A 144,179-nucleotide genomic window follows, 5' to 3' on the forward strand; every position below is an offset into this window, starting at 1 on the left:
TGGTGGTTGCAACCGATGAGGAAGATATAAATTATATGAATCGAAAATTATTTGAGGAATATGCCAAATGGGGGCTTACTGTAAACATTAGCAAAACAGAATATTTAAAAATTGGAGGAAATACCACAGATCTGAGGCTTGAAAACGCAGTCATAAAAGGCTGCAACCAGTATAAATACCTAGGAAGCATCATATCAGCGGATGGCAGTTAAGATAGATGTACAAAACCGAATAACCCAAGGAAAAAAATGCATCCGAATACTGAATTCATTACTGTGGTCTAATAAAATAAAGATGCATACCAAACTTCGCGTATACAGAGCAATTGTAGAAGCAATTACCACATATGGTGCCGAATGTTGGACGATGACAAAAAATGAACGAGATAAAGTAGACGTTGTGGAAATGGATTATCTTAGAAGGTCATGTCGAGTATCGAGAATGGAAAGAATCAGGAATGAGGAAATACGAAACCGTACAGGAATTAGAGATACTGTTTCAGATAGAATACAAGGAAGGCAATTACAATGGTATGGTCACGTGATGAGAATGGAGGAGGAGCTGTGGCCAAAGAAAGCCTTAATGTATGTTCCGCCAGAAAGAAGGAAAAGGGGAAGACCACCAAATTCCTGGAGAAGATAAATTGCAAAAACAATGCAATCTAGAGGCTTAGAAGAGGGGGATTCGAGAGATAGGAAAAGATGGAGGCTGAAATGCGGGAAGCGGCAATCGCCGTAGGACCCCCGTTATATGATGATGATGATGATTGTGATTTTCTGTTAATTTTTTATTGTGGTTAAATATTTAATACAACTGTTATTTAATAATCATTTAGTAAGAAATACAAAATTTTTATTTACATTTGAAAAAAATGCAAATATTAAAAAATGTGCTCCTTTTAGATACAGATAATTAATATTGAAAAACAATTTCAAGAAACATAAAGTTTTTACATATAAAATATTAACAAACTTATAAACAAGGGTTAAAATGGCCGAAAAAATAAAATTATACAAATGTCCAGTATAAAATGGACAATTATTGTTTGTTTACTTCCTCATTTTTTTCTGCACTTCACACAATACATAATATTCTCGTTAAACGTTCCTATCACATATTTTTGCCTTCCCAGACTGCAACTTCCCAGCGGAAAACCGAGTTTTTCTGTATTTCTTGTAGAATGTACATATTCCATATTTATTATTCAAAATAGGTTAATTTCTTGTGCGTGGGGCAAAAATTTCATCTAATCTCTAATCTTAGTGCCATATATGCACAGCAACTTCAACAAAACTTTTAATTCCATGGTCTCAATATATCTAGCCGTTGTTGTACTGGCTGTATCATAGGATTTTAGCGCTATAAACTTTTTAAACGTAGGACTATTTTTTTAGAATGTATTTAGTGAAAAAAATAACTACCAAATCGTCTTTATCACTAGTTTTCACCTTTTGATTCTGGCAATGGCCAATGAGGTAAAATATTATCAGCAAGAGTTGTCTTACGATTAAATTCTTAATGTTTTCTCCACCTTGTTCTATCTTTCTTCTTAACGATAATCTCGAAACTTGCGTCATCATCTTCTGGTTCTAGTACGAAAGTAGCAACAATTTTGCCAAGAAGGCGTTGCAAACTAGCTTATTGTAAAAGGAAAAATTAAAATCTGTGGATTCTAAAATTTGCACACACAGCACTGCATTTTTTCGAATTCCATTATGAAATATTTGAGGCATACGTGTATACGTTATACGGTATACATATATATATATATATATATATATATATATATATATATATATATATATAATATATATGAAAATTACTGAGTTCTCGGGAAGAACCGCGTTGAAAATTTAAAACTCGACGTTTCGGCACCCATTTTGGAGCCATTATCAAGAGTGATACGGTTCGGTTCGAGTTCTGGGTCTCAATCTGCCTACTCCCCTCACTCGGGACATACGAGTATCGTGTTCTATATTGCAAGAACTGTCTCTCGGCACTGAGGTCACAATCTGCCTACTCCTCAGTGTCGAGTGACAACCGGTCTTACCCTGTGTGGCTGCTTTTATACTCGCTGTATGTGCGGGAATGGTATGGGCTGACGTGGTCTGAACTGACGTGGCCTGAGTGGTGTGGGCGGGAGGTCGCTGAAGCAGGGGTCGCCATGTTGCCGGCAATCGTTTCGCGTCATCGCGCGTGTTCAAGCTGTTAGGCCGTTTTTCGATTTCGATAGCTTCACGAATGATTCTCGCTTTTAATGAGCGGATAGGAGCGATGGTTTTTGCTTTTTCGAAATCTATTTTGTGGCCTGTCAGAATATGATGTTGGGCTAGGGCTGAAGTGGTATTGGAATGTTTGACTGATAGAGAATGTTCGTAAATACGGTTATGGATTCGTCGGTTTGTCTGTCCTACGTATGTACGTGGGCAACTGGAACAAGGTATCTCGTAGACACCATGGTCTTCATTGGGGATTTGGTCTTTTACGGATCTGACGAGATTAGACAATTTGGAGTGAGTGGTGAAGATGGTTTTGATATTAAGAGGGATAAGAGTTCTACTGATCTTGTCAGTGACACCTTTAATGAAAGGTAGAAAGATTTTGGGTTGATCCGGCGGCAAGGTTTCTTTTTTGGATGGAATGGGGTTTAGAAGTTTTTGAATGCTTCTATTGATTTGGGTTTTGTGGTAGCCATTTTGTAGGAGTGTTTGTCTTATTGAATTGATTCCGGATGACCTGTGATTGTTGTCGCTAAGTCTTATGGAACGGGAAATAAGAGTGTTGATGACTGAATTAAGTTGGGCGGGGTGATGATGTGACTGGGCATTGAGATAGCGGTTTGTATGAGTGGGTTTCCGGTACACGGAATAGGAAAAACTGTGAGGTGGATTTTTTTGAATAAGGACATCAAGGAATGGCAAAGACGCTTCAGACTCAACTTCCATCTTGAATTGAATGCTGGGATGTATTCCATTTAGGTGGGAGAGGAAGAGATCTAATGTGTCTTTACCATGGGGCCAAATGACAAAGGTGTCATCAACGTACCGTAACCAGCAGGTGGGTTTGAGATTTGACTAGGACAAGGCTACTGTTTCAAAATGTTTCATGTAGATATCTGCTATTACGGGAGAGAGGGGCGATCCCATTGGGGCACCTTTGATTTGACGATAGAAATGATTTTGGAACGTGAAATATGTATTAGACATACAGTGTTTTATAAGAGATAATGTGTCTTGGGGAATTTGATGTTTAGAGTCCAAGAAGGAAATGGTTTCATCGATGGGAATGTTGGTGAATAAAGAAACAATGTCAAAACTGACTAGTATGTCTGAGGGTGAAATAGAAAAGTTTTTCAGAAGATCAATAAAATGAAAAGAGTTTTTGACAAAGGACGGGGCGTTTTCGGCTAATGGTTGTAAGGATGAAGCGAGATGTTTTGCCAATTTCTGAGTGGGACAGTTGTATGCACTGACGATGGGTCTTAGGGGAACATTGGGCTTATGGATTTTTGGAAGGCCGTATATCTTTGGAATTCGGGATGATTTTTCTCTGGGTATAAGAGATTTTTTGAGGTCTGGAGGTAGAGTAGAGTTCTTTATAATGGATTTGGTCGTTTTTTCTAGATATGTGGTTGGATCATTTGGGACATGTTTGTATTCTGTGGAATTCAGAAGTTCGGACATTTTGTCGAAATAGTTAGAAGAGTTGAGAATGACGGTGGCATTACCTTTGTCGGCAGCAAGGATGACGATGTCAGGGTTGTTGCAAAGTTCATTGAGGGCACGTCTTTCTGAAAGACTGATATTTGAAGGTGGAGGTTTGGAAGTACGGAGAATTCTGGCGACATCTTGTCTGGCAACTTTGGCTTGGTCGGAAGAAAGATGGGAAATGGCTTCTTCGGTTTGACAAATAATTTTCTCAGTTGGAATGGAAAGAGGAGTGACAGAGAAATTGAAGCCTTTTGACAGAGCTTTGGTAGCTGAATCAGATATGTGAATATCTGAGAAATTGTGAAAAACAGTAGAAGGTTGTTGATTTGAAATGGGCGGTGGATTTTGCTGAGAGATAAGTTGGTCCAGTTTGCGTTTTTGGGTTTGGGTTTTCTGGGTTTGGGAAGAAAAAGCAGAAAGCGTTAATATTCTGAAATATGGAAACAATAAAATCAACAGAAACATTCAAATACTTTCAATTTGAATTGGCCAATTGGCAATACTTTTAGGATTGGCCAAGCAAGATCACCCACTAGACAGCTATACTAAACAGAAGGCCACTGGACAGCTAAAGAAAATAAAAGAAGAATTTATAAAACAATGAACTCTAGGAAATAAATCAAAACAACAAATCAAAAATTAAGGCCGTGGAAATGAATTATTGGAGATGATGTTGCCGGCTCACTAGATTTGATAGGGTGAGGAACGAAGATATTAGAAAAAAAATAAAAATTTATCCAGACGTAATAGACACACTTGAAGCCAAAATACTAAACTGGTATAAACACCAGCAGAGAATGACTACAACTGAATGGCCAACAATTATAGAAAAATGGACTCCGCCCATTAGAAGAAAACAAGGTAGACCAGGATGGTCCTGGAGAGAAGATGTCGAAGGTGCAATGACTGCCAGAGGTTTAAAAATTGAAGATTACTTCTACAGAAAACGCTGCAAATTAGGATGTGAGAAACGGCGCCAGCTGGAGAAGACTTGCATATTATAATATTATATAAATATTATCTATAAAAATCTTTTTTTTAAGTCTTTAATATAAAAATTTTTTTTATATTAAAGAAGATATTTTATATAAGAATTTTTTAAATATTTTACATTGAAAACACGTTCCGTTGGAATATGATACGTCAAAGAAAAGTTCTATTTAAACGCCGAATAAAAGTTTTATCTAAGATATTTAATAAAAGCTTATTATAGACCACAAGGAAAAACTTTCAGATCATTATCGTTTCTAATTATTATATGGTACTCTTTCTATAAAATCGTGTTAAACTTTAAACGAGTTTTTAATTAGTATAATCAGTCTATGGCTAACAGTGGGATAGTCAGTCACATTTTGACCAGACTTCCCTGAACTTGCTTGCCAATAGATAACATAAATTTTACATAAATTTTATAAATATTCGTAACTGTAAAGATAAGTTCTTTAAAGAATCTAATAGGATGAAACGGTAAACGGAAATAATGAAGTTCCAAATTCAAGTTTTATTAATATTAGTGACTATTATTTTTTCGTTAGTTTTGTGTGAAAAGAGTATTGAAAATACAATAAGTGATGTACTGGAAAAAAGTCGTACTATATCTCAAAGATGTAAACAGGATTTGAAAGTTCTAATGGAGAGACTAAATAGTACTGAAGAATCTACATGGGCCTCAAGGAGTAAGTATTTTTTTAAATTAAAATTCTACCGTCTACTCAGAACCCATAATTATTTTTTGTTTAAATTAAACATTGTATACGTTATAAGCTATCAGATTAGTTAAAATTTATACTTCCTGGCCTTTCTCTAAAGTTTATAAAAAATTTGTATCTAGTTTTCTTGATTCTTCTTCTTTTTCTTCCTCTTTATAAGCAATTCTGCTTGTTCATCGGCGGATTAATACCTCTATGAAAGGTTGTCACTCCATCTTTTGCGCGGTCGTCCGACACTTCTTTTGCCGATTGGTGACTTATCTCTTGCAATTTTGAAGATACGGGTCTCCTCCATTCGGCTTATTTGGTTATTCCATTCTTTTTTTCTATTTTGTGTCCATTGATTTATACACTATACGTTACATTTTCTTCTAATGTCTTCACTTCTCTTTCGATGTATTTCCTGTAATTCTTCTCAGTACTCTCATCTCTGCCATTTCCAGTAGTCTTTGCGTTGTGGCTGTATCGGGTCTTGCTTCTGAGGCATATGTCATTATTGCTCTTGCATTGGCTTTATAGATTATTGACTTCTTTTTAGTGTTAATGTATCTGTTTCGCCATATAGTGTTATTAAGGCATCCTGCCAGTCTATTTGTTTTTGTACTTGATCTCTCACTCTTTGTCCAGGTCTTCATAACTGGACAGTGTAATTCCCATGTATTTTATTTCCATTACTTGTTTGATATTGATGCCATCAACTTCTATTTTACATCTGGTTGGTTCTTTGCCGACTACTATTGTTTGAGTTTTTTCAGATGAGATTGTCATATTAAATTTGTTTGCTCTTATGTTAAATCTGTGGACCAGTCTTTGTAGACATCTTCATCTTGGGCTATCAATATTGCGTCATCTGCGTAACAGAGTACTTTGATTTCTTCGTTTCCCATTCTGTATCATCTTCCTTTGTTAACGCTTTTGATGATTTTATCCATGATCAAATTAAAGAGCATGGGGATCAATGAATCTCATTGTTTTATTCGGCTGCCTATTTCTGTAGGTTCTGTAAGTTCTCCATCTATTCTGACTTGCATTTAGTTGTTTTGGTAGATGAGTCGATAATTTTTATAATAATTAGGGAAACTTCTCTATTAAACAGAAGATGGATTACGTCTCTGAGTCTTACTCTGTCAAACGCTTTCTTTAGGTTAATCAGACACAGAAATGCTGGTCTAGATATAACAATAACCAATATTGCATATGTACACGATCTTCCACTACGAAAACCCTGTTGTTTATATGCTAAACGTATCCTCTGATTTATTAGCACTTGTAAAATTTTAGTTGTAGGTTTTATAGTAGTATTTTAGTTTATACCCTGTAGTTTTCTGGCTGTTTTTTATCTCCTTTTTTGAAAAGTAGAATTAGTTCGCTTGGTCTCCATTCTTCCGGTATTTTATTGTGTTTTATAATTTTATTAATTAATGTTGTTAATTGTTCCCTCATTGCTGCTCCACAATATTTCAGTCATTCGTTGGGTATCCCGTCTTTACCTGCTGCTTCTTTGTTCTTAAAGTTTTCAAGTATTTTCCGAACTTCCTGTACATATTATATTTTCTTCATTTGTGGTGATTTTTGTTGTTTCCAGTTCTAGCGTCGTTTGTTCTCATTTTTCATAGAGCTTTTTTAAGTAGTCAATCCACGTATCCTTTTCTATGTGTTTTGGTTCTATTAGTTCCTTTACCTTCATTCTTTGACCTCTTATGAAGCGCCATATTTCCTTTTGCAGGCCATAAAAATCGTGTATTATGGTATCCCTCTTGTGTTGTGGTTGACATGTATTTCAGGTAAGCTTTTTTCTTTTCTATACATTTTACCTTCACTTCTCTACAAAGCCATGGAGCTCTACGCCTTGGGAACGATTTATTTTTATTTATATTTCTTTCACCAAGAACTTCTTTGGTCTAGGCTAAGATATTAGACTTAATTTTTGCCCAGCATTCTTTAACTCCATCACCTTCTGTAATATACGTGTTTCTGCTTTTTTCGGCTATTCTTTTTTGGAATAGGTATCTTATGGTGTCATTCTGTAAGCTTTTGACTTTTATCTTTGTGGTGCATTCTGGTGTTTTGTTATCACATTCTTGAATAGTCCAGAGAAATAAGATTTTCTTAGAACATCTCAAGAACCAGATATTTGAAAAGTTTTTCCGTTAATATATATTATGTACCTATAGTAAGCAAACCTATATGTAGTCCAGTAACTCGAGCCAAAAATAGGACCTTACCTCCTAATTCTGTTGGATTGTATGGATTCAGCTGAAAATTTGGATGCAAGCTTGTCTTAATCTCCTTTGCAAAAGTTATATATAGTCAAAGTACACTTTATATTTTAAAGGAGTTAAAACTACCCGTAAGTGAAAGCATAAAAAACAAACCAAATCAGTGATAATTTGTACTTTAATATAAGTAATCAACCCTTAGAAACCACCGGTTATGAGGTGAATAACATTAAAAAATAATTTTTTAGCATGTAAATTGCTTAACCTATGAATTAAAATTATTAACAATTTATTTATTGCTTGTGAACTAATGTTTCATTGGTTTTAAGTTTTTAACTCCTAAAAAGCATTCCTTTATACAAAAAAGACCAACGATACACCCATCTAAAAAATCGGTTGCCTGTAAAGTCGGTTTTACGGGCGAAGATTTTACGTGACAACGTCTTTTTCTCAGTAGAATATTTATTGATATGAATATTATTAAATTGCACAATAGTTGTTTGCAGTTGAAACGCGCTGTTTCTTCTCAATCGACTGAATTACGATTGATTGCAGAGTGATTTAAACTAATAATTTACTTAACACTATCAACATTTGTCAATAGTATGACATAACCTATAAACTCAGTTTCTCAACTTTTGTGTCAATCTAACAATTAATCAATCAATCATAGTTTACGATAATGAAATATTAGTGTACAATTATTTACCTTTATTGTTGTAGTTGTTGTAAATGACGAATCTAAGCACTCCACATTTTCACTACAGACACAGCTGACGATACTTTAACCACACGTGTGAACTTGTATTATGACGCTTTCTCGGTTTTCCAACGCCAAGAACGCTAGAGAAAGACAGAGACACAAGCACACACCGATTCAACGCGCCTAATTCTCTAGTGCTGCGCGCGCAGCGGACCGATCATGTTTGAGTGGGAGAGAGACGCAAGGCATTCGCCGGTCCGGCGGGCCTCTCTCTCGTTCGGTGACTCATCGTAACAGACGTGAGTGGGCGTTACACTTTTTCATGAGTGACTCCGAGCCACAACCTAATTTAAGACGTTGTCACGTCAAAAATACTTACAAAAAAGCCTATTTGTAATTTAAAATGTTTTAATTTCCATTTAGATAACTATAGTTAGTTATCTAGTACTATATTCCTCGCTTATGAAACGATATTTCTTTTGTTTAAACTCTTCAGCACCTATAAATCACCCCTAAAGACGACTACAACATGAAAAATAGTTTTTGTACATATTAAAATTCTAAACTTATGTATTTAAATCAATTAAAATTTGTTACTTGCTTATGAAACATTATTTCTTTGGTTGCAACTTTTTTACCCCTTAGAAATTACCTCCTATAATAATAACAGTAGAAAGCACTCAATATTATTTTTGTAAATGCCGAGATATTCGTCTACAAAACTATTATGCGTACTTAAGATATGTAAGAGCTTTAAAACACGTATATTTTTCCCGCTTCAAAATTATCTACCAAAAATATCATTGGTTTTTCTTCAATTAATTTTTAAGCTTTAATTTATGCATATATAGCCACTTGAAAGGTAATGTCAAGGGTTACAAGTTCATTAGAAAGCCAAACTCTCCTTACATTTTTTAAAATTGAGATTTAAAGCGCTTACGTGAGGTGAGAAAACACTTTCGGGTGTTCACACTAAGACATATAATTTAATGGGTGGTATCTCCATTATTTTGTACGGTACAGAAATTTATAAAAAAAAGAAAATATTGATTGAAAAAATAATTACATTTTTGTACTGTATTATTTTTTACATATACAGTCTGTCCCAAACCCTTCTTTCAGTGCGTCACTAATTTTGACGTCATATAGGATTTTAAGAATGTCGAGAATTATTGCATGACATTTTAGTTAAATCTGACAGTTGCAGGATTGTAATCGGCTAAATGTGAAAAGGTTATTTTTTTAAAATGTGAAGTAAAAACTTTAAGAATTCATCCATCAAAGCAAACATTCCTGTGATAAAATAGCATCGATTGAAATCAGTCATATTCGGATAAGTAATTTTCGGAAAGTTTCTGTGGCAGCCATTAGTTTAATTTTGTGAAGATTTATCATAAAATCGTGAAAATAGTTTAAATAGTGAGTGATTCTACTAGATTGGGTATGCAAATGAAAGAGTGTTATGAAGTTTAGGTAAAAAAACAATGGAGAGTTTAAATAGTAAAGCAGTTGATTTTTGAGTTAATCTATCAGTTTCGGTATGCAGATGAAATACTGTTAATGGAGTTTAGTTAAAAAACAAGATACCGAATGTAAGTTTATGTAAATAGTTTAAATAGTGAAGCAGTCGATTTTTGAGTTAATCTACCAGTTTCGGTATGCAGATGAAATAGTGTTAATGGAGTTTAGTTAAAAAACAAGATACCGAATGTAAGTTTACCTTCTTTTTTTATGAATAACAAAAATGAATATTATATTTCAAACAATCCACAATCCGATTCAGAACCTGATTCATTAAAATCAATGATTACAGGGGATATGTGGCTGTCATCAATTATATCTTATATTTTAATAAAATGTGATTCTAAAAAGAACCGTTTTAATACATATGAATATCTTCTAATTGAAAATAATTTAATAATTTTAATACTACTCTTTGTTCTTTCTCGATATATCTCGGCATATTTAAAATATTTTTATGACAATAAATATAAAATTAAATTTTCACTGTAAAATGTCTAAAAATACTAACCTGGAATGACAATTATCATTTTATCAGTTGACATTGTCATAGTACTGTCACTATTGAGACCATCTGCGTCAAATTATATTTATGCGCATCATTGATTGGATATCTATTTAGCGCATTCTAAACTCCAACCAATTATATATCCGTAAGTAGAATTCGCTTTAATATGCAAATACCCGTGAACGATACATAATTTTCTAAGTTCTATGTATAATAATCACAGACTTACGTTTTTTTCTGTCACTTTTAGCTTAATGCGTTAGAGAGAATTCGATCAACTATGACGCACTGAAAGAAGGGTTTGGGATGAACTGTATATTGTAGTTTTTATATAATTTAATTTAACTTCTTTTAAAAAGAATGCATTTTAAAGTCAAACTCCTGGATCTAATGAATACCACTAAAATAAAATGTAATGTAGAAGGTAAACCATTAATTTTGATTCTGGTGTATATTGGGTTAATTATACTGCCCTTTTTTTATATTCGAAGATTCCATTTTTTACGTGTTTTACGTGTTGTCATAACTTTTTGTAATGCTCATTTTAAAAGTCTTTTTATGAACTATAAACCACTTTTTATCGTTACCCCCAAAAAGTCAACCCTTTCCTTGCAATTTATTGTTGGAAATATTGATCCAAATATTCAAAAAAAATTGTCTCCTTTTACTGACAATTTTTTGAGTTATTCATGATAAACCGTTAAAAAATGTGACTTTGTCTAATGAAAGTTCACTGTTTTCTCAACCATAAAAAGCAGTATTAAATTTCTGAAAAAATTCTATACATCAAAAGTTGCTTAGAGGTTCATCCTCTACCAGTTCCTGTGATTATTTTAAGGAAAAGTATTTCCACTCCTTATAAGGGGTGACAACCGCCCCTAGGACGGAGGCACACATCGGCGTTATATAAGTTTTGCTTCATCAAATCACTAAATTACACAATCACAATCACAAGTGAATTGGTTTAGTCTAATGGTTTCTGCAGAAAGTTCGGTGTGAGTTATGATTCTTTTTCTTCTTCTTCTTCAGCCTTCATTTATCCATTGTTGGACATAGGCCTTCTCAAATTGCTTCCACGCTTTTCTATCTTTTGCAATTCTCATCCATTGCTTTCCAGCTACAGCTGTTATATCGTCTATCCATCTCTTTTTGGGTCTTCCCACGCTGCTTTTTGTTTCTCGAGGTCTCCAGAATGTCACTTTATGAGACCATCTGTTGGTGTCTTGTCTTGCTACATGTGCTACCCATTGCCATCTCAATGTCGCCATTTTTTTCATTATGTCGGTTACTTTAATCCTTCGACGTATTTCAGTGTTAGGAATTTTGTCTGTGTGGCTTATATTTAACGTGATCCTCTCCATGGCCCGTTAAGTAACTCTTAATTGTTCTGCTATTTTTTTTTTATTGCCATAGTTTCCAATCCACAAGTTGCAACTGGTAGTATACAAGTGTCATAGGTTTTTCGTTTTAAGTGTATTGGAATTTTTCTGTCTTTTAAAATGAAGCTCAACTTACCAAAAGCAGCCCATGACAATGATGATCATGATGATGATAGTGTGTTTGGCATGGAAACTAGTCCTTTTGCCACAGATTTTTAAATGATTTATGTTATGTTTACCAATTAAAAACTTGATTGTACTAAATTTATATTATATATCCGGATGCATATAAGTGATTACATATGAGTTCGTATATAGATTTCTAATTCAATGACAGTAGGTGGGTTATGTTTACTGGAAGTTGCACATTACTTTTAACCAGGTTTTCATACAATGTAGATGTGCTTTATTTTTAATACATCCAAACAGAATGTGATTAACATCACACTGGGAAATATTATCGCATAAACACTTTCCTGATTCTATAATGTTTAATCTAGCCAGGTGAGCAGGAACAGCACCATGACTCGTTTTTAATCTTGTGATAGTTGCTGCTGATCGTTTAGATATATTATAATGGAATATGTGTGGTAATTTTGTTAGGGATGGTAACGTAGGATAGATCTTGTAATAATGATTATTGGAAGTATTTGCCAATATTTTCCATCTATCTTGCCAGTTAAAGCCCATGACAATTGTGTCCTTCTTTTAATTTCTAGGGTTTGATTTTCCTTTTGGTTTTTAATTGCATGTCCTGGATATATATATATATATATATATATATATATATATATATATATATATATATATATATATATATATATATATATATATATATATATTGTTTTACCTTTTCTATATTGGTGTTATCTATCGTGATGTTTTCTAGGCCGTTGCTTAATATCTTTGTTTTGTCGAGATTCATTTTTAATCCTATTTGATTCGATTTGTGATTTAAATCTTAGCATTGATTTTAATTCATGGGTTAGGTTAAGTCAAAAGGTTAAGATATACTCCATCTATTTTTAATCCCTTTTCGGCCCAATTTAGTTTTTTGAAGACATTTTCAAAGTAAATAACTTATACTCTCATACCTTTGCCAAGGTCTATTTTCATAGTTTCCAGATCATCATTTATTTTTACGTGAAAAGTAGCATCATCGTATATATTCTTATTATGGATTATGTGGGTTATGATTAATAACAATTATTTATTTTTATTTTAGATATATTTTATTACCAATTATTTTCTTATTTATCGGTTAATATATAGAGAAACCTAATAGAGTCTCTAGCATATTTCTAGCAAAGTTACAGGTAATCAAAGTTTTTAAAGTGACGGTCATTTTAACAAAAAAAAAGTAAACGTACAGATTTCGCACTTTGCAATTTGGTTTAATTATTAGAGAAATCATTTTACAAAGTAAAAAATCTCGATAATATTTGGTATAGGTAAATATAACTGTAATTTTTTTTAAACACTTGTTTTTACATAAATATATAAATATGTAAGTTGCTTATTATTTAATAACCTTTTGTTAATATTAATTACAGAAAAGTAAAATTTTGCAAAATAAATATTTATTCTAAATTGTTTAAACAAATTACTCGGTTGAATAAACAATTAACAAATTAACTAAAGCATTTTTTTGATCTATGTCACGAGATACCCCAAATTAAAAAAAAACATCAATTTTCGTTCATTAATATGGAACATATTGCGACTTTTAGAAATTTGAATTTATGAAATTCAGTTTTTAAAATACTAAAATAGTTTCGATTTTAAACCCCTAATATGTGGCGCTGGATGGCTCAGTTCTAAAGGAATCGTTTTTAATTTTTTTTTTATGTAAATTTGTACTTTTAATCTTTCAAATGGTTCTTTTTAAATTGCTTATTGTTTATAAACAAAGTTCCGTTGAAAAAGGGCTGACTCTGGTCTTAAAGGTCGTAGAACATTGTGTCTTTTTTGGAATGCGTGTAAAAATGCCCACATAATTAATACAAACAAATTTATATACATTTTATCGCTTCTGAATATTTTAATTGTTAATACACTTAAAATAACAGTACTTTTGCAAACCTATTTTACAATATTTAGCATACACTTTTTATTCGGTATATAATTTAGTTTGATAAGAGTAAGCCTTTTTTTAATCTGGTGTTTTCAATATTCATGTAGGCCCAATCGTTAATGCATAATAACATTGTAGATAAAAACTGTTCGGGATAAACAATTTCAATTTTGCAATGTCTTTTGAGTGAAACTATATGAAATTTTTAAAGCTTAATATTTGTGAAATTGTTCTTATTCTTAAGCAAAATCAAAATTTTTTGTGCATTTTTAGAGAAGTTATTACATTTTTTAAAAAAATCAACTTTTGACGTTATTTCTGAAATAGTTAAGCAAAAAATTAACAAAAATAACTTTGCAAAATCTCATTTTAAAGAATTTTTTTGCATTTTTGATTTTTTCATCTTTTTTCTTTCATTGACTGGGGATGACAATGCAAACATTTAAGTTGCTGAATAATGGTTATATACGTAGTATCCACATACAAAATGACTAAAAATTAACGATAAAAAATTCATTATTCTCAAATAACTTTTATTTCATAAAATCTTGGTTTAATTCTTTTATAATTAGATATAATTAGAAGTACATTTATAAAATATTTAAACTTGTTTGTAAATATTTATATTAAACTACAAAGTGTTGCAATTAAAACTATGACTAGTAAAAAAATTCTAAGAACGGCTTAGTATGTTTATATAAATAATTATATATATATATATATATATATATATATATATATATATATATATTTAAAATATATTCAATGATTGAATAGCAGAGGTTTTATCGGTCAATAATTGGCAAATAAAAGTCGTCAACTACTTTATTGATTTATTCGAATACGTTTCGCTTTTATTTTTAAAAGCATCATCAGTTTTTAGAATATAAGTAAACAACCAAAAGGGTTCATACTTACAAAAACAATTTGTATGGTTTTTAGATGTTTTAAAAACTCTACGATAACTTAACATCAAAGATTAACAACTAAACGAGAGAAACGAAACAAAAAAATACAAGAAAAAACTGTAAGAACACTAGTTCATTTGATTTTAACCGATGGCTTCGTTTGAATGTTGGTTTAAGCTCTTTCGAGGGTCAAACCACACTAATCTTTTCGATTGTTTTCTATCAGCTCTAGGATGTCATAATTTTCACATGTGGCTTATTGTCGTACAAGTGTTTCTCTGGAATTTAGCAAGCAGGTACGATTCTTGAGGGAATTGGCGGGCAAAACGGGGACAGACCTTTTTTAAAAAAGGATTCATTTATCCCTTTTTCTTTAAAAAACAACCGAACAAAAAAAATGGAAAGAAGAATGGGAATGAAGTTACTGTCTTGTAAGGGGTTTTTTTTATTTGTTTTGTATAATGAGGGAGTGATATATCTGGCTCAAGTTGTCGATGTCGGTTCTCTTATTTAGGGACAATGGATGTTTTAGAATTGGACACATTTCAAGGATGGATCGCTTATGATAATTTTTTTGTTTGCACAGTATTTTGGTATTCGTGAAGTCGATACTGTGTTTGGTTGGAATGGCATGCTGTGCAAGGGTACAAGAGGGTTTAAAAATCCTAATGTCGCTTTTGTGGAATGTTAGTCGACCTTAAAGAGAGCTGCTGGTCTGGCCAATGTAGCAGGAGTTGCACTCTGCACAGGGTACATGATAGACGACATTAGTTTGTTCAAGAGAAGTCAATAGAGTTTTTGTCTTATAAAATAACTTACCTAAGGTTCTGGTATTTTTTAAGGCTATTTTGACAGGTAAGTTTTTGAAAAGTTTGTTAAGCTTGTTAGTGATTTGTGGGATGTTTGTTAGATATGGACGCTAATGTTAGCCCGTTGGGTGTTTCCGTAATGGACTGTCCATAGCTTTTGGAATATAGAAATTTATTGATGAAGGATGCCGGATAGGAGTTATCTATGAGAATGGACTTCAATATATATTGTGATCTGCTTTTTCTTACTTTAATATTATCTTTTTATTTATTTAATTACTTCAATTAATTATTTAATTAATTATCTAAGTATCGCAAATCATAAATCATACATAAAAAACAATCTCAGGGTGCCATTTTATTATACAAAAAAATAAATCAGCTTAGGTTATACTTATCTTTTCTCGTGGCTTCCAGTATCTCTTAGTTGTTCCTTATCGGGATAAAATAGGAAAAGGAAATAAATAGAAATAACATAAATAAAGAAATACAAATATCTTTTATTATCAAAAGAAATATTATGAAAATTTTGAAATATTGGAATCTTTGTTCATATGATTTTGTACTTAAAAAAATTAAATTTTGAATATTAAAAAAAGAAACTTTTTAAATTTATTAAGCAATATTAATAATTCTCCTTTGACGTTAAAAAAACTTTATGATATTTGCAATGTGAATCAGAAAACTTTAATTAAATTAAAAAAAAACTATTATAAAATTTATGGTATCTTAAAATAGCGATAATTTTTGATCTTTCGATGGTATAGAGTCTTTTGTTTAAAACATACAAAAAAATTCTGTCACAAAAAATTATTGACTGACCTTTTAATTTACATAGGACGATATCTGCTTTCGGCCAAAACAGCTCCCCCTTGTTGATTATGTTATGCTACCAATCAAAACCTTCTCAGTTCTAAGTGTCCACCTGTCAGCATACCAGCCAAACTCTTTCTCCAAAAACACAAGCAGGCCTCTTTTACCAGTACTCGTTCAACAAACTCCAAAATTCTCTCCTCTCTTTCATATACTAACAATCTTTCACTTGGACTTTATAGAATTCAGGAGGTATTCGACTTCTCAGCTTGGATCTATGTCTCGTTCTACCTTTCAGCCAATCATTTTAATTATTTAATTACTGGCACTTGCTTCTAAATTGACTACACAAAACTTCCACTGCTTCTCTCCGATGACCATCACATAATTTTTTTTTACTCCAAACTTTCAAAACATTCACTCTCTTTTCCCATTAAAAACTCGCTAACCAATCAGAAAATTTCTATATCCCGCCTCTTAATTGATATTAAAATTTCTTTGAAAATGATAACGGTTTTTTGTGACTTACTTTCTAAATATAATAACTAGGTACCTGGCGGCTTTTGGCCTTTCCAGCGAAACAAAAACAAAGGCTTTTAAAATATTATATCTACAAATACCGGGAAATAATTGTCTATTCACTTTAAAGTATTTACTAATGTTTTTCAGTCCTTCAGGGTAAAACTCATTATGGATAAACCCAATGCTTAAAACTACTTATAACAAATATTTACAAATCGATGTACAGGGCGTTGGAAATTTATGTGCCCGCTTGAACAAGGAGATTCTATCTCACCCAAGCTATTTACCTTAGCTCTAGAAGATAGGTTTAGAATTTAGAATGAGCAAATAAAAGAGTGACGATAGATGCCGAAAACTTAAACCATCTGAGATTTGCCAATGATATGACAATAATAGAAAATATAGAGAATAATAATTGCAGGAAATGCTCTTGGACCTAAATACGAAAAAAATAAGTAATTAAAAATAAACGCAGCAAAAACTAAATACCTAACAAACGAATCTATAGATATAAATGAGGATATAACTCTGGGCAATAATAATATAGAAAAGATTAAGCTGTATATATACTTAAAACAAAAATCAATCTATCAAAGCTTAACCTTAACGCTGATTTAAGCAAAATATATTACTTAGCTTGGACAGCATTTGGAAGATTACAAACAGTATTTAAATCAAACCTACTTTCAGCCAGCATGTATTACCGGTTCTGACATATTAAACTGAAACATGACCTACTAAAAATATCATAGTCCACAAACTTTTAGTGACACAGACTCCTATAGAACAGAGAATGCTCAACATTAAGCTCAGCGATCGCAAATCTAATGAAGAAATAAGAAGACGATCAAACAGATTGTCTTGTTACAATTGAACTGGGCAGGACACATAAAAAGATTGGAAGACAAGCGAATTGTTTAATGGCGTTCTAGAGCAAATAAGGTAAGTAGAGGCAGATCTCAAAGCAGAGAGACTGATGACATAATGAGAATGGCTGGTCACAAATGGCTGTTAAATACAACAAACAGAAATGAATGGACACATTGTCATCTAAGTGAAGCTAACATCCGACGATGGATATATATAATATATCCATCGTCGGATGTTATGATCTCGCTGATGCTTGAAGTTAACTTGTTAAAATGTATTTGTATTTTAATGTAATAATTTATTTTTTTCTTTCAGTGATAGAGGCGACATCAAGAATCGCAATGAGTAAATCTTCATACGACTATGGGGACTCAGGTCATTATGAAGAATGTATCCAATTACAATCAAAGGAAGATCATATCAAAGGAAAATACTGTATTGCAGATATTACATATAATTATATAAATTTTACATCAGAAGTAAATCAGGTAGGTAAAATATCCTGTAAAACTTTTCTACTTACACCTTTTAATCTATGGACGCAAAACGTACGCTCTCGGACGGATCCATTGGGGCACCACTTATTTGTCTGTAGAATTGATTTTGGAAGGTGAAATAAGTGTTGGACATACAATGTTTAATGAGATTAAGTGGTATTGCTGGATACTGTATTTAGTTTTCATAATGTTTAGAGTTGCGTCTATAGGAATGTTTGTAAAGAGTAAAACAATATCAAAACTTACTAGAATGTCTAACGGTGAGATAGGGTACTTTTTCCCTTATCCGGCAACACATTTTACTTACCTAACCGGACAACTCGGGTCCTTTGGACCCACCACTGTTCTCGAATATACTATCCATATATTTCTAATATTCTTTTTTGATTTTTTATTAAAGTTAAATTTAAATTGGCTAGATTAAAAAAAGGTGCTACTATAGTATGCGGTCTACCTCGAGGGTGCGATCTACCTGAAGGATTTGCACAAAATAATGATATGCAAGAAAACTTTTGTAGAAAAAATATTTATTTATAAGTAGTAAACATTTGGAGCCAAATAAAGTCTTAGTTAATTTAAACTTAGTTAAAAACTTTTGTAAATCTACCAGACCATTTTATTTGAAAAGAGTTGTTGATGTTTACGCATACCCTGGAAAAAGATTACGGTGTTGTTGCCTTTGATTATTGTGTGAAAACCCTTTTGAGAAAAGATTATGGTAATTAGCAGCTCATGTATAAAATACCGATAAAAACAATCACTCACAAAATTAATCAAACGCATAAGTCAGAAGAATATTCTTAGTTTACTTTTACAAATTAATACTTTGTCATATCAATTTACTATTTTAGTTGGGACTAAGCCACAAGATTAGCTTATTCACAATTAGAGTAGCAAATTAATTTGACAAATTAAATTATTATTAAGTATTAGGTTAAAAAACAATAAACATAAAAAACCATAGATTGGCCATTTAGTTTTCTTTATTGCAATACAAACTTTTTTAATTATACAATGATCGTTAAACACAATTTCTATTGCATATTTCACAAATTTGTTTTTGTTTTCTGTCCATTTTTGTTAGGGACATGTGACATCTTTTCCTTGTTAAAACTGTAGGTTTTTCTAGTTTTTGCTTTTTATATTGTGCTTTAACTTCCTGTAAGCATTTTGAATACACTGTTTTGTTTTTCATTGTAGTCCCCTTGATTTTTATCTCAAAATTTGAGGCAATACTAGTTGTTCTGCTATCGTTATAAGAAACAATCTTCGCTTTTTATTTATGTTTTCGGTTTATTTTGGATGTAAATTTGTCCAAGTAATAAATGAGGCTACCACAGCCACGTCTAAATTATTCATAAAAAATGCAAAAGGCCAACGGTTAGTTCGTGTTTTGCACATATATTTAGAATCATTTGGTCTAGTGTATCGACACCATTTTTTGTACTATTATAGTAGAGTATCATATCTGGTTTTTTGTCAACATCTTCATAGTAAGCACAGTAAGCAGTGCGATTCATGGTAGACAGATATAGGATACTTATTTGTTTTTTCGGAATGTAAGAAACAAGAGATGCTTTTGGAGTGAATCCGAAAATTAGAGATTTCTCTAAACGGTTCTTGTTTTGTAGAAATTACCGATGAACGTATCTTTTTTTTTTCACTGTACTCACAAGAGTTAATGAATTTGCCAAATTTATGTGCAAGAACAAAATCAGGGAAATAGTTATCGCAAGTCACATTCCTTTTGGAATTATAATAAGGCTCAACGAGTTGCTTTATTACTTGAGATGCAAGACCTTTGGCTACTGTATTTCTGTTTTTTCTATTATATGGTATTCCACATAAAGAGTAATATGTTTCCAAGTCACAGGCCCACTATATTTTTATGCCATACTTATCTGGCTTTGAAAGCATATACTGCTCGAAAGGACACCTACCTCGATACGGAACAATTTGCTCATCTACCGTTATGTTTTTTCTTTCTCTTTCAGACCTCCTGTTCTTATCGTCAAATCGAACAAATCTTAGGAACTTGTTGAATCGTTTTAACCGCATGGTAGCTTTAAACGTAGTAGGTCCATAAAACTTACTAAAATATATCTACATTATGAATGTTGGCACTCAGGTTTCCTGCAGTTAATAGTAGTCCAATAAAGGCATATAGCTCTGTAAAGTCTCAATATTTCCAGTTGTCTATCCCCAGGACTGTGTCGGCTTCTTTATTTGTACACATCATTATTTCGTTCACAATTTTTTCGTCCACAAACAAACAAAAGGAATCAACAGGATCATCTACACTTTGACCAGGTGTTAACATTACTTTGTGCACTTTGCTTTTTATTATGTCGCAGGATCGCATACGTCCTGTCGGTTGTGGTTAACTCTTCCAGTTAATTGCATCCTTAGTTTTAAAAATTACACACTCTGAAATCTGAGAACTTGTAGCTACACATTATTCTTCATTATCACTCAATATTATTTGCTGATCATCCTCTTTACTTGCTTTCGATAGATGATCTTCAATTTCAGGGTCACTTTTAATGCCACCTACTTCAGGAGATTCTTCATCATCGGAATCCCATAAATTATTAGCAATATCCTGCAGTTCTGCAGCTTATAATGGTTTTAGGGACATTTTATTCGCACTACCTACTTTTACTGTAATTCAATATAATTTTAGAAGCTTAGTTGTCGACACTAACATCGATATCAAGCGACTGATAGCAGATGTATTATTTATTTCAAAATATGTATAGGTACCTACCTAACAGTATTATTGCATTCCAACAATGATTATCAGTAGACTTCGGCAAATATGCAAATAAAAATGTAGAAAATATGCGCATAAATATGCACGTGTTTACCCGAAAATATGCAAATATTTTACAAAATATGCATACAAATAAATAAAAAAATCGTAAAATAGTAACAATTTTATTTAAAAAAAAAGTGTACATAACTAAATATTTCCTACTATTCATTAAGATTTACATTTATTTTAAGTAACTCCATCATTTTTAAGTATGAATAAACTTATTTAGAATTATGGTAACAATAAATGACCAAGTGGTGTTCAAAATTTTCTAACAAAAACTTGTGGCTTCTGTCTGAGTACATATATTTATATATGGAAAAACTTCGTTCAACATCAACTGATGTAACGGGAGCATTTTTCAAACTAACCAAAACATTTGGTTCTAAATTAATTGTTTCCGAAATATTTCCAGCTAGAACACTGACTACTTCAGAAAGAATATGGTAACCTTTATTTTTTTCCATAGTAGCTTCAAATTTTTTTAAAATATCTTTTCCAATATTACCTCTAACGTTCCGACAACATGACGCAAATTCTTTTATTAATGCTGTACTTTCGAACAAAGCATTTCTTTATAAAGTTGAATTCTTATAGGAGATTTAAGAAATACTTTTTTGACACTGGATATCATGGTATTTACAAGAGGAAACTTTTTTCGTATTTCCTCTGCAACTCTGTTTAATCCATGCGCTACACAAGTAACATGTATTAAATCTGGGAAAAATATTTTTAAATTTTGTCCTGCTTTCACCATATAAGGAGCAGCATCCGATAAAATAAGCAGTAATTTATTAGAAGGAATAGTTGTCGGAAGAAAAAAAGTTGCTAATGTTTCTTGTATAAAACGCGAAATTGTTAAAGCATTTGTTTTCTCAAGTTGCTGGCATGAAATAAGATGAGATTTTGGTAAGGTATCTTCTTTAAGAACACCAATCAATAAATGAGCAATATACTTTCCTGAGGAATCAGTGGTTTCGTCTACAGATATGTAAAAATAATTATCTGCAATTTCTTCCTTAATATTAATTAACACCGACGAGTATAGCCCGTTCACATTATTTCTTCTTAGAGACCGATCACTTGGAACATTAAGTTTGCAATATTTTTTTAGAAACGAACTAAAATTTACATTTGCTCATTTTGAAAGCGGTATGTTTGCAGACACTAATGCGCGACACAAGTCTTCATTAAAAGTTTCTTGCTCATCTAATTTTTTTGAAGTAGATTGGAAACATTTAGCCATTGAAGTTTGATGTTTTCCTCCTATTTTTCCTTTCTTTGCAATGTGTGAAGCAGTTCTCACATGTTGGTCTATCTGAAATTTCTTCTCACATGCTATCTATAAATAAAAATAAAAACCTTTATTTTAACCCAACCTTTAAAATATAAAAATATACAAGGTGTTTTTGGTTAATCAAATAACTGGTTTAGAAAAAAAAAACACTCGCTAAGTGTTTTAAATGCAGTATTAATCCACAAATTAGTTTTTGTTACTAACCATTAGTACATCATTTAACTTATTTTAAAATTCAACAAAAGTTTTTTTTTTTGTTAATTCAATTACAATAAAAATAATTGTGTTTTAGAATAGCTGACTTCATAAAAAAAAGTAAAGGTGAAAAATTTTTCTAAATACACACCATTGTATTGTACCATGGACAATTTTTTGTCACTAAAGGAAGCTATTTTTCATTTAAAAACAACCTACGAGTACTAAATTTCAAGTAAATACGTTTATTGGTTTTAAAGTTATTAACTAAAAGAATTTAATTTTTTTTAATTTTAACACCCTGTATCTCGAAAAGTAAATAAGTTTGACCCCTCATTAACTATATCGTTTTGTTCTATTTTTCGAGAAGTAGCTACAGTCAAACGTTGTAAGTGTCATTTGGAAACACCCTGTATGTATGAAATATTAGATATTTAATAGAAAATATTAGATACTTACAATTTTGCCAGACTGAACAGTAGATTTTTCCCATATCCATAGACAGCTCTTTATAAGCTTTAATCCAAGTTGAAGCACTGGTTGTTTTAGGCATTATAAAATCACAATCTTCCTTTTTGTTACGCACAACGAGTGTTTACGCTTTGAATATCAAAACAAAAATGATTTACAAATCTGAGCATCAAATTAGAAATGTGTAGGTATCTAATTCAATACACTGGGAGATTTTGGAAAATCCCTAAATTAGGAACAAAACTATTAGCCGTTTACCTGCTGTTAAGATACAATAAATTGTAGATAGATTTGGAGATTAGATCATAAAATGAGCGAACCCTTAGCGATTATCCAATAACTGAATGCCTCAGTGAACGAGACTTTCTAAGAATGTTGAGGGCTACTTAAATTGATCTTCTTTGAAATTGTAAATGTTTTGTACCTGTAGAGATTACGTACTTAGATCATTTCTTGATTAAAATGACTACAAAATTTTATACAAGAATTGAAATAAATTGGTATGTTTAAAAATTTTCAAATACAGTATAAAAATCTGAACTTTTATGCACTTTATGCAAACTTTTATACAAATATGCCAAAATATGAAATATTTGCATAAAATATGCACAATATGCAAAATATGCAATATGCATATTTGCCGAAGTCTAATTATCAGTCTTCAAAATTCATTTAGAATAGATATAACACCTACTGTAAGCATCTCTTTGATGTTCACATTAAAGAGATGTTTACGTTTACATGTTTAGACTTTATAATTGGATTTCCAGAATGATAAGTCATTTAGATAATCCACAAAAATATTACCTGACTGCCAGATTAACTTAGATTTAGACTTTAGGTATAAATACAAATAGGGTCCGACGGACCCTTGTTGCCCCTTTACGTGGCAAAATACTTTCGACGCAATAATTTTAAAAATGATAATGAATATTTTGAATAGCTCATGACTATCTTGAAGGAAACATACTTCTAAACAAATTCAGTGATGCATCAAATTCAATAACATTTTTTTATCAGTTTATGATAAAAAAATTGGCGTCTCGGGCCCGTTGGACCCACCTTGCCTGGATAAAGTTTAAGAAGTTCGATTAACTGAAAAGAATTTTTGGCCAAATATTTGGCCAATGGTTGTGTAGGGCAGTTGCATGTACTGACAATCGGACATAGAGAAATATCGGGTTTGTGAATTTTGGGTAGGCCATATAATCGAGGTGTTCTGGAAGACTTTTTAAGAAAAATTAGAGATTGTTTTACATCAACAGGAAGAGAGATTCTGTATCTGTATCTGTAGACTAGGGAGGGCGAGTTAAGTTTCACAGCACTTAGACCAGAATTGACCCATTCTACATCCTCCCTGGGAGCTGTCACCCTTAGCTTATTGTCCATCCTGCCATTTCTAGGAAGGTGGACAAATTACCAGGAGACATCTCTTTTATGTAGCCAGGTGTGGGTTAGGACTCGCCGAACGCGTACTAACGTACTACGCCGATCGTATTAACGATAACTCCGCGCATTCACATAGGACATGCTCTACAGGTTCGTCTTCTCGTTCAAACTTTCTACATCGAGGTGTGTCTACTAGCCAAAGTGTATGGAGGTGTTTGCTTAGTTAACAATGCCCAGTTAAAAAACCAACTGGTAAACGTAGGTTTTTCCTGGTTATCCCCAAGTACTTCTTTAATGTTGACTCTTTAAGGTTACTTAGTGTTACCCTGGCAAGTTTACATCCTTGCCCTTCTTCCCATCTTTTTACGATTTGCGTATGGGTGTGACATTTGACGATTTCCGAGATTGTTGTAGTTAACCAACCAAAAAGATCCCCAGGTCCTAAGAGTCTTAGGCCTGCCGCCTTCCTAGATAATTGTCAGCAATGCGGTTACCTTTATTCCTATTGTGTCCTTTAACCCACCTTAGGATAATGATATTACCATCGAAGCTTGAGTTTTTGACTCGTGACACTCCATTACTAACTCTGATGTGACACGTGATCTATTCAAGGTTAGTAGCGCTTGTCTGCTATCTGTGCAGATCATTATAGTTTTCCCTGCTATACCTTTTTGGGTTATCTCTTTTGCGGCTTTGGAGATACCAGTCAGTTCTGTCTGAACTACGCTGGCATTTTTGCCCATACCCCACTTTATTCTTAGGTTCATCTATAGTATATCCCGCATCCAGAGCCTACTTTCATTTTGAAGCTATCGGTGTATATGTAATAGACATTTGCCACGTTTGTCTTCCTATACTGTATTTTTTCGATTTTGTAGGGTTTGTTAAAGACAAACTTTGGTTCAATTGAGTCGCAGCCTGCCTGTAGCAGGGGTAGCGCGTCCAGCTCTCCCCGCCAGAAACGAGTTCTCAATTGTCCCATTTCTACATCAAGGTTTGCACCAGCTGAGCGCAGTCGCATCATTGTCACTAGCGCCACCTCTTTGCCATATATATCTAGAGGCGTGATGCCAATGATCAACTCCATTGCAGCAGTTGGTGTTGTTTTCATGGCACCTCTTATATTTATGCAAGCCATCCGCTGAATATGGTTTAGGTTGTTAATCGCTGTTGCCTGTAGCACTTTTGGTACCCAAGCAATAGCTCCGTAAGATAGCATTGACCTAATGATAGCAGTGTAGACCCAGGCGATCACCCTGGGCGTAAGGTCCCAGGTGCGTCCGACTGTTCGTCGACACTGCTCATAGGCAATATTATACTCTTTTAGCTCTACCATCTAAGCGTGAGTTGCATGTTAATGTCTTGTCAAGGGTAATACCAAGGTACTTCACCTCGTCAGAAAAATTTAGAGTGTAGTTTAGAATCCTTGGGGGTATTAAGCCCGTGATTCTTCTTTTTCTGGTAAAGAGGACCATCTCTGTTTTCTTAGGATTTATAGATAGATGTTCGTTGCACCATGTTTTATTAGTCGGAGAGCAACTTGTGATCTCTCACATAGTGTGTTCTCAAACTTATCGCTTTGCAGGACAGCAATATGGTCGGCATAGGCGTCGGCTAGAAACCGTTGCTGCTGAGTTGGTCAACCAGGGTATCTAGAACAATGTTGCAGAGTAGTGGTGATAGCACCCCTCCCTGTGGACACCCCCTTGAAACCATGCCTCTAACAGAAACGTCTTCTACATTTATGCTTATTGCTCTTTAAGAGAGCATACTGAATATCCATTCGCTTACGGCCAGGGAAACATTCCTGACGTTGAGCTGTTGGGTAATAGTTGGGAATGTGGTTTTATCAAACGCTCCTTCAATGTCTATGAATATACCTAGGGTGGATTCTTTATTATCCAGCGATCTTTTAATTCTTCCCACTACATGATGCAGTGCATAATCGGTAGATCTTCCCGAAGTATATGCATGCTGATTTGAGTGAAGTGGGTTATGGACCAGAACTTCATCCCTTATGTACCTCTCGCTTAGCCTTTCCATTGTTTTAAACAGAAAGAATGTTGGGCTAATTGGTCGGAAGGCCTTTGGTAGGGTATAGTCCATCCTACCTGGTTTTGGTATGAAGACCACACGTACCTCTCTCTACTTCCTACGAATATATCTCAGAACCAAAGAGGCTCTGAATATTTCCACGAGGTGTGGCAAAAGGATATCCAGTCCCCACCGTAGTAGGACTGGATATATGCCGTCAGGCCCTGGTTATTTGAAGGTGGTGAAGCACAATATGGCCCATTTTACCTTTTCTTCATTAATCATTGTTCTGAGAGATACCAGTGATTTATTGATTGTTTGATTACTTCTTCTATCAAGTTTGGTGCTGTTGAGGCACTAGAACCGGGAAAGTGTGTTTTCATTAGGACCTCAGCACTTTCGCGAAGGTTGGAAGTTTTGTTTCAATCTTTCTTCGTTAGTATGCCGACATGCTGATGTGGGTCCTTTGAGAGCGCTTTTTGTAGCCTGGAAGCCTGCAGGAAATCTTCAATTTCCTCACAGAAGGTTCTTAAAGCAGCTCTTTGTCTTTGTCTGCAGACTTTTTTAAACTCTCTGGGATTTGCTTGATAAGAATCTCAGAGTTTGGTGCGTTTGGCTCTATTTAAAGCTGTTCTTGCTATCTTCCTAAGGTGTTTCAATTTAGTGCACCACCAAGAGTTGGTTTTGCGACTTTCCTGGACCATCCTTATTGGCCCGGATTTTTTATGAGCATAGCTTATTTTGTTTTGGATAGATACCGTATACCTTTCCAATTCTGTATTAGTTCCTGGAGTTAATGCCTTTTCATTCCGCAGAGCATCTTCTAAGAGTCGGTTGTAGAGTTCTACATCCGTCCTCCTAGGGTCGCGCGATTTGATAAGGTTTGATTTCCAGACTAATATTATAGGTTAGCCAGCGGTGGTCAGACATAGAGGTATCCTCCGATACCGGAAGAGAGATTTTATCGATAATAACTTTTGTGGATTTGATAGCTTGTTGGATTATTAGGAATTGGTATATAGTCTGGAGTATTAATGAGATTTGAGAGTTTGTTAATGTAAGAAGAATTGTTTAGGATGACAGTGGCATTTCCTTTATCGACGGGAAAAATGACTAGATTTGGATTTGAGTGAAGTTGTTTCAGAACTTTTTCTCGGATTGTTTAATATTCGGAGTAGAAGGCTTTGGGTTTCTAAGAAATCTAGCAATGTCTTGCCTAGTTATTTCAGCATCTTCGAAAGGTAAACTGGAGATGGCTTCTTCAGTTTAACAGATGATTGTCTCAATTGGAATGTGACTTATAGTAACAGAGTAATTAAAATCTTTTGCTAAAGCTTGAGTCGCAATGATCGAAATAGGGGTATTAAAATATTTATAAACCACTGTAATGGGTTTTAACGTTGCAGTTTTTGGAATTTGTTCGGCCATTAGATGCAGTCATTTACGCTTCTGAGTTTCAGTCTTAGATTCAAAAGTATTTAGGGTTTTTGTATGTTGATACCGTCGAAACTGTCCCATAATATAGGATGTACATTGAAAGAATGAAAAGATGACCAGTTATTGAAAATATTGATATTTGTTACGCATAGTTTTCGTTTAGTGGAATAACTAGCTTCACGAAGAATCGCAAAAATGGTATTTCCAAGAATTGAGTAGATAGAAGAAAAAAAAGAAGAAGAAGAAGAAGTATAGTGTTTGAGTTTTAGAAGTTGGGAAATGACTTTATGGTCTCGGCAGGCTTTATGAAATGGTAAATCACAAAAAAGGAGATTCTTGCGTAGCAGCAGATGGCTATATTATTTAGTAAACTGGTAAAATTCCTTCCTGTAGAGACGAATAAAATATTCCGAAAGATTTCCGTGGGTAATACAATTAAACGTAAGGCTAAGATCAATACTATTACAATCAATCAATACTTGTAATCAATATTACAAGAAATAATATGAAACTCAACAGTCTCTCGGATGTCTTCTTCAGGGTTTCCTTGGTCTTAGTCTCCCCATCCCCCAGACACTACTACACTGATAACTAACCAATGTATTACTGCTACTGGAAATAGCGGACGGTTTATTTATACCGATGATGGTGATATGGTTTGGATGGAGGTTAGCATGGGGGCTGGCGCTAACATTTCTGATGGAAGAATTTGAATTAGCGGGTGGAAAGACGATATTTCTTTATGAAAGGTCTCCATGTCGACGGTAACCGGATGGCTTTTTTCTATGGCTTCTCGGATAATTCTTGGTTTATACAACCGGGTGGGGACTATGGTGAGTTTTCAAAATCAATTTTGTGACCTGTGTATGAAGATGGTGTTGACCTAGAGCTGAAATTGAATCGAAATTGAGAATAGAAATGGATTTGTTTGGCCAATATAAGGTCGGGGAGAGTTTGCACAAGAAATTTCATAAACTCTGTGTAGTTTATTTGGAATGTTTGTTTCAATGCGTTTGAATTTCGTTTGACTTCTACTATGTCTCTTTATTCTCAAACAAATGGCAATTCATACAGATATTCCATATACGTTATTCATCTATTTTTGCATTGGAATTTTATTTAACTAATTATTTAATTTAAACACTAAACTTTTTTTAATATAGCTAGACCATAGGATTTTTTTTATTATTTCCAGGTTCCCTTAAAAGACTTAACGTTACGAATCACAGGAGGAATGCACATGCTTAGATTTCCAACAAGAGCAATTTGTCTTCCAAGTAACTGCTCTGATGCAGATGCTAGTTATCTGATGAATAAACTACAATATCCTAATGTCACTATAAAGTCTCTGATGTGTCAAACTAAAGAGGAAGTTTATGAGCCATTGGATAGCAATGCGTATGTGGGAATGTGAGTATACAATACTGAATTCTTTAGGGAAGGATGGGAGGGTCTGAATATTTTTTTAAAACATTTTTGAAATGATTTAGTTTATGTAAAATTGGTTCGGTTAATTGATACAAAATCTGTGTTACTTCGCTATAATTGTTATATAATGAGAAAATTTAAATACTTAAACTATTAAAATTCACATTGCATATATAGACAATGCATTTGTCTAATGTCTCTCCAAGTGAGGGAGACATTGGACTCTAGTGGGGTGGTATTGGATAGTTATATAAAAATTATAAAGTAGAGAAACAACTAGTATTTTTATTGAAGGTACTATTGTATTAAATCTACATTAAAATATGTCATGTTATGGAAACGTGCTCTTGTATCTTTTATTGAAGAGAAAAGATATTTTTCAATATTTCACAAAAGGCATGAAAGTGCTCTGTCTTCGTTTGTCTCAAAAAATTAATTGGATTGAATTTGTTTTTTTTTTTTTAATTTTTCCATAATAGCCTATAGTCTTATAAAGTTTCAGCGTTTCTGGAAAAATAGTTCCTTGCATTTTTTGCTTTTTTTACATGAATTCTAGCAACTACAAAGTTGAAAACTTTCAAATTATTCAAGTTGTTGTCATCTTCTGAATCATCGAGAACTCTACTCCCGATGATTCAGCTTCTGGAAATTCTACGTCGGTCTCATTTTCGGTCTCAATTGCCTCAATTGACCACTATCGAGAATGTTTTTGTAAAAATCACATTCAGGCATAGATGACCAATCATTACCAAAATGACAGCATAATATTGTCTCGATATCCTTCTTCTTTTTAAAATTCAGTGGAACACCGATTTGCAATTGTGCTGGAGTAATTTGGGATATTTTTTGGGACAATGCATTTGAAGCAGAAGAATAATAATTTATTTCTCCTGTTGCAAGGATATTGTTTTTGGATGTACGGTCTAATATAAGGCGTTTTATTTAAGAAATCTTGAAATGTAATGAACTGGGTGTTTTAATGAATGCATCAGCTTTTTTTTCCAATCCTGAACAATCCATTTTTTTTATAAAAACAATGTTACCTACTCCTCAAAAACTGCATAATATGTATCAAAAGTTATTATGGTGTCTATTTGTCTCAAGTTTTTCTCACTGACACCAAATACTCGATCAGGAGGTATATAGAAATGACCTATTAATGGAGATATGACCTGAAGTTCAGTTACGTTCTTGGGAGCTTCCTGGAGCCATTTTGCACACATAGTTAATATTGTACAGTTTTTGTTTTGTTTAGGACATCCATCGGATAATAGACACTAGTACATTATGAATGTCAGTTATAGTAGGCTCATTCCTTTTCAGACAATTATATACTGCTGACGCAATTTCATTTGATCCTTTGTATCGTTCATGTTCCATCCAAGAGTAGGCATATACATTATTTTTGTTTAAATTTTTTTTGAAAAACCTTAAAACAACGGTGAAATTATTTAGATAAAGTTGACAACTATAGTAAGCCCTTTGGTCAGGTACTTCGGGCAGCACCAAATTCTTTTCACAATCGTATGAAAAAATCATTAATCCGTCAGTCTTCTCTTTCAAATGGTGAAAAAAAGCTTTGGCACGTTTTGAATGAAGTTCTTGTTTAATCTAGATCATTTTCGACTTTTATTCGTTCCTTTAGTTCAATAAATGTTAAGCATACATCTGTTTTAGGACTTCCAAAGCCCACGTTAAAGAATTGGCTAAATACGTTGTGAAAATAGCTGAACTTGACTTGGGTAGCATCATCAGCTTGTTGTTTATACATTTTGTATAACTTTGTAATATTTAGTTCTGCAGGAAGGTACTGTCTTATAGCTGATTTACCTCTGCAATAATGAGATTTATCAGCTTTTAATGTCTTAACAAATGTTTTTATCTTTTAAATTTATCCTTATAAAGGTCTGTTTTTTGTCTCCACCTCTTTTCTCTTTTAAATTACCATCGACTTGGAAACGTTTTAAAATACCATTGACGCGGTGCTTGTATTTGCAACGAATTTTCATTGTGGACTGATACAATAGGTTATAATGAACAGAATCCTGTTGTTAGTTTTCTTTCGACCAAAATGCGACATGTCTGGTTTTGTATCTACACGCCTCAATTATAAAAAACATGAAATAAAATTATAACAGGCAAATAGCCTGATCAAACTAGTACTATTGTGTAAAAGCTGTACTTAGGTACTCCGTTTTTGAATAGAAGCAATGTTTCAAAAAGTGTGATTTGATTTTTAACTTAAACGATAACAAGTGAAGACTTTATACTCCATCTGGAAAAAAGGAATACTGTAAATGGCTATGAAATAGTGCTAAGTAGTACATTCTAAGGATATTTTTAGGAATCATATAAACTAAGTTAAATATTAAAAATATACTTGTAGCAAGTCTATAACTTAAGTAATATATATGAGCACTCCAATGCTCATATATATTACATTGCAGGTATGATCTAAATAAATTAAGAGTGTTTCCACTAATACCGTATTTATGCATTTTTTCCAACAGTAATTCATGCGAAACACACTCAAAAGCTTTGGATAAGGCACACAATGTCAAAGACACAAAATGACCTTCCTCCAAACCATCAACTATATGTCTTACAATTTTCTGTATAGCTAGTGTAGTGCTACACTTTTTTCTAAAGCCATATTAATATCAGTGAAGTATTTTGTGTTTTACTAGATATTCTACCAAACGAACATTTAGAACACTCTCAAAAATTTTGCCGAAAATGGAAATGATTGAGATGGGACGATAATTTCCAATTTCATCTAAAGCTCCCTTTTTGCACACTAGTAGCACTTTTGTTACTTTTAAAACATCTGCGAAAATCCCTTCAGTAAAACAATTATTATAAAATATAATTAATTTGTCAATAATTATATCGATTTTTCCACAATTATTTTTTGTTTAAGAAATAAAAATCCGTGCAGTGTGAATTTTCCAATCGATGCAGAACATTCCTGATTTCAGTATCAATAACAGGTAATAAAAATAAAGAGTCGCAAAGAGAGTGTACATCTTTCAAAAAATCTATGGCTACATTTTCATTTTTGTAGAATTAAAAGAACTTCTAATATGTTTAGCCACTGAAGTAAAGTAATTATGGAAATCGTTTGATGTAATCGCGCTTGGACAGACTTTTTTATTTTGAAATTTATTTCTGTGATAATGTATAACTTTCCAACTATCACGAGATATATTTTCTGAATTGGAAAAGAAATTCTCATAAGCCAGTTTTTTCTTTAATAATATTTTTGATTTAGAGTGTTTCTTAAATTTTTTATACTCACTATATTCCTTTGTAATATCAGCAATTATCTTGACTGTGGAAAGATTTTCTCGCATTTCTATTAGTTTATCATCAAACCAGAAATTTGACCTTTACTATGAGTTCGTGATTATTTGAATGGAAAATTAATTTCAGTTAACTTTACATATATTTCGGTAATAAATTGAGCTAATTCTGTTGCTGTTTTGAGAGAAACAACTAAAGCCCAGTCAACGTTGTTTAACGACTGTTTTAACATCAGGATGCCATTACTTGTTATATGTCTTATGTATGTATTAGCACTATGATTTTTTTTAGATTTTATTGACGTGACAACGTCTTAAATTAGGTTGTGGCTCGGAGTCATTCATGAAAAAGTGTAACGCCCGCTCACGTCTGTTACGATGAGTCACCGAACGAGAGAGAGGCCCGCCGGACCGGCGAATGCCTTGCGTCTCTCTACCACTCAAACATGATAGGTCCGCTGCGCGCGCAGCACTAGAGAATTAGGCGCGTTGAATCGGTGCGTGCTTGTGTCTCTGTCTTTCTCGAGCGTTCTTGGCGTTCAAGACACATTACAGCAGAAACACTTCCTTTCATTTCATATTTCTCCTATCATCGTCCTATCCTCAACAAAATCACTCAAATAGAAATTAGTTAAGTTTAAGTTTACATGTACAATATTTTAGTAAACAAAATATATTTCTATAGTTAAAATTTGTGCAATTCTTATTTTCATTCAATTCCTTGTTCCTATTGTGCAATTTAATAATATTCATATCAATAAATATTCTACCGAGAAAAAGACGTTGTCACGTAAAATCTTCGCCCGTAAAACCGACTTTACAGGCAACCGATTTTTTTTTAAGTAGAGAAATTGAGCAAAATGATCAGAAATACATGGGTCCACCATTCTACAACCAACTATCTCACTGCTTATGTTTGTTAAGATGTTATCTAAACAAGTTGCTGATCTAGTTGTGATTCTAGTAAATTCATTAATATTTATGGTTAAGCCAAACTGTTTAACTGTTCGTTGAAACTGTTTAGTTCATTGGAACCTTTTTTGAAATCAATGTTGAAATCTCCAATTATTATTATTTCTAAAAAATTTGCAGAGCAAAACTCCAATAACTTTTCAAATAGCTCTAGAAAAACTTTAAAATTCCCATTTCCAGTTTTATACACTGTTACTAAAATATTTTTAATATCTATAATTTTAAATGCACAAAATTCACCCTCATATTCACATGATATATCATTTAAGCAAATTGGTCGTGTAGAGATTTTATTATCGCTAAAAATTACAACACCTCCATGTTTCCTTACCTTCCGACAATAAAAAGTTGACAAAAAATACCCATCAAGCTTTATTGTTGTTAATTCACTTTCTCTGAACCAGTGTTCAGAGAAACATAAACATATCTTGTGTTTTTCAAAAAAATATTAAGCTGATCTATTTTATTTAATAAACTTTGTCTGTTTACATGAAAAATATTAACTAGACTAATCTGGTCAGAGTTTGCTAAAGATTTTTGTTTAATATAAAATGGTATAAATTAATTCGAAACAACACTTTAACTTCTGTCTTTTTCGGTTGATGTATCTAGTTTGTCTAGAAGATTTATCGACGGAATGTTTTCTGCGAAAAAAATATTCACTCACCTCTATGCCCTTAGGCCACGTCTGTGGTTTAAAAAGAATATCCCTCAATTCTGCATCTGCCGTGATTCTGAAGGAATTGGATCCATTTACCTTGTTCGCGTACATAGTGCACAAGAACTCATGTCCGGGCAACTTTGTTTGTAGATATGCTTCCAATTTTTCTGTACTATAAGATTGTTTATACTTTGCAGCTTAAATCCACACTTAGTCCTTTGATGCTAGCTGCTCACTATCGCTGTTATTACCCACAACTTTTACATCTGACCGAGGAAGTTGGTTGACATTTTGAGTAAGACTGTGGATATCATTCATTTTCAAACTTTGTTGTACCAGCGTTAATGCGCTTGAGAATTGCTGATTTATAATTGTTATATTTTCACGTGTATCTTGTATACCTTTGATTTTAGGGACTAGTTTTTTTCAAACTTTTGTCTGAATTTCTTTCAGATATCTTGGTTTTATGTTATTTTAAAAGGCTATCTTGAAAAAGAAGGGACATATCCCTTCTTTTTCAAGATAACACGTTCTGCCGGGCAGCAGTTGATTACGTCAGATGATGGAATCAGTCTCATACAAATTATTACTGCAAAGTAATGACGTCTGCCATGACGCGAGAACAACTGCAACTGTTGTCTGCAATTGTTATCTGCCGTCTGCAATCGTTGCCGGCAGGTCCACATCAAGTCCTAACTTCGTTTAATATATAACAAGATGAAACAATCAAATGCACAATGCCATTTCTTTTTCAAAAATCAAGACTCTCAATTGATAGATATGAACCATGGTTGCCCATTTTAACTAGAATATTTTTTTCTGGTTTGAATACCTACTGTTTCACAATGTATTTTACCACTTTTTAAAATTGTCGGAGGTCATTTAACCAGAGGGATGCACAAGACATAAAGAGCCTTTTTCGGGTCATATTAATCTGGACAGATAATACCAAGCTCTCCTCTTTCCCCTGAAATCTTCCTTGGTGTTGCATCATTTTAGCTATTATTTTTGGCAGTTTTGGTACTGTTGTAACTCCGGACTAAAATATATAAAAAGAAATGCATAAGCGTAGGTTTTTTAAGATGAAAACTGTGTTTTTTTTGGTATATTATTTTTAAAGTACCTAAAACATTACGTTTAAAAATAAATTAAATTAATCAAGTAGTAATTTTACCTGAATTTTAAATTTTCTTTTTTTTTAGATTAATATTAGTGGTAATTGCTCTCGTCGTTATTTTTGCAACAATGTATGATCTTTATTGCCAGAAACATAAAAAAGGTAAGAGTCATATTTTAATAAAATTTATTTCAGAATTAAGTTTGTAAAAAAAATTAATAGGGATGAATCACAAAATGTACTTCTGTATGGCACAGAGAATGCAGCAAACATTGTAACGGGCATGTTCTACGCAATATAGACCTCTGTGAGTTTGCCGGTGGTCGTCTTAGTCACTTTTCAAACGTTGAAGTGTGTGTACACCAAAGTGCACTAAGTGAATATTTTACAAATGGATACTTCACCAGTAAAGGCAACGAAGTAATTGCATTATTACGAAAGGGCTATAGTCTGGTCTGGAGGACTGTCGCAGGTCGCCTACTTATGACGTAGTCTGCAGTCTCAAGGGCTTACTGTCGATACCAGGAGACTGGTAGCTCCAGTCGAGCAACAGGTTTGGGTCGGCGACGTGTAACGACAGAGAGGGACGATCGATTCATTGTCCTGAGTGTCTTGCGGAAACGGCACGCGACGGAAGTTAAGCTTTAACTAATCTTGAAGAATGTACGAGGTATCACCGTCACTCGGTGGACAGTTAAGAGAAGACTTGGCGCTGCTACTTTGACTCTCAGACGAGCTAACACGGGGCCCAAATTGAACGCATGTCAAAAACAAGCTCGACTTCATTTTGCCCGAGAACACTTCCGTTGGGACCTTGGTCAATGAAGCAGGGCACATTTTATTCTCCGATGAGAATCGGATATGCTTGTATAACAATGACAGAAGACTCCATTACTATCCATCCATCATCCAAAACTGAATTAGATGAAGAGTGGGAAGCGATTCCTAAGGAATCATTCAGAAACTTAATAAAGACCTTAAGAGATCAGAGGAAGAAATTCTCAGTATTAATTTTAATTTTTTATGTTAATTTACATTTACATTCATTGCAAAATCGAAATGACTTTTATTTATAACATGTTTTCCTACATAAACTATTGTTATCTTTGATAATGTTCTTTACTTACTAACTTTAAAATATTGGTGTCATTGCAATATAAATCACGCCGGTTTACGATATTTTACTGTTAATTTTAGATAATATGTGGATATACACTGTCCAAACAGAGTAGTCAAAAAATATAACTAATTTTACTTTGAGTCTATTTTTTTGCTCGCAAGTATATTTTGCATTGTATTCTAGAATTAACAAAAATAAATTAATTCTAACAATTTTTTTTAGAAAAGGGTAAACCGGTTCTGGTAGCTTTTTCAATATACACTAATGGCAAAAAACTTCTCCAAACACACAACAACCGAACATCATCTCTTGATTGTTTAGATGGAATTAGAGTACTGAGTATGACATGGGTCATGACTTTTCACATGTATGTAAAATACGTAGCAGCGCCAGTTTTTAATTCAAAAGAATCAATACAGGTAAATTAAAATAACTAATACTTTGTTAGAAATACATAAAGTGGTTGTAAAGTCTAATGTAAATATTTAACATAATGTGTGTATGGTCCCCTACTTTTAATTAAAACTGATATTTTACAATTTACATTTTTTACTTTCTTTATCTGTACCTACATTCTAATCGTTTAATATTATTAATAGTTTTTTATATATTTTTTTTCTTTAACTTTTATTTTTTGTTTCTTGCCTAATTTCATGATTTTTGTTTTTCTTTTCTTTTTCTTTTTCTTTTTCTGTCCGTTTTATATATTTTTTTGTATATTCTGTCCTTTTTTTACTTGCAGTATCATACATAGCGTTTTTTTAAATGATTTGTACATAACAAAGGAAAGCAGTTTCACTTCAAGCTCCAGCAAGAAGCGTTACTACCTACCTTGACAATGGTATTTTAAAATAATATTCTAATATACAGGGTGAATTACTTCCGAGTAATGATTTCACCGTCATTTTTTTAATGGAACACCCCCATTTTGTTTCAATTTTCGGAGTACTCTAGCTGAGCTGATTCCAAAAATGTATTATATGTTGATTCAAATTGGTACAGGGTAGACAAAAATACAATAGTTTGGTGTGTTCATAAAGTAACGTATTAGTTAAATTAACAATATCAAAAATACTTATTGTCTAGCGGACAGAATATGAAAGAAATTATTTCTTATCAATTTAAAATAAACATAGTAGGCTATGTTTTTGTTAAATGTCATTATTTGTTTAGTAATTTATTGATGTTCAGTGACAGTACTACAAATAGTACTACAATATTTTTGGTATTTGTTAATGTTTTAATTATTGCTTAGATTTAATTTGAAGTAGAAATGGAGTTAAGTGTAAAGCAAAGAATTGAAATACTTATGATGATTGGGTATGGAGACAGATCGCGAACTCAGATGGAAGTGTGCAATTTGTTTAATGATAAATATCCAGAAAGACCTATAACGCGTTCAACAGTCAGTAAGATTAAAAAGAAATTTCAAGAAACTGGTACCGTTGAAAATGCACGAAAATCAGGTCATCCCTCTGCAAATGCTGATACAGCATTAGATGTTTTACTTAGTTTTGAAGAAGATACGCACACTTCTGTTAGTTAGTCGCGATATCGGTGTTAGCAAAACAACGGTACACAAACTATTAAAGCTTGAAAAATGGCATCCTTATAAAATCAAACTTGTGCAGGAATTAAACGAAGATGATCCCGATAAAAGAATGCAATTTTGCGAAGCAATGATGGATAACTGCCACCGAGACCCCCTCTTGGTACAAAAAATTATTTTTCTGATGAGGTCACTTCTACGTTAAATGGCGAGGTTAACCGTCAGAATTGTATATACTGGGCAAAAGAAAACCCCCACTGGATGCGTGAGCTCATACACAATACTCGCAAAAGGTAAATGTATGGGCTGCAATTGTAAGAAATCGAATCATCGGATCCTACTTTTTCGAAGGTAATTTAAATGGGGCAACGTACCTTTTTACACTTACATGGCATAAATTGAGACTCCAGTCGAACAAATTAATTAGTTATAACAATCGCGACATTGCGTTGAAATTTACAATGGTTAATTGCAAATTAGAGGGTCTGAGTTATTGTATTAAAAATCCTATGTTCCGTAAAATTATTTTCAAATCTGTATCTGTATCTATATATATTAATATATATATATATTATATAATATATAATATATAATATATAATATATAATATATAATATATAATATATAATATATAATATATAATATATAATATATAATATATAATATATAATATATAATATATAATATATAATATATAATATACAATATACAATATATAATATATAATATATAATATATAATAGATAATATATAATATATAATATATAATATATAATATATAATATATAATATATAATATATAATATATAATATATAATAATATTATATATATATATATATATATATATATATATATATATATACAAATATATTATTTGTTTTAGATTACTGGAGGTATTCTCGGCATTCTTTTTACTACTGGACATCTAGCATGTGATGCCCTTTTTATAGTTGGAGGCACCTTAGTTACCTATGTATATTTTTCAAGAACAAAAGATGGGGATATCACATTTTATACTATCATAAAACACTACCTTCACAGATATATTAGGTAAATAAACTGCAAATTAATTTATTTGATAACCATGATATCGACCATTCAAACTTGAGACTGTGAGATTTTTGTTTTAAATTGTTTAATATATTTTAAGGAGTATTGCATTTTTGGAATTTAATGTCACAGTTAAACTTCAGATATCTTTTTATATTTGACGTGTAGTTATTTCGCTGATTTATTTTTCGTAGTGCCCTAGCAATTATTGTTATCGTGTGCAAATAGTTATTTAACCAACAAGTGTATTAATAAGGGCGATTAACAGTTGAGATATATTAATGTTAATGTTCGAGATTGTTAATCGCCATTTTAATTCATTAATTCAGTTACAAAACTTTTCCGTGGACCGTACTTTTCAGAAATAAAGATATCTTAGTTTAAATATTTATTTACTTAACGATAAACAACAATTTTTTCAGCTTTCATTGACTTTATTTAAAGTTTCCTTAGTGGTAGTTTTATTATAGTAAACATTAATATTCGAAATGGTACAATTACTGAAATTAAAGGAAGATATTGATAAATAATTATCTGCTGTATAGCATTTTGACAAATTTATATTTAAGTCTTCTTGGACCTCTAAATTCTGTGATAGACGAAGTTAAATTCTGGTGGAGTTAAATTAAACTCTTCGTCAATATCCATCCTTTGATTTTTCAAATACACAGAATTTTAAATAATAAAGTAAATAATGACATACAATGACAGATAGTACTAACATCGGCTACTTCATTTTAAATTAATTTTTTAGTGGGTTTATAAATAGGAATATGTTTGGTTGTCTACACCACAGGTCACTGCCAATCTCAGAGCGTTTAATTAATTTATGCAAGCAATGTATGTTGTGTTGCCTATAATAAAATCGTTCATTAATAGAAAATCATTCATTAATAGGGGTCATTAATCAATGATTTTGAGGGTGTTAAAATTAATCATAAATGGACGGTCAACGGAAAAAATACTTTTTTGAGTAATTTAAAAAAAAATATTTCAGCAATTATTATAGACATTGTCCTATAATAAAAAATTCATTATCTTCGTCTTTCCCTTAAGTAGCCTCTTCTGGTCTCTTTTCTTACTGGTAATGTGTCTTTTGACGAGATTAAAATTCTTTTGTTTTTGTTTTGTATACTAGATTGACTCCTGCAGTAATTGGGGTGATCATAGTAGTAGCAACTTTAATAAAATATACAGGTTCTGGTCCAAAATGGCCTGTTATGGATACGCTGTATCAAGAAGGATGTCAAAAATATTGGTGGTCCACTCTACTCTACATTCATAACGAAGTATACTTGAATAATATGGTTAGTATATATTTCATTTCCTAACGAGTTTAGAATTAGTTTCATATTAAAGTTATAACAGCTATGAAAACGCCACAGCAGTGTTTTTCCTAATTAAAAAGTAATATGTGGACGAAATAATAACAATAACCTAAAACTAAAACTCGTCAAATGTTACATCTTCTCGATATTATTATATGAAGTTGAAATCTGGACACTTACTAGGTCGCTATTAACTTAACTTCAAGCTTTCGAAATGTGGGTGTATCGAATACTGCTAAGCATTTACTGGGTTGATAGATTGACAAATAAAGAGGTATTATAACGTTTAAAAACACAACCCGAAGTAATGAAAACCGTACTATTACGAAAATTGGAGCAATTTGCCCATGACATGCGACACCAAGAACGTTAATAGAATCCTCCATCTTATTACTTAGGGCAAAATATGTAATGAGAGGGGTCTCGGTCGAAGAAAAACATCATGGCCTCGTAACATACGTGAGTGGTTTAATCATTTTTTTTTCGTTCCTCTTAAGACGTGCGGTCAATGAAATTATGATAGCCAATGTAAGAACTACCGTTTAGTAATCGACATGGTATGAAAAGAAGAAAAATATTAACACAGAACACGGATTAAAACATCCAGATTAAACCTTTTAAAAATGCGTAGCCTTCTGAACGATAAATCATACAAAATAATTTTGTAAAGGGCTACATTATACTTCAGGCTTCGTATGGGGTTGAAGCGTAGACAATAAAAGTTAACAGCTTAAATGGACTTGAGATATTGGAAATATGGGTATATCAAAAAATGTTGCGAATACCTTAGAGCCTTAGAATTAAAGAATTAAATTAAAGAATTAAAATTAAAATCGATTATATCTTTTAAGAAATCTCTTAAATCTAAATTGCTAAGTGAGTAACACATGTGCAACTATTTGATGACCTGTTATGAAGTATGTATAAACTGTGTGATAGTTTTTGGACAATATTTAAATGTTAAATGTTTCTATTGGTTATGGTTTTTAATTGATTGTTACATAACATGCAAAAAAATATATTATATTTTTTCTCTCTCTTGCTTAAAACCCTTTGTTGCCCGACGGTACTTTAAAGTACCACAGATTTTGAACGCGTGTATATTGTACATATTTCATTTGTTTCGCTTCTGCCTGACGGTACACAGGAGTCCAATGTATTTTCTCCCTCTCAGATGCAGCGCATGTGCAGAAGTAATATTAACATTCATATTTCATCAGTTACGTTCTGAAGTGCATGGTGTGAGGTTAGTTTCAAACTAGTCCTAACTGTTATCGTGTATTCGACATTTCGCAAGAAAAGGTAAGCTCTAATTGTATATATATATATATATATATAATGTAAATTGGTATATGTAGTATGCACAGAAAACAAATATTCTGTATTTGGAAAGAGGTTTAGCTAAGAAAACCTTATTTGTTTCAGAGTCCACAAAAGTACCGTCAGGAATATGGAGCATAAAAAAATAAAATGGTTTTACAACAAACCTCTTTCTGAAACAGAATTGCAAGACATCGCCAATGAAATTATGGCAGGTGATGACTTACCCTTAGATAATAATTTTGATACTGATATAGAGGAAAGTGATAACGATAGTGACACTGACTTCGATTTACTATTTCCAAGTACATTTAAAAATAATTTCAAAAGAAATGGTGATGAGAAAAAAGTGAATATTTTAGAAGATATTAGACTGCCTCCGAACATTTCAAGTGAAGTGAATGATAAAGATAATACCACAGAGTCTAGTTCTTTATATCCACATACACTTGAAAATAAATTGGATGGTAATAATGATGAGAAGCAGGATATTGTTTTACAAGATATTGGATTCTTTCCAACCGTTTCAACTGAGTCAGTCACTATCACTACTGTATCGTTGGAAGCGTGCACTTCAAGAAAATCTTGTGAACAAAACACTGCGACTATAAACAGAAAGCTGCGTTTGTCAAAAGTTGAAGTAGAAGAGTCTGCTAATAATGAAGTTCAAGAACAACCTGCTCGTAGATAGAAGAAGTGTAGTGTTAAAACCAAAATATCCGATTATCCGGAGCCGGAAGGTGTGGTCGAGGAATTGTTTGATAGTTCGGAAACACCAACCAGCGTATTCATAAAAGTACTTGGCTCCATCATAAGCGATATCACTTACCAAAGTAATTTGTACGCTGTCCAGAGAAATATACAACTAGATCTCACGGAAAAGGAGCTCCTGAGTTTCATTGGCATCAATTTCTTCATGGCCTATCACCAACTGCCGAACTGGAAACATTACTGGAATGGAAGTCCCGATTTAGGCATTCCTCTAGTTACTAATGCAATGTCACGTAATCGCTTTGAGAAAATTTTGGCAAATATTCATTGCAACAATAACTTGGAAATTCCAAAAAATAACACAGACAAGCTAATTTTCAAACTCTTTACAAAACAACAAGAAGGGTCGCTGTTGATGAAAGTATGATACGTTTCAAGGGTAGGTCGACCCTAAAACAATATAATCCCCAGAAGCCTATAAAACGAGGATATAAAATCTGGTGCTTAGCTGACCAAAAAGGATATATTTCAAATTTTGATGTGTATCAAGGCAAGAATGAACAACTGCAAAATGAATTTAGACGCCATGGATTAGGAGAACGTGTTGTGTTGTCATTAACAAAACCACATTGGGGCAAAAATAAAATCATCTATTTCGATAATTACTTCACATCAATACCGTTACTGAAAAAACTACTACTTGAGAATACTTTAGCATGTGGAACAATTCGTAGTAATAGAAAGGATTTTCCTAAGACTTTAGCTGAAGATAAAACTCTTAAAAGGGGAGACTTTGACTATAGATATTCCAACACAAACATTGGTATTTTCAAATGGAATGACAATACAATCGTGAATTTTGCAACTAACTTCCACGGAACCGAGCTGACATCAGTCAAAAGAACTAATAAAGATGGTACAAAATCTGACATAAGTTGTCCAGTAGTTGTGGAGGATTATAATCGTCACATGGGTGGGGTAGATCATGCTGATCAACTTCGTACTACGTATGGTATGAATCGTAGATCAAAAAAATGGTGGCACCGTTTATTTTGGGGATTTTTAGATATTGCATTTATAAATTCATATATCATACACTGTGACCTTATTGAAAAGATGACCACGTTTGAGTTTCGAAGGTCAGTCTCTCAAGGATTATTGAATATGAACAAATGTGAATCAAAGAAGAGAAACTCAATCTTGAAACCATTACAGAAGCGTCGAAAGTACAACTTTAGCGTTTTAGACGATATACGTTTAGGAAATAGGGGAAGCCACTGGGTCAAATACGAAGGTAATAGAGGCCGGTGTGAGTACTGTAGTGCCCAAGGTATCCAGTCACGTCCTCACAATAAATGCAGCACATGTGGGGTGTTTCTGTGTTGCAATGAAAAAAAAAAACTGTTTTGCGATTTATCATGAGATAAATTTGTAACATCATATTATCAATATTTAATTATTTGTTAATGATAATATTAATAATAAATAATTTTATAAATATACAAATAAAATATAATGCCCTATATTTACTTGTAAATATAGGGCATTATATTTTAGGGCATAGGGCAAAAAAAACTGTATTTCCTGACGGTACTCAAAAGTCCAATTTTTTGTTTTTTTCCTGTAAATATCAATCATTTAGAACAACAAAATATATTATTCATTTTGGATGTTTTTATGCCAAAAATGTAAAAATATTTGAATTTTTCCTTGAATCTCTATATTTGGGCAACAAAGGGTTAAGATGAAAAGCAGAGGTACTGATTTCTTGAAATCAGCACCAACTGATCTTCGGCATTTTTTCTTTCTTATTGTATTTTATGCATATATAAATTATATATTTTGTGTATTGTATGAATTTGAAGGAAAAATAAAGACCTTTATTATTATTAATATTATTATATTAGCCTGCTCGTACTCCTAACTTGGAAGTTTTGTGCCGAATGGTCATAGAATGTAATCTGAACTAAATCAGTCAAAACTGTAAAACTGCATATATTTGTCATATAATAAAACACGATTTAAATTACTTTCTTTAACTATTTAATATTTGAGAGGTAAGATCAAAGGTAGACGCGGACTAGGACGTAGACACGGACCAGGACATAAATAGTGATCCTTGCTTAAGAACATACGAATTGGATAAATTTAGGCTTAAACAATTTGTTGACGAAAACAAAAGACAGAAAACATTTGCCAAAACTCTTAACGATCTGCGATAGAAACAAACACTCAAAGAAGAGTAAAAGTTTTAAATAGGGTGTTAGAGAAAAATATTTTTGACCTACAATCTTTTTTATATAGCTTAGCAGGACTAGTTTCAACCTCTATAATTTTCTGATCATCTTCAGAGAAGTTTAATTAGAATGCTAATATCGTAAATAAAAGTGTTTCATTAGATTTTTTGTTTGCAAAAAGTGACTATATTACTTATGTATGGTTTGAGAAAGTATATAGGTAGTACTGACATGCCGGCACAAAGATTGTTGTTAAAAAGACGTGTATAAAACTCACATTTATGCTATACTATTGTTTATGAGTCTTCCACTTTTTACACATCGAAATATGGGATGGGTCTTGGGGAGACAGTCTTAAAGCTACTTATTATTGTTGTTAATGAGAGTAAGTAGATTGATTAAACTTCTGTTTTTATTTTCTCCTTAAAGATCTCACAAGTCCATACATTATCCAGCATATGCTCAAATAAGGGTTCCATTAACTTATCTTTTGTTTAGAAAACCACCCTGGAATATTATCTATCTCCATCTAAATATTTCCAATAAATGAGTCATATTATATCATAGTCATTTAGAAAAATTTTTTTCAATAGATAAATAAATAAATAAATAACACATATTTTTAAAAAATACCTATAAAATATATATAAATAACTTAATAAGTATAATATAACTCAACGTATTAGTCTCACAAACAATATCCTTAATTAAATTTCTCCTAATAACAAAAACAATAGGTAGCTTCCAGACTGTCTCCTCAAGACACATCCCACATATTTTCATGTGTAAAAAGTTGAAGACCTATAGAAAACACTATAGCATAAATAAGCGTTCTGTACACACCTTTTTAACAGCAATCTTTGCACCGGCATGTACTATTTGTATACTTCCTTAAACCACACATAAGTAAGATTGGCTCGTTTTGCAATAAACCTGACAGAACTCTTTTGCCCGGAGACCTGAAGATGATCAGAAAGTTGTAGTAGTCGAAACCGGTCGTAGTAAGTTAAATAAAATAGATTGTAAGTTAGTTTAAAATTTATTTCTACAACACGGTTTGAAAGAAACTCATATGTGCAAACTTAGGCAGGAAAAAAGAGAGGACAGGTAACGTTCATTTAATAAACCTTCGAAAAGTGAAGCCAGTTTCGATGTGACCACATGTTTTGGTGCCCTTACGTTGCCCAAGGTCTAGTGATTCTTCAGTAAATCTACTGATTTCAGCTTCAATTTAATAATTTACTGAAACACTTTATCGATCTATTAAAAAATATGTAATGATAAAATCATGTTCAAAACGTTTAGATTTCAGTCAATTCCATACGATTACGCGTCCCTTTTCTTTCCTTGTCTAAGTGTGCAACCAATTCATTATTTGATTAAAAGTTTTATTGACTTATTTTTAAGGGATAAATGCTGATAGAATTTATTTATTTGTTAATTTAATATGTTTTAGTGTGTAGCACATACTTGGTATATAGCAGTTGATACACAGCTTTACATAATATCACCCCTGATATTTTATTTGCTTAAGAAGCATACAAAGCTAGGAGTAATATGCTTGACTTTTGCAATTCTGGGATCGATAGCCTTGTCATTTGTAAAAGGATATAACGACAATATTATACCTACAGTCAACAGTTCGTACTATGCCAAGTAAGTTCAAACACATTTGTTATTCCATAATATCCGTACCAATATTTGTGGTTTACCGACTAAGATTCTCGAGAACGATTTCCGAAGTGGAAATTGAAACGTTAATAGACGTACTTTAACCTTTAATTGTGGCTTATTCCCATTTAAATAGTAATTAAACAAATCAGTGGCGTTACAAAAAATACTTTTGGTTTAAATCAAATTGTTAAAGATAGGTACACACAATTTTCTGAAACAATGATATTAGATTATATTTTATTACTTGTATTAGATATTATATTATATTACATACATATTGTCTGTATGTGAAACCATAGATACGTATTACAGATTACAGTATTAACAAATATTAATTACAAAGTTTATTTTAACTTCAACTTTATTATTTATATTATTACTCACTTAAACGTCATAAAGTTAAATAGAAGAATATACGAAATGATTGTAATAAAGTAAAAAATAATACATACATACAGGACAGTTTGGAAACTTATATTAAATATAATGTTAAATTATATTATTTACTTTCATAATCAGATGCACTGTCGTCTTCACTAGAATCATTTAAATCAATCATTAATTCTTCAGTAATTACATTTATGCGACGTTCACTTTCCAAATACTTATCTTCAACAGTTATTCTAGCAAATTCCTGTTCCACCAACACTTCTACGTCTCATCATCATATAACGGGAGTCCTACGGCGATTGCCGCTTAGCGCATTTCAGCCTCCATCTTTTCCTATCTCTCCAATCTCCCTCTTCTAAGCCTCTAGATTGCATTGTTTTTGTAATTTCTCTTCTCCAGGAATTTGGTGGTCTTCCCCTTTTCCTTCTTTCTGGCAGAACATACATTAAGGCTTTCTTTGGCCACCGCTCCTCCTCCATTCTCATCACGTGACCATACTATTGTAATTGCCTTCCTTGTATTTTATCTGAAAGAGTATCTCTAATTCCTGTACGGTTTCGTATTTCCTCATTCCTGATTCTTTTCATTCTCGATACTCGACATGACCTTCTAAGATAATCCATTTCCACAACGTCCACTTCATCTCGTTCATTCTTTTCATCGTCTAACATTCGGCACCATATGTGGTAATTGGTTCTACAATTGCTCTGTATACGCGAAGTTTGGTATGCATCTTTATTTTATTAGACGACAGTAATGAATTCAGTATTCGGATGCATTTTTTCTATTGGGTTATTCGGTTTTGTACATTTATCTTAACTCTGCCATCTGCTGATATGATGCTTCCTAGATATTTATACTGATTGCAGCCTTTTATGACTGCGTTTTCAAGCCTCAGATCTGTGGTGTTTCCTCCAATTTTTAAATATTCTGTTTTGCTTATGTTTACAGTAAGCCCCCATTTGGCATATTCCTCAAATAATTTTCGATTCATATAATTTATATCTTCCTCATCGGTTGCAACCACCACCTGATCATCTGCAAACAACAATGTATACAGAGTTTCTTGTCCCACTTCGATGCAAATAAATCTACATTTATTTCTCCAATTCCTCAATGCTTCTTGGACGTATATTTTAAAGAGTGTCGGTGACAAACAGCATCCTTGCTTTAGGCCTTTAATGACTTTAAATTTATTTGAGGTTCTGGTTCCAATTTTTACACAAATAACTGCATTTTCGTACAATTTATATATCGCTCGGATATACGTCGAATCCAATCCGGACCTTTCGAGGACCTCAAACATTTTCTTTAACGGGACACTATCATATGCTTTCTCAAGGTCTATAAATATCAAATGGGTCTCTCTACTTCTTTCGACACGCTTTTCAATTATTTGTCGTAGGATAAATATATTATCAAGGCAGGATCTCCCGGTACGAAAGCCGCATTGTTCTTCAATATCTTGTATCTGTCTTTCAACCCTCTTCTTTCTTTCTTTCTTTCAAAATAAACGTTTTGTTTTGCAACTCCATATTTTATTTGCGCCCAAACCAATTCTATAGGGTTAAGTCTGGATGATATGGCGGAAGTTTTAAAAAAACATGTCCACATTTTTGCAGCACTTTATCAAATTTATGTTGAATATGATCTTGTTTGTGTCGTTTGATGATTTCAAACAATTGCGGTTTTAACATTGACGTTACAAATGGTAAATATTTTTCTGTCAACTAAGATATCATATTCATTTTTTTAGAATTACTGGTGGGTGCTTTATTAATTTGTACATTATGATATGACGCATTATAAGTAAAAACAGCAGATCCAACAGGCAAATTGGGGACTAACTGTTCTTTCATCCATTTTTTAATGGTCACGTGTTATTAACCATAGGCGCCTCCATACGAGATAGGAGTGTACAGTTCCTCATGACACCCTGTATACAGGGTGTCCCACAATTAATTGGACATTAGCTAACGGTGATAGCTAACATCAAAATAAAGCGTTTAAGATTAAATTGCTTAGGCAAAATGTTGCTGATTTTTGTTCTACAGGGTGATTCGTTAATACTTTTTTATATTATTTTTAGGGATATATTGAAAACTATTCAACCGATTTAAGTAAAATTTGGTATCTTGCTATTATTTAGTATGCTTAATATGAAAATGATATTAATTTTACCATTGACACTAGGCGGCGCCACCAACGATGACATTGGTTCATTAATATGTCTAAACTTTTTGTCCGCCCTGTATAAAAAATCTTGGGAAAAAACATGAAATAACATTCAATTCTACACAAAAAAAGTATTCTTGTTTCAAATAAAAAAAGTACACCGTTTTCGAAATAAACATTATTCAAAAGGTCTTAAATACCAGTGAATATTAAATGTATTAGTAGATAATAATTTTTGCAAACAAAATGCATATGATTGAAACAATTATTTTTATTAAACCTTTTACACAGTAACAAATTAAAAAAAATCAGAACTTAAAATAAATTAAACAATGAAATGAATATAAAACATTTGAAAAAGTGAATAATTCAAAACGAAACAAAAAAAATACAATAAGTGTTCAAAATGTTCACCATTAGATAAACTACTTAATTAAATCTTTTGTGTAAGTTTTGTCTTATTTTAAATAATGAGTTTCTTTGGGCCCTAATTACGTTAACTCCCTCTACAATAGTTTGCCATAACTCTTGACGGTTATTTATTTTTTTTTATAAACAAATGACTTTAGGTAGCCCCACAAGTGAAGTCTAGGGGATTTAGTTCGGAACTGCGTGCTGGACATGGGTATACACTACCTCTACCAATCCACCTTTGAGAATAAATTTGATCTAGATAATTTCTAACTTATAGGCTATAATGTGGTGGTGCACCATCATGCATGTGCCAAGAGTTACGTCTCAAACTTAGAGGTATGTTTTCTGAAAAAGTTGGTAAATCTTCTCTCAAAAAATTTAGATACGTTACTCCGTCAAGCCTAGTTGGTAATTAGAATGATCCTACAATACAATCCCCAAATATGCCACACCAGATATTTATGGAAAACTCATGTTGAAAATGATGTTCTCGAAACGCATGAGGATTTTCTGTCGCATAGGTATGGCTATTGCGCCAGTTAAACACACCTCTCCTAGTAAATGTGACTTCATCGGTAAATGAAATTTTATTATAAAACATTCTATCATAAACTGATTAAATCGGAGCCTTGCTGGAAAATCCTGTGGCAAAAGATTCTGTACTGGAGTAAAACGATACGGATACAGATTTTCTGTCCATATTATTGACATCGTAGATTTGCTTCTATCAGTGGCTGCAGATACAAGCCTTGTACTGGTTTCTGGATCTTCTGCAACACGCACAACAATTTCATTTTCCATGTTCGCATCAATTACTCTCGGTGTTCCAGCATTCCTGTTTTTGGGATGAAATGATCCTGTTTCGCCTAATCTGTCTAACAATGATCTAAAAGTTTTATGGTTTGGTTGCCTTCTATTGGGATAAAGTATGAAATAGCGTTGAGCTATTTTATGAGAACAAAATTTTTCCTGGGCATACAAACAGATCATATCGCGCATTTCTACATTACACAATTTACTATGACGTGGCATTTTACTTTTATCTTAAGTGGTTTAAAAAAAACTTAATAGCACTTTGACAAATATTGATTCCCACTGTACTTTGACAACAATAATAAATAAATTCGTAGTTACGTCTTGACTTTGTCATTAAGTTCACAGCATACCTAGGTACCCACTTGTTTTGCGAAAAATTAAATACAGAGATGCGTATCATTAACAAAATACGTTTATTTCGAAAATGGTGTCCTTTTTGGATTTGTAACAAGAATACCTTTTTTTGTAGAATTTAATGTTATTTCATATTTTTTTCTTAGAATGTTTAGACAGGTCGGACAAAAAAATTATGGTCACATTAATGAACCAATGTTATAGTAGTTGGCGCCACCTAGTGTCAATGATAAAACTAAATAATAGCAAGATATATACCAAATTTTACTTAAATCGGTTAAATAGTTTTCAATATATCCCTAAAAATAATATAAAAAAATATTAATGAATCACTCTGTAGCACGAAAGCTAGCAACATTTTGCTTAGGAAATTTGTGCACAAACGCTTTATTTTGATGTCAGCTATCACCCATTAGCTAAGGTCCAATTAATTATGGGACACCCTGTTGTCATCTATATGCAGGCTGTGACTGGCTATGACTTTTAGCTGCGGCTCACAAATGGCGCTGCGAATCATCTGCAACTGACTGCGTGTGAAAATAAGTTGATAGCGAAACAATTAAAAACTGAATTTTCAATCAAACTATATTTTTATTTTTGAAATATTCTGTTGTGAAAAAAGTTTAAATTGTCAAATGGTATTACCAAGGTAATACTCTTTGACATCAGTATCCCCAAAAATTAAACGTATATTATCGAATGGTGTAAGATATGATTATTTGACCGTTTATCGTAGACGACAACCTAATAATAACTAGAGCAAAGTATTTGCAATTATAGCAGCAATGTGTTCCAGAAATTTGTAGAATCGAGAGAATATTTAGATACTTGGTTAGATTAGATACCCTTCCCAAATGGTTTAAAATGGTTTAAAAAAAATTGTGACCAACGGGATCACCAGATTTGATTCTTATTTCTTATGAGGACGCATGAAATGCTACATTTATGATCATGATAAGGCTACCAATTTAAAAGAACTTCAACTAAAAACTCAACGTGCTTTCGAAAGTATTAGCACTAACATGCTTGTCAATATCCAGTCAAGTTTTTGGAGAAAATTGGTTGTATTGCTTATGTAGTTATCATTTACTAAGGTAATTTAATTCTACTTATTCTAACTTGGCTGCACAAATTTGATGAAGACCAATGAGACAGACATACGGTTTTGTTCCAGGGTTTTTATTTATTTATTTTTTTTTTTATTTTTGTTTAAGCTATAGCATTTTTACTTATCTTTATATTATCTTTATTGTCAACTATTTTTAGCGTGGACGTAGCCTTTGTTATGTTCTACTTTTATTTGGGTACAATAGCAAGAGCAGCACCTTGGTTCATGGGAACACTTTTGGGTTATGTACTCACCAGGCCACGATTTCAAAAACCATTATCTAAGGTAATGTTAATTATATTATAATAGTTTAAAATCTTGCATGCACTGCTACTTACAATGATATATTGGTATTAATTTGTTTACTGTACCATGTCCCCTTAAACTTTGGCAATCCGATTGACTACAGCTACGAGTCGCTCTGATCACCTAGGACGATATTTTACCGAGCGAACGTCGCAGGTTCTTGAGCCAAGAATTTGGTTTTTTTCCATTGACCTTTTTCATTGAATTCTTTCTTTATTGATCAACCGAAGAATTTCATATCAGTCGACTCTCACTGCATGCCTAATGTAGTTAGCTTTCTTATCGTTGGCATGTATATTTCTTGTTCTCTTACATTTTGTTAAGAACTTTGGTGTTAATTTTTTCTTTGATCCAGGGAATACGTAGTGTTTTCCTATCTTCTTCTTCTTAAAGTGCCTATCCGTTCCGGACGTTGGCGATCATCACGGCTATCTTCACTTTGCTCACTGCAGCGCGGAACAGTTCAGTGGTAGTCGTGTTATACCACTTTCGCAAATTTTGAAGCCAGGAAATGCGTCTTCTTCCCGGTCCTCTCTTACCATTTACTTTCCCTTGGAGAATCAGCTGGAGAAGGCCGTAACGTTCTTGATTTCTCATTACATGACCTAGATATTCCAACTTTTTAGTTTTGACGGTCATGAGAATTTCACATTCTTTCCCCATTCTACGCAGGACCTCCACATTAGTAACTCTGTCAACCCAGGATATATATATTCTCTGTTTTCCTATAAAGGTGCATTTAACAAACGTACAGAAGAATTGCAAATACAACAGCGCAGCATTGGAATTCAAAGTTTCATATCTAATCCTGCCCCATGAAGAAGTTTTCCGATGAACGTCTTTCTAGCCTGTTCAGTTCTTGATTGGACCTTGTTCATAGAATCGTAATAAATAGTCATTAGTGTACCCAGGTATTTAATGGAAGTCACTTGTTCAACGATGTTGTCATGAATTCGGAGGATACTTAATGTTTGTAATTTGGAAAAAAACGTAAGCCATCACTGTCTCGGTCTCCCAATAGGTCTCTTCCCTTGCAAACAGTTTTTAAGCCTGTTTTCTTCTATTCTTAATATATAGCCTTCCCATCTGGTCTTCTCTCCCCCCTGATTGGCTGTGTACTCTGATTTTAATATTTTTTTGTATTTATTGGCAGATGTATTTGTTTACATGTGATTTAAAATCCATATATGTATTCTCGCCTGTTGCTTTGGTTCTGCTCATAATACTTATGATATATACATAAGCTGCCAGTTGGATTTTTTGTTATGTTTGTTTTTCTACTTTTTGATGTTTTTCTATTTATGTATTCTAATGCTAAATTAAACAGTGTCGGTGCTAGCTAATCATCATTTTTATTCCTTGTGTTATTTGAAATGGATATGTCATCTCGCGTTATGTCTGTACCTGAGCTACTGTATCCGTTATCGTCATTCTTATTTCTTTATCTGCGATCTCTTTTTTATGTGTAGCTACCATTTTGGCTATCTTCACTTTTGATACTACTGATCTAAACAGCTAATTTTAGTTATAATTGTCCATTGTCTTAAATTGTTTAGCCAGGATATTATACGTCGTCGGCCTATGCTTCTTCTGCCGGATCTTTCCACATATAATGATCTGCAGCAGCGCATATCTCCCACCTCTTATAACATGACTACATTGTCATTCAGACAAGCCTAACTGATTTGGACGGTATTTTAACTTTATTTAATATTTTATATAAATGTGCCTTGTTTATTGAATCATATGCTTGTCTAAAGTCGACGAAAATATTATATATACATCTATGTGATGTTCTCAGTCTTTGCTTAAAACTTTATGAATAGTTGGTTGATGATGGAGCTTTCTTTTTAAAATTCTGCATAATATTCTCCTATGATCTTTTCTGCGAGGGGTTGTAGTCGATGGTTTTGTATACTGGTGAATATTTTATAGCAAAAACACAGCAAGGCTATTCTTTTATAGTTTGGAGATAGGTGTTTGTCACCCTTCTTATGGATTGGGCAGATGATACTCTGTTTCCACTTTCTTGGCATTTTCTCTTGTCGTAATATTCTATATAGGACCTTATATATTCTACTCATTATTTTCCTTTCTCTCGACTTGAACATTCTGCGGGTATTCCACCACATTCAGGATCCTTGATGACTCTCTGCAGTTTGATTACACTTTCAAACTCTTCTGTCGTTGATCATTAAGACAAATTTCGGTCAGCAGTTTTTTAAAATATGCTTTGAAAGTTTCTTTAATTTCTTTAGTGTTGCTACTTATTGCGCCATAGTTATTCTTGCACAGATTAATTTTTGGTTACCATCCTTGTTTAATTATATGCCACATTAAAGGTTAAAATACGTTTATTGACGTTTCAATTTCCACTTTGGAAATCGTTCTCAAAATACAAACATTAGTAAATTAAACAAATTTTGTTTTTTGTTACTTAGTGAAAAATTCTTCTAATAATTTAATTTTATCTGACTCATCTATATTGACAATTCAGACATACCTTATACATTTTAAAGTAGACGACTTTAAAATGATATTGCCAATATTGTTGAGTTGCGTTCCTGGGACGACTTTACTTATAAGATAGTTCATTCGATTACATGAAATTAACTTTAACTTGAGAATATCCGTCAGAAAAGATCATAACACGTAATTCGTCTTTAAAAAGACAAATACATGCCATGATGACCGTAAAATTCTCCTGTTAGTGATTCCATAGTAAATTATGAGGGAAAAACCAGGAAAAAAACCTCATAATACTATCCCGACATGGTAAGTATTTGATCGTGCATTTAGTTTACCTTCAATAAACACCAAATTCCTATTTTATATGTTTGTTATTTAAAAAACATAAATGATGTATTCTCCATATGTTACTGACTTACCAATATTGGTATTTTCCTTTTAATAACTTCCTCTTTCAATATGGGTAACCAGATCCTACTACATTCTGCCGAGAAATTCGCGACACAATTGGTCTCATTTAGCATAATTAGAGCCGCTTCTTTGATTTTTCTCTTTTTACCATCCGTTTCTTTTAGGACTATATTTGAATCATTCCATTGAACCCTATGTTCATTATCCCATGAGTGTTTACAACTTTGATCAAATTCTCTATTTTTAATATAGGATTGATGTTCACTTATTCTAACATTTAATGGTCTTGATGTTTCACCTAAATAAAACTGATCGCATTCACAATGGAATGTGAATGATTCATATTCATGAAATTCACATAGGGTTCAATGGAATGATTCAAATATAGTCCTAAAAGAAACGGATGGTAAAAAGAAAAAAATCAAAGAAGCAGCTCTAATTATGCTAAATGAGACCAATTGTGTCGCGAATTCCTCGGCAGAATGTAGTAGAATCTGGTTACCCATATTGAAAGAGGAAGTTATTAAAAGGAAAATACCAGTATTGGTAAGTCAGTAACATATGGAGAATACATCATTTATGTTTTTTAAATAACAAACATATAAAATCGGAATTTGGTGTTTATTGAAGGTAAACTAAATGCACGATCAAATACTTACCATGTCGGGATAGTATTATGAGGTTTTTTTACTGGTTTTTCCCTCATAATTTACTATGGAATCACTAACAGGAGAATTTTACGGTCATCATGGCATGTATTTGTCTTTTTAAAGACGAATTACGTGTTATGGTCTTTTCTGACGGATATTCTCAAGTTTCATGTAATCATGTAATGTTTCATGTTTCATGTAATCTCAGATTTCATGTAATCGAATGAACTATCTTATAAGTAAAGTCGTCCCAGGAACGCAACTCAACAATATTGGCAATATCATTATAAAGTCGTCTACTTTAAAATGTATAAGGTATGTCTGAATTGTCAATATAGATGAGTCAGATAAAATTAAATTATTAGAAGAATTTTTCACTAAGTAACAAAAAACAAAATTTGTTTAATTTACTAATGTTTGTATTTTGAGAACGATTTCCGAAGTGGAAATTGAAACGTCAATAAACGTATTTTAATCTTTAATGTGGCTTATTCCCATTTAAATATAAATTAATTTAAAATGCCACAAGAAAATAGCTTCAGAACAATAAAAAAAAATTTGTTCATACAATTTATTAGCTATTCATCTTTTGTTTTTAAATAATTTTTTCTTCTCGAGTTCGTCTAGAAAAACATTTGCTTCATTTCGTTCTTTAATTGTCACCTTGGACTTATCATCAAACCATTGGTTATCTTTTTTTTTCTTTAGGTTCATCGATTTTGCTGTAGTTAATGTAGTTCCACTTATTAGGTCTCACTGATCTTCTGTTATTTCCTCTTTATATTCTGCCTGTTTCCAGTTATTTTTTCCTTAAATTTATTTAAATCTTGTATCTTTTCAGATTTTCTAAATCGAAAATTTTCCTTTTCCTGTCCGCTGATCCTACACCTCAAGTGTACCTAATCTAATAGGTAGTCTTAGCAGCATGCTCCTCGTCTACATTTTACGTCCAATATGCTTGTTGATGATCGCTTTTCCATCAAAATATTGTCTATTTGGGTAGATCTTCTACAGTGTATATCCAGGTACCTTTGTGTATGTTTAAATAAGGAAATAGAGTATAACTGATGACCATGTTTTTATTAGCTGCAAAGTTAAGATATGGGCCGTTATCATTTGTATATCAATGCTGACTTAGTTATTCTTTTTTAATTCCTAACTTGAAGGTGACTAACTAGACAGATGTGTTTGTGTTACCTATGACTATTTTAATGTTTTTTAGTGTTCGTGGTCATATGTCTATTCTGGTTATTGGTAAAAAGCTATTTTGGTGTCTTTAACTTGCTAATTTTTCGAGCAGTGAACATTTTCTTATTTGATAAGTTGAAGAAGTGCGTCTTTATTCGTATCCTATAAATTTGTTCAATAACTGCTTAAAAATCTCTTATGAGGTGTTTTAGTTTACTATCGACTATAGATGCCATTCCAAATTCCTTATTTTATCCATTTTAACCACTTGACAAGATAGTGGTTTTTGTGTCCCGGATACCTTCTCTTATCCACCTTGTTTTTTGAATTGCTGTCAAACCAATTTTTTATCTTTTTAATTCACTGAGCAGGGATCTCTACGATATAAGTTTATTAAAAGTTCTAAGGCTTTAAGTACAAGAAGAAAAATCTATGTTCCGTTGCCAATATCGTTACGTTAACGTCTGTCTATTCTGAGGCCTATTTGCAGATTTCCTACAGTAATGTTTTTTTTTTTTTTTTCGGGCATAAGTTACTAGCTCGTCGCTCACCCCTTCTCCTTTATCCATGCTTGGGACAGGCACTGGTACTTACTAAATTCAACCATCACTTACCAGAAGTGGAGCTATGTAAATTATTAATCATACAAAAATTTTTATTTTATTTATATTAATATCTCTTTTCGATTATTACCTTAAAAGAGGAGTTATTATTTTTATTCTTTTAGGTAATTTTAATACCTCTGTGGATAATAAGTTTAATTGTACTCTTACTATGCGCCCTAGGAAACCATCCTGCCTTCAGATTGGAACAATATTCTAGATTTGAAAATGCCATATTTAGTTCCCTTGTTCGCCCATCTTTTGCAATGGCAGTCGGTTGGGTGATATGGGCTTGTGCAACAAACCAAGGAGGTAAGCTAATAATGTTCTTGAATAAAGGCTACAAACAATTGATGTAATTTCTAGAAAACAATCAAATATTTGACCAACATTTTTTAAAAAATGATTTGTATACAAATTTTAAACTATAATTCATGCCACCAAAATCAGAGTGGCCCAAGTGATAGAAATCAAAACTAGAGATATGGGCCAAATAGTTTAGTGAAATTTTCGAGTTAATGTAGAAAATTAAGTAAATAATAAACACATTGCTTAGTTCGCAGCATAATACTTTAAAAATTACTAAGATTGTATTTGTAATTTTTTTAACAGTTGGGCAACTTTGGCACTGGCTGTTTTAGACAAGCATGTCAATAAAAGTAAGAATAATAGGCCATCGGGTATGAAAACAACCCGTCGCATAGAAATAAATATAATATAGCAGAAATAAATGTAATATACCAGAGATAATGACTTTTATTAAACTGAAAAATTACAAATTAAAACTTATTGCTAGTTTTTTTACTTAAGAGTGTAGGCGCAAAATTTCGGGCCAATGCTTTTTAAATGCATTAATTTTTTTCGAATCCTGAGAAAATTAATAAATATTTTTTGAAAAATTTAAACGCAAAATGAAATGGTAAATTATTACCGAGGGCTGAAAGTCTATTAGAATAAACAAAAAGTTTCTTTTGAATGAGATATTTTAAATTAAAAATCACACTTAATTTTCTCTTCTAATTCTTACTAAAATAAACATTGTAGAAGTTTTCAGGGACTTTCGGCCCTCGGGAATAATGTAATCCTTCATTCTGCGTTTAAATTTTTCAAAAATACTTATCAATTTTTTCAGGATTCGAAAAAAATAAATGCATTTAAAAAGCATTGGCCCGAAATTTTGCGCCTACACTCTTAAGTTGTAATCAAACTTTCACTTTTATTGTTTTTAAATGTTTTTATTGGACTTCGGTGCCTGAACGAGTAAACATCGTTTTTGCCGTTCTCGTAATTTACAGTGTTTATAATAGTTTTTAAACTTGTTTTGCGACTTATACTTGTTCCAGACAATAACAAAGTGCAGTGTAACTATATACGTGTACTTTCGCGGGTGCATATAATCGCTAAACTTGTATAAACAATATTTCATTAAGTGCATTATAACCTTACAAGAAAATAACAACATTTTTGGACATTACACTAGTTGCTCCATATCTAGGCAACTTCCATCACTATGGTGTATGATAAGTTGCCGCCTTCTGACACTCAACAATGAATACAAACAAATTGCAAGAAGCTGTCTTTGACTACGAGGATGCTTCAAATCCAACAATGTTAACAAACCAAATTGTAACCAACACAAACCCAACCACCAACAGTAACATATCTTATACGGCTGCAGTAAAATCAGCACCTAGACCAACGTTCCCAAAAAAGGATCAGGCCGTAGTTCTTCATTCCGAGAATAGTCTTAAGCTATACGATTATGTACATGCAATCGGAACTATCATTGGGGCCAAGAACATTTGCTTCGCATCCAGGATATCGAATAATAGGGTATGTATTTACTTATCTAATTCTGAACTTGTCGAAAAATTGATAAAGTCTCATCCATTCATTCAAATTAATACATTTTCACTAAATATTCGGAGACTTATATCTCCAACCAAAAGAATTGTTATTTCAAATATATCACCTTTTATTCCTCATGATCTAGCTGAAAATGCTATAAAAAGTCTTGGCTTACAACTAGCATCCCCCATATCGTTTCTCAAAGCAGGTATCCCTGGAGATGAATACAGTCATGTTTTAAGCTTCAGGCGCCAAGTTTATATATTTCCCCCTTCGGATAACTACGAACTACAAACATCAATAACTATTCCATATGATGGTCATGAACATAGAATTTTTCTTTCTACAGATAGAATGGAATGTTTTATCTGCAAGCAAACAGGACATGTTGCAAATAACTGCATTAATCCCCCATCGGTCATTATTCCTATACAGTCAGAAACCCGAGCTCCCATTTCTAACAATGAACCTAACACGAATACAAATGAAAGCGTCCAATCGTCTCAAGACATTCCAGTAATAGGCCAAAAAAGACCTCCTTCGGAATCACTTAATGACGAATCTAGTCTTCCTACAACTCCGTTAGCTGAAACCTCTGAAATGCAACCGCCTTATATCCCTAATGAATTAACTAAAAGAAAATCCAAAAAGAAAAAGCGAAAAACGGATGATACCAGTATCTCTGATATTACTAAACTTGACATTACCGAATATTACAACAAAAATCCACAAAACAATATACTCTCCTTAAACGATCTTTTTGCGTTTTTAGAAAATACTAAAGGCAGCAGTGACCCCTACCATGAGGCCCTAAAGTTTACAAACGACATCAATACACTCCTTACCAATTTGATTTCTATCTACCCGCATCTTTCTCAAAGAACAATAAAAAACAGATTTACACGATTAATGAAAAAAATCAGACATCAATGCAATGTTAAATCTGCAGAAAATAACCATACAATAACATTACCATGTCTTTCACAAACAGATCCCAGTGACGATGAATCTTATTCTGATACTTCCCTTGCCTCCCAAAACTCTTTAAAATAATCTTTCTCTTTAATACAATGGAATTGTGATGGGTTTTACGCCCGTCTAGAACGCATCCAACAACTTATCCAAGAGACCGCTCCAGATATTCTTTGTCTACAAGAAACAAATTTAAAGGAAACCCAAAATCCGCACCTAAAAAATTACATAGGCTATCATCAGATTAGATCCACACCCCTACGCGCAAGTGGCGGTACTTCTATTTTTATATCGTCAGATATATATTCCGAAAAATTTAACATCACTTCTAATTTAGAAGTAGTAGCTGTTTCATTCTGGTGTCCTCATAAAATCACTATTTGCAATATATATTTACCACATAATATAGGGATAAATCATACAGAAATTTCTAAACTAATAGCAGAACTCCCACCCCCATTCATCCTCGTAGGAGATTTTAATGCTCACAGCACAATGTGGGGATCAAACAGCACATTTGGCAGAGGAAAAATTATAGAAAACATAATTAGCAATGAAGATATATTTCTACTCAATACTGGTTGTAGCACCCACTTCAATATATCTTCAGGAACTTTCTCAAATATCGATCTCAGCCTTTGTGATCCAAAACTAGGTCCATCTCTAACATGGTGTCCTCTAGATAGTCTTTTCGATAGTGATCATTTCCCTATATTAATCTCAGACAATAAACCCAAATCGTACAACCCAATAAGTAAATGGCGTATTGCACAAGCGGACTGGATGAATTTCAGTCTAAACGTCCGAGATCAAGTCAATTCAATTAAATATGAATATAACATAGACCACTTAGTTGATCAGTTCACTAATTGCATAATTAACTCCGCTCAAAAATATATAGGAAAATATTCTGTTAAACCTACACGAAAATCAGTTCCTTGGTGGAATGACTCCTGTGCTGTAGCAGTTCGTGTATGCAAGAAAGCTCTGAATAAATATAGACGAACAAGAACTAATGAAAATCTTATCAAGTTTAAATTAGCTAAAGCTAAATCAAAACGTATCATAAAGGAAAGCAAAAAGACTTCATGGAACCTTTATATCAATTCTATTTCTTCCGACACACCTCCAAGCCAAGTTTGGAACAAAATTAAACATATGAAAGGTCAAAGCACCGCCTACAAAATCCCCGCCTTAATTCATGACAACAAAATAGTGACTCAAAGTCAAAGTATTGCCAAGATCTTTGCGCATCACTTTCAATCGAAAACGCTAAACCAAAATAAGTCTCCTTTACACTCTTTTAACACCGCAAGTGGTAAAACTAACGATATTTCCAACCCAATAAACCTACCCTTTTCTAAACAAGAATTGACTCTAGCTCTATCCACTACAAAAAACTCAGCTGCTGGCCCTGATGACATCCCCTCAATTTTCCTCAAATATCTCCATGAAGAAACCATAAACAAATTGCTTGAGTTGTACAACCTAATCTGGTCCCGACAAGAATTTCCTTCCAAATGGAGGGAATCCATTATATTTCCTATCAAAAAAAGCAGCTCTCTTCCCAATTCTCCAAACTCGTTTAGGCCAATCTCCCTAACATGTACCCTTTGCAAATTATTGGAAAAAATGATCAATAAGCGATTAATCTGGTATCTAGAAAAAAACAATATCCTTAACCCTGCTCAATCAGGTTTTAGACCTAATAGAAGCACCACTGATAATTTAGTGATCCTACAAGCAGATATAGCAAATGCTATGGCCTCCAAGCAAGACGTAATTGCAGTAATTTTTGATATAGAAAGTGCTTTCGATACAACATGTAAGTCGGTTATCCTTAAAAAACTGGTAGAAAATGATCTGACGGGCAACATATTTTGCTTTATAAACAACTTTTTAAATAACAGAAATTTCAGAATCACAGTTAACGGAGTATTATCCGACAAATATGTCACTGAAAATGGTGTACCTCAAGGTTCTACTTTGAGTTCTACCCTCTTTCTGCTAGCCATCAATGATATTTGCTCTCATATAAAATCTCCTGTTAAATTTGCCCTATACGCAGACGACCTTATTGTATACTGCCAAGGAAAATCCACAGCTGCAACCTCATCTTTATTACAAAATTCTGTCGAGTCCCTTACTACATGGTCCGAGAAAACTGGCTTCAGGTTCTCTTCCAATAAATCCAAAATAATTAAATTCACCAGGAGATACAACAGCACAGAAATACCCAAAATAACACTAAACGGAGTAAGTTTAGAGTCTATTGATCATTACAAGTTTTTAGGACTAACTGTCGATAACAAACTCACCTGGCGACGTCATATCGATGAAATAAAAGGCATCTGTTTAAGCAGAATGAATTTGTTAAAGACATTGTCCCACCATCAATGGGGTGCCGATGAAAGTGTACTACTCAAAATATATCGAGCTATAATCCGATCCAAATTAGACTATGGTTGTATAGTTTACTTGTCTGCATCCAATAATTTATTACAATCTTTAAACTCTGTTCACAACACTGCTCTCCGAATTTGCTTAGGAGCTTTTCGATCCAGTCCCGCTGAAAGTCTCTATTGTGAATCTCATGAACTCCCCCTTTACCTCCGGAGGCAGCAACTACTCCTATCTTATGCTAGCAGAATTTCGTCGAATCCGACTAACCCTGTATTTAATCTTCTGACTTCGCCAAGACCTGGACTCGTAATCTCGCCCAGATGTATACTTTCAATCCCACAGATCCTACAACCCTTGTGCCAAGACACAAAATTATCTCAAACAATTGCATCTATAAAATCAGAATCCCCGCCATGGTCTAGAACACCTCCTTTTATAAACACTTCTCTCTGTAAATTTAATAAGCAACAAACAAATAATATCTTTTTTCGACAAGCTTTCAAAGATATTGTGAATACATCCCACTATGATAAGGTGCTTTATACCGATGCATCCCGAAACGCAGATGGAGTTGGCTGTTCTGTCACTACAGTTGATACAGTGCTGCGACAATACCGAATATCAAACGAATGTAGCGTATTTTCAGGAGAACTCTTTAGTATTTCAAAAGCTCTCGAGTTCCCTTTTGACAATTATCAAAGTGTAGCTCTGTGTACCGATTCCTTATCCGCAATTCATTCGTTAAAAAATATTTACAATCAACATCATTTAGTACAAAAAATATTAGAATCGATCTATCTCCTCACTTCCCGAGGGACTTCAATAACAATAATATGGGTGCCTTCTCATATCGGCATCCAAGGAAATGAGATGGCTGACAGCGCTGCAAAAGAAGCATCTACATCCAACCTACCTGTCTACAACATACAGCTCCAAGAAGACTTAAAATCAAAATTCAAAAGGAATATCCAAGACAAGTGGCAGAAACTTTGGATCACCAAAAACACAAAGCTCAGAGAAATACAACCTAATGTTTACAGCTATTTATCCCTAGCATCTCTGAACAGAAAAGAAAAGATAGCAATACGAAGATTGAGAATAGGACACACACGTTTGACACACGGTCATCTTATGTCCTCTACAGACCAACAGTTATGCTCTCACTGCAACGATATTCCTATCACCGTCAAACACATCCTCACAGAATGTCAGCACTACCAGGCCACCCGCATTGCCAACAATATAACCCATAGTCTAGAAGAACTTCTGAACTGTTCAAGCCGACTCAAGAGCCTAATAGACTTTTTAAAGACTTCTCAATTGTTTAACAAAATATAATTTACATAATATTTTTTATTCTTCACAATTGTAAACTTTGTATCATAACTTTGTAAGTACTATTGTAAACCTTTGCTCCCGTGTCAATGACCTAAGATGTTGAGACACGTTAATTCTAATAAAAAAAAAAGAAAAAAAAAATGTTTTTATTATACACTACTTCTCTGAAAAATCGCTTTTTGCTCTGTATAATTTATTTCTTGGAGTGTTAGAGTATTCTTAGTAAACACAGAAGGTCTTTCTTTTTTTCAGGGTTGATTTTTCTTCCATTCGGATATGGTGTTTCGAGCTCTAGGTTAGCAGCATCTTGAGAATTTCTTTTACTAAAGTTAACTTCAATAAAAAACATTCTGGATTATTCGAATATTTAAAATACATGGAGAATGGATGCATCCTACTATACAGCTTCCACTGCATTTTTAGTCACACCTATCAACTCTTACCTTTTTGTTCGTAATGTTACTTGCTAAGGCTTTCGTCGATATGGAATCGTCTCGTTTCATCTGTACTATTTTGAATGGATTCTTTTTTCTCGCTGCTATTATCACGGTGTTCCAATGCGCCGGAATGTATATGTTTGAGAAATACCTCTTCTGCTTTTCTATCAAGCCAAAAACTTTGTCACAAGATGAGTAGGAATGGCCGCTCACTGTAAATTTGTGATCAATTTGTTCCACAGTATAAGTTGGATTTGATACAATTTACATACACAACACCGCAATTTTTATATTGCGGTTCTGACCGCCCCATTGGTCTAAGTACATTATTAGTTTTCTTGTACGTACATTATCTCTAATAAATTTTAATAAACATGAACCTATTTCCTGTGGCCCTCTGGATGCAGTTGATTCGTCCCAAAGATACATAAAAATGTCATCGGTAGCAGCATTGTGAATCCCTAAACAGTAACTCCATAACTGCCATTTATAATAGCATATTCCAGTTGAAATTACCGGAGTTGGAAGAATATTCATCAGATCAAATATAATTACTGCGGTGTCATTGTTTTCTTTTGCATACTGTATATTTTTCGTATTATTCATGGCACTTTCCGCTTTTCTTAAATGAATCTCCTTGGCAGTGGTGAGTTCGGCCTTTATGGAATGTTCACTATTTTCACAAGCATTAAAATTGTCTTATTTCTTACATGAATCTATTATAGGAGCATGAAATGATAAGTTGAACTTCTCAGTCAATATTTTTTTTTAAAGATGTATCTAGAAATAGGTTCGAAGAAACGGAATACATTATTGTCAAACCAAATCAGGTGGAAAATACTGCCTTGTCTCACTTTTGTGTCTGGTGTAGTGTAAATCGTATTTTGGAAAAGTATTAATGAAAAGTATTAATACTCTACTTCATTTTCTTTCAGCTCAGGGGTTTTGTTTTTTGGGACATGTTTGCCTCGCTTGTCAATAGGGAGTGTATCACCAACTGATTTATTTTTCAAAACCCTTGTGAGACATCCATCTGATACTTGAAGGACATGTTTGAAAAATGACTTGCAAACACGAATTAGTTTTCAGTTCATATCTGGTAAATGATACAGTCTGGAAAATTCTCTCGGCTTTGTTGTGGCATCGTTTGCATTTTGTTTACATGATCTTGCTTTAATTACGACATTTACGAGTAAACACAGGTATGAGCTTTGCAAATTGAAATTTGATAATTCATAAAATTTGGAAAATAGTACTCTGTGTCTTTCAGGGTCGATCTTCTCGTGACATTTTTCTTTACAGTGACATCGATATTGTGTATTTATCGTTTTAGCGAGAAAGAGAACGCCTTTAGTGTTAGTGTAATCCTCACCTTTAGCACCTTTAGTTGTTTTTTTTTTTCACATTTGTTTCCACGTATTTTCCTTGCGAATGCGTTTCCTTGTCGTCTTTGTAGAAACTGACGACTGGTTTTCTTCATTACTCAAATCTTCAAAAATATGTTGAAAATTTGTGGAAGAGCTCCTGCTGCGATGATCTGGAACATACTCGGAACCTGAATCCTAATAGGGCTCCTCTGTGCTTGATCCAAGTATATCTCGTAATTCATTTTCGATATTATCAGTAGTTTCAGCCCCAGGCCCTCCATCATATGCAATTGCTACAGCTCCAGGATCATCTGCAGTAAACAAACACAACAATAATTACTGTTTATGTAAGATGTAAGCTTTGAAAAAATTAAAACAGTACAATAATGTTTTTTGTAGGTTATGTTAACTCGACAAAGGTTATAACAGTTGAATTGTTGGTTAAATAACAGAGAAACTCACCTTTTAAGTTACATGCAGTGCCTTCCGCACCTTCGTTTTTACTTTCACTAATGCTTTTATTGATTTTCTAATTAAAACACTGTTATAAAATAAGAAACACGCAAATAACCTCTCAATAATAATCACAATGACAGTTAAGCGTTGCCAATGCCAGAGTGACCCAAGTCACCTGGGTCACTATGAATTTTAAAATGGAGTATAAAATTACAATGCCAAAACAATACTAGTATCGTCATCTGTTATTTTCGGAGAAAACTAAGCTTGGGCCACTGTGGCTTTAAAAATAGTATTCATCGTTTTTTGTGATAAAGTCTAAATATGAAAAAATGTCACTTGGGCCACTCTGGTTCTGGTGGCCTCAATAATCCAAAGTATTAAAACGCATCCTATAATCAAGCAACCTTTTAATCTGAACATTGCCAAATATAATGCTGTCTTCCCTAACAAAGTATGCAATTATCATGTCAATTCGCACCTACAACACTGCTGCTTTAAAAAGATCAGCAGAAGTGCAGTTAAACCAAGCTCTCAAATTCTTCAACCAGGAGATGCGTTTTCTTCCACGACTCCTTCTACCCTGTATTTTTCCTTGTATTACAAATTGCAGCAAGTTATAATGCTTGCTGTTCATGACATGTCACAGATATTGCAATTTTTCAATTTTAATAATATTTCAAACCTCTTTTGCTTCTGAAAACTGGTGACATTCGTGACCCTATCCATCAAACTTTTTCATAATATTTTTTGTGTATGTTCATAATTTAAAGGTTTCCAGTCTGTCTAAAACATCCGTCTTTAATGCCCAGGCTTCCAATCTATAAAATAATACGGAGACACGTAACATTTCAGAAGTCTTATCTTCAAGAGAAATGTAATGTCCCTGCTAGAGAATACGTTTTTCATTTTGTTGAAAGCATTTTTTACTGTTCTATTCATGCTTTAGTCTCTTCTGTGTACTCATTATTTCCATTTATTATTGTTCCCAAATATCAGAATTTTTGAACATTTTAATTTTTTCTTCTTTTTTCTTAGTGTTTCGCTTTTGAGGGGTCGATGTTTCTTACTTTTCGTCGCCACTCATTCTGTCCATCGGATCTTCTTCACCTAAACCTTTCTTTCTCAAGTCCTCTGCCACACAGTCCTTCTATCTTCTTCTCGGTTATCCTCTACCTCTTTTTCCTTTAATTTCTAATAACTTTATCCTTCTCCCCACATAGTTTTCATTTCTACGTCTGACGTGGCCAAACCATTGCAGTCTTTGTTTTTGAATCTGTTTAAGGCTGTAGCGACCCTAGCTCTTTAGTAGAATGACCTAATTAGGTCATTCTTGATTCTGTCCCTTCGAGTCTTACCCAACATCCACCATAAAATTTTTATTTCAGCTACCTCCATCTTCTTTTTCTGAATCTTCTTTATAGGCTACACTTTACCGCCGTACACCAACGCAGGTCTCACCACACTCTTGTATATCTTTCCTTTCAGCCTTTTCCCGATTTTTTCATCAAAATAAGATTATTTTTCGCTACCGTTGGTATACATTAGTGTAAATAGACGTCATCAAAATATGTAAAATTAAGTACCAATATTAAATTTAATACTAATGATTAAACATTTTGTTTTAGGCATTATCAACAGGATTCTCTCATGGTCCGTCTTTAACTATATTAACAAATTTATTTATAGTATGTACCTGCTTCATCCAAATATGATCGACATAATAGTTTACTCACAAAAGTCTGTGATATATTTTAGTATATTTAATATGGTAAGTTTTAAAAATAATACACATCCGATATAAATTATTTATAAATAACTGAAATACTGAAAAAATGGAGGCGCTTTTTTCCTGCTATCTAAGTTTACTGTGCTTCTTGTGATCGGTTCTACGGACATGCAATTGGGTGGGCTCCTATTCACCAATTTATTTTTTACGTTTTTTTGTTGAATTGGTTTCAATGCAGTTGGGAGTCTGTGGTCATCAGCTCTTGTGTACAAAAAGGGTGTACATATGTGAAATTATGAGTATAATTTCAGTGTATGGGGACTATATTTCATAGGGCTGGTTCAAATAAATTAGGATATGTGGTAAAAGGTTATACAGATTATAGCAAATTAAGTTAATCCAAAGTCTTGCCAATTCTTCGGCTGTACACACACTCGCGGTATTTATAAGCTTTCACTCGCGGTTGTACCGGTTTTTGAATACGTATCTCGCAGTACTAACACTGAGATTACGAGATAGAGCACATTTGTGTCTGTTTACGATTTAAAACAGTATTTGCGGTATTTTTCGCGTAACTATAAGCGGGAGAGAGAGGATGTGTGTTGCTAGCGGCAGTCAACAGTAGAGAGTATTCTCTGTTTCTAACGATAGTCAACAGGGAAGAGAGAGCGTCTGTTCTCAGACGGCAACAACATCTCAGATAGACAACAAGCAATAGAGAGGTCTTTATTGTTTGCTATCTTACAACTGTCTGTATTTCTAATGGAGTGGGATTGAAATGTGAGTAGGAAGTGTTAAAGAATGGAAAATAATTGTAAAATTAGAATTGGTAGAATGATAGTTAGTAATACAGCGAAAAAGTGACATGATTTTTTGCATGTGAAAAAATTGAATATCTTGTATTTAAGTTTTTTGGATACCGTTCAATTTCTATTACTTCCCTTATTATAGTGTTGGTCCTATTTTCAATGTTAGTAGGTATCTTTGTTTTATTTAAGTTTATTTTATGTTTTTTATTTATGACATGTCGTGCTAGGGATGACGCTTTCTATTTGCTTCTTTCGATGGCATTTCAATGTTCTTCTCGCCTAACCTATATTCTTTGATTGGTCTGTCCAATGTACCATTGTTCGCAATTCTCATAAGGAATCTTGTATATTCCCTGACTTTCCAATTTTTGATTTGGATCATGGTAATATGGTTGAAATTTTCCTGTCGGTGTTAAATATAATCTCTATTTTGGTTTTTCTTAGTTAGATCTCCTCTGATTTTATCTCTCGTGCCATTAATATATAACAGTATAGTTTTTATATACAGAATGATGCAAATGTATGGAATAAATTCATTATTTCAGAAACAGACGACTTTAAAAAACCTTAAAACACATCAATTTTAATTTTTGAATGGCCATCAGCTGCTATATATGTGTTGGTCATTACGTCATCAGTGTTGGCGTAATAATGACGTAATCGACGATTTTTTTAAATACAAACCGAGGTCACGCGACAACTGATTTGAAAGGTCTCCTTATCGCCTTTGCAACGATATAATTATTTGAATATTTATTTCTACAGGATTAACCAAATTAATAAACCAACAGTTTTTTATTAATACAATTAACTTAAAATAAATGTTAACTTACAATGAAATTACAACAAATGTTCAAATTGACGATCTTCAGCAATAATGTAATGTGAAAGATGGGCAATAAATTCTTTCCTTGCGTTTTCGATGACTTCAGGTGTTATTTGTGCAATTTCCATTCTGATGCGCTCCTTCAACTCTTCTATATTATTCAGTCGATTTTTATACACTCTGCTCTTTAAATATCCTTAAAAGAAAAGGTCTAACGAAGTCAGCTCTAGAGACCTTGGTGGCCATTCGATGGGCCCCTTCTACCTTACCTGGGAAAACGTTATTAAGTTAATTTCGTACCTCAACTCCGTAGTGTGGGGGAGGCCCATCATGTTGGTACCACAAATTATTTTTATTTGAAAATAGCTTATTCAGCTGTGGTAACAGATAATCCTGATGATTTCTAGATAAGGAGAGGCAGTTAAGTTTTCCTCAAAAAAATATGACCCTACAATTTAATTGTTTATAATGCTGGCCCAAACATGTACCTTCTCGGGATATTGTGTCCTATACTCTTCCATCCAATGTGGATTTTCACTTGCCCAGTATCGATATGTCCGGCGATTTACGTGCCCGTTCAGCATAAAAGAAGCTTCATCAGAAAAAAGTACCTTTTGTATGAAACTCTGATCTTTGTTACATTTTTCCATAACGGTTTCGCAGAATTCGATTCTTCTATCAAAATCATCTTCTAATAGCTCCTGGAGTAGATGTACTTTGTATGGATGCCACTTTTCCTTTTTTAGCACTTATACAACAGTTGATTGGTGGTCATGATTATCTAGTGCGACCTGCTTAGAACTGGTATGGGGATTTTCTTGAAACGCCAGTACAACGTCCAGTTTCTTGGCTTCGGATATTGATTTTCTACCACTTCTGGGAAGATCTTTAACATGGACCGTTTCTCTAAATTTTGTTTCAATTTTACTTACTGTTGGTGGAGTAATTGGTTCGCGATTGGAGTATTTAGCATTAAATAAATTACGAACTTCTGCTTGAGTCCTCACTCTATTTCCATAACCAATCATGATTAAAATCGGGATTCGTTCTGTTTCTGTTAGTTTTATTTTTGTAAATGCTGTTATAAATGTCGACAAAAAACTTCAAAAGTAAAAATTTGACGTCCATTATTTAACAGGTTCACAGATCATTGGCAAATAAAGACAAGTCAATGACAATCTTGATTTAAATATTTTTGAAAAATAACTTGGAATACTTACTACAATAATTAATTTCAGATTATAATCTAGCATTGTTTGTTATCAATGTATTTTTTTTTCGGAACCAGCAAAAAACTCTATTTTGTTTTATTCCCAGTGGCTTACCTTAGTGTATTTTAGTTCAGTGAATGAATATTTATTGTAATTCAATGTTACTTAACAAAGTTCATAATTTTGGTGAACCCTGTAGAAATAAATATTTAAGTGATTACATCGTTGCAGAGACGATAAGGAGACCTTTCAAATGAGCTGTCGCGTGATCTCGGTTTGTATTTAAAAAAAATCGTCGATTACGTCATTACGCCAACACTGATGACGTAATGTCCAACACACATGTATATATATATATATATATATATATATATATATATATATATATATATATATATATATATATATATATATATATATATATATATATATATAAACTTTTTAATACGGTGCTAGAACATGCTTTTAAGAATTTGGATTGGATGACAAAGGGAATAAAAATAGATGGAGAATATCTAAACAACTTACGTTTCGCCGATGATATACTTATAATAGCTGAAGATCTAGGCATGACAAGAGAGATGGTACAGGAACTCGTTGTGGCTACAGAAAATGTAGGTTTAAATATAAATATCTCGAAAACAAAAATCATGACCAATTTGGTACCCAACCAGAACATCAGTATTGGTGGAAAAGAAATAGAACTCGTAGATAGATATAAATACCTGGGACATGAAATTATGATTGACAGGGATAACCAGACTCATGAACTGAAGAGAAGAATCGGCCTTGGGTGGGCAGCATTTGGAAAACTGAGAGAAACTTTTAAAAGTGAGCTGCCCACATGCCTAAAGAGAAAGGTATTTGATCAGTGCGTCCTCCCAGTCTTGACGTACGGAGCAGAAATACTTACCTTAACAAAAGCAGCAGCTACCAAACTGAGAGTCGCGCAGAGAAGAATGGAGCGGTCCATGTTAGGAATAACTCTGCGAGACAGAATAACCAACGAAGACATCAGGAGAAGAACCGGAGTGACTGACATCATCGAGAAGATAGCCAGACTAAAATGGAGATGGGCAGGACACATAGCCAGAATGACAGATGGGCGATGGACAAAGAGGTTATTGGAATAGAGGCCAAGGGAAGACAAGAGAAGCGTCGGTTGACCACCTACAAGATGGACTGACGATTTAAGAAGACTCAATAAAAACTGGATGAGAGCGGCGCAAGATAGACGGGGTTGAAAACATGAGGAAGAGGCCTATGTTCAGCAGTGGACTCTTGAGGCTGGATGATGATGATATATATATATATATATATATATATATATATATATATATATATATATATATATATATATATCAGTTAATGGTCATTCAAAAATTAAAATTGACGTGTTTTAAGATTTTTTTGTAAAGTCGTCTGTTTCTGAAATAATGAGTTTATTCAATACATTTGCATCATACTGTATAATTGTTCTTCTTCTACCGGATGTCTGATTTTGTTTCAGAATTTCTGTGCCTTTTTAATCGAAGACGTTGATAAGACATTTTTTCTTAATGCTGTTCTAACTTTGTGCATTTCATTATTCTAATGGTTCTTATCTGTCAGTTTTTCAGATCTTGTAATTAGGCTTTTGCTCATTGAATTTAATTGTGAGGATGATGGTGTCAATCCGCATGTAAATATCCGTCGGTATCAGATGGTTTTTGGTATACTGTATATCCTATACATCCAACCTTCCTTCTTTATAACCAATATACGTAAGCATGGGAGTTTTTGGTGTGTCGTCAACGTACCTAAGCCGCAGTTTGGGATTATGTTTTCTGTTTGTATTGCTTTTGTTTTTATATTCCTCATAAAAAGGATTGCTATTACTGGTAACAGTCTTCAACTTATTTGTACATTTGTTCCTTATGGGCAAAATAAATGTTATAAAAGTAATGCTTCATAATGTTTAATGTATGCTGTAACCTTGGATATTTTTTACATATAATTTGTACTGATTTTTTTAATGGAATATTGGTGAATAATCACAAACAGTATATCAAGGCTAATAATAAGTGTCTGGTTCGATAGTAATGTCCTTTATACGCCCGATAAAATGGTTTGCGTACTTGACGTAAGACTTAGCTTCCTCTGCGTATGGTTATAGCTGGTCAGTCAGAAACATTGCCAGTGGTTGTAAGGGTAATCCGATAGAACTAACTATTTATCGTAATGGGAACCCTGCCTTATGTACCTTGGGTATACCGTAAAGTTTTGGACATCTTGATGACTTGAAAGATGTAGAATCAGCTAACTGTTGTTCTTTCTTGATATTTAAAACTTGTATTTTGACTTTGTTGTTTTTCTCCGATACGTTGCAGGGTATAATGCAATTTTTTGATATACATTTATAGTAATATTTATTATTACCGTAGCAATGCTTTTATCCATTACATCTTATTGTCCACGTTGTCCAAGTTGTCCAAACCTGGCAAGCAATAGAAAGTAAACAACATTTAAAATAATAAGCAAATACAAGAAATGATGTGCACAGTACTGATCACAAGAAGCCCAGCAAGTGATTCATGCACAGCTCACGGCGGCCTATAAGTTAGTTCTCTACAAGAAGCACTTGATAATGGCAAGGGTGACTTTGCCGAAACGTCGTTAAAACATTAAAAAGTGCCAAAATCATTCAAAGCCAAGTTAAACCCGGAAAACCACTATATATATATATATATATATATATATATATATATATATATTCATATATATACTTTCTGTGGTTTTCCATGTTTGACTCCGAGTTGAATAATTTTGGTTTTGATAAAAATCGTTATTTTGACGACGTTTCGGCAAGGTCGCACTTGCCATTGCCAAGTCAGATAGTAACGCTCTTGCTGGTGCTCGAACTAAACAGTTAGTTTACTTGTGTCTTTAATTTTTTTTTGTTATTTTGTCCATTATTGTCTATAAAAATTTAACAAAACTTCAATATGCGTTTTTTGTCCATAAGATAAAAAGTAATATTTCTTTGTTGGTCCTTAATTTTTAATATCTGTGTTAATTTTTATTTAGATATGCAATTACCAGTAATGAAGAGATATCATTTAAATCATGACACTCATTGGCGTGCTATCGGGAAGCTTTAAGCTGGCAGAAGTCAAAGAGCCGTTGCTGAGGTGCTCCACACGAACAGAAGTGTCAATACAGAAGTGAACAGAAGTGTCGTTTGTGGTTAAGGTGTCAAGAAACTGGCGATGTTTATGAACGTCATACATAAGAAGATCCGTAAGAGAGCCTGTACGAAACTCTGAATTGGGTCAAATTGGATTAGAAATGAAAAAAAAAAATGAAAATATTCCCGATTTGGTTTTGGATAAAAATTTCCAGAGTCCCGATTTGGTTTTGGATAAAAATTTTAAGACGATTTGGCAATGCTAAACGATTGGTTACCATGCAAGAGGTTTATAGACAGCAAATCCAAAGAAGTAAAAACCAATTGGAAACCGATTGGAAGAACCAATCTCGTTTTTGTGAAACGGTTTCTAAATGCAACAGACTACTGCAATATTATTCCCAAACCTAATGTTTTACCTACTCTTTGAACAACAACCTGGTCTCCAATCTTAACTAATGCACAACAATGCGCATCAGCATACTGCCAGTATCGTGCGAACATTTCTCGAAGATAATGAAATTGGGGTTTTACCATGGAATAGCATATTTGCCAGATTTAAACCCAATTGAGCATGTATGGGACATATTGAGTAGACGCATTTTACAACAAAATATTGCGTTCAATACAAGACAGCACGTGTTTGGTGGCCTTTCGATTTAGTGGAACAGAATATCACAGCAAAACATTGACTATACTAACATAGAAGTCATACACTATATTAACTTAACCTAAACACTATTTTGTTGTGAGTTGAGAGGCAACCTTTTTGTTACCTTTTATTTGACTTATGGAGGACTCTTTTAATTTTCTTTTCTTTCTCCTTATATATATATATATATATATATATATATATATATATATATATATATATATATAATATATATACATATATATATATATATATATATATATATATATATATATATATATATAAATATATTTGACAACTCATTGGATTGACAGCAAAATAACTAATAACATATTTTTTTAGATATTATGGTTTTGGGGCATTTTTGTGCTGGTATTTGCACTTTCACTTGTATGGGTACTGGTATTTGAAATCCCACCAGTCATTCTTGAGAGACTAGCTTTTGCTAAAATTGGTTAGTATATCCTACTTTTTAATTTTAAAATTAAATTGGTGTAATTTAAGCTCATTAAGTATTAAACTAATAAAAGTTTACGGTACTGAAATTTTATATAGGAATGATAATATTATAGAGAGAAAACAATGTTTTCAAGTGTGTAACTGTTTAGAGATCAGCGTTTTATATTCTAATAAAGCTTAAATAATATCAATTATTATCTTTTATATATATTTTCTGTAATACTATAAGTATTATGGAAATACATTCTAGTATAATGGAAAGACACAATGAGAGTCGTGTAAGAAATAGACAGCAAAAAAAAGGAAAATCAAATAGCCATCATCTTAATAAATGAAGAAATATGTGTAGTAATCTCATCAACGGAATATAGTAGGCGCTGGTTACCAATACTAAAAGAAGGAATCAGCAATAAGAATACGCCTATTAAAGGCCAGAGACACATAAGCACAAAAAGATCATAATTTAATATTTATCCGAGAGTACAACATAACCTTTATCATTTCACTCAAAATAAGGTTATTTCCTACAAGATCGACGCCCAAAATCAACTGTTACATTGGTGGCCACACAGCTTTAACAGATAAAAATTTACCGGTTAACACTTATAATTTCTTAATTATAATAATATTACTTATTATCTAGATTTAGCCATACGGCTCACATTCCCTCTAAGGGGAAAATTCACTCATCCCAGATACCTACGATATCAAAATGATTGAGCTCTGGTGGGACTCTTTCCGTGTTATCAAGCCCTAGGTGACTTGGTATGCTGGAGTATCTCTCAAAATACACATCTGGACATTGATAGTAGTACAGCTTTTTGCGTGGTCTTGTAGAGATGTTCATTTAGACCCAGCTTTTTTATGTTTTCTAGGAGGTTTTTCGGAATGACTCCAGTAGTAGAGTTAATAATAATATAACTATTGTCTGGGTACTTTTGTTCTCCACTGTCTTCGTATTTAAATTTCCAGTTCCCTGTATTTGGCGATCTTTTCGGTCTATTTAACACGAAGGTTATTGTTGTTGGGTATCGCCACATCAATTAGTGTTATTTGTCTCTTTAGTTTATTAACTTGTATGGGATCTGGTCTATTATGTGCCACTGTTTGGTCTGTGAGCACAGTGCGGTTCCAATCTAGCTTGTAGTTATCATTCTCAAGTATACTTTCAGGAACGTATTGATAATATGGGAGGTGGTTTGTTTGGAGAAGTTTCAGTTTTCTGCCTATCTCTTGATGAAGGATCTTTCCTACTTTCCGGAGTCGTGCCGTTCCTTATATTCAGTTGCAGCAAATGCCTGGCAGCCCCGGTAAGGTGTTGTATGGTTTCTTGAGCTTGACATCCATATCGGCATTTGTCATTTTGGACCTGTGGATCTTTGACGATATATTTCAGGTAATTTTTGGTTGGTATAACCTGATCCTGAATGGCGAGTAATGAACCTTCTGTTTTAGGGAACAACTGTCCTGATGTTAGCCAATAGTTCGACGCTATATTGTCGACATAGTCTTGACTGACCTCATTAGGATGTTGCACTTGAAGAGGTTTCGTATGGTCAATCTTCCGCGCTTGCTTTATTCCAAAGTATATATACATATCATTTTCACTCATAGCCTCGATGTTCTGGCCGTTTTGGATATCGAATTCACCGGGCTGAACCTTTCCTTTAATTATATTTAAAACGAAGCACTTGTCAAGGCCGAAGTGTATACTAATGTCATTAGAGAAATTTTCCACTGTTTTCAGCATCTGTTTCAGGTGGCTTCGAGTGGAAGCCAATAGTTTTAAACCATCCATATACAATAGATGATTAAGCTTTGCCACAACAGTAGTGTTATGTTTAATGCTAAAACCTATGTCAGTTGAGTTTAGTAACTGGGATAGGGGGTTCATCGCTAGACAAAACCACAGTAGGCTCAACGAGACTTCTTGAAATAGGCCCCGGTTGATTGCACTATTTTCAGTTTCGATATTGTTTTCACCAGGTATTTGGAGGTAAATTTTTGTCTTCCAATCTGACATTATATGTCTTAAAAAGTTCACTATGTTATCATCGACTTTATATATTTTTAATATATCTATAAGCCATTCATGCGGCACTGAATCAAACGCTTTCTTCTAGTCAATGAAAGCAGTAAAGAGATTTCTTTTTTTGCTATATGCTTGGTTAGAAATGACAGAGTCGATAATAAGTTGTTCTTTGCAGCCCATGGAACACTTAACGCACCCTTTCTATTGAGGCTCTATGATATTGTTTAGAGCACAGTGTTGGTAGATGTGCTGGGCTACACAGGATGTGACCTGACCAGGATGTGATTAATATTATTAAATATATTATTATATAATTATATATATTATTATTATTTCTTAATAATAATTAATTTTACTGAAAATCAAAACCTTAAAACAAATGAAAAACACAATTCTCATTATAATCAATTTATGGAACTTAATTCAAGATTATTTTTCTGAAGCTATTTTCTTGTGGCATAATAAAGTAATTACTATTTAAATGGGAATAAGCCACAATTAAAGGTTAAAGTACGTTTATTAACGTTTCAATTTCCGAAATTGAAAATTTTATTATTTTCGAAGTAGAAATTGAAACGTCAATAAACGTACTTTAACCTTTAATTGTGGCTTATTCCCATTTAAATAGTAATTAATTCAAAATTCTTGATAATTCAATGGGTTTAAAGAAACTACTAGATTTGTAACATTCTGAGATTCGCTTTCTTTAATATTATAATTCCAATACCACCATTATTTTCAGTAATATGTTCCAAATATTATTGAAAATCCGCAATAAAATGTAAACATAGTATTTACTTTTGTTTTGGAAGTTAAAATTTGGTCTCAAGTTTAGGCTATAACTTTTTATCACTGTGTCCAACTGGATATCTTTATATTTACACTTTTTTGGGTTTTTAGAATCAAAATCAAAGTCAAAGGAAGAGATAGTACAAAAGGATCCTACGGATTAAAAAATGGGATTTGTTTCCATGGATTACATAATCGAGCTACAATGTGTATGCTCATACTGCATGGTGTGAATATATTATTAACATTGTAATGCCTAGAGTGAACTCAAGAGATGTTTACCTTTTAATTGTAACTGATATTACTTTAGTTTTAATATATTTTTAAAATACATAATTTTGTTTCTTTACTTTCATACTAGGAGATTTTTAGGAACGATTATTTTATCTGTGTATAGCAGACACTGCGGACGGCAGCCAGATGGTTGGTGGAGAGTGAGTCGTGGGTTCGAAACTAGCTTTTGGAACCGGGAATGGGTCCAACGGACGAAATAAGTAAAGATAGGATAAGAGATATTAGTACAGCTACAGAAATAAACAAAAAGATAGATGGGTAAAATTACCAAAGATACGGTAAGATAGAAACAGGGCGCCACTTAATTTTTTTTTTGGGTTTAAGGAGGAAATTAAGAAACCTTAGAAAAGAAAAGAGATAAAGAAAGATATGTTGGTTCTGAGACCAAGTCCAAGGAAAGATCTCAACAGTTAACTATTCAAATAAATTTGGTCAACACTCTACATGAACAAATAATAAATATATTAGGTGGCCTCCGTCCATCTACTTACCTACGAAACTTAATCGGCCTGATCTTTCTACTGGTCAAAAGTATAGTAATATTTAAAGGTAAAAAGCAAATATTCAGAGTTATGGTTATTTCAGGAAACTTGTTAGGAGTCGACAAATAAAATACATACATAAAACAAAAACAATATATTCAACAACACAATGATGTCGGTAGCTGAATGTACATACAAGTAATAAAAATACACCATCAATTATGAAATGGTGGTGTACACATAAAAATAAGCAGTAATATGAATAATAAGTACCTTTACAAATACAACAATATAATAATGCACAGGTTCAATTATCAGCGAAGAGAGCCTGATAGTGAGTAAGAAAAAATTCAACCAAGGTTGATTAAAGGTCTCTCTTTGCTGTTTAATGGGCATATCTCGAGACACTGGGTTAAAAATGTATAACAATTATAGCAAATAACAAAAATTAATCAAATCTAAATTTACAAGAATACAAAAAGTTACCGAAATAAAAATTTAACCAACCCGCACTTGGTTAAGTTGATTATCTATCTCGCACTGTTATTTAATGATTGAGAACTAAATGTTCGTAATATTATTTATTGAAATTTCTTAGTAGCTGATAAAAAGTTCGTCAGAAAATATTGACTTTAAAAATCAGTAGTTACTCTCAACTACAGGTGAAGACATGGATGAACTTTGATTCGCCCAGATGATTGAAAAAAAATATGATACCATACCATATTATTCGCCCAGATAAGTGGAGATACTAAGATTATGGTAACTTACAGTAATTCCTGATGACTGCTGCACTAATTCACTGAAGTTAATTTATTTTACTATAATACTTTACTTGTATCAAGCACTGAAGTTAATTAAAATTAAAGGTACTCTATACCAATATTTAATCTAATATGATATTAGATCAAAAAACTCAAATATATAAGTGTATACATACTTAGAAAGAAAATGCACAGAGAACAGAGACGATAAGATATGAAGAACGTCTTTACGAGAAGTGAGTTTTTTCTCAACGAGTGCCCACGGGAAGTGGTCTTTCTTTCTGCAAAAATTTACCAAACTGCCCAAGAAAAAGGTGGGGAAAATGACAATCAGCCTGTATCTATTTCTAAGAAGACAAAAAGATTCTAAAGAACATCGAAAATAACGGTACCCTTCTAGCTAGGAACGTGATGAAATATAAAATCCCCGGAATTACGTTCTCTTCAGAAAAATTACGACAACGTGCCTTCGGCGATATTTAACAAATTTATCATAAAGGAACCCGGCCTTAGAGCCGGAAGGAATTAACCGAGGATTACCTAAACCGTCGTTTTTAAATAAGTAGGTAGATTGTTCCGTAATATTTCGGTAATTTTCAATAAAATTTCCTAATGGTCAACCGACCAACCGCGTATATATAATTTGCAAATCAGCAACGGGGTAAAAGGGTTAGAAATAATTTAATATATTAACTATAAAAAAATGGTACAACATGCGTAGGATTTTTGTTTGTGTAACCCATGTGACGATTTTTTTATGTTATAAACATAGTCGCATCAACGTCTAAATGTTCAATTTAATATTTTCTTAAAAACTGATACAGAAGTTAAACACTTCACATTTGTATTTAGGTATAAAACTTTTAAAAAAGGGCCTGCGTAGCGCAAGCGGTAGGATGCTTGACTCGCAAGCTGGTGGTCCGGGGTTCGAATCCCACCGCCGGCAAGAACATCTAGACATTTTAAAAATGTCTATAGGCCCCAGGTCGACTCAGCCTGAATAAAAATGAGTACCTTGGGTAAAACCAGGGGTAATAATAGACGGTTGAAGCGTAGCACTGGCCATGTTACCTTCCTTGTATACCGTAGGCCCTAGATATAGCAGACTACCCTGCTATACTCCCAAAGCCGCGACAGCGGTATAAAACGGGAGACTATTATTATCGTCAAAATTTATACAGTAGCATAACGTGATATTTTCGATCTAGATCAGATCATCTTCAGTGCCTTCTTTTGTAATTGAAGCTAACACTAAAATTGTAGCTGTGACAACAATATATGGTTTTACATTGTTTCAAATTTAAATTCTAAGGTGACGCTAGGTCGATGACATTGGATAAAAATTTAATACTTAAAGAGCAACATGTTTCTTTGCTCGACTTGAACACGTGGTTCTTGTCAGTTAAAACGACGACCAACTGGCTGAGGTGACAGGAAATTTAATTCAAAAAGACAGCGTTAACATGACGAGGTATTGATATGTTTAGAGACTAATGTAATTTTTTAAAAAAATTTTAAATTATAAAATTTTTTGTAATAATCCCTAATATCTTATTTATTGTCTTAAATCTGCAACTCTCTATTATTGAAAAAAAAAAAACAAGTTAGTTATTGAATAAATTACAACCTATGACATCATAAGTAGTATGAAAATTGATTAACGTAGAACATGAAAGGAAGTGATGTGGTACTGTACACATAATAGTGTAAGAAATGGTATAGGAAGTAGTATATACTAAAAGATTAAGTTGAAATCCAAAGAAATTGAAGTTAAAATTTTTTTTGATTGGGTAATGGTGGTTGCCTAATGACGGTAAGGGACCTGGTGTGTAAATATCTGAATTTTTAAAAAGTTAAATAGTAAAATGAATAAGCCTATTAAGAAAATGTATGTGATGATATAACAGAATATGATATTCTAACTATTATTATATTGTAGTTTTGTTAGTATGAATATTACCCTATAGCTTTGATTGAATAACCCAATTGGGTTATTCAATCAACGCCTATAGTGAAGTATGTTAAAATGGATATAAATAAAGCTAAGAAAAATGAATGAAATTATTAATAAAAGAAAGAGGAAATGTAAAATGTTGATATTGTTGAACATAAGACAGAAAAGAAATTGAATACTATGATGTTGTGGACAGCATGAACATAGTCAGATAATTAAAATATGTAAATGGAAACCAGACGAAATGATATGTATGTGAATATGTATTAGAGAAAGAATGAAATAATAGAGACTATGTGTCAGAGAAATATATAGTATAGGGGATAATGGAGTCAACAGACTGAAAGTATCTAATGGATGAGTGAAGATAAATGACTAAGTTTAATTTTAATAATGAAGTTTAAGTTTAAAGATTAATGTGAAGAATATTGGTGTTGAATAGTTCAAGTAAGACAAGTAAGGTGACCCAAGAAGTAAGAGACATGAGGAAAGAATATGTGATGAAGTGAGTAGTAAAGGAACTGGCAGGAGGACGAGAAATAAGAAACTGCACTGGGATAAGGTGGTGAAATAGGAAGGGGTTTGATGAATAAAAATAAAGAAAATGAGGAGAGGACAAATTGAGGTATGGTGTGTGTTAATGGATGATTAGTGAGGAAGTTATAAAATGTTAGATGCTAGTGGGGTGGTTGGGAAAGAAGGAAAACAGAAGCAAAATGAAAAAAGATGATATTTAAATAACATCTTTTTTCATTAAAAATTAAGTTTTAATATGTTTTATACCCAAATATATGTGTGAAGTGTTTTACTTCTGTATCAGTTTTTTAAACGATGGTATGCAGCCAACTACTGGGATATTTCCAAGATTTTTTTTTTTTTTAATATTTCTTCTCCTAAGATTTGACTTGCAAATCCGATAACGTGATCAATCCATCTTTCTAACTGGTATTATGGAAATTTTACAGATACATGCCCAACACTAGTGGAACATTACAGTTATCACATAAAAATAGATTAGTGTGAACAGATTAGATATGCTTGTGGGTGCTGAGTATGTCCTAGATGAAATCGAGTAACAATAGCTTGATAAACATTTGAACATTTGATATTTATTCGGTAGTATAGATATTTTCACTTCGTAAAGTTTTGATGTTAAAACATCCTACTGCTTTTGCAACAAATATTTTATCTTTATTTTAACAAATGATTTTAGATCAAAAGCTTAACTTAAAATTTCTTGATAAAAGGTATATAAATAAAAATACCCTTTTCGGCTATATCACAGAATATTTTCAAGCTAAAAAGTCAGTGTATTGTTACCAGGTATACATAAGTGGTAAAAACCCTTAAAAAGTTACAAACTTTGTTGTGTGTTATATTATTATTGAAAATATGTAGTGATGTTAAAGTATTTAACAGATACCCTGCATGGCAATGAATACCCCCAATAGGGGTTGTTGCTGACCCTCAGACTTTATCTGAATGGGTTCTAGATGACAACTGAGAAAGACCGACTGTTGAAAGGAGGATATATTATGATGAATGGAATTTTATATCGCTATTCTTCTGACCATGATGAAGAGGGAGCTCAGCAAGTTATGCCAAAATGTTCCATCAAGGCAGTATTATAATAAACTTACGATTCGTAGGTCGTTATAGTGTAGAGAGCACTTTACAGAAAATTATACCACGATACTTTTAGATAGGTATGCCCAAAGATGTAACCGATTATGTGTCAAAAAGGTATCGAGTGTCAAAGATACAAAGCAATAATCTGCTAAATTCTTCTTGCTTGTTTTGTTATATCACACCCGAGTCGGTTTTGTGATCCAAAGGGAGAGTATGTAACAAGAAGAATATATTATGTGAACACACCTTAAACTACCAAGTGATAGTTCGACAGCTAAGTAAACGTAAATAGAAGATAAGAACAGTGTGGTCATAATATTGAAATGAATTGTATTTTATTTTACCCGTAGAGAAGGAAATAGAGAGGACAGGTAACATTCATTTAATAAATCTTCGAAAAATGAAGCCAGTTTCGATGTGACCGCCACGTTTTGTGACTGTACGTTGCCCATTACTACCTCTCGCAGGGTTACCAGGTCTACTGATTTTCCAGTAGATCTACTGATTTCAACTTCAATTTACTGATTAACTAAAACACTAGATCGGTCTGCTAAAAAATATGTAATAATAAAATCATGTTCAAAAAGTGATCATTATTTACGTCAGTGTTCAATTATAAATTTAAAAAAATCTAGTTATTGATATATATATATATATATATATATATATATATATATATATATATATATATATATATATTATATATATATATATATATATATATATATATATATATATATATATATTGATATGATTGGTGTTTATAGAAAATAATTTATAAGTTACACTACTAGATATATTAGATATAAAAAGTATTTGGTTATTTTAATAAGTTATATACTATAGAATTTTATAAAAATATATTTATGTGAGGGCATTTTTAAGAAATTAGCATATAAAAAGTATTTTTTTAGTAATTATGATGTTGTAGATATATTTAAGTGAGCCATGTGACTAGGCAACCAGATATACATACTCTGAAGTGACGTTTAAGAATAATTACGAATATAAAGTGGGGTTATAATAATAATGTTAGTTTAAAATGTTTAATTTATATATATTTACTGATTTAAGTGTTTATTCTGATCTGAAAAGCCTAAATGTCAACAAAATTATCAATAGAAAATTAACGAATTCTCCAGAATGCAGAATTTGACCTTTGTTTATGTTGGAACATTCTGGAATAATGATTATGTCTGTGGATCGAACATATACTTTTTTCGAGAACATCCATATAGAAGAAATAGAACTAAATCGAACATGATTTCTTACCAGATGGTTCTGGAACATTGAAAAGATATAAATACCCGTGATTTGGATTCAAGATGGCAGTTTTTAGTAAGAAGGTCCATTAATTCAGTCAGTCAGAAAGTTTTAATACTAAAGTCCATTCAGTTAGTCAATCAGTTATGAATGATGGCCAGTTTTAGTATGAAAATTAGTTAGAGGCAGTCAATCAGTTACAATTGTTCAATATAGTGAGTTAAATCAATATTAAGATACAGTATAAAGAAAACAATATTGAAGATTAAAAATTATGTTATGTATAAATGATGATAATGGAAGAAGTATTAATTGAATATTAAAATTAAATAATATATTTGGTGATTGGATATTGGTATATAGAAAAGAAGAATAAATATAAATGCTGTTTGCTGGTTTGCTTGGTGGTTTATAAATGCTGTGAAGACAAATATCTTAAATTGGTGGAAGCTGATAATTGGAAAAAGTAATTTCATAAAAACAAGGATAACCGAAGCTGAGAAGAAGACATTTGAGTGGTGATTATAATCTATATAGTGGAAAACAGTTCATTTAGGCTTTCAGTGACAGAAAGGTACAAAATTTTGTTAATATAATTTAGTTAGTGTCATAACAATTTCAATTGTGTAGATAGTTTGTTTAAATTTTACATTGTCTATAGAATTTAATTAGTTTCATAAGAATTTCAATTTAAAGATAGTTTATTTTAAATTTACATTGGCTAGGTTAAATATATATGTTTGTTTCATAATAGATATAATAAAGATAATTCAAAAAGTACTTACAAACTAATTCTTTGAGAACCGCGATAAAAACCCTATATTATTAAAAACAATACATCATAACAATATATATATATATATATATATATATATATATGAAAATTACTTAGTTCTCGGGAAGAACCGCGTTGAGAATTTATTACTCGACATTTCGGCACCCATTTTGGAGCCATTATCAAGAGTGATACGGTTCGGTTCGAGTTCGGGGTCTCAATCTGCCTACTCCCCTCACTCGAGACGTACCAGTATCGTGTTCTATATTGCAAGAACTGTCACTCGGCACTGAGGTCTCAATCTGCCTACTCCTCAGTGTCGAGTGACAGTGTCAGTTCTTGCAATATAGAACACGATACTGGTACGTCTCGAGTGAGGGGAGTAGGCAGATTGAGACCCCGAACTCGAACCGAACCGTATCACTCTTGATAATGGCTCCAAAATGGGTGCCGAAATGTTGAGTAATAAATTCTCAACGCGGTTCTTCCCGAGAACTAAGTAATTTTCATTCACCTGACCGCGGAAATTTATCCGAACATATATATATATATATATATATATATATATATATATATATATATATATATATATATATTCATTACTCTTAATCTACTGAAGAAATAAAATATGACCTGGTAACTTTTTTGATGCCGTTTGGTGCCAATTTAGGCTTCAGTCAATGCGTCCCCTCTCTTTCCTTGTCTAAGATTTTACCGTTAGTCGGTTTTTGTTTGTAACTCTGTATTTTTTTGAGAAGGTGTTCGTTTTTGTAATTATTACATTTTCACATTAAATAACAGTTAATTTTCCAAGTTTATTTACAATTATCTTAAAATACCTTTTATAAAAATTTTGAAATAAAACTTTTGTTATTCATGGTATACAGCCAACTACAGGAATTTCATTTTCTTTTTGGATTTTAGATTACTTAGCACTGTATTTCCCACTTTACTTCAGGTTTTACTAGTTCTTGCTTATTAAATCTCCATCATACTGTGGGTTCCTGATCATGTTTTACTCACAAACATTATACCATAAGAAATCTATAAATATAATCACAAGAAGTGATTTAAATATGAAAACAATACCATTCGTAAAGTACTTATTACAAAAAATAAAGAGGATAGGAAATAAATACATATCACAAAATTCAAAGAAACCAATACACTGAGATCTATTCTGTCCAAAACCTAATAATAATCCGTATAAGAAATAATACATATGGCCCGAAGGACCAAAATGTTTATGTAGGAAATATTAGATATCCAATTATTGCTGTTGTAAGAGCTGACAGAAGGCGTCGTATTTTCTACATTTTTTTTTTTTTTCAAAGAGATATGTTTTTTTCTAGAAATGCTTGTACAAACTGCAAAATACTGTAGATCATTCATTAAATCATGAATGTGTTACTTGTGTGAGTCCATTTCAAAAGGTAAAAGAAATAATAAGTTAGACTTACTCACAATCAATTTAACTAATCGGACGACCGGTTTCGCTTTCTATAATATGCAAAGCATCTTCAGGTCACGATACAAAGTTAAAATGCTGAAAATAATAATCCCATATTAGGGTGTTGTCTAATAAAGATAAAACATAGGTAGGTGATATAAATTATATAAATTACAGTAATTATGCCAATATTACATGTCTGTGGTTTTATAAATGAATAAAATGTTTAAGCAGACAAGGTAAGACCCACAAATTGGTAACATAGTCTATTAAACTGTGATGAATTAATAAATAAACAAATAAATAAACATTACTTACATGCCGGTACTCTATTAATTGATGGTTGAAAAAACATGGTTCAAACTATCTTGTATTGTTGATTGGAGAATTCAGGTCAACTATTGTAATTGTTTAACAGTAAACGGGGAAGTTCTTGAGGAGACAGATTTTATCCAATGAAGTAGAGATAGGTGAAATGTATTGTTTGTTTGATGAAAGTAATGTTCTATACCATTAAGTTCTTTAAAGTTAAATAAACTTCTCTAAACTTTAAAGAACTTAATGGTATAGAACATTACTTTCATCAAACAAACAATACATTTCACCTATCTCTACTTCATTGGATAAAATCTGTCTCCTCAAGAACTTCCCCGTTTACTGTTAAACAATTACAATAGTTGACCTGAATTCTCCAATCAACAATACAAGATAGTTTGAACCATGTTTTTTCAACCATCAATTAATAGTCATAGTCATAGTCATAGTCATAGTCATCTTTATTGATCCTTTAAGACATTCAAAATAAATGTATAGGATACGTCACTACAGAATTTGGTATAAAAAACATTAATGTGTATAATACAATATTCACAGTGTAAAAAAAAATTGACAAAACATAAAATATATAAAATAACATTTTTACAAGTAAAATATGAAGCTATTGCAGTTTGTCCTCAAGATATTCATTTATAGAATAATATGCTTTTCTTAAGAGTAAATCTTTAACATTTTTTTTAAATTTAGAGATAAGTGGTATTTCTTTCACAGTTTTTGGCAAATGATTGTATAAGGTCAGTCCCATATATCTGAAGCAATTTTGAAATTTGGATGTTCTGTGTTTAGGAACTCGTAAAGATTCAGCACTTCTTGTATTGTAGTAGTGATTGTCTGAATTTACTGGAAATGAATTGATTTCCTCTTTGACATAAAGTAAACATTTATAGATATATAGGCAGTAGAAAGTTAAAATTTGATGTTTAATAAAAACTGGTTTACAAGACTGTTGATAATCCAAATTAAAAATTTTACGGATAATTTTTTTTTGGTTAATGAACACTTTGTTACTATCTACTGAGTTCCCCCACAAAATTACATTGTAGCACATGTGGCTGTAAGCAAGGCTATAATAAACGTTCATTAATGCCGAGATGGGTAGTGTGTTTTTAATTCTAGATATAGCATAAAAAGCTTTATTCAATTTCATGTTCACTGAATTCACTTGCTCTGACCATTTGAGATTACAATCAATGAATACACCCAAAAACTTTGTAGAGTGAGTGGAAGATAACATATTGTTTCTATCGTGGATGGTTAAGGTGAAGTCATATTTAGATGAGGTGTATGAATGAAAATAAATAATTTGCGTCTTGTCAATGTTTAATATTAGTCTGTTGGTATTACACCAGCGTATAAAGCAGTCAACAACAGTCTTCATTGTCATTTTTAATTCCTCTAGTGTACGTGCAGAGACTATTAACGAGGTATCATCAGCAAACATTGATATTTATAAGTGCCCTTATGTGATCTGGTAGGTCATTAATAAAAATTAGGAATAATAATGGTCAGAGCACGGATCCCTGTGGTACTCCTTTATTTGTCGTGTATGGTTCTGAGCTTGATTCTTTCATCTTAACAACACTCTTCCTGTCACTTAAGAAATTTATTATCCATTCTAGGAATATCCGTCTAAAACCAACGTTATATAATTTATTGCGAATAAATGTTATGTCTAAGCAGTCAAAAGCACGTGATAGATCAAAAAATAGTCCTGCCACGTGGTTTCTACTATCTAATTCATCATAAATACGCTCAAACAAGCTGCATGCAGCCGTGAGTGTTGACTTTTTTGATCTAAAGCCGTGTTGGGTTGGAGTTAATAAATTGTATTCTTCTATAAAATTTAACATTCTGTTGTATACAACCATCTCTATTACTTTTGAAATTATGCTAAGGACAGATACTGGTCTATAATTTGAAATATCATGAGGGTCATTCTTTTTGAAGATTGGAATAACTTTTGCCATTTTAAATATGGATGGAAATTGGCTGGTTGTTATTGAGAGATTAACTAAATGGGTTAAAGGAATCGATATATGATCACTTATCAGTTTTATTATTTTTACAGATATGTTATCAATACCAGTACTAGGCTTATTTTTTAGTTGATCGATTGTATTTTTTATTTCAATTGGAGTTACGGGTAAAAAGAAAAATGTTTTGTTACACATTTTTGAGGTAGTACAAGAAGAAGGTAACGATGTGCCAAAATGAGTTTGAAGATTGTATTCTGTAATTGTAGCAAAATATGAGGCAAACGAATTAGCAATATCACAAGACTTGGTAATAATTTTATTATCATAATGTAGAATAATATCAGACCTGTTCTTTTGCCTACCAGTTTTACTGTTTACTAAATTCCAAATTGGTTTTGGTATATTGTAAGATTGATTAATTAAGTCACTATGAAAGTTTTTTTTAGTATTTATTAATAGAGAATTATATTCTTTGTTTGCCTGTTTATAGGTATCTTGAGACTCGAGACTCCCTATATTTTTTGCTATCCAGTGTAGATTTTTTAGTTTTTCACTAGCGTGTCTTACCTCATTTGTTACCCATGTAGCCTTATTTGTTTTGTGTGCTTTATACCGTGTTTTTATTGGACAATATAAATTTAGATTGTAATCTAAAATGCTAACAAATGAATTTGTGGCATATTCAGCATTCAATTGTGAATAAACTTCATCAAAAACTGTAGAAGAAATCCCTGCTTTAAACATCCGCATATTTTCATCTGACATATCCCTGTAACTGATGTGTTTTAGATAGAATAGAGTACCGGCATGTAAGTAATGTTTATTTATTTGTTTATTTATTAATTCATCACAGTTTATTAGACTATGTTACCAATTTGTGGGTCTTACCTTGTCTGCTTAAACATTTTATTCATTTATAAAACCACAGACATGTTATATTGGCATAATTACTGTAATTTATATAATTTATATCACCTACCTATGTTTTATCTTTATTAGACAACACCCTAATATGGGATTATTATTTTCAGCATTTTAACTTTGTATCGTGACCTGAAGATGCTTTGCATATTATAGAAAGCGAAACCGGTCGTCCGATTAGTTAAATTAAATTGATTGTAAGTAAGTCTAACTTATTATTTCTTTTACCTTTATCATTCATTAAATTTGCGGTTGTGGAAAATCTGTCAAAACAGACGGAAACATTCGGGTTTTTGATACTCTGGCAGTTTCTTTACAACTCTTTCGCCTAAGGTTCCTAAATATTTTCTTAACATAAATGTTTATATCCTAAACATAGCATGTTTTTGATCAGATCTTATTCACAGCTTTATTCCTTATTATTATGCGTTTCAAGTTTAAGTATTGTTTTAGCGCTGACCTTCTTTTAAAATATGCCATTGTTTTATCTATGGATTGGCACTGACGATCTAAATAGCAGAACAGAAAACACATTTTGAAAATATAGAAATGGTACCGTTGAGTGTCTTATTTCTAAGAAATTTTTTTGTAGATCAACACCAATACATAGTTGGTAGTTTATTATAATTCATTATTAGTAAAGAACTAATAACAATGGCTAGTTCTCTAGTATATGTAATTGTTTTTTTTTCTGCATGCAAATCGTCTGAGATTTGTATTTAAAGTAAAGTAAAAGTAAACACATTTAGAGCAGTGGCTATACCGTTCTGAAGAGACTTAAGGAGGTCGAAATACGTATCAACGGTTGTTGCTGCACTTTATCAAAACAAAAATCTAATACCGTCATTCTGTACATTTAGTATACTTCGCCTAAACACTTTTAAGAAAACATATACATTCCTTTATAATAATGATAGAGGTTTATGTTTGGATTACTTATTCCATCTGACGTGCATAAGGACCAACTGGTTGAAAATTATTTTTGTATTCATGCCATTCAATATTAATGACAAAATTATTGTTGTTTTATTATTGTAGTGCCGGTAAATAAAGTTCATCAGTAGTTATAATGAATCATTAATTTCAACTTGTTATGGTATCAAAAAATAATTAATATGTTGCATTAGTTACATTGGCAACACAGCTTCCAACATCACAATCCGATACATTGTCGTCTGATTCGGTACCGGTCATAAATGCTCCTGCTATATTATGTTACCCAACCAAGTTAAAAATAAACTTTTCTCACCTTTTCTTCTACAAACTTATTTATTAAACCATCCATAGCTGAAGAAGATTTAAATTTCTCGAGATTTTCCGTTTTTATAGACAGCAACGACAAGTCTGATAGTCGTTTCTGTCCAATACAAGTCCTGAGGTAGTTTTTAATTAATTTTAATTTTGGAAAACTTCTCTCAGCTACGTCAGTACTTACAAGAAGGGTTAACACAAAAAATATGCAGTTATTACCTCTGAAAAACTGGATGCAAGGTTACTTAACAGATTGAATTTTCTGAATTTTAATTTTCACTATATCACTATATACATATATATGTAAAAGTAAACCTATGTTTATTTTAAGTGAAACAGCAGGGCTTAGTTATTTTTAGTTATTTAAAGTTTTTGGTTGTATGACTGTTTAAGTTTTATTGACATTGACATATTGTAAATTGTATGGTACAATTGTCAAATTACTTAATGGCGTAAGAAATAGCATTGTTCTTGATTCTCTTTTTAGGTTTGTATATTGTTAAGTTATTTTAGTTATGTTATTATTGTTAATAATTTATATTGTAGAATTTTAACGATAATAAACTCTTTTTAGACGAATTCAAACTGCTATCTCTTCACATGAATAAGGGTATGATATTACACTTATAAATCAAGAACTTAAGCTGATAAAAAAAATATAGTGATAACTATAAATTTCCAAGCCGTTATTTGGATAAAACGATATTTAAGAATGAATTTTACATCAATGAGAATTTGCATGGCTATAGAAGCAAACAGTAGTGATAGTAAGAAAAACGTATATAAATTTAAGTGGCTGCAGCCAACAGGGTCCCGTTTTTATTATGAAATCCCCTTTGAAAAACAACTTCAAATTGATCATTCTGAACTATTTCATCTGAAAAAAGTGAAGAATATATTAGCATCTATGAAAACAAGAGGATCCTTTAGAACATGTACTATAGCATTAGAAGACAATTTGAAGGAGATTTATTTTGATTCAGATGGTGATGTGGTTTATCAAAGTGAGTACTTACAACAGACCTTATTACCAGTGTATGAGAAGATAGAAACAGCTGAACAATTTCCATCATTTGCTGAGTTGCTCCAGAAATTTAATGACACAAATTTACCTAAAGTTGAAAAGAAAAATTTAAAAAAAATAAAAGATGATTTTGTACTTCGAAATTTTGATGGAAATAATGTTCCAATGAATTCATGGCTCAAGACCTTCGAATCAGAATGTTTGCGATGTGAGGTGGTTGCTGATGAAGACAAGATTTTGATTCTACGTTTGTTTCTTGATGGAATAGCAAAAGAATGGTTTGAATCAAAAATAATAACATTAGGCTTAGATAACAGTTTTGAGGTATGGAAAATTAATTTTTTAGATAGTTTTTGTGAAACAGGTTGGCATAATCATAGGCAAGCTTATTCTTTTAGGTATATAGGTGGTAGTATTGTTGATTATGCGTTTCGTAAAGAAAATTTATTGCTAAATATAAAGAATGATTTTCCTATTGATATACTAATTGATTTAATTGTAACAAATTTGCCAATTTATATACAAGATAATATTAATAGAGCTGACGTTACAACAATGGAAAAATTGGTAGGTGAATTACGAAAATTGGAAAGTTTAGTTATAAAAAAGAAGAATAAATTGGAGACAAAACCAAATTTTTATCAAAAATCTATTATAATACCAGAAGAACAGAAAACTACTTGTCAATATTGTGATAGAAAAGGATTCCCTGGGAGGTTTCATCCAGAGGCAATATGCCGTTTAAAGCAAAAAGATAAAAAGGTAACAAAAGAAAACAAATCAAATGATATTAAATATATTAATAATATTGCTATACAGGAGACATTAAATGAAACAGTAACTGAACAAAAAAACTAGATTTGCTGCCATTGATCAAATTAAAAGTATTCCTAAATAATAAAGAATTATGTGGAGTTTATGACCCAGGCTCAAATGTTACTCTTCTGAATTCGAAGGTGGCAAGAAAGTTAGGATTAGATATTCAAGAAGATAGGAATATGTTTAAAACGATAAATGGCAGAACAAATTTTACAGGAAAACTAATTGCAAAACTGAAAATTAATAAAATTGAGAAAAATATTAATCTTTTTGTAATTAATGATGAATATTTTGAGTACGATATTCTACTCGGATTAGATTCTATTTTAAATTTTCAAATGAAACAAGATTTTGATTTAGAGATTTATCAAAGATTATACGGAAAAATTGAAGAAAAAATCGAAAAATTTAATTATAATATTAATATTACAGAATACTCCATAAACTTTAATCAGGGAATTCCCACAGAACTTTTTGAAGCAAAATTACAACATTTATTGCCATATCAGAAAAATAAAATAGAAATATTACTAAATAAATATGACAATATTTTTGTAAAACATAAATTTGACATTGGGCAGGTTCAAAATAATGAAGCTCAAATTAAACTTTTAGAACATAAATTTGTTGCAAAAAGACCCTATAGATGCTCGATAGAAGACCAAAAAGAGATAGAATTTCAAATAGGACAATTATTAAAAGCAAATTTAATAGAAGAATCATCTTCACCTTTTGCAGCACCTGTTACATTGGCTTTTAAAAAAGATGAAGGATCTAAAACAAGATTGTGCATTGACTTTCGTGAGTTAAACAAATTAATTATTCCTGAACCCCAACCTTTTCCTTTAATTGACGAGATTTTGACCAAAACAAGGAATGCTAGGTTCTTTACTACTTTAGATATAAATTCTGCTTTTTGGTGTATTCCAGTTCGGATAAAAGATAAATACAAGACAGCCTTCGTTACTCAAAGTGGTCATTGGCAATGGAAATGCTTACCTTTTGGGCTTAAAACATCTCCCGCAATATTTCAAAGAATTTTAAGTAATATTATCAGGAAGCATAATTTAAATTCATTTTGTATAAACTACATAGATGACATTTTAATATTCTCATTATCATTTGAAGAACACTTAGACCATATAGAAAGACTTATGAAAGCAATTATTGAAGAGGGATTTAGGCTCAAACTTCTAAAATGTAATTTTGCAAGAGAAGAGGTTAAATATTTGGGACACATTGTGGGACACAATTCAGTTCGTCCGTTACATGATAATTTAATATCGATCAGAGATTTTCCAGCACCAGACACGAGAAAAAAAGTACGACAGTTTTTGGGAAAAGTAAATTTTTACCACAAATATATAAAAGATTCAGCTAGGTTATTAGAGCCACTACATAATTTACTTAGAAAAGATATCAAATTCCACTGGTCTTTAAGCTGCCAAACAGCTTTTGATAGGGCAAAGAATATCCTCTGTTCTGAACCTATACTAGCCATTTTTAACCCAAATGCTCCTACAACTATATATACAGATGCTAGTGTTCTAGGAATTGGTGCGGTTCTGAAACAAAAACAAAGAGATGGAGAAATGAAACCCGTAGCATACTTTTCAAAAAAATTGAACAAATATCAAAAAAAAATAAAAAGGCTATTTTTTTAGAATGCCTGGCAATTAAAGAAGCAATAAAATTTTGGCAATACTGGCTAATGGGAAGAAAATTTCTCGTTATTACTGATCATAAACCCCTTGAGGGAAGAGAACTTCGTACAAGACCAGATGAAGAATTAGGAGATATGACACATTTTCTTTCACAATTTGACTTCGACATTAAATATGAACCTGGAAAAGAAAATGTAGAAGCAGACTGCCTTTCTAGAAACCCAGTGTTGGAAAATATGAAAAATGCAGAAACATTCATAAGAACAGTAAACCTAGTCACATTAACTGAGATAAAACAAGACCAAAATAATAATCGACAAGTTATAGATACAATGAGAAGAACAATTTTGAACCAAGATATATTTTATAAATTAAGGAAGAATGAAAAAAGAATAATTTTATCCAAAGATTTTGGAAAAGAGTTAATAACAAAAGTTCACAAGTTTTATGGTCATATTTGTGCTGGTAAAGTAACAAAAAAAATTAGAAATTTTTACTACATTAAGAATATAGATTCACTAGCAAAGGATATCTGTCAAAAATGCGAGATCTGCTGTAAAAATAAAACAAGAATCGGTCCAAAATATGGTCTTCTGTCACAATTGGGTCCAGCAAAAGAACCTTTTCAGATAATGTCCTTAGATACAATAGGAGGATTTGGTGGCAATCGTTCGACAAAAAAATACCTTCACTTACTTGTAGATCACTTCACCAGATATGCGTTTGCAGTTACTTCTAAAAATCAGACCACAGATGATTTCATAAAATTAATCGCCAAAATTCAAGATAAACACCCCATAAAAACATTATTAACAGATCAGTATCCAGGAATTAATTCCAAAATATTTAGAAATCATATGAAACATTTAAATATTCAATTAATTTTTACAGCAGTAGACTGTCCATTCTCGAATGGATTAAATGAAAGACTTAATCAGACATTAGTTAACAGAATAAGATGCAAACAAAATGAAACTAGAATTCGAGCATGGACAAAAATAGCTGAAGAATGTATAGAGGAATACAATAAAACAGATCATTCTGTAACCGGATATAGCCCAGAATATTTGCTTTTTGGAAAAGCAGATCCGATTGTTCCCGAGGAACTGTGTGAGACAACAAATGTATCAAAAGATAAAGAAATAGCCTATAAAAATTCGGTACGACATCATGAATATAATAAAAAACTGTATGACAAAAATAGAAAATCCTATGAATTCAAAGAGGGAGATTGGGCATATGTAGAAAATAAATCAAAACTAAATAGAAAAAAACTTGACGAAGTAAGAGTAGGTCCATTTCAAATAAAAAAACAAATTTCAAATACATTATATGAAGTAGATATTGGATACAAAAAGAATGATATGAATTATTTCCATATTTCAAAATTGATGCCTTGTGATAAACCATATACTTAGATGGTTTATCATACCTTTTTGGTAGGGGGATGTAAAAGTAAACCTATGTTTATTTTAAGTGAAACAGCAGGGCTTAGTTATTTTTAGTTATTTAAAGTTTTTGGTTGTATGACTGTTTAAGTTTTATTGACATTGACATATTGTAAATTGTATGGTACAATTGTCAAATTACTTAATGGCGTAAGAAATAGCATTGTTCTTTTCATAATAAACTCTTTTTAGACGAATTCAAACTGCTATCTCTTCACATGAATAAGGGTATGATATTACACTTATATATATATATATATATATATATATATATATATATATATATATATATATATATATATATATATATATATATAAAGGTAAGGAGTACAATCTATGGATATATCCATTTTCGTTATGAAGTGATTTGATCAAAGGTGTTAAAAAATTGTTCCAAATTATATGTTGAAAACGATTGTTATTAAAAGAAGGATATGATAGTGATAATAAATAATAAACCAATGTAAACAACGCATTTTATTATTAAATCTAACATTATTTATAATTATTATCTTAGTGTTAAAATTAATAACAACAAAAATAACGTTTAAGGTGCTTCCTTCTCTGTATTCGAACTACTGCCGTTTTCAGTTTTTGTTAGAGCAACATCTTCAATATGTTGTACTGTCCTGTTTCTTCCGAAACATTTTTTAATTTCTTCACTAAACGCCTTACTATAAGGTTGTTTAACTTTCTTGCTTATTTTGTAGACATGCACAACAAACTCTAACAGCGATGTGACTAGAGCTATTGCAATTCCCGCAAATGTTATAGCTATCAATCCGTTTATGTGATCTACTGATTTTGGAGCAATCTCGGAGGAACCGTCAACCTAAAAGACATTTATTATATTTTTAAATACAATTAAAACTTGTATCGCAAGATAAGGTTGTAATTATTAAGATCTCGAATTACACATTTGGGTCTGGGCCAGCTTGATTCTGGCCTACTCCCACATAACAGCGACATTGTAACGCTAATACTGCATTTTCAAAAAGATGGATGGGTACTATCGGACTCGCCGATGGCCTTCAGAATCATCTGTTTGTAACCATTATATTTTTTAAAATGGAGTTTTAAAAGGAGATATTTATAATGAAGAACCGACAGATGTAGACTATTTAAACACTAAAATGAGAAAAACGTGGTACTCAAATTACGCTAAACATGATACCGACATGCGGCATGTACTCGTGAACTGCTGAAACGGTTCGATGTTTTACTGAAGCCAAAAAAGATCATTTTGAACACCACGTACAAAAATATTTCATATTTTGAATGTTATTGGCTATTGTTAAAAATAAGCAATACATTTAGCATGTTTACAATAATATAACTCCGCCACGGCTGGTTCCCAGCCTGGTTTGAAAATAAAGGGTTGAGAAGAAAATGGCCTGTAAGGTCGTAAAAGGGTGCTCAGGATATTCTTCGTCTTCCCACATTTCGCTTTTCTCGGATTTTGCTTGCATAATAAGTTGTAATAATGCGTATTTTTGCCCTCTCATCACATGTCCTAAGTACTCAATTTTTCGTCTTTTGATAGTTAATATTATTTCTGCCTTATTTCCTATCCTTCTAGTTACTTCCACGTTTGACATTCTTTGAATCCATGATATTCGCAGGATTCTTCTGTAACACCAAAATTCAAAGGCGGCCAGCTTATTCAGATGGACTTGTTTTAGTGTCTTCGCCTCCAAGCCATAAAGAAGAGTAGAGAACACGTAATATCGAAGCATTCCCAGGCGTAGTTCTAACCTTATATCCCGACAACAAAGAAACTTTTTAAGTTTAATGAATGATGAACGTGCTATTTCAATGCGTGTCTTAATTTCTTTGGTTTGGTCTACATCTGATGTTATCCATGTTCCTAAGTATTTATAGTTATTAATACTCTCAACTGCAGTATCTTCAATACTCAATTGGATATTTGCATGTGCAGATTTAGTCAAGATCATGCATTTAGGTTTCTTTAAATTTATCTTCAGTCCGTACTCACGACAGCGTTCATGAAGGCGTTGCATTACGTTCTGTAAATCATTGTTGTTATCCTTTATTATTACTGTATCGTCTGCAAAACGTAAGTTATTCAAAACTTCTCCATTGATTTTTTTTTAAAAGGGTGGACTAATGTCAAAATACTTAGAAAAGGTCCCTAAACTGACCAACTCTCAGCTCTCCCAGCATATCCTAGTCCAGAATGGAATGGGCGAAAGCGAGTATCCTCTGCGTCCAAACTGGTTCGTCCCGACTAAGGAGAGAACGCCCCTACAGAAATCTTTCTGGTCCTTCTAGTTGGAGGTTGGAGTATTAGGATAACTACTCTGTACTCAGAAAAATAAAAAGTAAATGTTAAAAACCCTACAATCCTCGGAACAAACGGAAAAAACGAAGACGACACAAGCTAAGAAAAAGGTAAATGATTTTGGTACATGGAATATCCAAAATACAAAACTACAAAATAAATTAAGTAGTATCCGAAATTGAGAAAATTAAAAGTAGTTTAGTGATTCTAACCATTTCTATAGTAGCATGACAAAAGATAAGAGAGTCCAACAAGGGCTATCAATAATGATTAATAAGGGTTTGAGAAAGCACAGCATATCATGGAAGGCATTCATTTTCAGATTTATAAAAGTTAACATATCTATTCACAATCAAAAAATAATAAATCTAGGAGTTTACGAATTTAAAGATGACGCCACCATTGCTATAATAGATGAATTCTACCCACAATTAAATGATACAATTATTAGACTATTTGAAACAAAATTAGCCTATACTAGCCAGACAAAAAAACAAAGAAAACGATATTGTAGGAATATAAAAAAGTACAAGCAAAAGTCAGGAAAAAATAACAGAACAAGGACTAAAGTTGGCAAAATAATTGCAATACGATTAATATAATTACTATTTTAATGGGAATCAGCCACAATTAAAGTTTAAAATAAGTGTATTGATGGTTCAATTTCAATTTTCAATTTTGAAAAGAATCTATGAAATGGAAATTGAAACGTCAAGAAACTTATCTGAAACACTAATTGTGGCTTATTTCCATTAAAATAGTAATTGCTTTCAGATGTCATAATAAAATAGCTTCAGAACAACATTAAGGTTATTATATACATTGGTGACAGAAAAATGAAAAAAATAATTCGAATATCTACTGCAACCTGATACTGATATAAATGCCGATACAAAAGGCACAAATGTAGTGGCATCCCCAATGAGGATACGGAAATCGAAATTAGTAGATTTGCAAGAATTTAAAGAACGAAAAGGCCCCTGGCCCTGGTGGAATACCTTTCGACTTAATAAAATATGGAAGGCGCTAGTCTACCTATTGACACAATTAATTCAGAACTGTATTAACAGATCTGATGCGCTGGCAGAATCTTAGAAATAATTCATATATTTAGTATTATTCTAGTATATGGAATAATACTAAAAAAATAATCTAAATTTAGTACAAAGATATAGCACCACAAGAGTAAGCTAGTTTTAAAATCAGAAGATCGACTTTTTAAAGCTCTTTAAAATATACTTTGGACAGGCATTAAAGGTATTAAAAAAATGTAAAGGAATGGACACTCCAATAAGCAACAATAAAACCCTATATACACTGAGCTTCGCAGACGATCAGATAGTGATGGAAGAGGACAAGGAAACAAAGTAAACGGAATAGGTCACACAATTATAGACTAACAAAAAATCGGTTAAATTGAAACACCCAATATATCACTCACTCCAAATCATTATTATAAGTTCAAAAGATACGAGGGGGAAGGCACTTTCGGCTATATAAACTTGCGTGCATAGAAATCGGCCCACTGTAAACTTTTGACTTTAACTATATTTTTTTCAAAAAATATTCATCAGATCACAAAAACAAATATACTGTTTGAAAGACAATTTAATATGCTTTAATGTGAGTATAAATTTATGAAAACTTACTTCGGCTTCCTATGTTTAACATAGTGAAATGACTTCATTAAGCAAATTAAGCTTTTTTATTATTAACATAAATAGGGTTATTGACAATTTAAAACTTAACACTTAATTTTTTAATAATGGGTATGACCTCCTCTTGCCCTAATAACATCTCTCATACGATTAGGCATAGATCTAATCAAGTTTGCTTTTGTTGCTTGTGGGATGTTAAGCCACTCTTCTGCTGCTGCAAGAATAAGCTCTGGGATCGAGTCTGGGGTATGAAGTCTAGCTCGAATTCTTCGTTTTAGCTCATCCCGTAAATGTTTAATCGGATTTAGGTCAGGACTATTTACTGGCCAGTCTATAACCTGAAAACCGACTTCTGCAATGTAATCTTGCACGATTCTTGCGGTGTGTGCCCTTGCATTGTCATGCATAAAGATGAATTCGTCTCCAATGTAGTCGACGTAAGGTACCACATGAATTGCTAAAATCTCCTCGATATATCTGGCAGCCGTTAAACCTCTTCTTCCGTGAACACGGTCGTCCCTACGAATGAACTCAAGATCGGTTCGTGCTCCTATAGAAATTGCACCCTAGATTATGCAGGAACCACCCCCATAAGCACTCCACTCTTCAAAGCAGCATTCTGCAAATCTCTCTCCTGGTCTCCAGTACACTTTCCTTCTTCGGTCGCTACCATAGAGGCATATTTTGGTCTCATCTGAGAACAGAACAGATCCCCATTGTTCCAACGTCCAATTCCGATGACCCTGTGCAAAACGCAGGCGTGCTTGCCGATGAGCTGGAGTAAGTTTTGGACCAATCGCAGGTGTTTTAGGGGTCAGGTTATTTTCCCGCAGTCTTCGTCTTACTGCCCACTGACTAACAGCCACTCTTCGCACCTCACGGAGCTGTCGTTGCACCTGAACGGCATTAAGGTGACGATTTCTTAATGTTGTTGACACAATAAAGTGGTCATCACGAGCGATTATAAATCGCCGTATGCCTGTTCCAGTCGCCTATGAAAGGATCCAGTCTCCTCATAACGTTGGCACACTCTTCGAACCGCTGCGCGTGTCATATCCAATTGTCTAGCAACAGCTCGCTGACTAAGTCCATTTTCGATTAGAGCAATAATTTGGGCGGCTTTTGTGGTGTAGTATGCATTAAACTAACACATTTGAACACTGCTGAGATTATGAAAAACGAATAATATGCAAATTTCACTTGCAAAGGCAATACTTTTACAATTAGACAAATTTGTTATTTTCGTGACGATCACCACATAAACACGTTTCATTTGTTTACCGGTTACTACGCATGTAAACGATAAGCCTTCTTGATAAATTTATACTCACATTAAAGCATATTAAATTGTCTTTCAAACAGTATATTTGTTTTTGTGATCTGATGAATATTTCTTGAATAAAATATAGTTAAAGTCAAAAGTTTACAGTGGGCCGATTTCTATGCGCGCAAGTGTATATTCTAGGCACAAAAACATTCGTGAATGGATCTAGATATCAATTGCAGGACAACTATTCCATGTGACAGAAGATCGAGAAGCCTTCGTAATGGTGATCGCCAAGGTCAAAAACAAAATATTTTAAAAATTCTTACTACTTTACTTACATCACATACTTCTCCTGCATATTTTTCTTCCCACCATTTTCTTTTAATTCGTTGCAATTCTCCATTTGATTGTAATTTTATGATTGCTTTATTTAGAGGAGCTAAAAGTGGAGATCCTAAAAAGAATATATAATTTGCAAACAAATGTTTTGTCAAAAAATAGAAAAGCAAATTTTTATTATTAGTTTAGATCACTTTAAGCAAAATTTTTTCTAAGTGCTATAACTTTGAAAATGCTGTATATATTTGTTTATTCTTTCGTATAGGATAAATATGTTTTTAATAATATTTTGATACAATATTAAATCTTTTATCATTTATTGTAGTATTTTTATTCGCACGCAAACAATGTTTGTCGTGTGCTCTTGGTGCTCTTATTTATATAGAAAATGTTGAATAAAACATATCTATATTTACAAATAAAAAGTTTTTTTGGCTAAGTTCAAGATCTATTTAGCCAACTGATTGATTTTCCAAGGAAAAACAATTTAATATTTCCATACTGTTGTATTATTTTTTTATCCCAAATGAATATTGTAAAAAATGTTTTTACTTTGGTCACCTTTGGCCATTTCACTGATGCATAAGTAGTTGTTAATTTTACCATTAACGTAACCACCGTCCTCTTGATTATTTGTTTTATCAGTTGATTAACATTTAAGCTTAGGGAATCCAATCCTCCAAAAAAAACCCCGTTTTTAGTAAATTTCACGATTTTTGATTTCTGGGACTTTAGTCAGGGACTATTTCATTCTATTAGTTTTGCTGGAGTAGAACGGCATAGCAAAATGTATAAATGCAAACTGTGTTTCTGACACTGCTTCGCTTCAATATTTTATAATTTTTCTCAAGCTTAGGAAGTTTTTTACCACAACTACGCTATTTTAATATAGATATGGAAGTATAGTTTGTTTAGAATGTTTTAACCTATTTTAAGCTTGTAAATATAAATATTTTTAATACATAGATCGGTTTAAAACGTCTTCTCCTACGTCTTCCGATGCCCAGTTGCCACTCCTCTCGATTCATCCATAAGTTTTCTTCTATATCTCTCTCTTTCATTTCTCTATTGATGCCTTCTCTCCAACTAAGGCGAGGTCTTCCTCTGTTTTTTTTTACCGTGAGGGGTCCAAATTAAGACTTGTTATGGGAGACGTTCTTCAGAAATTATCTGTACATGACCGTACCATCTGAATTGTTGGGTACCAATATCGTCTACTATTGTATGTTTTACTTTCACAATTTCTCCTATTCTGTTGTTCGTTACTTTTTCTAGTCTAGATTTTCCAGTTGAACATCTCCAAAAATCCATTTCTGGATATTCTTTATTTGCTTTTTGCTTTATTAATGATTGTGTTATATATATATTGTGCTTGTTATTATTAGAGATTGATTGATCCCAAAGGATACTATCGAGAAGGGAAATTGCTTTTCTTGCTTGGTTGTTTTTCTCTTCAATTGTGTTGTCTACTGTGCCTTCTTTTGTGATGATCATACCTAACTATTTATATGTGTTGCAATGTTTGACAAATTCTCCATCTTCCAATATGAGGTCCTGTTGTTTCCCTCCGATACACATATACTCGGTTATTTGGATATCGATGTCAAGTCCCCATTTTTTATACTCCTCGATTAATTTTCGAGTCATATACTCAATATCTTCATAATCTTGTGCTATCCACTAGTTGATCATCTGCAAATGACAAAGTGTATATGCTATTGTTGTTAATCGGTATTCCTATATTTCTACATTTGCGGTTCTACAGTTTTAGAGCTTGTTCTAGATAAATTTTAAATAATGTCGGGGAGAGACAGCAGCTGTGCTTAAAGCCTTTATTCATTTGGAATCCATTTGACAGATTATCTCCTACGTAAAGGTAACCTTTATCTTTGAGTTAGCATTAGCGTACAGTTCCTTCGTCGCATTTATTAAATTCATGCTTATGTTTGTTTTCTCTCTCTCTCTCTCTCTCTCTCTATATATATATATATATACATATATATATATATATATATATATATATATATATATATATATATATATATATATCTATTATTTATTCCTAAATAAAATATTACACTTTTTATTCTCATTTAAAAAATATTGACAATTGACTACTACCATTCTATTTTGCCATATCATTAAATTTTTAGTTTGGTATAAAATATGTAGATATGATTGGTGAGTTTAAACTTGATAGACTAGGGAGAATTCAATATAAGGAGAGGACTCTTTAAAAAACAAAAAAATGAGATATATGGCAAAAATATTGAAAATAAAACCAACACAACTAGTTTAACTCTGTGAACTTACACTGATTACAATGAAATAACTGCTTTGTATTGCTTTTACCTTTTTTAACAGCTATTCCAAAACCTTTCTGGTCAAGTTCACTACCATATTTGGATAAATTGCAATGTCTCCTTATGGTATACTCAATTGTAGCCGATTCCATAAAAAAGGCATAATCACCATCAAGTACTCTAGATATTCCATCTGCAGTTGATGGTACCATATCTTCTGGGTGATCATCCATGTATTTGGCCACTTGCTGATAGTAGACATTTTTAGAACTCTACAAAATGAAAATCAAAAAACATTATTTAAAAGTTATATTAACCTTAATAAAATAACACAAATATTCTGTGATTATTTCACCAACCTTTTTTGTATTTCAAGATCTCTCAATTTGGTAAATATGTGCACTTTCATGCAATAACTTTTATAAACTTTTTTTTTTGTCAAGAGAAGAAGTACTATATGAATCAATGCATGAGTTTGGTATACCAGAAAAATTTATTTGATTAATAAGAATGGCAATGTCTAACTTAAAAGCCAGTGTTAGGAAGCAGGGAGAAAATTCTAAAACCTTTGAGATAAAGGATATACAGTGGTGTTAAAAAGTCCTGCATCACCTAAGCGCCTTATAGTTTTTGAGGTTTAACACAAGTTTTTTGTATATTTTCGCTAATTCATTTTAAGTTTGTGCTTGTAATTAGCATGATCGGTATACTTACTAATCTGTTTTTAATTACTAGCTTAAAATTCTACAGAAAAGAATAAAATAATTTGATTGACGGGATTTCCCATAATCCGAGAAAATTATGAGGTGATTATTAAGTCGTTAAAGTACTAATAAATTGAATCTTAAGACAAATTTGCCACATATTTTGACTATATAAACAGTGTAGTTACCCTAACACATTTATTCGCTCTTTGATTTTTGATTAAAAGGTCACAATGTCATGCTAGACCAAACAAACTAAATTATCGGACGAAAAGCGTTTTGAAATTATGCTGCACCATAAAAACGACAAATCTAGTCGCGAAATAGCATTCGCAGTAAACTGTAAAGGAAACTTCTGTTCGGGATGACTCTGCGTTAAGAAGAGCAAGCCTTAATTCCCCCAATTGGCGAAGCTGTGATCTGAATCTACAGGTGTAAGTAAGTGCACTTCCACTGTGAGAAAAAGACTGCTTAGTTTTGGACTTAGAGGATGTAAGGCACGGAAAAAACCACTGCTTTCAGAAAAGCAAAGATTGCACCGTTTGAAATGGGCCAAGTAACATCGAATGTAGATGTCCCATAGTGTTTTGCCATCAATTTTTTTTTAATATTTTCACCTCTGCTGTTTCTACCATCTTTTTTGTCCTCTCCGTGTCAGGTCGTGTTTCTGCCGCGTATGTCATTATTGGTTTGAGGACTATTTTGTAAATTCTGTCCTGATATTTTTATTTCTCCACATTGTTTAATTTAGGCAGCCTGCGGCTCTGTTTGCTCTATTTACTTAATCTTTCACTTCAGTTTCGAGCTTTCCGTAGCTAGATAATGTGATGCCTAGATATTTAAACTCCATCACTTGGTTTATTATCTGATATTTCATCTCCAATTTACATCTTAGTAAATTACTGTTGCAACCATGCATTTTGTCTCTGTTGGAGAAATTAACATGTTGAATTTTTTGGCGTTTATATTAAATTGGTGCAACATACGTTGTAAATCGTCTTCACTTTGAGAGAGTAGTATTGCGTCGTCTGCATAGCAGATTATTTTAAGTTTTTCTCCCATTTGGTATCCTTTTTTAGTTCTTACTTTTTTTTATTACTTCAGCTATAAACAGGTTAAACAATAGAGGACTTAGGGAATCTCCCTGTCTTATCCCATTGCCAGCTTCAATAGGGTCGGTTAGTTCTTCTTTCACTTTTACTTTTATTGTGTTGTTTTCCTAGATATTTTAGATCGTTTTGATTATTCCTAGAGGTATCTCTCTTGCGTACAATAAGTGGATAACGTCCTTTATTTGACCCGGCCAAATGCCTTCTTAAAGTACAAGAAACATAGATATGCCGGTTTGTTGTATTCCAATGAATTATCTTGCACTTGTCTCATTAAAAATAATGTAGTGTCGGTGCATGATCTTCGCGACCTAAAACCTTGTTGTTTTTCTGCCAGTGTTATAATTTCATTCAGTTTATTTGTTATCACTTTGGTTGTTAATTTTAGTGTCGTTTTTAATAAATTAATTCCTCTGTTATTTTCCAATTTAAATTAGATTTTCAAATTTTCTTTACATTTGTGTTTTAAGGAATACAGAAAATTGGAAATAACAAGTAGGTTTAAAAAAATAATATTTTTCCCAAACTAAATAATTAGCACTCAGTACAGTAATTTCAAATTTTAAAAAATATATTTAAAACGTTACTTACTTTAAAAAATCCCTCTGTGGTTCCTCCTTTTAAAGCACCAAACGCAATATCATTTTTTTCGGCATATTCCAGAAGTTCTTCGACATTACTAAACAATTCTTCTTGTTCGACAATTGCGTTTCTCGAAAGTGAAAATGATATGTAGTTAGCTACTAAAACGAAGCAAAACAACCACCAAGTTGCCGAGATAATCCTTGCTGACACCGAACTGGAATTAAAAAGAAATAATATACGAATATGGGAAAATAACAAAAGCAGTATATATCTATAACATCTTTAAAGTAAGACTAGTGGATTTTAAACCGTGTCAAGATATATCGTAACGCGACAAATTGACAACTCCACAAAAATGGTAACGGACAATTCGTAACGCCAAAAAGGTACGCCATGCTCTTAAATTGTCCCGAACCCGACTCAAATATAACTCGACGAATAAACCGAAGCCACCGGGACGACCAGGTGCCAGTCAATTTAGTGTGACACTAAATAGAATATTTGATAAACTTAGATATGATTGTATGGACAATTTAGTTGGTTGGCTGTATTAAATAATATTAAATAAATAATAAAAGAAGACGGTGTGCCGGCAAAGGTTGTAGTTCTCTAGGGCATACAGAGTGTATAAAATATAATGTTGGACTTTCTATAGAATGTTTCTGTATTTTTCAAACAATGCAAATAGTAATCTCATATTTTTAAGCTTTTAAGAAAATTAAACTAAATATTTAAACATACGCTATTATTCCCAATTCCCTTTTACTCAGTGTTACCATATGGCCACGGTCTGTAACTACCAAACCAAAACAGTTGGTTAGTTATTTTTAGCTAATTTAATCGTTTTATTACCTTCTTATATGGGTTTTAACGAAATTTTTTAATACATCAGAAAAAATAAATATTCGGAAAGAAATTGGTTTTAAATACTATTTCAAATATTGTATACGTTATAACTTGATATATACTTACTTAACTTTGACATTTGTAGCTTGTCTGAACACACCTGAAGACACAAACCACAAAGAGTTTAGGAAGGTCAGATCGTTCTCTAAATATTTTTTACTTTCCCGGCAGGTTTCAGCTCTTTGCCATTCACTTGGTGACAACCTTCCGATTAAAAATAGGGAACATACTATTATGATATATGATATTGCCAAGATTTGCCAAAATTTAATAGCAAACGGTTGAGCAAAGTAGAAGAAACTAGGTGGAACTGCATTCGCCTCTCGAAATAATATACTTATGCCTAAAAAATAATACATAAACGTTTAATAATCGTAATATTTATGTTTTTTAATATATATTACTATATTGTTGACAATGTATGTATGTTAATAATGTATGTGCGAGTACTTATATTTTCTTCGTTAGGTGCCGTGTCCGTATTCAGACGTTGGACGTCATCATGTTTACAATTTCCTGAAACATTTTTCTATCGGTTGCTGCCCGCAATCATTCTTCTACTGTGACACCACATCACTATCTAATATTACACAGCCAGGAAAGTTTCTTTTGACCAATCCATCTCTTTCCCTCCACTTTTCCTTGTATTATAAGGCGAAGAAGATGGTAATTAGGTTTTCTAATTATGGCCAAAGTATTTTGTTTTTCTCCTCTTTAAGATGTTTATAAGCAGTCTGAATTCATTATTTTATCTTTAAGAACCAATATAACAAAATTTAAGTTAGATGGAGACTTATTGAGCCCTATACTCTTCAATTTAAAAATGGATGAAATCATGAAAAGCGTTAACAAAGGAACAGGATACAAGATAGGAAACAAAGAAATAAAAATATTCTGTTACACAGACGTTACAATATTGATAGCCCAAGATGAAGATAGTATGCAAAGACTGATCCACAGATTTAACAGTAATCAGCAAAGAATCAACCAGATGTAAAATAGAAATTGATGGCATCAGTATTGAACAAGTAATGGAAATAAACTACCTTGCATCTACACTTTTCAGCTATGGAGACCTAAACAAACAAGTGAGAGATCAAGTACAAAAAACATATATATTGGCAGGATGCCTTAATAACACTATATGGCAAAAGAAACACATTATAACTAAGATGAAGTCAAGAATTATAGTCAGGCCATGGAGATGGAGTGTATTAGTTTCTACATTATGAGATGGTGTACACTCTCTTCTTCTTGCTATAGCATGCTGGACGAGCTATACTGCCTGTAGTCAGTACCCCGATGTATGAGCGGGAACACAAGGTGTACTAATACTCATACTCTCATGAAGCGCATCTGGCACTGCATGAGAACCTTCACATTTTACTCTCCTTCAACTAGTCTTGAGTAAAATGTCTTTTATCTTTCCTATCGGCCTCTCTTGGCCAAGTCTTGTTTTTCCGACCCCGATTGGCTATTAGGTTTTCGAGGGCGGACGGGTCATTATTCTCTTTCCTTACTCTAAACTATTTTCTACCACGCAGAAGGAAGTGGGGCCCCACTGCGTTACTTTGCCCCAAGAACTATTATGAAAGATGACCTCTAAACATATCAGTATGCCGAGCGATCCAACCAGCAATTGGCGCCAATCAGCGTCCGGGGCTGATGGTGTGAAATGGGCTACCGGCCATGATGTTGTGAGAAACCAGGCACGCCATGGAAACTCTGAGTCTGGAATAAACATAAAAATATGGAGCACCCTCAAAATTGGTACGTGGAATGTTCGAGGATTGCTGGAACCCGGAAAATTGGATGTAGTGGAAAACGAAATACACAATTATGCCATTGTAGGTCTATCTGAAACCCACTGTAAGGATAAAGGACATTATACGTCAAAAAATGGCAATGATATTTATTTCTCCGGCAATGATAAACAATCTCGGAATGGCGTGGCAGTGATAGTAAATAATGCCATTAAAACCTCCGTAAAAGAATACATAACCGTCAGCGATCGGATAATTGTTGTCAGAATGAATGCCAGTCCAGTTAATCTTAATGTAGTACAAATATATGCCCCAACAAGCGAAGCTCACGATGAAGAGATCGAAACATTTTATAGTACGTTGGAGTAGACGCTTAGGAAGCTTTCAAATAGAGAAATCATAGCAGTCGTAGGCGATTTCAACGCTAAAATTGGTGTAACTACAGAAGACCATTACTTGCGAGAGACCGTCGGATTATATGGACTTGGCCAAAGAAATGACAGAGGAGAACGCTTGCTACACTTTTGTATAGACAACAACCTGTTTGTTACTAATACAGGCTTTCAACATTACCCAAGACGACTATACACTTGGATATCACCAGGAAATAGATACAGAAATCAGATAGATTTTATACTGGTAAAAACCCGTTGGAGGAGCGCTGTTAAGGATGTTAAAACCTATCCAGGAAAAGATTGTAATAGCGACCATCAATTTTTATCAGCTGAATTCCGCATAAAGTTAAGAAACAGTCCAAAAACAGGAAATACAACAACTAAATGGCATCTAAGATATAACGATCCGTACAAAAAAGCCGCAACGCAAAAGCTATGTGACCTCAAACAATCATTAAATCCAGAAGAGTCCTCAAATAGCATATAGACAAAAACAAAATCCATATTGCATATTGCTGCGAAAAACATTAAGAGTGATAGAGAAGAAAGAAGAAAACAATGGATAACAGACTCCACGTGGACTAAAATACAGGAGAGGAAGTGCTTAAAAGCCACAGGACTGAACAGTGAAAGTGATAAAGAGGCCTATAAAGCACTGAACGGTCAAATAAAACGACTCTGCAAAAAGGACAAGAACACACACTTGAACAAAATCTGCATGGAAATAGAAGGGCATAAAACCAAAACTGAGACCAGAGACATGTTTAAAAAAATAAAGCAGATAACGCGTTCCTTTACACCAAACTACCTTGCTATCAAAGATGATAACGGAACTCTACTCACTTCTAAAAAAGATATTTTACACAGATGGAAAGAATACTGTGGACGACTGATGATGGAGGAAAGCACAGACGCCCCATCACAACAAGAAGATGCCAGTTTGGTGACGGAACCTGACGTACTCAAAAGTGAAGTTGAAGCAGCAATTATGAGGCAAAAAAGTCAGAAAGCTGCCAGTCCAGATAACATACCTATTGAAATAATTTGGGCCCTAGATGACGTTGGAGTGGATATAATACATCAAATTTGTCAAAGAGTGTGGGGGACAGGTAAATGGCCTGAGGACTGGACACAATCACTATATATTCCCATACATAAAAAGGGAGCTAAAGATTTATGTAGTAACTATCGAACAATTGCTCTAATTGCGCATTGCAGTAAGATACTCTTACACATAATTCTCGAGAGGATAAAGCCCTTTTTACTACCTAACATTGCGGAGGAACAAGCAGGTTTCGTTCCCGGACGTGGTACTAGAGAACAAATTTTAAACGTACGGCAGATTGTAGAAAAATTCAGAGAATTTAACATCACAACATATTTGTGCTTCATAGATTATAGTAAAGCTTTCGATTTGGTCAACTGGAGTAAAATGTGGCAGGTTTTGTCTGAAATGGGAGTCCCCAATCATCTGATACTGCTAATTAAAAGCCTGTACAATAACAATTATGCCAGAGTTAGAATAAATGGGGAACTAACCGATAGTTTCAGGGTCACAAAGGGCGTGAGACAAGGCTGCATACTAAGCCCAATTCTATTTAACATCTATGGTGAATGGATAATGCGGAAAGCTACTGAGGGCTGGAACAGTGGCATCACCATTGGCGGGAAGAAGATTTGCAACTTGAGATATGCAGATGATACTACTATCCTCGCTAGTTCTGAAGCTGAATTGATTCACCTGCTACAACGGATAGAAGACGTAAGCTTAACGATGGGTCTTAAAATAAACAGAGATAAAACGAGAATCATGATAATTGACAGAGCTAACAACAATCAAAATCATTTGGTCGTGATAAACAATATCGCTGTTGTAGATTAATTTGTGTACCTTTGCTCATTAATAACCAACAAAGGAGGCTGTACTGAAGAAATAAAGCGGCGGTCAGCAATCGCAAAAAGCGCTATGGCAAAATTAACAAAAATTTGGAAAAGCCATGAAATAACTACCGATACAAAAATGAGACTAGTAAGAAGTCTAGTTTTTCCAGTTTTTACTTATGCATCGGAATGCTGGACCCTTACTGAGAAAGACAAAAAGAACATAGATATATTTGAGATGTACTGCTGGAGACGAATGCTGAGAATACCATGGGTGGCCCGAAGAACAAATGAATCCATACTGGACCAGCTAAACATAAAGAAAAGACTAAGAACACAAATATCAGAACAAATAATAAGCTATTTTGGACATGTCCTTCGAAGAAATGGTCTTGAAAAACTTACCATCCAGGGAAAAGTAGAAGGCAAAAGAAATAGAGGTAGATCTCCCACACGATACACGGACCATATTGTTGCTACCATTGGCGCTCCATTGTCAGAATGTGCTAGAATGGCAGAAGATAGAAAAACGTGGAGGAACATTGGAAAATTTAGTTAATAGCTTCATGATATCACGATACCTGCATCAGGTTAACGACTAAGAAGAAGAAGAAGTCAAGAATTTTTAAAGCCAGTGTAAGACTAATAATGACAAATGGCTCAGAAACAAGACAGCCAAAACATAAATGCTACTGTAAACGGCAGAGATGAGAATACTAAGAATTACAGGAAATACGCTGAGAGATCGAAAGAGAAGTAAAGACACTAGAAAAAAATGTATCGTCTAGTGTATAAATAAATGAATACAAAATCGAAAAAAAGATGGAATATTCACATAAACAGAATGAAGGAGACCCGTGTCGTCAAAATACAAGATATAAGTCAGTCAATGATAGTGTTGCCCAAATGCAAGAACAAGACGAGACTTAGACAGTCTTGGTCTTGGTCTTGCGCCAATACACCTGGTCTTGGTATTGGTCTTGGTATTGCACTCCCGGTCTTGGTCTTGGTCTTGGTCTTGCAGCAAGAGTCTTGCAAGTCTTGCAAGTCTTGCAGTTAACCATTAGCCTATTGCTATTTATTAAACGTTACTAGGGAAGTTTGAAGCCACGATCTAAGCGATCCGTGCCTATGCTCTAACTAACCCAGCTATCTACCATGCCCCATGAAAGTCAATCAAACATGGTTAAAACACAAAAAACCAAATTAATGACATAAACTTGACTGTATTTTAAAGAATATTTTTGTCTAGAAAGGTATTGATGGACCTCCACCATATATGAAATGGAAATCTTAAAAAAGATTGGTACGTGGCAAAAATCCAAATACAGGTATCAAGAGTACATATTCTTTAGGTGATAAGATAACAAACTATAATCCACTTATTAAAGCAACATAAATGTTATTAACAATCTTAGCTCTACTTTTATATAAAAAACTAACTTAAAAAAATAAAGAATAGGTAAGAAAGCAATGATAACCAAAAGAAGTTATTTTAAATTAAGGAGATATCTACTTAATAAATACATTAATTTACCAAAATAAAGTAGTAGGAATATTTTTTTAGGAACCAGAATTTTGATTTTTCAGGAAGAAATCTTTGTAATTCTTTTTTGTGAAAAGATATTAGATGCTTCCTTAAACCTGAAGTGTTTCTGTTTTTCATTTTCATTTTAACCTTTCTATGTAGGCACAATTCAAACAAAGCAATATGGGATGCATAAATTATTTCGAAAAACTCATCAAATTTGCTTTTAGGTCTTTTATATCTATAATTAGAACGCTCACTACTCCGACTATTTTAAAACTATTTGAATCTTTGTCCCCCATGTCAAATTGTAAACTTGTCAAATAAAGTTTAGTGATGTCGAAAAAGTACCTACTACTATAAATGTCCGTTACTATTCAATACCCTAAGTATCTAATAACAAACCGAGAATTATATATCGTTACTTCCTTATTCTAAATATTTCGGTATTTTGTTTACACGGCAAGCTACATTATCTGTTATTAATAAATTTTTGAATATTATCGCGCTCTTTCAGCAAAGTTGGTTTAACCGAATGATCTCATCGCACACTCAGCAGAAACAATGTTTAGTGTTAGGCCGATAAGATTTATTTATTTAGATTCCTCCTAACTAAATTATAATGGGAAAAAAATTGAATTATTAAGTGAGTGTCCGTAATAATAAGTGTTCTATTTTTTATAGCTAAGGTGACATATTTATAAAAAATTTCGATACGATATTACTGTCGACGTATCAATGCAAGATTATTTTATGATTAGAGGACGGCCATAAATCTGGACAATTAATTTCAGAGCGAAGAAGTCGTCTGCTGGAAAAGAATGTACAAAATATTTTATTTTTACATTGTAATTATGATCTCTGAGTACGTGTCCAATGTGTTGGTTTTAATGAATATTTTGTTTGATGATTTTGATGTATGTTTATGGTATTGTTCGTAATGCACATAATTCCAGTTTTTTAAATTTTTATTACATATTTTTTGCGCGTCTCATTTGCGCTAAAACGACACTCCGTCCTAACTGCAAGACGCAAGAGTCTCGCAGGCTTAGTCTTGTTCTTGCGTAAATCTTGCACGGTTAGTCTTGGTCTTGGTCTTGCTAAAATTAGACGGTCTTGGTCTTGGTCTTGGTCTTGCGAAAACGCAAGAACAAGACCAAGACTGCAAGACCAAGACTGCAAGACCAACACCGATTTTGGGCAACAATAGTCAATGAACAAGCAGAATTGCTTATAAAGAGAAAGAAGAAGAACGACTTTATTGGAAGTGTACGAAACTCATGATATTTTTAGGATCCGTCGATAGCACCATAATTCGAACGCTTCTAATTTCTTAAACATTGTGGTTTTTAATGTCCATGTCTCACAACCATATAATAGGATAGACCACACATAACATTTTAAGACCTTATTGCGAACATCCATCGACAGGTTTCCGGTACATAAAATTGATTTCCAGGTTATAAAAGCCTTACGTGATATTTCTAGTGCTTATGTACAAGTATATAAATTTCACGTGTTTTTTTTGCTTATATTGTATATTTTATTTTCTTATATACCTACCACATATTTTTCCTTATAAATAACATTTTTTTCCTGCGTTTCAATTCGTATATGTTCTATTAAGTTGCCTTTACAGCAGCTTTAACAAGAACGACTATCTATATCATTCACTGATGTAACATGTTTTTATTTAGTTTTGCAGATCCAAAAAACGTAGCAATTAATGTTCTTAGTAGATCTGCGAATTTAAACTGGTAATTATAATTGTATACACTTGGCCGATGGATGAGTAGTACAGTGAGAATTAAGGACTTACGCCTTGGTGATAGCTCATTCGTTGATTTCTTGTTTACAGAGTATCTACTTATTTTTCTCTTCCATGTCGAGTCCTTTTTTACAGGTTGTATACGATTATATTAACTGTTACCTGGATTAAGTTTACAAAATATCTCTAATAACGCAACAGAAATTAAAAAGAAATTGATAGTCAATCTTAACCCATTAGCACTGTGTGTTGTCAAATGGCAACGAAAAACTCACGTCACTTTAAACTAACTCTGGGAGAAGGGATGTACAGTTCGTCCCAAACCCTTCTTTCAGTGCGTCATAGTTGATCGAATTCTCTCTAACGCATTAAGCTGGAAGTGACAGTAAAAAACGTGAGTCTGTGATTATTATACATAGAACTTAGAAAATTATGTATCGTTTACGGGTATTTGCATTGTATATTAAAGCGAATTCTACTTACGGATGTATAATTGGTTGGAGTTAGAATACGCTAAATAGATATCCTATCAATGATGCGCATAAATATAATTTGACAAAATGGTCTCGATCGTGACAGTACCCATGATACTATGACTAAGAAGATAAGATATTGCTCATAAGTCGTGACGTAATTGGAGAGTTGCACGTTCGTAATGTCAGTTTTTTGTATGTATTAATAAATAATCTTTAATAAATAGTTTGGAGATATCCTTTTGTGTACGATTATTGTAATTATTAAACCTTTATTTGATATTATTATTTTGCTAATTGAATAATTTCATCACAGAATGCATACAAATCCCATTTAACTTTAATAAGAATTCAAATTCTACTCTCCAATGACGGCATGCGCGAACACGACCGATTTTGTGCTACGGGAAGATACTATCTTGTTAGTCATAGTATCATGACAGTACCTACTTTCACAATGTCAACTGATAAAATGATAATTGTCCTTCCTTGTTAGTATTTTCAGACATTTTACAGTAAAAATTTAATTTTGTATTTATTGTCATAAAAATATTATAATATAAAAATATGCCGAGATATACCGAGAAAGAACAAAGACTAATATTAAAATTACTAAATTATTTTCAATTAGAAAAAGAGCAATTAGAAAAAATCATGCAATCAGAAGATTGTTGAAGAATACCTCTCGACATTCTTAAAATTCTATATGCCGTCAAAATTAGTGACGCACTGAAAGAAGGGTTTGGGACAGACTATACCTTCTAGTCCAGTGGAAGGGATTTATTTAAGTGGTAGAACAATTGGAAATGCTATTGTAGGTAAGAAATCAGTGTTGTTTTGGGCGTTGTAGCGAGTTGAAGAGGACAACAGGCGTCTCAGATTTTCCTGAATTTTAAATCGATTAGGGAACCATGATGGAGTTCCATTACTCAGTACTTCCACATAAAGAGCATTTGGCTGATAGTCTGCCCCTATCGCGCATCGGGTGCAATATGGGGGAAAGGGTTGGTCTGAAGCATTGTGGTGAAGTAATTCCTATTTTAAACACAAAGAATACCCCTTGCACCAATGAATTGTTACACCCAAACGTTATTCTAAGCAGTCAACAAGTTTCACAGGCTGGGTTTAATTAAATTGCTTGCTTGCTTGCCTTGTAGCAGTTATTGCGTTTCAGTTTTTACGAAATTAAGACATTCGTGGACGAACACGTGGACATTCATTTTGAGTAAGACTTTTTTACTTTTAATGGGAATACTTTCAGAACTATGTAAGCTATATTTTAGTTATACTATTCTTAAATATATTTAAGTTTAAATTAATCTTATATCACATTTTTTGTAAATACAAATGAATACACTTTAAGGGCTGGGCCACACAGAAAGCCATCTGTCGCGGCGAGCATTGATCCAACGATCATTACGGCAGTTTGTAATATGTGGACATCACATAGGATGCGATGTCTTTGTAAGCGCTACAGTATATTGGTCTCTTCTTATAGAACAAATCGTGCTAGTTTTCATATTTTATTATTTTTGTTGCAATATACTGTGCCTATATGCACTAAATTATGTTGTTATAATTATAATATTAACAGCAATTATATTTTACACGTTTAAAAATAGATTATATCGATTATGTAAGCCTTGTAATAGATATAACTAGTTACGGAGATATTGAAGAAGAAGTACGACGACAAAGCTTAAAAGCATGTAAAGCGGCGAGATCTCTTAATGACGTAACCTGGAAGAATAAACACCTAAGACAAGACACGAAAACAAGAATATATAGGTAAAGCAGCAATTAAACTTACATTAACATACACGGCGCAGACAAGACCTGACACATCTAAAACGAGACAACTACTAGAAACAACGAAGATGAAAATATTCCGAGGAATATCAGGGAAAAGTCTGTTGGATAGGAAAAGAAGCGAAAACATAAGAAGAGCATGCAATATAGAAGACATAAATGGATGAGTGAAAAACGGAAACAGGAGTGGAACGAACACATTAGTAGAATGCCAGAACATAGAATAGTACGAATAGTACGAGCTAAGTCACTAAATGGACGAAGAAGTATTGGCAGACCAAGAAAAAGATGGTGCGATAATTTAAACTATTTAGAAAGCTAATATTGAAGAAGAAACAGGAATTAAAGCCTACATTCAAAAAGGAAGAAGAAGAAGAAGGCAAATAAATTATTTTTGTCAAAATAAAGCGATACTTGTAATATTCCGTTCTGCAGCTACTTTAATCCTTGCTCCTACATTCATTACCGCATTTTTACATTTATGGAAAGTCCAAACAAATATACATATTTTCGCACTTTTTGAATAAGTAATTCATTTTTACCAAACTGATCGTGCGATAAATCTGTAATTTTGGACAACTGTATTGCCTGACAAAGACTAGTCGCTGCGACAGATCGTTCTTTGTGCGACTGGGATGATGCTATACTGTGAAACACAAGTAGACCGTCCCCCGCCCTCGGTCAGATATCGCTACCCACCGCGAAAAATGGCGTTTTGTGTACCCGAGTCTTAATGTTGCTATTTAAATTTTATTGTAGAAGAGGTTTTACACTCGATGAGGCACTGGAAATCGCTTATAAATATGGTTTAGATGCTGAAATATATTTTGAGCCTCCATAAACAAATGTGGATACTGATGGTTCATTTCTAGGTACATTTTCTCCATTTTACAGATTAACTTCTTTACGAATCTAATCAAGAAAAATCCATCATACACACTACAAATAAATTAATATCTCAACTCTTATCTGATAAAATAACTAACCGACTACAAGACAGACACAAGATCAAACAAAATTTATTTCTCGGTGAAGAAATATCGATATGAATAGGAAGACATGAAGCATCAATCAAAGCATCAGATTCTCGTATTTTAGACAACATTAGATTTGTTCGAATGAATTGGTTTTGTTAAACATGTTAAACATATAAAAAAAATAAAAAGAGATGTGCTCTTACTATCTGTAAATCTGCAAAAATAAGCTTTCATTCTTTTTGAAAACGGGGACACGGAAATTAGCTTGCAGGTCAATATAGATACGATTAAGTACATGTTAGTAACCAAAAATTCAGGACTAAGAATTAGACAAAACATTTCTGTAAAAGAATATAATTTCGAAGTTGCCCAGGGATTCAAATACTTGGGAGCAGTAATAACAGCCAAACACAGTTTTAAAAAAGATATATCAGCTAAAATCATATTAGAAAATATAGCGTATTACTACCTAGTATCGCTACTTAAATCAAAATTGCTCTCAAAGGTAGCTAAAACAGAGGAATGTAATTCGTCCTATAATAAAGTATGTAAGTGAGACGTGGACAATGAACCAGCGTAAAACAACAAAATTATTAGTCTTAAAACGGAAGATTTTCTGGACGATCGTTGGGCCTTATAGAGACGGGATGACAAGAGAGTGGAAATGAAGACCTAACCAGGAATTTGAAGCATTTATGGAGAAGAAAACATACCTTAAGGCAAATCGTATAAGATGGGCAGGAGATGTGCTAAGATTTAATGAACAACATTCTAGTAAAAGCCTAATGGAAAAAATCAGTTAATGGCTCAGGAAAAATATAAGGAAGAATACAGGAACGAGGGATGTACGAAAGATGGGATTTGATTGATATTTAATATACATACAAAAAAATCTAAATTATAGAAAAAAAAGTAATTTCGGCGCTAATGGGTAAATTGTTATAAATAAAAGAATGTATTTATTATGTATCTTTGACATAAATATAATTTTTTAATAATTATTTATTGTACTTACCTACAGACATAAAGGGTTGGGTAAATTCTACCGGTTCTACTCTTTCTTTGTTAATTGTCAAATCGGAAACGGCCAAATCTGCACGCTACAAATTATATAGTATATGTATATATTGTGAACACTGTGTTAAAATAAAACTAAATAAAAACAAAAAATAGATAAGACCAAAAACAAGATGGCTAAAAACAACAGTTGAGTGGAGCTTGCTTGGTATGGAATATGGTCTTAACACCTCAAATAAACGAAACAAACTTTCGTCACTACATAATAAAACGAGGTAGTTGGCATAAGAGTTAAAGTATTTACAGTTAGAGCTAGATAATAAAACCTGTCGGTGGTCAGGAATATAAATGGAGAAGAGATTGATGACTTTGGACAACTCAGAAAGGCACTTAAGAACGCCGTTGAGTTGGTTACCGCGAAGAGAAAAAACAAAGAAAGAACCCACTAAGCTCGTAGGAATTATACAAGAAGCCAGGGTGCGCACGAGCTTAGATAAATATACAAAGTATCAAATAAGAAACTAAATAACAAAATAAAGAAAGAAAAAAGGAAAGGTGGTAGAACTTAATAAATGCGCTAGAGAACGATATTTGGGTAGTCCTGGTTCTGTTGGACATTAAAAATGCCTTTAATTGGGCAAACTGGAGCCTCATTATCGACAAGATTGCCGAAATTGGGGCCCCGGATTACGTATCCAACATAATAAAGGACTATCTAGCGGAAAGATGCGTATACATTACAAAGAAGAGTAAGATGAGGATGACTGCTGGAGTAGCCCAAGGGTCGGTCCTGGGACCCATCTTATGGAATATCTTATATAATGGGGTACTAGAAGAAAATAGAACAGAAGAAGTAAGGATAGTAACATATGCATATACTAATCGAAGACTTATAAGTAAAGTAAATAAAGTAATGGAAAAAACCGCGAAATGGATAGAGGAAAACGATTTAATATTAGCAGTAGAGTAGACTAAAATAATTATCTTAAGGAGACCGCGTGACTGTAAAGACCGAAACTTTCAGTTCAGTGGCTCCAATCTAAGACCCCAGAGAAGAAAAACAAAATATCTAGGAATCATATTCGATATATAAGAAGACATTCGGCCAGCATGTACAAAAAGCATGTCGGAAAACAGAAGAGAAGACCTCGACCCCGCAGAAGATAATGCCGAATATAGGGACTACCGTTACAATCCATCATGTTCACAATATTATATGGGGCCCCAGTGTGGTACGAGGTCATAAACTAGTCAAAATATAAAGACGTACTTCTTAAAGCATAGAGAAAATCGTCAATCAGAGTATACGGTGCGTACAGAACTGCATCAACAATTGCTCTATAGATAGTGACCGGGGTTATACCGGTGCATATTCTGGCCAACGAGAGAGTCCGAATGCGTCGAAGGGGCAACGGAACTTTAGGTTCAGGACCAGAAGAAAGAAGAAGTCTGGAGATGTGGCAGGACCAGTGGTCAAAGGAAATAGGTAAGGCCACCTGGACAAGTGCCTTTATCCCTGATGTAGTGAGTTGGTACAAATATATACACCATGTTCAAGGCGAGCAAGGGAGTGAGTTTAGTTCGTGAGCAGCTGGTTACAGTTAGGTGTAATCAGCTAAATCCAACACACCTAAGACACCTTACCAGATGTCTCGGGAAGATTATCACTTCCCAAAAACAAAAGAAGATACTCAAAACTGGCATTCGTCAGATCAGGTATTTTTCTGGGATCATCGACGCATGAGTTTTAAGATAACAGGTAATAACCCTATTAAGCATTTAAAGGGATTAGATGTGGAAGGCAATGACAAATTGTTCGATCTCAAAAAAACTAATTCAGCTTATTTAAATATGTATAAATGGCTTTAAATTCAGAAGTAACCAACAAGTTAATAGACATAGGTAACCAACTCTTAGAATCTTTTGAAATACCAAACAGATTTATGACTTCTCAAAATCTTAATATATAAAAAAAAATTAGTCCTTTGCTCATGTATGCGTGTGAGACGTGGACGATGACAAATGCAATGGAAATAAAAGTCAGATGTTTTGAGAGAAAAATTCTTAGAAGGATGTTTTGTACTCTATTAGGACCTAAATACTAACCAAGACCCAACGTGAACAAATGCCGACGTAAAACAACTAGCGACGTCGTTCATGAAATAAAATACAAACGTCAAAGATGGTCATGTTCATAGGCTCCCTAATAACCGCCTTTTCTAGCTAATCTAGAAGGAGGTTCCGACAGTGAGAAGGTTCTTCGGATGCCTACGAATGCGATGGGAAGATAACATACGGTCAGATTTAGGGACAATGGGGCTACCGACTGACCCAAAAATCATGGACGACCGTATGAGATGAAAGCAAATTGAGCAGTTAGCCAAGACCTATCCCAGATTGTAGTGCTACAAAAGGAACAGAAAGAGCTGTCAAGGAGATTCATCGTACAATTTTAAAACGACTTCAACGCATATCGAGGCGACTAGGATTACTGTTTAGGCAAGATTAAACTGAAAATAAGGAGTGTACTGGTCTTAGATATTATTATTGCTGAAGAATTTCAAGAGGTTGTCGTGTTAACGTTTAAAGATAATGGTCTCCAGAAATATTAGGAAATTGCATCAGTAGGTTACGCTGGTGAAAAAGGAACCTTCCAAATCAAAGTACAGAAATCTGATAAAAATTTGATGTCCAAAAGATGAAGCGAATTAGGCGAATATCGCAAAACTCTGACTGAATATAATAACGAACTAAGAAGGGCAAAAATAAAATCGTGAAAAAGGCATTGTAAAGATATCGAATTATTCAAAAGATAGGAATACTCAAATAAGTATGCCTTCACTTCAAAGACGTCCATGAGGCTCTGTTCGCAGTCCAAGTTCTCTTTCAAACATTTGTAGACCTAAATTGTGATGTTTGCTTGCTGATTATCAAAAGAAGTTCGATAGAATTAAGCACGACGGGCAAATGAATATACTGAAATCAATCCTGTATCAATCAAGACTCTATAAATACACCCTGTAATGTATAAATATCTAAATTAAATTTTTTACCCCGTCTATAACGTCTGCAATCATTCCTGTCCATTTTCCAGATAAGCTGTCGAAATGACCATGCATGTTGTCATTTCTAACCATGAACGTATATTGGAATCCTAATATTTTTGCGATTTCTTCAATAAGATCTATTGCATATCCTTCGTATCTGTCATTGCCTGACAAACGATGAGGAGATTCTTTTAATTGTGCATAAGGTTTAGTCTAAAATAGAAATAGAAGTTTTTAATAAAAATGTATATATTAAGTATAGTATTTAAAGGTTTAATGTCTATATGTGAATTTAGAACCTGATATATATTATATTCAATCGAGAATGTACCAATTTAGAATATTAAATAAAAAAAAAGGGAAGAAGAAGAATAGGGATAGGAAGTTATCTATGAGAATGGACTTCAGTAGATTGAGATTCTTCTTTGTAAAGCGGGTGTGTCAACGTGAGTACTCTAAAGCTGAGGGCTTGTACCGGGTTAAGTTTATATCTGATTGGGTGTGTCGAATGGTAATTTAAGAAACGGTTGCTAGCTATTTTTTTTCTGTACCAGGTAGTGACTAATCTGTTATCAGGTGTGCGAATAATTCGCATTTCTTAAAACGGGATACTGTTATTAACCTCAAATTCACACGTAAATTGTAGGGAAGGATCAAAACAGTTAAAAACTGATAGGGTGCCTACCGTCTTCTCCGGTAGAGTTGCTAAAATCAGATCGTCGACATATCGTTTTACAAAGGGAACCTGGAAATCTAACTTCTTGATACTCTCATTAATAAGATCGTCTAGTACAAAGTTGACTAGAATAGAAGAAATCATGGATCCCATGGGTGTTCTACAACTTTGACGATAATATTTGTCATTGAAAATTAAATACTTGGTGTCAAAAGTCAATTTTAATAAGCCGGAGAAAGTTTCCCAAGATACCGGACTGTGAGGTTACATTTGATTCCAATGGTTGCGGAGAGCAGTTGATACACTGGAAAGTGGAAGATTTGTGAACAAGGATACTACGTCAAAGCTTACTAAAACAAAGCCTCTGGGTAGTTAATAATTATTAATAAATTCACTGAACTGGAAAGAATAACTTATGTTGAAGTCATTATTAAAATTTTATAATTGTGAAAGAATGTTTGCTAGAAATTGAGCTATATTTGCGTTCTGCGCATTTATTGATGATAATATGGGTCGCATACTCAGTTTGGAGGGATTTTAAAGTCTTTTATATATATATATATATATATATATATATATATATATATATATATATATATATGTATATATATATATATATAATATATATATATATATATATAATATATATATATATATATATATATATATATATATATATATATATATATATGTATATATATGAATATATAATATTGAAATAAAGCTAAAAGAAAATAGGCAAATAAACGATAACAAGTGTAAATGATATTAACCATAATTATCAGAGATGTTCTTTCAACAATTATGTAAAGATAATGAAACTAATTAAAAACAAAGGGGATATTTGTTTTACTAACAATAAACTTATTATCTTGAACCCTAGTTTTAACTAACAGAAATTACTTAAATTATACTAACCAGTGTAATCAAAACATTCACGTTTCTATCCTCAAGCTCTAGTCCTTCAGGTTCCTCTTTATCGTCTTCAAATTCTAATACGACATTTTCACTTAGACCAACAGTCGTGTTCCAACTTCCTCTTTCTAACTTTGCTCCCCTTATTTGGTATATGGTTAATTGGAATGCGTTTCTAAATCGGTCTGATCCAAATTCGATTATTCCTGTAATTCCTTCATAGGATCCCTAAAAAAAAATAAAATTAACACTTAAGCTGTAGTAATAAGCTTAAAATATAACCAAAGGTGAAAATACGAACTGTTAATGAATATAATGTGGTAGGAAGATATGGTGAAGACAAAATAAACAACAACGGAGAGCGACTCATTGATCTTTGTGAAACATTACAGCTTAAAATAATGAATGGATTTTATCAACACAAAGATATACATAAATTTACCTGGGAACAACCAAAGAAAAAGATAAAATCTATAATCGACTATCTCATCCAACCAGAAAACAAAAGGCTCCAAACAAATGACGTAAGGGTGTATCGTGGTGCCGAATGCGGATCTGACCACTATATGGTGGTCGCAAAAATAACCATACACTACAGGAAAGTAAACAAGAACAAAATTGAACAGGAGAAGGTAGCAGCTTCCACAAAGATAAGATATAATATTGATAGCCTCAAACAAGAATCAGTACAATTCCTCTACAAACTTAGACTAGCCTCAAAACTAACTCACTTAACTCGAAGAGAAACAGCCGAAAAAGAATATCAAGATATAAAAAATTGCATTCATCAGGCGGCCAAAGAGGAATTGGGGTACGAAGAAGCTGACAAAAGAAAAAATCCTGAGTGGTGGAACGAAGAAGTAGGAAAATTAATTAAAGACAAAAAAAAAGCTTATCAAACATGGCTATCCACGAAAGACTCAGAAGACCGCAGAATTTACAGCAGACTCAACAGGGAAGCAAAGAAGGAAGTCACTAAAAGAAAAAACGAAATGTGGGAAGAGAAGTGCGAAGAGATGGACCGATGCTTAGGAGGAACCAAAGTGACACAAGCTTGGAAATTCATAAAAAGTATTAGAAAAGAAAGAAAAGATGAGGGAAATATAAACCTGATTCAAAATAAAAAGTGGGAAAAATATTACGAAACGCTATTAACAGAAAGTAGGCACGAATTTATGGAAAGACCCGACCATATCTCAATGACAGAAAACTCAGAGGTGCATAAGATAAACAAAGAACTGAAAAAAGAATTGAAACAAATGAAAAATGGAAAAGCACCTGGGCCTGGAGACATTCCCATCGAGTTGGTGAAACATGGACCGGATGCTCTTTTGGAAAGCATATTGAATATTTTTAATAAATGCTTAATTGAAGGCCAAACGATTCCAGACGATTGGAATTTGGCCCACATTAGCCCCATTTATAAAAAGGGAGACAGAAAAGAATGCGGAAATTATAGAGGCATTAGCGTAACTAGCTCGCTGGGAAGGTTATATGGTCGTATATTGAAAAGAAGAATAGAAGAGGAGTATAAAGAAATTGAAGAACAAAGCGGCTTCAGAGCAGGAAGATCGTGCGTGGACAACACATTTACCCTTCAACAAGTAATTGAAAAACGAACAGCTCGAAACCTCCCTACGCATCTGGTATTTATAGATCTGGAGAAGGCTTATGATACAGTTCCTTTAAAACTCTTATTTAGTGTCTTGACGAAAACGGACCTTAGTAAAACATATCTAAAAGCAATACTGAACATCTATAAATGTCCTCAAAGCACTGTAAAAACAGGAAATACTTTCTCAAGGGTATTTACAGTAACGAAAGGCTTGAGACAAGGATGTTGTCTTTCCCCTACCCTATTCAAAATATATATCCAAGAAGCACTGCACCAGTGGAGACAAAAATGTGCGGGAATGGGGTTGAAGCTTAACAACCATTATCTGACAACGCTGTTCTTTGCAGATGATCAAGTACTAATTGCAAGCTGTGAAGAAGATGCAGATTATATGCTTAGAAAGCTCAAAGATGAATACGAAAAATGGGGGATGAGTATGAATATGTCTAAAACAGAATATATGCGAATAGGCAATGAAGACGAAGACCCGGATTTGGAAATTAGACAAATGAACAGGTGCTACGAATATAAATATTTGGGAAGTATTATCTGCAGTAAAGGAACAACGGAACGAGATATAGACTATAGAGTGCAACAAGGCAGGAAGAGTGTTCAAATTCTGAATTCGATACTTTGGTCCAACAAAGCTACTATGAGAACTAAAATGACTATCTACAAAGTAATTGTAGAGCCCATTCTTACATATGGAGCAGAATGTTGGCAAATGACAGTAAAAGGAAAGAAAAAAGTTGACACGGTTGAAATGGACTACCTAAGAAGAGCTTGCCGTATATCAAGAGTAGAACGTATACCTAATTCTGAAATTAGAAGAAAAACAGATAGAGTACATACAACTTCTGAAAGAATAGAAACTAGACAGTTAATATGGTATGGACACGTACAGAGGATGGACGACAACAGATGGCCAAAAAGAGCTATGGAATACAATCCAAGTAATAGAAGGAAACGAGGAAGACCAGCCAAGTCTTGGATACAAGGTGTTATGGAAACCATGAAAGATAGAGCAATTGATGAAGACACCTGGAGAGATAGAAAAAGATGGCGATCGAAATGCGGAAAGCGGCAGAAGCTGTAGGATCCCCGCTTATATATATATATATATATATATATATATATATATATATATATATATATATATATATATATATATATATATATATATATATATATAATGAATATAATGCACTCAAAAGCAGAATTGTAGGAAGACGTAAAATTGCGGGAATGATTTGTAATCACCGATAGGAACGGAACATGAAGTAGAACTACATTAAGGCCACTTTGCCATTATGACAGATATATATTTAATTATATTTAATCTTAGGTTCATATGGAATCATATGCTTGCTGGAAATCTATGAAAATTTGGTGCACATCGCGGTTGAATTCCTAATATTTATTGGAATAAATATCTGATCTATAGTTGACCTTTCAGCACGAAAGCCGCATTTCTAGTCGCCTACAATATCTTCCGAATATGGTGTGAGTCTCTTTAGCAAGATAATTAATAACATTTTATATGATGTGCTAATAAGCGATATGCCTCTATAGTTTCGGAATTGTTCTTTGTTTCCTAAATATGATTTCATAAAAAGAAGTAAATTTTAAATGTAAAAATTAATGTAGAATCACTGTGGAACGGCTCTACAAGACAAATGTACCAAAGGAGGCTAGCACAGAAAATACAGCTGAAACAAATAGACGACATCGAAGATATAAACGCGAGCTTGGAGAAAATTAAAAACAACATTGAAGAAGCAGCAACAGAAACAACAACAATATGCCATGGCTCAGAAAAGAAATAAAAGAGAAATATAAATAGAAACGAGAGGCCTACGCGAAGTACAAAATATCAAATACACTAGAATCCCGAGACATCTATAGAAGATTACGAAATGAAAGAAAGAAATTGGTAAGAAGAACAAAAAATAAACACTGGGAATAGTTTACAAATAGGATAGACAGCGACTTCTAAGGTACACAAAAACAAATATAAAGATTTATAAGAAACCTACGGAAAGAAATTGCAGAATTGAAGGAATGCAATAACATACCAGCAAACGAATGGGAAAGATACATGACGGAACTGTTTAAAGGAAACGAAAATAATAATCAATACAATAATGTACCTGAATTAAGACACGAAATAGAAATCAGTTTTCAGAAAGTAGAGATAGCCATAAATTCACTCAAAAATAGAAAGTCACCAGGACCAGATGGAATAACCAACGAGTTTCTTGACCATGGAGGAGAAAGTATAACCTGAGAGATAACAAAACTCATACAAAAACCAATATTGGACTGCGAGATGCCAGACGCATGGAGAAACAGCATAATGATACCAATGTTCAAGAAAGGAGATAAAAAAGACCCCAACAATTATAGAGGTATAAATCTACTGAACTCATCAATAAACTAACAACTTTATCAGGTGAACAACAAGGATTCAGATCCGAAAGATCCTGCGTAGACATTGTATTTGTACTACGACAAATCACAGAAAGGGCCATCAAGTACAATAAATTAGTATATTTATGTTTTAAAGACTATTAAAGGCTTTAGATCAAATCCAAGTCGAAGACGTCTTACATTTACTTTATAAAAGAAACATACTAATAAATATTATACAAACCATCGAAAACATCTACATTTAACCACAGTATATACCAGTACAGCGGAGTCAGACAGGGTGACTCGTTAAGTCCACTTCTCTTTAATATAATAATGGACGAAATAATACAAGCAGTATGTAAAGGTCACGGTTACAGAATGGAAAACAATAAAATCCAAATATTATGTTATGCAGACGACGCCGAAACGGAAGACGATCTCTAAAGATTAACGCACATCTTCAATATAACAGCCAAGAAATACAACATGATAATATCAGCAGCAAAAACCAAATGTATGACATGTAAATACCAACTACGATGCAAAATCTAAATTGATGGGAAAATAATAAAGCAGGAAAGAAGGTTCAAATATCTGGGAATAGATATAACTAGTTACACAGGTGTTGAAGAAGTACGACAAAAAAGCTTAAAAGCAAGTAAAGCGGCGGGATCTCTTAATGTCACAACTGGAAGAACAAACAAAAAAGACAAGATACAAAAACAAGAATATGTAAAGCAGCAATTAGACCTATATTAACATAGACGAGACGCCTACTAGAAAGAGGCATGAGATACAGAGATGAAGATACTTCGACGAATATCAGGGAGAAGTCTGTTGGATAGAGAGAAGCGAAAACATAAGAAGAGCATGCAATATAGAAGACATAATTTTGGATGGGTAACAAAAGGAAAACAGGAGTAAAATGAACAAATTAGTAGAATGGCAAAGGATAAGATAGTATGAATAGCACGAGAAAAGTCACCAAATGGAGGAAGAAGTATTGGCAGACCAATAAAAAGTTGGTGCAATAATTTAAGCAATTTAGGAGACTAATATTGAAGAAGAAACAGGTTTACCTACAAAAAGGAAAAGTAAAGAAAAAGACATGAAGTATCGAGATACAAAACCATTGCAGAGGACAAGCAATGAGATTCTACTAAAAACTACTTTCAAAAAAAGGCAATTTCTTTTTAACCACTTTTATTGGACATGTCAAACAATATTACAATACCTGATAAAAATTTAATCAAATGAAGGGTCCAGGGGAAGAACGGCAATAGGCCATTTGGATTGATTTCGAGAAAATTGAAAATTAAGATTTATAGACTAATTATAAAGTCAAATTTAAATACAAATAATCACAAATAATAGTTTGGGTAAATAATATATTTTTTATTAAAAAACAGCAAAAATAAGCTTTTAATGAAAATAAATGAGGTAGAAAAAAATTTAATACAGACATATACGAGCCACTTTTCTCCCATATTAGACGTCTATTGGCGGATTGTCGACAAATTCGTCATCGCCCTCTACGGATTGTTCGACAACTGTTAATTGTTGATAAAACAACCTGGATTATCCGATTGAAAATTAACCGATTATCCTTGCTACAAAATTTAAGCATTCTGATTGGCCGAATTGGGAAAGGGCACTTCGTTTCATATGTCGGCGATAAAAATGTAGTCCAATATTGAAAATTAAAATTTTTACTACAATCAATCACTTCAAATGGTGTAGGTTTCAAACGGCAATTTCTCAATTCGTTGATAGACATGTCGTGGAATGCAAATTTTAGATTCCCCATGTCTCTATTAACATCTTTATCAACGTCTGTTATACCTTGCATTTATAGAAGGTTCAGATTAAAGCAGAAATCTGAATTTGTTTCGAAACTATCTTACCGATTTTTCAACCATAATCACTTTAAATCATCATTGTGGCAGTGTTGAACAATTAAAGTGGGTAAAGAAGATGTCATAAAAGGTGTGATCGGAAAAAAAATTAAACAACAAAAAAATAACAATACACGGACCGATAAAGGATGATATAAAGAGAATCCGACTGATATCTCATGAAACATGTGGCAACTGTGTACGCTATCGTTTGAAATGCTTTGATGTTATTGCTGAAACCGAAAGAAGATGTCTAATCGCTGAGTTTAATATGCGTACAAAGGATGTTTAGGACAGCTATCCAAGTACGCTTATCACTGTGTTTCTCGTAAAAACGCAGGACCTCACCTTTGATGCGAGTGTTTATAATGCGATATACTCGTTTATAATCAAGATTAAAATTAAAGAGACTCCCAAGACGTTCCTGTCTGTTACAAGGCATTTACAGCCGTTCACGGAATCATGGCTAGAAGAGTTCAATATTTACACCGGTCATTGACTTCTATGAGTTTAAAAGATGAAAGAGATTAACATTGGAATAGACTCAGAACGATCTTCACCGAAACAGCCTCACATATGAAAGATGCAAATGAGGCAAATCAAAAAACAGAACCCTCTACAAAACAAGAAGCTTCGTTACTTCTATGATTTTCGCATTCCTATTCATTTATCAAAGAATAGTGACCTGCAACACCTAATACTAAATTTATAATCAACGAAAATGTCAAGAGGTTTCATCATAATTTAGTAACTAATACAGTTTTCCTGGAAAGTTACGATGATGTTTGGTTTGATTATAAGGAAGATGATGAGTGACTTGGGAAATTTTTACTATAAGTATATGCGTCGAAAGTTTGACTTATTAATAACAATGTAGTAGATATTTTGATACTTATTAATGTGAAAATCTTGATGAATATATTTTAGTTTTGTTTTTCACATTCCATATTGGCAAATTACTTAGAAAGAACACTCAATGCCATTGAACGTATTCGTTTTAACATCAAAATGAAAACAATTTCACCAGTAATTTAACAAGCACTCAATTTCGATTTTCTTAAGTTTTTAAAAAATAAAACCTCATCGTTTTTCCATTGAACCTCTTATTTATATCTAATTTTTATACGTACCATTTGAAGTGTGTTAATTATATTTAAACCGTATATCCAACCATCTGTGTTATCACATGACAGATATTGACCTTGTGTCACCTCTAAAGCTTTTAGAGTCTTCAAAAAGACGCTAACTGAATCTAGGATCAAAGCAGTTTCTATATCTAATTCCGGTGTTCCACATTCGAGTTTAAAAGTAACGTTGTATAGATGACATAATTCCATTGAAGCTCTTGCAGACATTTCATCATTTGGTTTGGTGAGATGAACCTAAAATTAAATTATAATATACTTGTTTCCTTAAAATGTAGCTAGCAAATTATTTTTACTGAAATTCCGATTTATATTTTTTCCAAAATGAACTACAGTAAAACCTCGATATAACGGACTACTTGGGGGAATGGGGTGTCCGTTAAAGCCGAAAGTCCGTTAGATAAAAATATGTTTAAAATAAATCAAAACACTTTTATGTTAATATATATGTACACTGTATTCAGATATATATATATATATATATATATATATATATATATATATATATATATATATATATATATATATATATATAAGAAATACAAAATACAAACAAAATTCTATTTAATTGTCTTCGGACATTCGTCGTGAAGTGACGTTGCTGTTGATATCAACGCGTTTGCTGTCTGTAATCATATTTTGAAAAATGAATCAAGTTTTGTTTGCAATTTCGATGTTTGCTGTTTTTTTATGATCAACTCTCTAAAATTACGAAAATGCGTAGAGTACAGTTGAACTTCGTTATCTAAAGAATATAATCAATTAATGTTATTAGAGCGTCGAGATGCGATCTTACCTCTGATAATTTTATTTTTGGCAGTGTTGTTTTGTCATAAACATGTCATTTGTTCATAACTTCATCTGCTATTTCACTTTCAGTCATGATGTTATATACAGGGTCACCTTCTCTAGCCCAGAGTCACATTCTTTAGATCTACTTCTTCTTCTTCTTCACATGCCATACACCAAAGTGCGTAGGCGACTATCTCATTACTAGAATTCTGTTCTTGGCGGCGTGACACAGCTCGCCTGTATTGTGTATTCCTGTCCATTCTTTAATATTTCTTAACCAGGATAATTGTTTGCGGCCGGCTCCTCTCCTACCTTCGATCTTCCCTTGTAGGATAAACTGAGGTATTTCATATTTTGCTCCTCTCAATATGTGCCCAAGGTAACCAATCTTGCGTTTTTTAATTAATTTAAAGAGTTCTCTTTCCACGCCGGCTCTCTTAAGGACGTCATCGTTTTGAACTCTATGCACCCAAGGTATGCGCATCATTCTTCTTAATGACCACATTTCAAATGCTTCAAGTTTGTTGATAGATGTTTTTTTCAAAGTCCACGTTTCCATGCCATAAAGCAAGATGGACCATATGTAGCACTTGACCATTCTGTAGCGTATTTCGAAATGTAGGTTTTGATTACATAGAAGCGGTCTGAATTTTACAAAAGCTTGTCTTGCCATTTGTATTCGGGTTTTTATCTCTTGTTGTGGATCCGATTGGTCATTGATTGTGGTGCCAAGGTATTTAAAAGTTTTCACGCGTTTTATGCGATCGTCACCTATGCATATTATCGGGTTTTCTGGAGGGTTTCTGCTAATGACCATATATTTCGTTTTCAAAATGTTGATTTTTCTACTTCTGGTCTACTTCTAGCCATTGTAAAACATCTTCCTCAGCTACATGTTCTCCTGCATTATTATGTATTGTCCTACAGAAATCAGTAACTTCCAACACTTCTAAATCTATGCATCTTGGCCATCAAACAAATTCTTCCAACCATTTTTTAATGTTTGCTCTCTTTCACCATGCTGCAGAAATATTAAAAATTGTTGATTTTAAATTGTAAGACCTAAAGTTTTGCAAGCTACGCTGTCTTGGATATTCTGCATTATCTCCGTCGTGCAATACAACCATTACTTCGTCTAAAAACTTGCGATGCTTAGGTTGAATAAGTGATGTTGTATTTGTTGGCAAAAACATACAGCTAAAGTTGCCATCTTCTGAACGTAGAATATTTTCAGAGGGGTGAGCAGGAGCGTTGTCCAAAAGCAATAAACATTTCACGTCTGCTGGCGTTATTCCCAATTTCTTCTCTTGAAATTTTCTCACTGAAGGTACAAATTCTTTGAAAAACCAATTTTTGAAAATATCTAGAAATGTGTCCTCTTATGCAAAATTTTATTGAAATTTTTTGTAAAATACAGTGGTACGGGACGGGTTAAGCATGTATAATATTAACAGTCCGTTCTTATTTTTTTTTCTACATTTGACCGGATTTTTTGTCCGTTATATCCGAAGTCCGTTAAATAGAGATCCGTTATATCGAGGTTTTACTGTACTTATTACTTGTTACGTACGAAACATCAAAATTATGGCTACTAATTATAATTTTTCAGTGTGAAAACTAGATCCATCTACTGGTGCAGACTTTGTATTTTAAAACTTTTTATTTCTAATGGGTTATAACTTTTAGACGGCTTCGAAATTGAGAGTGGTACAGAGACGAATGGAACGATATATACTGGGAGTGACGTTGCGGGACCGAATAAGAAACAAAGATCTGCGCGGAAGGACGAGTATTGCTGATTTTGTGGAACGCATAGCGGAACTTAAAAGGAATTGGGCAGGCCATGTAGCGAGAATATATGACTCACGATGGACGAGTAAAATTACACATTGAAGGCTAAGAGCAGACAAACGTAGTAGAGGAAAACCACCTACACGTTGGGCTGACGACATCTGGCGTATCACGAAAAATTGGCAACAAAGAGCACAAAATCGTAAAGAATGGAGGAGTTTAAGGGAGGCCTATATCCAGCAGTGGACGTGATAAATGAAGGCTGGATGACGATGATAATGATACCTTTTAGATAAAGCGAGATTTTTATACATATTTACGTGACAACCTTCTACCTTTTTGCACATTCTCGAAAGCAGAGCTCTTAGTGGTTCAATATTTTCGATATCAGTAGAAGGTGAATCATCCCCTTTGATATAATATTTTATTTTAAGTTTTGAAACATTGGAAAGGTTATTTTTTATAAATATATAGACTATATTTTGTATGATTGTAAACAAATTTTTAAATACTTGGGATTATTAGAATACTACACCAATTTAATATAACCGCCAAAAAATTTAACATGTTAAGTATCTCAGAAAGACAGAATGCATGGTTATAACAGCAAATTTCATCATCATTCAATCTTCGCTTATCCACTGCTGAGAATAGATCTCCCTCATAATTTTCCATCTATTTCGATCTTGTGCCTCTTGCATCCAATTCCTATGACAACGTTTTAGATCGTCAGTCCAACGTGTTGGTGGACGACCTCTGCTTCGGTAGGCATCATCTCTTGGTCTCCATTCCAGTATCCGCTTTGTCCATTTATTATCTGTCATTCGAGCCACGTGACCTGCCCAGTTCCATTTCAGTGTTGCTACTCTCTCTACTGCATCAGCCACTCCTGTTCTTTGTCGTAGCTGGCGATTTGGGATCTTGTCTCGTAGTGAAACGCCCAACATAGCACGCTCCATCGCCCTTTGACACACACGGATCTTTTCAACTGTTCTCCTTGTCATGGTCAAGGTTTCCGCACCGTAAGTTAACACTGGCAAAACACACTGATTAAACGTTTTTCTTTTAAGGCATATTGGTATATCAGACGATTTTAAAATATGGTTCAGCTTGCCGAAGGCTGCCCAAGTCAGTCTTATACGACGGAGAAGCTCAACTGTTTGGTTATCTTTTCCTATGCGAATCTCATGACCTAGGTATTTATAGGCCATCACCTGGTCTATGGATCTTGTTCCTACGCATATATTCGCTGACTACAAGATTTGTCATCATCTGGGTTTTAGATATATTTATTTTCAATCCCCCTTCTAACGACGAAAGGTCGAGGAAACAGCAAATTTACTAAGATGTAAATTGAAGCTGGAAGGTCAAATAATAGAACAAGTGATGGAGTTAAAATATCTAGTCATCACATAATGTAGCTACGGAAAGCTAGAAACAGGAGTGGAAGATCAAGTGAATAGAGCAACAGAGACGCAGATTGCCTGAATGAAACAATATGGAATTGGAATTAGTTCGCGAAAGGTTCTTGTCCAGATGAATTTATATATTGTGGAATGCAAATTTAGATTCCTCATGTCATTTCATTCATCATCATCTGTTTTGTTACGAAAATTTTAGAAGTCACAGATTAAGGCAATAATCTGAACTTTTGTTTCAAAACCGAGACATTTTTTAATTTCCACTTTTTGTTTGTACTTATTATAAATATTGAATGTCACGTTTTAAAACATGCAGTTTTAAAAAAATACATAAGTAAATCTTACCCCTGTAATAATAGCATCACTGTACATAAAGGAAGTTAAATCTTCAGTGTGAGCATCTAAATTGGTCATTAAGAAATGATAACCTGAACTTAATAAACCAACTTGCTGAATTTGGGTTAAGAGATTTCTTAGATCCCGAATTGGGCAGTCCAACACAAAATTCTTTTGTCCTGACCGTAAGACATTTCGAAGAACTGACCTAAAATATTAAATAAATTATTAACAAATTATAACTAACGAATATATTCAACGTACAAAACATATGAAATTAAACCAAATTTACATAAAAAATGTAAACAACAAATAAAGACTACGTCAGTCAGATAATCAAGAGAGCCAGACGGCCAATTCCCACTTACTTCACTATGAATGATATAGTGGACGATGGTTCAGGCTTTGACCAAAAACTAAAGAGGTTAAAGTATTCAATGATGAAAAAATTGTCAATGTGAGTTCATAATACTGATGTATAGGAGATGAGTTGTGTATAGGGGTGTAGAGTTGTGTTATAGAGGTAGCACCTTTTATCGCAACAACCACATCGAGCACCATAGACGAAAGATGGTTCTTGATTACTGGTCCTCATAAGACAACTAACTCTCACTTATGCCTCTACGTGCCACACCCCGGGCAACTGCATTGGTCTGCAGGCAAAACTTAGTAAGGGTAGCCAGATATGGCGAAAATTCCACCAAGCGATTGCCGGTATAAGCAATCCCACACTTACTAATTAACGGCTTCGGGCGGATGAGTTGGTAAGTGAAAGGGCACTCTTATGTCCTGGTGCTAAGAAATTGTTACCAAAGGCGAACCAATCAAGTAAATGGTCAACGGTTAAAGATCCAATTGGATGCATCTAGTACAATCATCATGGCAATGAGTACTAAAAGAAGAAAAGAAACTGATCATGGGAATCGAAGCCCAAGATCCGGCAGGGGAGAAACAGACAAGGACTCCCAGGTCGTTAACCGGCGAAACCCTTGCAAACATCGGAACAATACAAAGTAAAATTATCAAAAGCAAAAATAGGTGCCTGGAACGTCAAAAGCATATATCATCCTGGTATTTTACCAGGATGATAACATCCTTCAAGAAATGAGAAGAATGAATATAAATATATTAGGTGTAAACGAAACATGGTGGCCTAACTCAGGATACCTTTCGACAGAAACCGGTTCCTTATACTACTCGGGAAACATTGACAACCAGTATAAACGTGGAGTAGCAATTATTGTCGATACAGAGGTCAACAAATCAATAGAGGGATTTGTCCCAATCTCAAAAAGAGTGACGCTACTACAAATAAGGACATCACATACACAACTAAATTTGATCCAAGTTAATGCGCCAACGACGGATGCAACAGAAGATGAAGTAGAAATATTCTACCAACAAATTAAAGATGCACTGAAAATGACAAATAACAGTGAAATCACGCTATCGATGGAGGATTTTAATGCAAAAGTTGACAAGGCAAGAGCTGGAACAATAATGGGAGATCAAGGACTAGGGGAACTTAACGAGAGAGGAGATCGTCCAATACAATTATACCGCGAACAAAGTCTAATATTCAAAAACACGTTCTTTAAATTACTTATGAGACGATTATATCCATGGCGCTCACCAGCAGAGAAACCGAAAAACAAGGTAAGAAACCAAATCGATTATATAATAATTAAAGAGAGATATCGTAGCACCATCAAATCAGTTAAAACATATCCAGGAGCAGATTTCACATCAGACCATAACCCACTAATCGCTAATGTAACGCTTAAGCTTAAACGTATTAGAAAACCCCAAAAAACTTCAAAATTAGATGTTAGAAAACTAAAAGAAGCTTATATAAAAAACAAACTCCAACAGAAAATATAAGGAAACTTTGATAAATTAGATACTAACACCTACGAGATAAACTAACAATGGGAAAAATTAAAAAACTACCTCCTCATTCCATGCAAAGAGATATTAAAAGAACCGATAAGAAAGAGAGACAACTGGATGAGCGACGGAATACTCGCCAAGTTGGACCAAAGAAGATAAGCCAAAAACAAAGACAGTTACAATTACAAAAGCATTAACAATGAAATCAGTAAAATGATATGAGAGGCAAAACCAACTTACTATAAGGAAAAATGTAAAGAGATAGAAGATCTTCAGAACAAATAAGACCTATTCAACTTACATAAAAAGGTTAAAGAAATAGTAGGGCTGCATAGAAGAAACCACAATACAACTCTTTTAAATAAAAATGGAAATACTATGATTACGACTAACGAAAAGCTAAAACGATGGAAAAAATGTATGGAAGAGCTCTTGGACGAGGATATAGGAAACCTATCTATCTTTTAAGGACAAAGAAACAAGAAGAAATAGACATTAAAAAGGAAGAAATATTGTATGCACTAAAAAACAAAAACGAAAAAAGCCTGGGACCAGATCAATTGCTTATTGATATTCTTAAAATAATAGAAAACAAGTACATGGGTGTCCCTTTAAGGTTCTTTAATGAAATTTATCAGTCGGCTGACATACCCAATAAATGGTTGACCTCAAAATTTATTTGTCTCCCAAAAAAAAAAATGCTAGAGAATGCACCGACCACCGTACCATAATCCTGACATCTCACACACTTAAAATGTTTTTGAAGATCATCCATAAACGCATTTACCAAATATATAATATGGATATTGAAAAAACCCAATTAGCATTACATAGAGGCATAGATACTCGTGGAAGCTCTCTTTGCATTCAACGTACTAATCCAGAGATGCTTGGATATGAACAAGATATGTACGTCTGTTTCATAGATTACAAGGCATTCGATAAAATCTGCCACAAAGAGCTAATGGACGTCCTCAAAGCAAAACAATTACAATTCAATGGCCTTTGAATTTTAAGAAATCTATATTATAAACAGCAACACGCATACGCATTAATGAACGCACATCAGAAGATTTCGAAATTAAAAGAGAAGTGCGACAGGGGTGTATATTGTTACTACTACTATACTCTGAATAAATTATGAAAAAAGCTCTTGAGGTAGAAACAGCAGGAATAAAGGTCAATGGAACACCAATTAACAACATAAGATATGCGGACGATACTATCATAATAGCTGACAACCTCTAGGACCTCGAAAAGCTAATGAACAAGAAAGTTGAGTATGGAGAAGAACATAGATTATCAATAAACATCAAGAAAACTAAATTTATGAGGATATCAAAAACCCAAAATAATGATGAAAGCCTGACAATTAACGGTAAATATTTAGAACAAGTTGAAAACTATAGTATATTTGAAGAATAAGCTAGAGTAAATTCTCAGAAAAAAACTAAATTGTTAAGCATATTTTAGTACGTGTGCTTTTCGTACAACGTCAATATTTTAGCTTATTTTACGTTGGGTTTGACTACTTAGATAGAAATTTTTCCATGTCACATGGATTATCGTAAAATTTAAATACCTGCTATTGTTAGAACTGTGTAGGCTAGGGATGATTCAGCTGGTCATAGACGTACTTTAAGGGTATTACATTATTCGTTTCGGTTTGTTAGATATTTAAACCATTTTCAAAGCATATTATATTTATATAAATCTGTTTATTTTAGTAACGTTATTTATGGTTATTTTTGTCGTTATGATAATGACCCATTAAATAACAAGAAATAAAGAAACTCTTAAAATACATAGGTATTTAGTTAATGGTCTTTTGATAGTTTAGATAGAAAAAGTCGATTAGCGAAAGATGGTTTCTTATAAATGTGAACGCTATCTTAAATAGTATAAATTTCGATTTTGTTTGGAAAACCAATGATTAATAAAATGGTTAATGGTCTTTAAATAGTCATTCATTAATATCAGAATGTTCAGTCGATTATAATCGAGTGAAGAGATCTAACACAGTTGTTTTTTGCAAGAGTGAATACTGAGTTTATATACGTGTGATTATACACCAGTTAAAAAAAAGTTGAATTATTTATCACTTAACGAAAATAGTGTTATCCTTAATGTCTACAATTATTATAAGCAACACAATCCTTCCAATACTGTTGATAGTATAGTTGAAATTTCGTCTAAAGTAATAGGATAATTCAAAATCAACTGTATATAACATTTTAAAAGAGAAAAAATCAGCTGGTATACCGCCACCCAAACCGAGACCTGGAAGACCAAAATTGTCGAAAGTGAATGTGGATGAATTTTTCAAAAATGCAATTCGTAGAATGGTCCACTCATTTTTTTTTTAACAAATACCAAATTTATATAAAGTTTTACAAGCCATTAGCGACGATCCCGATTTACCCACAATAAGTAGAGACAAACTTTGGAAAGTTTTGCATTTGTAGGGAGAGTTTGGAAAGACAAAACTATAAAAAAATGTCGACAAGCATTTCTGGAAGGATATTCAACTGGTTTCAAGGAACCAACAGGTAAAGGTCGACGATTAATTGTTACCCATATAGGTAGTATGAATGGATTTCTTAAGGAGGGTTTACTTTTGTTTGAATCAAAAAAGACCTATGATTATCACAAAGAGATGAACGGAGACGTGTTTGAAGAATATTTCGAACAGATGATTGAACTCATACCTAAAAATTTAGTTATTGTGATGGACAATGCAAGTTACCACTCTAGATTAGTTGAACGTTTACCAACTACTCACTTTAGGAAAGATGAAATTGCAATGTGGTTAACTTCTAAGAAATTAATCTTTGACGATACAATGACAAAAGCAGAATTATTAGAGCTTGCTAAAATTAATAAACAAAATTATAAAAAATATATCATTGAGGAGATAGCCAAAAAACGAGGAATTGAAATACTTCGCCTACCACCGTATCATTGCGAGCTAAATCCGATTGAATTAGTATGGGCCGAAGTTAAAGGTAATGTTGCTCGAAATAATACAACTTTTAAATTGTCAGATGTTACTATTCTTTTTCATAAAACAATATCCGAAGTAACGACTGAACATTAAAAATGTATTTTTGTATTTTTACTAAATATATTTTTAATGTATTTTAATAAAAACAAAAATGTATTAATCACGTTATAGATATTGAGAAAAATATGTGGGAGCTTGATCATATAATAAATAGCAGTATAGAACCTTCGGAATAAATAATAATTCATCCCGGATCGGATAACACTTCGTCTGAAACACAATATGAGGAAGCTTAACTTTAAACTGTAGCTCAGAAGGTTATTTTACATTTGAACTAATTACCGTCAACTTCATTTATTATTAGTACTAAGAATATTATTATTTATTAATAGGAATATAAAAAAAAACTTACAGTTTTTGTGTATGTATTTTACGTTTCAGTATAATTTATTGTATTTTATTATTTTATATTAACTGTATGTTTCACAAATAATAGAATTTTTATTCTTTTTATGTGTATCTTTTTATTTTAAACCAGTATTGGATTGGATTAATTTCTTTGTTCTAAATATCCAAATAAATTGAACGCAAACTTTTCTTTCAAGATTACGTTTTAGTTAGAAGATGTGCACGCCTATGTATTTCGAGGTTCGAAGATGAGTATTCTGAGAATTTACTCCAGCTTATTCTTCAAATATACTATACAAAGGAGGTAGAATCGAAGTGTAAACACGCTATCAGTTATAGCAATTAGTGATAATTGAATTTTTAATTTTACCAAGTTTAAAATAATTATTCATAATTTTTATCCACTTATAGTTAATTTTCCTAATCAAATAAGTATGTAGTGATAAGTAGTAGTGAGTGCAGTCTCTTTGCATCTTTAAAACTAAAGTAAGATGCACAATTATTATTTTATTTTGAAGTAAATAAACAATCTACTAAAGTAAGAAATAAAAACAAAGACAGGTTTCTTATTAATTAGTTTTCGTGCCTCTTATCAGTCTGATTTGCTTCAAGGCAGGTCCGGCCTGAGGGGGTACAAATAGTTATTTGGAAATAATGGAACTTCAAAATAATGCTACAATTATTACTGTCAACAATACTAACAATCAACAACAAAGTTACTCAAGAGCTCTTACCCAACCGAAATTCCCTTTAAAAAATCAAGCTATAATTTTCAACTCCCTTAATGGAATAAAACTAGAAGAATATCTTATATCCATCGGAACGAAAATTAGTCCGAAAAATATACTTTTCTCGTCTAGGATATCTAACAATAGAATATGTGTTTATCTATCCAGTGTGGCAAAGGTCGATGAATTCATGAACACTGACAATGGAATAATTACAGTAAATTCAGAACAAATTCAAACTCGCAGATACATTACTCCAAGCCAACGCTTATTATTATCTAATGTGTGTCCATCTATCCCACATGATTGTATAGAACAAGAACTCCGAGAACAAGGCTATAACTTAGTATCTCCTTTAAATTTTCTCAGAATTGGGACAACCAACCCTGAGTATAAACACATTCTTAGTTTTCGTCGTTACATCTATATATCACCTCCCAACAATACGGTCCCAGACTCGATTTTATTATCTCATGATAACATATCATATCGTATTTTTTTGTCTCATGAAAGCCAGCTGTGTTCAAAGTGTAATCAAACAGGTCATTTCTCAAACAATTGCTTAACTGCAGTAAGTCAAGAGCCTACAAACAATACCAACATCCCTACCTCACCAAATGAAATCCCTATCATGACAACTGTACAAGTATATGAAAAATCTTCACCTTCCCAACCTCTAACCCATAACATAGCACCAAATACACAAAATAATAATAACAATATCGATAAACAACCAACCACAGACATATCTACGCCTTCCCCAAAAATAAAGGAATCAGAAAATGTACAACAAACAGGTTCCAAACGCAGTATTACAGACGTAATAACACCTCCTCCGTCCTCACAAACTGAAGTTACATTTTTAGTACCAACTACGCGGAGAAAGAAGAAATCCAAAACTGATACTGAAGAAGAATCATGCTTGCCCAAAACACATGAAAAAAAAACTAATGAAATACTGCCGTTACTGGAACCAACTAGGAAAATATTCGAAGAAGAATCGCTTAAACTCAGTTTTGATGAAATCGTCGATTTCTTTGTAAATGTTAAAGGAAACACAGATCCGTTAAGCTTAGTTAAAACATATACCGAGAATGTTCATGATTTTTTGAACCTATTAGCTAAAATTCATCCTTATTACAAAGACCGAAGTATGAAAAACAGAAGCACGAGAATAAGACGTAAGATTATGAAGCAACTAAAAATGGACCCGATAGCAATGAAGATATATCTAGAAGAAGAATCCGACACCTCTGTCGATTCAGCGTAAAGTACATAGTAAATAGAAGCAATGGCGTCCATAATACAATGGAACGTAAACGGTTTCTTCAGCCGTTACGAAATGCTAAAGCATATTATCTCTGAAATCAACCCAATGATACTTTGTTTACAAGAAACCAACTTTAAGGATTCTAGCCATGCATTCAAGTTTCAAAAATACTCAAACTTTTTCAAACACAGACAAAACGCTGATATAGCCAGTGGAGGGGTTGCTATTTACGTCGATAAACAATATGAAGCCCAGCAATTACAAATCAACACACATAGCTTTGAAGCAGTAGCGATTACAGTAAACATGGAACAAACAATCAATATTTGCAACATATATTTACCTCCTGATCAAATTATAGTCCAAGAAGATTTTGATAATCTACTGCAACAAATCCCCAGCCCCCGCATTATTTTAGGCGATTTTAATTCACACAATCCTATGTGGGGTTCAACAAAAACTAACGCTAGAGGCAAGATTGTGGAATTTTGTATGACCTCACAAAATCTTAATTTGTTAAACGATGGTAGACCCACCAGATTTAGCATTCAAACGGGTAGTCAGTCGGCCATCGACATATCTTTATGTGATCCAATGTTATCCCCAACACTAGAATGGGACGTTATCCCGTACCTATACGGAAGTGACCACTATCCCATTAAAATTACGTTTCCACAACAAAAAAATAACAATATTACCACAACCCCATCGAAATGGAATACAAAAAATGCAGACTGGGAGAACTTTACAAAATATATACAAAATGAAATAAACAACATAAAAGATATTACTCTTAATGACATAGATAAAGACCTAGATACCTTCATATCAATAATTAAAAAAGCAGCAGAAAATCATATTGGAAAAACAAAAACACTAAAATATCATAAACCTTTACCATGGTGGACCACAGAATGCAAAGAAGCCGTAAAAACGTATAAAAGAGCTTTCAATAGGTATAATCATCACAAAACTAGTGAAAATATGGTAGAATACAAAAAACGTCGAGCAGAAGCTAGATATATCCTCAAAAAATGCAGGAAAACATCATGGCAAAAATTCGTTGCAAGTATAAATAGTTCTACCCCAGCAAGTAAAGTGTGGCAAAATATAAGGAAAATATCTGGAAAAAAATGTTCAAATAAAATACCTTTCCTGGCAAAAGATAACAAAATTATAAGCGACCGAAAAGAAATTGCGGAGCTATTCGCCGGTGAATTTGAGTCAAATTCAAGTAACTATTCACCGGAATTTAAGCTCAAGAAACAAAGCATAGAAAAAACGAAGTTGGAATACTACTCTCAAGATGATAATATACTAAATGTGCCAATTACAATGCAAGAACTAAGGGATGCCCTAATGTCAACTAAAAACTCCGCTCCAGGTCCAGACGGCATACCATTAATTTTTTTGTTAAACCTACCAGAAAGTGGAATGTCTTGGCTGCTAAAATTATACAATTTTATATGGACAAATCAGGTCTTTCCATCTGTATGGTCGGACAGCATTATAATTTCTCTGCTCAAGCCCAACAAAGACAGAACAAAGGTAGACTCGTACCGTCCTATATCACTCACTAATGTATCCTGCAAAGTTCTAGAAAAAATTATTAACAAAAGACTATTGTGGTACTTAGAACAAGAAAAACATTTAATTCCACAGCAAAGTGGCTTTCGTCAAAATAGATCATGCGTAGATAATCTATTAGATTTAGAATCAGAGATACATGAGGGTTTTGCAACTAATCAAGAAACCATCGCAGTGTTTTTCGATATTACCAAGGCGTACGATACAGTTTGGAGGTTTAACATTATATCAAAATTACACAAATGGGGAATCAGGGGTAATATGCTAAGATTCATAGAAAACTTTCTTCAGTCAAGAGCTTTCTCTGTGCGCGCCGATAATTCCACTTCAACAAAAAGAATTCAGGAAAACGGAACACCTCAGGGATCAGTTATGAGCCCAACTCTCTTTCTTGTCGCTATCAACGATATACTGGATCATTGCTCCCCGCTAGTTAAGGGAAGACTATATGCCGATGATCTGGTTCTATTTGCAAAGGGCAAGAATATAAAAATGATTCAAAAACACTTACAAGAATCCATTTACAAACTAGAGATATGGTCTACATCAGTAGGTGTACAATTCTCCACACTAAAAACAAGATGCATGATTTTCTCAAGAAGGCACCGGATGCAAAGAACTACACTAAAGCTGTGTGGCAAGCCGCTGGCATTCTCAGACAAAATTAATTTTCTCGGAATGGTATT

At 33.0% G+C, this 144,179-nt stretch overlaps 2 protein-coding genes across 2 annotated transcripts in view; one reads left to right on the plus strand and one right to left on the minus strand.

Moving 5' to 3' along the window:
* The first annotated feature begins 5,010 nt into the window (after positions 1-5,010).
* Positions 5,011-78,063, plus strand: LOC140436162 (nose resistant to fluoxetine protein 6-like). The gene is made up of 13 exons (XM_072524869.1): positions 5,011-5,386; positions 18,061-18,233; positions 29,076-29,290; positions 35,446-35,522; positions 36,703-36,899; positions 38,914-39,080; positions 40,219-40,387; positions 46,133-46,332; positions 51,766-51,892; positions 57,359-57,545; positions 67,683-67,825; positions 74,790-74,901; positions 77,839-78,063. Exons 1-13 carry the CDS (start codon positions 5,191-5,193, stop codon positions 77,889-77,891), a joined length of 2,016 nt encoding a protein of 671 aa, XP_072380970.1. The 5' UTR covers positions 5,011-5,190; the 3' UTR covers positions 77,892-78,063.
* An 18,178-nt stretch (positions 78,064-96,241) lies between these two features.
* Positions 96,242-144,179, minus strand: part of LOC140437366 (glutamate receptor ionotropic, kainate 3-like) — a 62,842-nt gene continuing 14,904 nt past the window's right edge. Inside the window, exons 4-13 of the mRNA XM_072526855.1 lie at positions 134,616-134,814; positions 130,252-130,503; positions 123,203-123,427; positions 121,615-121,821; positions 118,560-118,644; positions 107,017-107,293; positions 106,051-106,258; positions 103,696-103,918; positions 101,343-101,458; positions 96,242-96,609 (exon numbers count right to left, since the gene is read on the minus strand). Coding sequence (XP_072382956.1) covers positions 96,325-96,609; positions 101,343-101,458; positions 103,696-103,918; positions 106,051-106,258; positions 107,017-107,293; positions 118,560-118,644; positions 121,615-121,821; positions 123,203-123,427; positions 130,252-130,503; positions 134,616-134,814 — 2,077 coding nt within the window. The 3' untranslated portion in view covers positions 96,242-96,324. The remainder of the gene's footprint in view (positions 96,610-101,342; positions 101,459-103,695; positions 103,919-106,050; positions 106,259-107,016; positions 107,294-118,559; positions 118,645-121,614; positions 121,822-123,202; positions 123,428-130,251; positions 130,504-134,615; positions 134,815-144,179) is intronic.

The sequence above is a fragment of the Diabrotica undecimpunctata genome, chromosome 3, assembly GCF_040954645.1.
Source record: "Diabrotica undecimpunctata isolate CICGRU chromosome 3, icDiaUnde3, whole genome shotgun sequence".
NCBI lineage: Eukaryota > Metazoa > Arthropoda > Insecta > Coleoptera > Chrysomelidae > Diabrotica > Diabrotica undecimpunctata.

Bases quoted from the DNA above. Each gene is read 5' to 3' on its own strand.
- LOC140436162 (XM_072524869.1), top strand. From the start codon at position 5,191: ATGAAGTTCCAAATTCAAGTTTTATTAATATTAGTGACTATTATTTTT. The intron at 51,893-57,358 runs GTAATGTTAATT...TTATTCTTTTAG, and splicing joins TTCAAAAACCATTATCTAAG to GTAATTTTAATACCTCTGTG. The intron at 57,546-67,682 runs GTAAGCTAATAA...ATTTTGTTTTAG, and splicing joins TTGTGCAACAAACCAAGGAG to GCATTATCAACAGGATTCTC.